At 51.6% G+C, this 142,655-nt stretch overlaps 1 protein-coding gene and 1 non-coding gene across 5 annotated transcripts; one reads left to right on the forward strand and one right to left on the reverse strand.

Annotated features, from left to right (window-relative positions):
* Window positions 1–43,680: 43,680 nt before the first annotated feature.
* Window positions 43,681–111,336, reverse strand: PDE2A (phosphodiesterase 2A). Of its 4 annotated transcripts, XM_008020029.3 has the most exons (31): window positions 111,143–111,335; window positions 99,911–99,972; window positions 77,491–77,580; window positions 73,945–74,033; window positions 64,965–65,074; window positions 64,059–64,114; window positions 58,798–58,857; window positions 57,927–58,080; window positions 57,692–57,744; window positions 57,406–57,480; window positions 57,255–57,296; window positions 56,679–56,744; window positions 56,288–56,418; window positions 53,577–53,688; window positions 53,057–53,096; window positions 52,874–52,937; window positions 52,385–52,457; window positions 52,064–52,241; window positions 51,703–51,815; window positions 50,942–51,019; window positions 49,953–50,075; window positions 49,409–49,479; window positions 48,889–49,011; window positions 48,429–48,516; window positions 48,119–48,166; window positions 47,072–47,146; window positions 46,819–46,918; window positions 46,433–46,545; window positions 46,011–46,049; window positions 45,768–45,874; window positions 43,681–45,130 (listed from the first exon to the last, which is right to left on the reverse strand). In XM_008020029.3, the coding sequence occupies exons 1-31, from the start codon at window positions 111,159–111,161 to the stop codon at window positions 44,920–44,922; spliced, it is 2,763 nt and encodes a 920-aa protein (XP_008018220.1). In that variant the 5' UTR covers window positions 111,162–111,335; the 3' UTR covers window positions 43,681–44,919. The 4 variants fall into 4 exon arrangements, with proteins under 4 accessions (XP_008018220.1, XP_072875275.1, XP_072875281.1 ...); XM_073019174.1 differs by lacking the exon at window positions 99,911–99,972 and having other exon boundaries at window positions 111,143–111,336; XM_073019180.1 differs by lacking the exons at window positions 64,059–64,114; window positions 64,965–65,074; window positions 73,945–74,033 and having other exon boundaries at window positions 44,239–45,130; window positions 111,143–111,283.
* Window positions 90,596–90,657, forward strand: LOC119626697 (U7 small nuclear RNA). The gene has a single exon (XR_005242839.1). It is a non-coding gene; the product is annotated as a U7 small nuclear RNA (small nuclear RNA).
* Window positions 111,337–142,655: the final 31,319 nt, after the last annotated feature.

The raw sequence follows: 142,655 nt of genomic DNA on the forward strand, positions 1-142,655 counted from the left end.
TGCAGGTGGTGTATGGCATGTCATGTGTGTGAGTCAATTCCCATTATAAATCTATCTATCTATCTATCTATCTATCTATCTATCTATCTATCTATTTATCTTCTCCTATTGGTTTTACTTTTCTGGAGAATCCTAACTAATACAAAGTGTCAGCCATTTTAGTGCTTGGCAGGGCTTGATATGGTCCCTTCCAATAAAGTTCCAGTGATGTCTTCATTTGATAAACATTATGTAATTTCAGCCAACTGCTTTTACCCTTATTCTGTCTATGGAGGTCACCTGGTAGGTTGCATCTAGAATAGAATGCTTTGACGCACATCATTGTTGAGATGCTTTGAAATGATGGACATAAAATCAGAGAGCCTACAAATGCTCTTCCAGGGAGTTACCATGGGGGAGTAACTAGAAATAGCATAAGTATCCCACAGATTAGAATTCTTTGCCAACAAGGATTGTATCAACAATTGCACTTGAACATGCTTTAAAAGTGCATAAACTTATTAAAATATATCCATGTGGCCAAAATTTCACTCATATAAAAGCAACTTAAATAATATGCATAAAATCATCCTAGGGGGTTTCCCACATTGCAGTCTTGAAAAGTATTTAGTTTTTACAATACTGTTGAAAAGTTCTGAAAACTCTACACATTCCAAACATGCTAATCTTTCCTGGAAGTCCCTTTGGGTTTGTGGGTGCTGAACTATGGATTACATATACAAAATACATTAATTCCATCCCAACAGGCCTGAAAGACTTAACTCATTTCAACATCAAATTTAAAATCTAAAGTCTCATCTAAATATCTAAATTAGACATGCAAACTGCTTTCCAGCTGTAAGTCTATGGAACACATGTTATGTGCTTCCAAAATACAATAATGGGATAAGCATAGGATAGACATTCCCATTCTAACAGTGAGAAATAGGAAAAAAGAAAGGGGTAGCAGGTCTGAAGTGAATCCAAATTGCAAGGCAAACTCCATGAATGCTTATGGCTAATCCTCTTTTGCTCAATGTTCTCTCCTCCAGGTGCACGGGGTCTAGTGGCCTGCCTTCCAGATCACACGGGCAGTGGTTCTGCCTCTACAGTTTCAGGTGACCTTGCCTCATGGCTGCTTCAGGGCTGTTGGGATGGAATTAATGTATTTTGTATATGTAACCCATAGTCCAGCACCCACAAACACAAAGGGACTTCCAGGAAAGATTAGCATGTTTGGAACGTGTAGAGTTTTCAGAACTTTTCAAAAATCTTGGGAGATTTTGTATTTCCGGGAATTTATCAACTTCCTTTAGATTTTCTAGTTTGTGTGCCTACATGTGTTTATAATAGTCTCTGAAAATAATTTGTACTTCTGTGGGATTGGTTGTAATGTCACCTTTGTCATTTCTGATTGTGCTTATTTGGATCTTCTCTCTTTTTTCCTTGTTATCTAGCTAGCAGTCTACCGATCTTGTTTATCCTTTCAAAGAATCAACTTTTGGTTTGATTGATTCTTTGTATGGATTTGGGTCTCCATTTCATTCAGTTCTACTCTGATTTTAGTTATTTCTCTTCTTCTGCTAGCTTTGGGGTTAGTTTTTCTAGTTCCTCCAGGTGTGATGTTAGATTGTTAATTTGGGATCTTTCTAACTTTTTGAGGTAGACATTTAGCACAATAAACTTTCCTCATAACACCACTTCTGCTGAATCCCAGAGATTTTTGTATGTTGTGTCTCTGTTTTCATTTAGTTCAAAGAACTTTTTGATTTCTACCTTAATTTCATTATTTAGCCAAAAGTCTTCCAGAAGCAAGTTGTTTAATTTCTATGTAATTGTGTGGTTTTGATAGATCTTCTTTGTATTGATGTCTGTTGGTGGTATTTCTTTTTTTCTAGTTGAGACTTGCCTTATAGCCAAGCATGTGGTTGATCTTGGAGTATGTTCCGTGTACAGGTGAGAAGAATATATATTCTGTGGTTGATGGGTAAATGATCATCTATGATCAGAATCATTTACAGATTAAAAAATATACTATTAACATTAAACACTGATAGGCCAGGCATGGTGGCTCATGCCTGTAATCCCAACACTTTGGGATGCCGAGGCAGGTGGATCAAGAGGTCAGGAGATCGAGACCATCCTGGCTAACATGGTGAAACCCCGTCAATACTAAAAATTCAAAAAATTAGCTGGACGTGGTGGCAGGTCCTGTAGTCCCAGTTACTTGGGAGACTGAGGCAGGAGAATGGCGTGAACCCCAGAGGCGGAGCTTGCAGTGAGCCGAGATTGCACCACTGTACTCCAGCCTGGGTGACAGAGTGAGACTCCATCTCAAAAAAAAAAAACAAAAAACCTGATGATAAGAATTCATAAGCAAAATATGATAACAAAGCATTATCCACTTTAACTGGATGAACTATAAATGTACACAATTTTGTAATATTATATGAGTTCCAGTAATATAATAACCAATTTATAAAATACTTGTTCTTTTAAATAATTCAACTAGTTGAATACTCATATTTACATTTACATACTCTTAAATATTAGTGCAAGTAACGATAATCAGGAAATTTGGAAATTTTACTTCATTTGGCTTTTGTAGGGATTAAAAAACTAAATTCAAAGTCTTTCAGGAACTGAAATCCAACATTTGCATTTTTATTTCTCACTGTGGTAAAATCAGGGAGAAGACCTATAGTCATCTTTTAACTAAAATTCACAATACAACTTATTTTGTCAAAGGATTTGCCTTCACAGATAATATTAAGGGCATTAGCATTTCATTTCCTTGTATTTATTTACTTTTCTACTTTGTATATTATTTGAGAGCTTTGCCTGTAAAATCCCTAATTGATAAAGGCACATTGTTGCAAGATACCTGGAGGACAAATAAGGAGCACTCCTGATAAAGGATGGACACAGGCCAGATTAGATGGCTTTTACTTCCTTGCTTTCCCTTTCCTCCCAAACCCCAAATCACAGCAAACTCCAAAACATCAGCTAATTTCAAAGCTAATTTGCTCCCCTCAGCTGTACTCTTGCCATGAAGGCTTCTGTTATGTGTTTTAAAAATGAATTCCTCAACTGCGAAGGATCACACAAGATACACATTCATACTCGGAACACGTTCATCCCCCTGAATACAAGGATTCTCAGGGACCCATGCAGATTTAGGATTCTGGCAAGATTCTTGGTCAAACAAAACCAACATCCAGAAGTAATCTCTGAGAGTGAGGGTGAGCGTTACCTGAGCAGAATCATTAGTCAATGACAGTGGGTCCACACCAGAGAGCTAGGCTGTGAAAGTCCTTCACTCCAGGAAGGCACGCCCTTGACCTGAGCCGCAGGGAAAGCTAAGCTAGTCAAAATATCAGATACTGACTCAGCAGAAACCAACATTTTTTCTCTTAGGATTGAAACAACTAAATTGTGCCTGGTATTTCCCTCGAAAATGATCGAATGAGAATCATTTGGGGGATACACTGACTGAGGTGGTTGTGTGCAGGAGAGGGTAGCAGGGTTCCCATCCACAGAGCAGATTTGGGTACAGGTTAGAAAATGCTCTGGTGTTCTTTTGAATCAGCATAGTGAAGGATGGATCAGCAACTGGAGTTTGCTCCATTAGCGTTTAGTAGTCTGCGTAGGCAAGTGAAGCCACTAGGGGCCAGGGTGCACATTTAACCCTGGCCTTTCTGAAACCCAGAGCACCCCAAGTCTTTCCAGGTGGATCTGAAACTGTTTTCACCAAGACAGTATATTGTTTTCCTTGACTTGTGAAAGCAGTGGGTCATCAAGATAAAATAAAGAAAAAACACCCTTGAAGAAACTGAACTCAAGAAGTTGAAAAACAATGTCAGTAGGCTAAGCACAGTGGCTCACACTTGTAATCTCTGCACTTTGGAAGGCCATGGTGGGAGGATTGCTTGAGGCCAGGAGTTCAAGACGAGCCTGGGCAACATAGTGAGACCCCTGCCTCTACTAAAAACTAGCTGAGTGTGATGGTGTGCACCTATAGTCCTACCTAATCAGGAGGCTGAGGCGGGAGGATTGCTTAAGCCCAGGAGTTTGAGGCTGCAGTGAAGTAATGATTGTGGCATTGAACTCCAGCCTATGTAAGAGAGTAAGGTCCTGTCTCTAAAAAAAAAGAAAGGAAGGAAGAGAGGAAAGGAGGGGGGTGGTAAGGGAGGGGAGGGGAGGGAGGAAGAGAAGGAAGGAGGGAGGAATAATGCAAAAAAGGAAAGAAAGAAGGAGAAAAAGAAAGAGAATGTCTGTTATATGTGCACACACTGTCATTTACCCATCAGTCTCTAGATTACTTTAGAAAAATGAAACGCTAGAGAAAAAAATGAGGGTATACAGGGGTTCCCAACCAGAGAATTCAAATGAAGACTATGCTGGATCTCTGTCTTCAGTCATTTGTAAGTGGATGGTGCTGTCATGTCCCTGGCAGTCGCACAATCCATAGATTGCGAGGAGGCACCCGGCCAACGTTGCACGCGGGCCACTTGACGAGTGGCTCAAGGGCTCCCTTGTATTTATTTTATAGAGTAATAAGACTCTGTAAGTATTGATTAGAAGTCTTAGGACTGAAGGGTTTCTTAAAGTGTTTATGACTACCAATTTTTGGCCTGATGTGAATTTGCATATTAGTGGGCCTGATCTGCATATTTATTTTGTAACTCAGTAGGAAGCTTGAAGCCACTGAACCAAAGTTAGATTTTACTGTTTTCCTATCCAAAAACATTTTGAAGAAAGAGCTTAGATTTAAAAACAAGAATAGTGTTTAAATTTGTATTAACAACCTAGTGTATTTTCCAAGGTAATTTACACATATTTCGTTTTATTCTTATAAGAGTATAAAACTTACCTCTTACATAGAGTTTTTAATACTCAATTGAGTAGTTTACTTTTTTTTCACTTGGAAGTCATTTATTCTAAGTAGAATGTTAAAAGATTCATCCTTTTGAAGACTAATTTCTTTAGTCTATTTAAATGTATTGACATAAATTACAGAGTGCAAGTTACAGCTCAAGTCTCTTTGCAAACATGGTGTTCTGTTGTTTGCAAGGTTTTCTTTTATTTTTCTGTCAGCCTGGAGGGCTTTTCATAAAGGGCTGGCACATTTAAAGTATTGGAGGTGAGGCTTAATTTCTTAATTTTTCCCCCTGGGAGGCATTGAATCCCTTTATCTTAGATTTCTATGAGCTCTCAGTGGTCTATTGAAGTCAGTATGAACAGGAAATCCACTAGAGAGACATTTTAGCTGTATTTTCTAGAAACCTACAGAAGAAGCCTAATTATTTAGTAATTCAAAGTATCTTTGATATCAAACTCATTTCTTTGCCATCTGTGGTGTATCCAGACCAATCCTCCAGAAACAAGCAAGCTGAAAAATCTGTTGGGCTTCAGAATTCCCTTAGACCCCCCACTTTCAATCCCTCAGTTCCTATCAGTGCAAACCCAACACAGCTGGGCTTTTGCACAGCGGAGCAAATCTCTCAAACAACAGAATACATTATTAAATTATTGGACAATCTGAAGATTGAGCAGTAGCATTTTTCCCCTGAAGAAAAGAAAGAAGAAACCATTCAGAAAAACACAAAGCCACCTGAGCTTCCCTGAATGTCATACACATATTTATCTTCTAAGGGACATGAATTCCTTGTTTCTGGTGCAAAACAACCTTCTCTAGTTTAGAGTTTTGCCTCTTGGAACCTCTAGGGTAACTTCACTTACCTGGAACTTAATTCCAACAGAAAGAAAATGCTCTATCTTCCAATCAGATAAAATTCTATTTTTAAATTTTATTTATTTATTTTGAGACAAGGTCCATCACCCAGGCTACAGTGCTGTGGCTCAATCATAGCTCACTGCAACTTCCAACTCTTGGGCTCAAGCAGTCCTCCTGGCTCAGCCTCTAAGTAGCTGGAACTACAGGTGTGCACCACCTCACCTGGCTAAGCTCCTGGCCTCAAAATACCCTCCCACCTTGGGCTCCCAAAGTGCTGGAATTGCAGGTGTAAGCCACCGTGCCTGGCCCAGATAAAATTCCAACCCAGAATTGGAATTTTACAAATCCAACCTAGAAGCATTCATTCCAAGAGTCAGAGGCACAAGAGCTCCTCCAATCTGCATGGCTGGCAGTTTCACAGATTGGACTCTACCTGTATCTTGTGGATTCTCGCCTAAGAATACCTGGGAAAATTCACAAGACAATTGTCTATCCACAATAGAAAACAGAAACTGCAGTTTTTGCTTCCCGATGCTGTGTAGATGTTCTTGGCCCACTGCTCCCTAGTGCTCCTGTTTCATGAGCTGGTTAGAAAGAAATCGAGACAGGCATGTGCTTAGTCAACACCCAAATGCATTGTCATTGCCTGAGTTCCCTTCCAAAAACAGAGCCTGAGACAAAGAGTTGCTTGAAGAGAGTTTATTTGGGAGGTGACTTCAGGGTGCAAGGGTGAGGAACTGGCAGGATGACCAGCTGTCCCTGTTTTCTGTAGACTCCGGGGTTTCCTAATATGTGAGATTTTCTGTGCTAAAATCAGAGAAGTCACAAGCAAACTGTGATGAGTTGGTCACTGAAGGAACTGGGAAGCTAGGCCCAGAGAAGGAGGGAAAGACAGTTCAAGGCGGGGCTAATGAGTTGGTTTGACCCCATCGGACACCCAAAAATTGTCTGCCAGAAGGATGGAAGTGGGGAGCGTTTATCCACTGGTTCCCATCTCCTCTTAGCAAATGTTGTCCCTTGTTAATTCCTCCCACACTCAGGGCTCATATCCATGAGTGCCTGTGAGTTCCTACAGGCATTTCCCACTGAAGCTTCAGAGAAATGCCGGGCAGAAGTGAGAGAAACACACTGCAGTTGAGGCATGACCCTGTTGGGTTATACCTACATAAATCTGGTGGCTGCGGCAATGGCTGGATTCAAAAATGGACTGACAGGGTGTGAGGTGGTGCACAAGAAGTGCCAATACATGAAGGTGAGTTTTGCTTCCCTCTGGTTGCCTCATACTTCAGATCAGCATGAGATCACCAAGCTCTGCTCTTAACTTCTCATTAGTTTATTAATTTAAATGAAACAAAACTCTCAAATTCTTTGTTTAAACCAGAAATCCAGCAGAGTGGTTTTATTTCACCTTGCGTATATAGAAGATGCAGCATGCCAATGGTCCCTTCTTGGCTAAAAAGAGAAAATTCATAGGTATTTGTACTCCCCCCCACCCCACTACAAAAAAAAAAAAAAAGTAGATGTCAATTTAAATGTCTTCAGCAGTGCAAATTGTTATTAACTGAGACAACCAATCAAGATCACGACTTTTTAGAAGTTAGGGCTTACTGTCATCAGACATAGCAACAACCTCTGAAGCCCAGGTGTGTTGCAAAGCTCCTTTTTGGAAATCACATTTGCAAGGATGATTTATATGTATTTTTTATTTCCATAGTTCTTTTAAACTTTTTCTTACGAAAAATTTTAGAAATAAAAGTAGACAGACTAGTATAATGAATACTCCTGTACAATTAACAACTACCAACTTTCAGCCATTCATTTTCCATCTCCCTCAGTAAAGAAGACATGTAGCCCCAAGAAACAGAAAACCTAATTATATGATCTGAAACAAATAAAAGTACTATTAGTCTCAGATAATATCCCATCTAGAAATCTGCAGTTCTGGGCTGGTGTAAAATTGAATAATACCTTCGAAAATTCAGCTCCTTCTATTATTTTGTTCCTCCATCTTTATAATGTGGTTGCAATATAGCTGCTAAGCCTCCAGAAATCACATCCTTCTTCCAGGAAGAAAGAATACAGAAGGATGAAAAGGACCAAATGATGTGCCAACTGCCTGAAGTTTCCTTTGAAACTCTTTCCCTGAAGCTCCACCCAGCAACTTTGACTTACATCTTTTTGGCTAGGACAGGATCACATGTTCTCTCCTTGGTCCAATGGAGTTTGGGAGGTGAGTGATTTTAGCGGGGGACATAGCTGCCCTGAATTAAATCGGGGTCCTGTTTGTCAGGAAGAATAGGCCTCTGCTCTTTTATCCCTGCTTTCCTCTCTGCTTTGAATGCCTTCCCCTCCCTTGCCCACTCAGGTTATTCCTTTATTTAACAAATGTTTCTTAACATTCACTCCCTGCCAGTCCCAAGGCCAGGTCCTGGAACTCTGAAGATAGTAGGAGCTCTAAAGAAGTAGTTTTTGCTCTTGAAGAGATCCTATTGAAACCAACCCAATAATTCCATAGGATTTTTTTTAAAAAAATAAACATAAAAATTGACTCTCCTGGTCTTAAAGTTTGAAACATATTTGCTTCATCTGAGTTCCTTCCTCAGGGAAAGACCTTAAGGACTCTCAAAAAAAAAAAAAAAAAAAAAAAAAGAAAAGGTATCAAAGAACTGAAACTCACCAGATCAAGCATCGGAGGCAATAAGATGCTGGATCCCTCAGATTGCTTCCCTGCCCCTTTCTAGTTCCTGTTTTCTTAAGCATTGTTACTTTTCTTCCCTGATACATAAACCCCTAGTTTTAGCCAGTCAGGGAGATGGATTTGAGAATGAGCTCCCATCTCCTTGGCTACAGCACCCAAGTAAAGCTTTCTTCGTTGGCGATACTCATTGTCTCAGTCACTGGCTTTCTGTGCAGTGAGCACAAGACCTAGACAAACCTCTGGTGTTTTAGTAGCAGGAAGCCAATACCAATATCTAACTGGATACATCCAGAGTCACACAAATGCATTATTTAAAGATATAAAAGTAATCCCTCTAAGATATAAAACCAGGAATGGTTTGAAGAGGTTGGTTGTCTCTGGAGACCAGACTGGGGACAGGGAAGTGGAGAACTGGGGATTGTTGAGACCATTATACATGATAAGCTCTTCTATATTGCTTGATGGTTTTTTTGTTTTTGTTTTTGTTTTTTAAACCACGTGCCCATGTAATTTTGATAAAATATTTAAAAAATTTTAAAAAATAATACAGCAGGAAATATCTTTGTGCATAAAGAATTGTTGCCATTTTTTGTTATGTTCTCATGTTGTATTCTTAGAATTTCTGTGTTAAAGATTGCTGATACAAATTTGTTTCCAGAAAGTGCAGGTTGTTCAATAGAGTGACATGTAAACTATCAAGCACATAGCAGGTACTCAGTACATATTAGCTAGAAACAAATAAATCACTCACTGCTATGTCCAGATTCTAACCCCTTCCCAGTAGTTGCCACAAGGAAGTGCAGCTCTCTGGATGATATCCCTCTGGGCTTTTGCTAATACAAATACTACTGCAGCGAGCAGCCTGTGCCAATATCAATTCCAGTTTTTGGCAGTGTGTACTTGGGATAGATTCCTAGAAATGGGTAAATGCACATGTAATTTGGCTAGATAATGTCATGTTCCCCTCCACAGGGACTGTAGCATTTTCCACTTCCTCAGTAATGTGTGAGCAGGCTTTTTCCCCATATCTTCACCAAGAGAAATTATTTTCCAACTATGAAATGTATACAGTGAGAAATAATCTCTCAGTGTAGTTTGAATTTACATTTCTGTAACTGCCACTGCCCATTCCAAGCTTCCTTTGCCCTTTGCCAGCACTTCAGCTGGTCTAGCTGCTTGTTAAGTGGTGATGCAGACCTTTGTCCCTGAAGGCTCTGAGCCCTTGATCACCTTGCCCTTGTCAAGCCATGGGTCCCTCATTGCCCATTCAGTGTTATTACAGCTGATAGATGCACCAAGATGCATCTTAGGGAATCCCCTGAGCTCCAGACATTCTCCTTTTTATCCATGTTAAGTGTCCGCAACCATACCTTTTTGTGAAAATCAGTGTTGATTATACTCTGCCAGCATAGTAAATCCATTTTTGCTTTCCGAACCACTGATCCCAAAGTGACCAGGTAGCGGTTATATCTTCAGGTCAAGTGGAACCTTCCTGTGTCTCTTGACGGAAGAGCTCACCTCTTCCTGCAAACTAGGACTTGTATCCAGCAGAGCCTAAAGTTGTAGGAGCACAAGGCAAAATGTCGGCAAGTGGGTCACTGGAAATGACGGTAAGAGGAGCCACTCCTCCTCCTGCCCTTTGGTTCCTAACCTCTGTATTCCAACAAATGAAGACAGAGCACCACATAATAGCCATTGGTTCCATGTATATTTCACACCCTCCAGGTGCCCTGACCCTACGGGATGTTATCTCCAGGCTAGTGCCTTTGCTAAGCCTTTCAGACCAGGTAATTCCTGGTCTGAATTCTACAGTAGGACCAATGGATCCTGTGGGAATGTGCCCACTGTCATACTTTCTTCACCACAAAATGAGGGCCCTTAGGCTCAGGCAATGCGAGGCAGGGTTCTGTCTCAGGAAATCAGAAACACTGGCAGCTCTGCATTGGTGCCGGCAGAGCTGCTGTAGGCAGGGAAGGCAAACTCACATCCAGAGATAGTTTAAGTTTATTTTTTTCTTTTACACTGGACATAGAGGTTTTTAATTAAATCATCTCTTACAGAAACCTCAATACAACTCTTAAAAAATGGAGTCAAACCCAAATGGCTGCAGTAAAACTTACTTTTATAGCATTAACATATGAAGACGAGTTAACAAAATACATCCCCCAGGAAAGAACAAACTAAGCCAAATTTGCTCCACGAGTTGTTCATGGAAGCAGTTATTTTTGGCTATTTAACAGACTTCTACATCGTAATGCACACATCAGGTTGTCTAGATAACAGGACAGACTACAACATTTCCACAAACAAAAAAGGGAGGGTAGGACGGGCGCGGTGACTCATGCCTGTAATCCCAGCACTTTGTGAGGCGGAGGCAGGTGGATCACCTAAGGTCAGGAGTTTGAGACCAGCCTGGCCAACATGATGAAACCCCTTCTGTACTAAAAATACAAAAAATTAGGTGGGTGTGGTGGCGCATGCCTATAATCCCAGCTACTTGGGAGGCTGAGGCAGGAGAATCACTTGAACCGAGGAGGCTGAGGTTGCAGTGAGCCGAGATCACACCATTGCACTACAGCCTGGGCAACAGAGTGAGACTCCGTCTCAAACAAACAAACAAAGGGAGGATCATTTAAGCCTATCGCAGCAATCGTGGCTGCAGCTCAAAATGGCACGACCGGCCCGAACCCAGAGATAGTTTAAGTTTCTGTAAGGAAAATATTACTTCCCCTTCCAGGTTAGAAGGGGTCTGATATAATCAACTTATTTGATCTTCTCCAGAGATGGAACCTTCCTGGGGACTCCTTTGTTGGCCTATTAGATAACTGGCAGAGGCAGTGGCTAGAGCAGCCTTGGTGAACAGAAGCCATGCCACTGAGCCAGTGCTTAGCCTCCATCCCCACCACTGTCACTGCTCCATTCATGGCTCCATTGCTCAAGCACAGGAGTGGTTAAGGACAGAGGCTGGCTGACATCCACCAGAGAAGTCAGCCTGTCCAGCAACTTGCTGAGTACTTCTTCTGAGGTAGAGGCTTCCAAGCAAACATTGATGTGAGACACAGACATCCTGATTCTCAGTGTCCACTTCTGCAGGTCCATCCATGTGCCTCTTCCCAGTCTTCAGATGGTGCATCTTTCAGCAGCCAGCCAGTGATTGACCACTGCTCAGGAATAAGTGTATGTTTCTACCTTAGGCCACTTCTCACTCCACAAAATGCTTACAACCAAATGCACTGCTCTTCGCCCCCTAGGAGGATTTTCCTTCGACACGGCCTTTAGTGACACCCTGCCTAGGGCTATTGTGTGGCAGCAGTTCATTTTCAGCTCACACCAGCCTACAGGTGAACCTACCCATACAGAAACCAGGCCTAGATGTTTTCTTCCTCCATCATCTGGTCATAGGGAAGCCCCATGAGGCCCTAAGTGTGAGCTGCAGGAGAGACATGAGTGCAACAGCTTAAGGGACAGTGGCTCTGAGCCACCTGCTGTGTGACTTGTGCCTTCTAGAGCTCCTCAGGCCTGGATGTACCACTTGTATCAGACTAATCTTATCGTGACTTGATGAATCTAACAATACCCAGTTTATGACAGGCAGCTACTGTCTCGAAATCACTTGGTGTCTGTTCCATGGTCAGTGACCACTAGGGCCTAGAAGTACACCAGAAGCTTCCTTTTGAATGCATAGTTCTCTGATGCGGAAGGGATGGCCTAGCTAGAAGTCTGTGTCATCATCTCCTACTGTGACCTGCCAGAGACTCCACCCAGCAACTCTGTTCCATGGATATCTCTAACACTATAGCCAAGTAGTAAACCAGTTTGCACTGCAACCTGGTCCTAATGCAGAGCCCTCTCTTCCTCGGGGCCCCACTTGAAATTGTTAAACCTCTGATTACTTGGTAAATGGATTGGGATAGTATTCTCAAGGTGGCATATGCTGCCTCCAAAATCCAAAGTACCCATCAAACATGTGTGTCTTGCTTAGTAATAAGGAGTATAAGGTGCAATAACTTGTTCTTTATCTCAGAAGGGATGTCTCAGCATGTCTCAGAGCAGGACCCTCTACAACCTTCACCTATGTAGCAGGCTTCTGAATCTTTGTAGGGTTTATCTACCATCCTCTGACACATATGTGTCTCATTAGGACATTCAGAATAATGCCATATTCCTATCTTCCAGGTCCAATTTGCATGATGTCACCAATGTAGTGGAGCAGAGTGATGTTTTGCAGAAAGTCAAGATGAGCAAAGTCTTAGCAGATTACACCGTGACAGAGAGGAGAATTAACATAGGCTTGGGGCATGGCTGTGAGTGAGTATTATTACCCTTTTCATATACATGCGAACTGCTTTTGGTTTCTAATTGATTACTAAGGGGGATTGAGAAAGAACACATTAACAGAGTTAAAGCCAAGATGCCAGAGGCTGTGCTGATCTAGTCCAATAAATATATTGTATTCATCATAAAAGCAGCATTTCTGACAACCACGTGAATCCTGTGGTTACCACATCATCTGTTGGATGATCCACATAGATTTTGCAGATATTAATACAGGTGAATTAAATGGAGAATGTCATGGGGACCATCATCCCAGGATCCTTTATGTTTTCTTTTTAATGTTTTTGTTTTTGTTTTGAGACGGAGTCTCACTCTATTGCCCAGACTAGAGTGCAGTGGCGTGATCTCAGCTCTCTACGAGCTCCACCTCCCAGGTTCACGCCATTCTCCTGCCTCAGCCTCCCGAGCAGCTGGGACTACAGGATCCTACCACCACGCCCAGCTAATTTTTTGTATTTTTTAGTAGAGCCAGGGTTTCACCGTGTTAGCCAGGATGGTCTCGATCTCCTGACCTCGTGATCCACCTTCCTCGGCCTCCCAAAGTGCTAGGATTACAGGCGTAAGCAACCGTACCCGGCCATCCTTTGTGTTTTAAAGGGTGACATTAATTTCTGAGCCCAAACAAATTTCCAACCTGCAGATTCAGGACTAAATAAATGGTTTTAGTTTTAAGCTACTATTTGGCACATGGTGCCATGCAGCAAAAACTGCATTGGATATGCATATTGGGAATACAGAAGCAACATCTGGACAGGGAGTATAGATTTCAGAGTCACAAGATGAAGTCAAGGAAGTGGGCGAGACCACCCTGGAAACTCATGTAAAGTAAAAACAGCTTGAGATTCCAAAACTCCACATTCCCAACTGAATTCAGTGTTCCCGTCTCAGAAAATGTCACCAGCATCTACCCCAGCAGCCAAGGGGGAGACTGAGACTTTTGCAGCACACATCATGTCTTTGATGGTCTGACCCTGCCAGCTTCATCTCCCTCCTTCAGGCACCCTACACTCCAGCAAATGGGACTCTCTGATGCTCCCAAAATTTGCTATGCTCACCTCCCAGAACCATGCTATTGCCCATGCACCTTCTTCTATCTGGAATGCTCTTTCCAGCTCCTTCTTCATATATTTAACTGCCATTTCCATCTCATATGTCACTACCTCTGGGTAGATTTCCATGACCACCTTCCACCAAGAGTTAGCTTCTCCTCCTTCCACACCATTTTTTTTTTTTTTAGACACAGTCTCACTCTGCTGCCCAGGCTGGAGTGCAGTGGCGCAATCTCAGCTCACTGCAACCTCCACCTCCCAAGTTCAAGCAATTCTCCTGCCTCAGCCTCCCAAATAGCTGGGACTACAGGCGCCCGCCACCACGCCTGGCTAATTTTTGTATTTTTAGTAGAGACGGGGTTTCACTATGTTGGTCAGGCTGGTCTTGAACTTCTGACCTTGGGATATGCCCGCCTCAGCCTCCCAAAGTGCATGAGCCTCTTTGGGAGGCCTCCTCCTTCCACATCTTTCTGTGCACAGACCACCATAGCACACAATATTGAGATGATTGCTTTATTTCTGCCAGCCCTTTCCATCCTCCCCACCAGACTGAGGCGGCCTGAAAGACAAGGATTGCGCCTTTTATATCTCCAGGCATCTGTGCTTACATATAATCAAGAACTTAGAGTGTCTCCCTGGAAACAAATAAATCTAAGCTGGGTCCTACTTGAGATGGGGAGATTTCAGAATGGCCAGTCTGAGTTAATATCAAGTCTGGTTTCTTTTTCCTCTCTTCCTTCTACACAGCGTATGGTGATCACTGTTGATGGACTGATGTAACACTCATTCTTTCATTGTCAAGCCACTTTTCCTTTGTCTCCTTAACTACAGAGGCAGAAAACCTACGTAGTTGATTTCCCAGGCTCTCTTGCATTTAGGTGTGGTCATGTAACAACATGTGGCCAACAAGGTGAAGCAGAGGCTCCTGGGAAAGTTTTTGCTTTTCTGATCAAAAGGACATTGGGGCTGACCTTTCCCTTTCTCCCGTCTTCCTGCCAGGAATATAAATACAAAGCCTGGAACTTCACCAGCTGTCTTGCACCTTGAGGCAACAAGCAAACACACTAAGGGTGGTCTGAGTCCCTGAGGGCTTTCAGAAGCTTTGCCCCAGCCTCAGGGGCCTGTCTCCAGGCTGCTCCTGATGTGAGGTATCTAAGTGCCCTGATTATTGAAGCCATTCCTAACTGAGACAGAGCACCCAGAGCCGCAGGAACAAGCTGCCTGAAGAGTATTCAAGTCAAGGTCATGCTGGAACAGCGTTAAAGAGAAACCTATCAATTAACAAATACATAGGGGCTTGTTTCCCTTCAGCTCTTGGTACTGTGGGGGAGACCTGGAAACAAGAGAGGTAGCCTCCATTCTGAAAGTGTTGATAGTGGAGTGGGAAGCGGTCTGATGAAAGAACACATTCAGCAGCACACAGTTAATTGCTGGATACCATAAAGCTCGTGGGCTTTGCAAAGGGAAAGCGCCTTGATAGGGAAGGCTTCCTGGAGGACAAGAGGCTGGACCAGGTCTTCAGAAGTTAAGTAAGGATGTGTTGAGCTGTCATTAGTCCGTCTGTGATCTCTGCCTGGAGAGGCGGGTGAGCTGAAGGAGGCAAGCTGCTTGGCGAACCCCCAGCGCACAACAGAGGCTCGGTGGGTGTTAACGTCCTGGTGATCCTCCGCACACGGTGATTTAGAAAAATGTTTTTCTCCTTCTCAGATTCATTCACTCAACGAATATATTTATTAGGCCTTTTCTACAGATGAGGAACTGCTGTAGATGCTATAAATATACCTGTGGACAGAACACACACAGTTCCTGACCTCAATGAGCTTCTGTTCCACTGAGGGAGACAGGTGATAAATGTTAAAAAACAAAAAACCAAAAAACCTCAAAGCTGGAGGGGGCAGGATTAACCAACTCAGGACTGGGCAGCTTTCTTTCTTTCCTCAAGGTTTCTGTCTTTCCTGATGGGTTGCACATGTGTGTTATGTTGCCCAAGCAACTCATCAGACAGCCCTGCTTCCTGGAGCACAGGGGAAATAGTGGCCTGGCCCTCGCCAGCTGTGGGTGCCTGTGCAGCCTCCACACTGCAGGCCAGTCCTGTGTCTCTTCATTCAGAAGGGCCCTTTCCTTCTTCCTCTACATGGGGAATCCTTCCTCCTTGGCCAGACTGAGCTGTTTGCAGTAGATCATCCCAAACTGTGAGACTCTGCAGGGTGAAAGGGGGCACTATTATAATCACACCAAACAACAGGCAAACCAAGACATGTGGTCTCCTATCCAGAGCCCAGTTCTGACGTCTCATCCTGCAGATATCATTCCCTATGTTAGATCATCATTTCCTAAACTGTGTTCTGTGGAATATCTGGGAGACCTCAATAGAAGTTTCAGAAAAACAAAAACAAACTGAAAATCCCACACTGAAATGATTTTGAGAAAGTTTCAGTTAACCAGAGGCGAACAGATTTCCTTACTGCAGGACTCCCAAAATGAATATATATTGGTAAGAGGATAGCATGTCATGTTTCCCAAACTCATTTGCCCATGAAGTCCTTTGTGCAGAGAGCATCTCATGGAAGTAACACACTTTGAGAAATCCTGTCCTAGACAAATAGAATTGTTCCCAGAGTTTATGCTTACCCCTGTCCTGGTGTTTAGTATGAATGTATGAATATTAGGACGAAAATGGGCTCATGTCCAACTCTGCTTCTTTCCAGCTGGTTACCCTTTTGCATCAGGATGCTTTTGGCTGCAAGTAACAGATATCAGTAGGTATTATGGTTTATCACTCTTGTCAACTAATAAGAAATAAAACCAACACTGTGGAGCGGCAAACACAAGAGAAGGCTTTTTAATCAGGGTCTTAAAGGATTGCAATTTGGGAGTCACAAATTTAGCAAGCAGCTAAATCGTGTTCTGTCCAGGCAAGGTTGGGCAGGAGCTTATGAAAGTTTACTGCAAGTCTACACAGGGGAAGAATTTGGCACAGTCCACGTCGGTGTGGCTGGCTGACAGTTTAGAATGCCTCTTCGGTGACGATTAGCTGAATTTGACGCCACTGTCTCCCCAGGAAATTTACGATCAGTCCTAGTATAAAGAGTTCAAATCAAATGCAGTGCTTCTTAAGAATGTTGGTGACTTGGCCCAGTTGAACAGGTGAAATTCCAGCTGAGTGTGTATGTGATTGGAGCCCAACTCCTCATGCCCTCCAGGCTCCTTTTTAGAGGCCTCTGACATAACCATCTCCATTTTGGATTTCACTTTACACTCTTACAACAAGAACTCCTGAGCATAGCACAGAATTTTCCTCAAGGGCCCAGAGGTCCATTTCTTCACCCTGCCATCTTCAGCCTGTTGCTTATCTCCAATCATGGTCCAGGATGGCTACAGCAGATCCAAAAATAACCCACAGAAGACATCTAAAGGGGGCATTTCCTGCCACTTATGTCTTTACCATTTATTCTTAGCAAGAAAAGCGTTTTCCAGATGCCACCTCACACACACACACACACACACACACACACACACACACACACACACACGCACACAGCCTACCCACACACCCCTATAGAAGCCTTTTCCTCAGGTCTCAGTGACCAACCATCCCAGTTTGCCCAGGGCTGAGGGGTTTCCAGGAGGCAGCACTACTAGTACTAAACCTGGGACATTCCTAGGCAAGCTTGGACAAGTTGGTAACCGGATTGGAATGGACCATGTGACTGTCTAAACCACAGTATCACCATGATTGGTTTAGACTAATCAGGAATACACCCTAAGGCTAGAAAGGAGGCCAGCTTTCCTGAATATGGAATGATAAATGGCCCAACAAAACCTACTTTCTTACAGTGAGGAAGAGGGGTAAAGGCTATTGGGTAAGTAATCAACAGGGCTGCCTTCTCTGTAAAAATTCTCTCCTCATGCTGTTGTTATGAAGGTTAGATGAAATGATATGCAATAGTTCCTCACATAGAGAAACAACAATGGAGCATCTTTTTTTTTTTTTTTTTTGAGACAGGGTTTTGCTCTGTTGCTCATGCTGGAGCACAGTGGTATGATCATAGCTCACAATAGCATATAGCATCCTTTTATTAGGTACTTATCATGTATATGCACTATGCTAAAACTATCACATGCATGTGTTAGGTCACTACATCCATACCATACCCTAAGGAACAGGGATGTGAATCCTTTTACAGATGTTCCTGAGACATAGAGAGGTTAAGTGATTTACCCAAGGTCAAGCAGCTAGTAAGCAGTCAAGCCAGGTCTCAAACCAAAGTCTGTCTGGCGCCACGATGCCCCTCTTTTTAAAACAATTAATCTTACTTTATTACATTCTAATTCTTTTTTTTGTTTGCTTTTTGTTTTTTTGAGACAGAGTCTCGCTCTGTCGCCCAGGCTGGAGTGCAGTGGCGCAATCTCGGCTTACTGCAAGCTCCACCTCCTGAGTTCACGCCATTCTCCTGCCTCAGCCTCCTGAGTAGCTGGGACTACAGGCGCCCGCCACCACGCCCGGAGAATTTTTTGTATTTTCTGTAGAGACGGGGTTTCACTGTGTTAGCCAGGATTGTCTCGATCTCCTGACCTCGTGATCCGCCCACCTTGGCCACCCAAAGTGCTGCAATTACAGGCGTGAGACACTGCGCCCAGCCTACATTCTAATTCTTTTAAATATGGTTTCTCCAAGGTGATGTACAAGCTGATTTCCCATTATTCCGAATATATTTTATTTCTCAACAAGGCAAATTGCCTGAAAGCAAGGAATGCTTGTTTACTTTTTTTTTTTTTTTTGAGACGAAGTCTCGCTCTGTCGCCCAGGCTGGAGTGCAGTGGCGCAATCTCTGCTCACTGCAAGCTCCGCCTCCCAGGTTCACACCATTCTCCTGCCTCAGTCTCCCGAGTAGCTGGGACTGTAGGTGCCAGCCACCATGCCCGGCTAATTTTTTGCATTTTTTTTTTTTTCAGTAGAGACGGGGTTTCACCGTGTTAGCCAGGATGGTCTTGATCTCCTGACCTCATGATCCGCCTGCCTCGGCCTCTCAAAGTGCTCGGATTATAGGCGTGAGCCACCGCGCCAGGTCGCTTGTTTACTTTTATAAAGACTATTACGTAAAAAGAACGTTATGTGAAAAAAGATACAGATACTAATAAATCAGTCAGTGTATGTCTTTGAAACTTGTCAATTGTAAAACTTCCCAAGATACGATGATTCTTTAATCATAGTACCTTGAATGTGAGTATGTGGGCCTTGTGCCCTGAGCCTAAGCAGGTTGCTTAAGGAAAAATTCCCCAGTTGAGTTTTCTTCTTCCAAATTACAATTGTCTTTAGTCACATGACCAAAAGGATCATGAGATGTGTCCTTGTTAATGACCAGCTTTTCGCTCCCATGTAGGGATGATGGGCCCACTTTCCATTCCAGGTCCTTCAATATCTGAACATTCTGTTTCAACAAGTGGGATCAGATATTTCTCAGCTTTGGTTAATCTTTGCTTCAGTTTCTGCTGCGTTGACTCATAGCCAGCCAGGATTCAGGCAAAACTTGTTTTCAGGAGGTCTACTGACCCCTCCATTCAGATGGTCCCCTCTTCAAAATCTTTAGGCTCACTTCTGGCATCTGCAGTAAATACTGCATATTTAATCAATATTTAATCCATATTTAATCAAGATTTGCTTCCATTTCTCCTCCAGCAGAGCTTTGTCGTTTGGGTACTCAGAGCTTCCATGAGGTCATCTTCTGAGAGACAGAACAAGTCTGAGTAGCTGACACTTTAAATATTTGCCATTCTTTGATTACCAGTTCTGCTGCCTTTAATGTTAATGCTGACCTCTCTGGGCACAGTGGCTCGCACCTGTAATCCCAACACTTTGAGAGCCCAAGGTGGACAGATCATGTGAGCCCAGGAGTTCCGGACCAGCCTGGCAACAAGATGAAACCCCATCTCCACAAAAAATACAAAACAACTAGCTGGGCGTGGTGGCATGCATCTGTCATCCCAGCTACTCAGGAGGCTGAGGTGAAGAATTGCTTGAGCCTGGAAGGTGGAGGTTGCAGTGGCCCAAGATCATGCCACTGCACTCCAGCCTGGACAATAGAGTGAGACCCTGTCTCAAAAAAAAAAAAAAAAAAAAAATTGCTGACCTCATCAAAGTAGCTGCCATCACTCAATACCACAAACTGAGTGATTCCATCATCTCTTTAGCTGCCACCAAGACAAGTTTGCCTCCCTTGATTATGTACATCTCTCATCCAATGTCCCCTTTCTTACAAATGTAATCTCCAGGCTGGGTGCAGTGGCTCCATGCCTGTAATCCCAGCACTTTGGGAGGCCAAGGCAGGCGGCTCACTTGAGGCCAGGAGTTCAAGACCAGCCTGGCCATTATGGTAAAACCTTGTCTCTACAAAAAATACAAAAACAAAACAAAACAAAACAAAATGCCAGGTGTGGTGTCGCATGCCTGTAGTCTCCGCTACTCAGAAGACAGAGGCAGGAGAATTGTTTGAACCCAGGAGGCAAAAGTTGCAGTGAGCTGAGATCACATCACGGCACTCCAGCCTGGGTGATGGAGCAAGACTCCTGTCTCATAAATAAATAAATAAATAAATAAATAAATAAATAAATAAAAATAAAAAAATTAAAAAGAGCCGATATTCTGGGTAATTACACTGAAGTTCGTCAAAACAGGCCTTGGCAGCCGAGTGTGGTGGCTCACGCCTGTAATCCCAGCACTTTGGGAGGCCGAGGCGGGCAGATCATGAGGTCAGGAGATTGAGACCATCCTGGCTAACACAGTGACACCCCGTCTCTACTAAAAAATACAAAAAATTAGCCAGGCATGGTGGTGGGCACCTGTAGTCCCAGCTACTCTGGAGGCTGAGGCAGGAGAATGGCATGAACCCGGGAGGCAGAGGTTGCAGTGAGCTGAGATCACGCCACTGCACTCTAGCCTGAGCAACAGAGCGAGACTCTGTCTCAAAAAAAAAAAAAAAAAAAGAAAAAGAAAAGAAAAGAAACAGGCCATCGCAGTAACCATAATCCAGGTCTACATTTAAGAGGTTCAGTGATGCAAAACAACCAGTTGTAATATGTGTTTCCTGAGGGGTCAATAAATGTAACTTCTTTCTTCTCCAATTTATTATAAAGGATACAACTCAGGAATAGCCAAGTGGAAGAAATGTATCATATGTAGGAAGGGGGTGGAGTTTCCATGCCCTCTCCAAGTGTTCCACCCTCCCAGCACCTCGATGTATTCACCAGCCCAGAGCATCAACCATGGTGCCCTCTTAATTTCTCTACACTCTTCCAGTTGTGCATCCAATGTTAACTTCTTTCCCATTAATCTCCAGCACCTGGTACAGATAGCAAGCATGCATTAAATATTTTTTAAATGAGTACATGGTAACAGCTGACATTTCTGCAACCATTATGGTTTATAAAGATCTTTCGTGTGAACTCAGGATTTTCTCCCCCAGATCTGGTCCACTTTCATGGCTTCTTCTCCTAGCAAATAGCACCGACATCTATGCAGTCGCACAAACCAGAAAACAGAGTCACCAGCCCCTCTCTTTCTGTTCCACACATCATATCCAGCCCATGACGAAGAGCATCTCTCAAATCTGTGCATTTCTCTCTCTCCTCCATGACTTCAGGCCAAGGGATGATTATGTTCTCACCTGGGCTGTTGCAGGAGCTTCCTGCCTGGTCTTCCCATCACAGTGAACCTATTTCCAGATTCTTCTCTGTGCTGCAGACACCACATTCTGACAAGGTCACCTGCCTACTTAAAACCCGTAATGTTCACTCTTTTTGGGATAAAGCCCAAACTCCTTAACACAGCCTGGCCTCTGCCTGCCTCCCTTGCCTCATCTTACCAACAATCCTCTCTCCTTCATACTCTACAGCCACCCCAACCATGGAAGCTCCATTCCCCTTCCTACATACCTTGCCCTGTACATTTCTTCCACTCGGCTATTCCTGAGTTGTATCCTTTATAATAAATTAGTAAAGCTTCTTTAAATTCTTCCTTCTTGTTGGGCTTCATCCTGCCTCCAGATCTTTGCATAAACTATTTCTTCCCCTCTTTGCCTCTTATACCTCAGGTGTTAACTCAGACGTCTCTCCCTCTACTGTGACCCCTGACCACCATCATTAGGTCAAATTCCCTCACATAGGCTCTTGTGGCATCACCTACTTTTCCTTAATGGCCCAGTTGCAGTTTTATTTTTGCTTTGGTTTTATTTGATTAGTGTCTGTTTCTTGGCTAGTCTGTGGGCTTGCTGTCTGGTTTTGTTTACCTCTGCAGCCCTTCCAATCCCTGGTCAGGGACAGCGCACAACGTGTTTTCAATAAACGCATGTTGAATTAATTCATTCACATTTCACTCAGGTTATTGTGAGCTCCCTCAGGGCAGGACCCCTGCCTTAATTCTCTCTCCCCTCTCGCCAGGCAGTGAGCGCAGGGCTGGGGCTGGGGAGGTGTATAATTAGCATTCTGTGAGGGATAGATGACCACATGGCTGATGGATGGGAGTGCTTGTAGAAACAACCTGTCAGGGAATGAGGCAAGCAGGCCAGGAAATGTGAAAGAGCTGCAGAAAGATGTGGTCTAAGGTGGCTGCAGCCATGGCCTGATTGGGGAAGGAGGGTCTGGAGCATAAATCATAGATGGCACTGAGCAGTTGCACCCCCTTGAGTCAAGGGGGCCAGGGTCTTGTGTGTATATCCCAGATGGTCTTCGGGTATTGGGCTATCCTGCCAGCTGGACCCAAGATGCCAAGCTGGAAAATTATGGTCATCAGCTAAGTCTCCTCCTCTCTCCCATCCATCTGTGTCCTGTGACCTGAGGGGTCCCTTCCTGATCCACTCACTGTGTTGGTTTCCTAGGACTGCTGGAACTATCACAAACTGGGTGACTTCAAACAACAGAAATGTATGGTCTCACACCATACAGAAGATGGTCTCTGCCTCCATCTTTGCATGGCCTTCTTCCTGTGTGTCTCTGTGTTATTTCCCTCTTCTCACAAGTCTTCTTACACCAGATGCTGGATTACAGCCCACGACAATCCAATATGATCCATCTTAACTTGATCACACCTTCAAAAAAACACCCTATTTCACACTTATAGATACTGGAGGTTAGGACTCGCATAGATCTAGAGACTGGAGGACATAGTTCAACCCACAACAGCTACTAACCTGGAGTGCTACAGTTGCCTGTTTTGAACCCAAGTCTCTTCTGCTCTTCTGTGTCTGAAGCCAAAGCCCTCTTCCTGGGAGTCCCTTCTGGCCCCTGTGACTTTGTCTGAAGACAAAATGAGGAATGAGCTCCTTCATTCCCAGAAATGCACCTTTATGAAGCCCTGCACTTCAGACAGCTGCAGCTTTAACAGTGGTTGCAACTTCTCATGCCTTAAATATCCTCACAGCAGCTTTAACAAGGTTTATTATTTTTTTAAAACGTCACTAGGTTTTTGGAGAACAGGTGGTGTTTGGTTACATGAATAAGTTCTTTTGTGGTAATTTCTGAGATTTTGGTGCACTCATCACCTGAGCAGTGTACACTGTACCCAATGTGTAATCTTTTATCCTTCAACCCCCTCCTACCCTTTCCCCCGAGTCCCCAAAGCCCATTGTATCATTCTTATGCCTTTGCATCCTCATAGCTTAGCTCCCACTTATGAATGAGAATATACAATGTTTGGTTTTCCATTCCTGAGTTACTTCACTTAGAATAATGGTCTTCAATTCCATCCAGGTTGCTGCAAATGCCATTATTTCATTCCTTTTTATGGCTGAGTAGTATTCCATGGGGTGTGTGTGTGTGTGTGTGTGTGTATATATGTGTATATATATGTATATATATATGTATATATATACACACACACACATACTTACCACAATTTCTTTATCCACTCATTGATTGATGAGCATTTGGGCAGGTTCCGTATTTTTAAAATTGCAAATTGTACTGCTATAAACATGCATATGCAAATATCTTTTTTGTATAATGACTTCTTTTCCTCTGGGCAGATACCCCAGGAGTGGGATTGCTGGATCAAATGGTAGTTCTATTTTTAGTTCTTCAGGGAATCTCCACACTGTTTTCCTTAATGGCTTTACTAGTTTACATTCCCACCAACAATGTAAAAGTGTTCCCTTTTCACCACATCCACACCAACATCTATGATTTTTTGATCATGGCCATTTTTGCAGGAATAAGATTGTATCACATTGTAATTTTGATTTACATCTCCCTGATCATTAGTGATGTTGAGCATTTTTCCAGATGTTTGCTGGTCATTTGTTTATCTCTTAAGATTTATTGCCAGGTGCAGTGGCTCACGTGCCTGTAATCCCAGCACTTTGGGAAGCTGAGGCTGGCGAATCATGAGGTCAGGAGTTCGAGACCTGCCTGGCCAACATAGTGAAACCCCATCTTTACTAAAAATACAAAAACATAGCCAGGCATAGCAGTGCGTGCCTATAGTCCCAGTTACTTGGGAGGCTGAGGCAGGAGAATCGCTTGAACCCGGGAGGCGGAGGCTGCAGTGAGCCGAGATCATGCCATTGCACTCCAGTCTGGGCAACAAAGCAAGACTCTGTCTCAAAAAAAAAAAAAAAAAAAGAAAAAAAAAGAAAGTTTATTATTATTATTCCCGTTTTATAGATAAGGAAATTGAGACGTGGGGAAGTTATCAGCCTTACACAAAGCCATGCAGCAAGGAAATGGCAGAGCAAGGACTTGAAGCAGGTCTGTCTGATGCTAGAGATCATGCCCTGAACCACTGCGTTCTACTGTCCAGATGCTTCCCTTGGCGCGCAGCTGCCAGCCGTCAAGAGGGTCCATGGGAAGCACATCCCTTAACTTAGAAAAGTGACACAGAAAACTAAAAGCTGAAGAGAGAACACAAAATTGGGGGCCTGTGTTTTGGTCACTAGGAAGACCCAGGGATGAGGAGTCACACGAAGAGATGCTTAGAGGCAGTTTGGGGTGACATTTCTTTAAGGAGAATTTTTTTTTTCCATTGGTGATATTTTAGAATTTATTTGATGGCAACGTAGTGTAAATCTGGTTCTTTTTCTCTGACCTACTTTTATATGCCCCACTCATAGTGAATGTCGTTTTGCATCCTGGAACCCGCCAGTGTCCTGGAAGCCAGTTTGTTTTGATCCATGTTCAGCCGATCATGCAAGCAGGATTCCGTCGTGAACATGATTTTCGTTGATGGGAGGCCTGGCTGTTTGTCATGCAGGCATGGTTTTGCTGGGCAGACTGTTTTCTTCTGTTGAATGAGGTGACTTGCGTGGCCGTGATCTCCACTGAGATAGTACTGAAGCTCTGCAGGCCAGCCCAGGGCTCCTGAGTAGATGAAATCGCTCAGATTGGATTTTTAATAATAAATGACTCACATGTCATTTAAGCTTTTAGTGAATTTTTGTTGAGTCCATACTCAGTCTCAGGTTCTGTGTCGGGTTCTAAGGACATAAAAATGAACTAGATTTAGCCTCTCCCCTCAAGGATCTCAGGCTGTATTAGAGAAGACAGGCAATTACAACCAATGGGATCAGTGCTTCAAGAAAGCTGCACCAGTCAGCATTCTTAGCTGTGTACGCCATACAGGTTTAAGCAGAAGGAGAAGAGAACTAGGCTTAGTGCTGCACAGCCCAAGACAACAGGGCCGGAGACAATGCAGCTAGGCAAAACACCCAACTATGTCACAGGAATTTTTAGTGGAAACAACACTACCTGTAACTTGGCACCTATGTGAGGTTCTGGATATTAGAAACTCCCCCATGGACAGCCCTGAAATACCCAGACACCTCTGTCACAGCTCCTTTCCAGATGATTCTATCCACCTGCATGCAGTCATCAATGCCTATCCAACTGCATGCAGTCATCAATCCACCTCCACATCTGACTGGAGAACTTTCGTGATGGAACTCAGGTCACACATGAAACCCAAGCTATAGAGGATCCTAGGAAATGCCTTTATAGTTTTCCAGCTTCTACAACAGGAAGTCTGTCTAGAAGTGATTGGGCAAGTAGGTAATTGTATCTGCTATTTGGGAAAAATGTATGCACCAGTGAGTTGGGCCAGATCACGGAGAGTTTGCTTGGATACAAAGATTGGTAAGAATGGTGATTCAGACCAGGGTTCAAGGCTGCTTCCACTTTGGTTCACTGCTGAGAGAGCAAACAAGCTGGTAGAGGTAGAGATACAAGTATGAAGGTAGCTACCTGATGTCGCCCTGCCTCCTCATACAGGTGCACTTGGAGCCAAATGGTCAAAGCAGAGCAACAAATCGACCAGGGCAGGGGAGCCCATGCTGCCCACTGGCAACCCTTTATTCTGCTGGGCTGAGGGGAGGGTCCGCATCAGCACTGTTGGCATGAAGTGGATTCCTTGTTTTGCCAGTGTCAACTTCTGTGCCCCCCTCTCTCTGCATCATCAAAGCCTATTGTAATGTGGCCTTGACCCACCACAGCCACAGAAATATTTGAGTGATCAATATCAATATTCAATTGTGATTGTATCCCAATATTACTGCCTAAAAGTGAAGTTGGAGGAAGGATAATGTCTATGTTAAAGCTTCTGGGATTTTTTCCTTTTATATCCTTTTTTCTTAAATATATATAATATAGAAATAGGAACAGAATTTACCTTTGGTAACAAGTTGATCAATTATTTGGCACAAATATTTTAAGAGACATTTTGATTACTCAGTAGTAAATCCAAAATCTTATTCTGATATGAAGGAGGTCTAAAGGTAAATTCAAAATCTTATTTTGATATGAAGGAGGTCTAAGCAATGAGATGCTAATTTGTTCTGCATTAAAATGTAAGAGTTGACTGAGAGGCATATCCTAAACTATAGAGACGGAGGGAAACTAGTTTTCCACCTCACTAGGCATCAGATAAGAGGGTGGAATGCCCTGACTCCAGGTAGGGACACATTCTTGGTGATAGATCAGGAGCTAGAGAAAGAGGTTCTACCAGGGACCCTTGTCTTCCAAGGAAGTATGTTAAGTTTAAACTCTAAGGACAAGAATATAGTGGCTAACTTAAAATATTTTCCCTATCTCTGCATTATGATTTCTTTCCTGTTATCCCAGGATTTTAGTAGAATTTTGTAGAATTTTCTTACCATGATTTGGGAATTATGGGAAATGCTCTTATCTACACTTGATGAAGTTAGATTGAGGAAAGGCAAAATCATCACAGATTCAAGAAATACTACTTGCAAACCACACACAAAAAAAAGACATACTATGAATCTCAAACAGGACAAATACAAAGAAAACCACATCTAAGTACATTGTGATAAAACTTCTGCAAACCAAAAATAAAGATAAACTGTTGAAAGCAGCCCGAGAAAAACATGTATTACTTTCAAAGGAGCAATAATAAGACTGATGGCTGACTTTTCATCAGAAACAATGGAAGTCCAGGGGCCAGGCGTGGTGGATCACACCTGTAATCCCAGCACTTTGGGAGGCAAGGCGGGCGGATCACAAGGTCAGGAGATCGAGATCATCCTGGCTAACATGGTGAAACCCTGTCTCTACTAAAAATACAAAAAAAATTAGCCGGGCGTGGTGGTGGGCACCTGTAGTCCCAGCTATTCGGGAGGCTGAGGCAGGAGAATGGCGTGAACCCGGGAGGCGGAGCTTGCAGTGAGCTGAGATCTCAACACTGCACTCCAGCCTGGGCAACAGAGCGAGACTCTGTCTCAAAAAACAAACAAACAAACAAAAAACAATAGAAATGAAGAAATAAATTCTAATATATTCACACAATAGTATATTCAAAACATATATACATATACAAGAGTTTCCTAGGAACATTGTTCCTAAGAGCCAGAAGCTTCATATCCAAATGTCTATTCACATTCAAACATGGAGTACTCTACAGCAATACAAATTAATGAAACAGACATGCACTCCCATCCAAAATAGGCTAATAAATACTAAATTTACCCTCTTGTCTAAAATAATAAACAAAAAAGGGGCAAAATCTATGAAATGAAGGTTTTCAAGGCATTGCCTATCAGGCAATGACTGTGACTCCTAAGAAGTAGGAAACGGATGTGGTGAGCCCCACAGTACTCCACTTATTGCCTGGAGAGAGTTTCCACACCACGGGCTAGGAGAGGGAGCTCAGGGGAACCCCAGAAGTCTCCCTGAGTTGAGGCGATGGAGTTAGGATCTGAGGAGGGCTTGTAAGCTGGAATCCACAGGGCAGGGTGCCACAGAGCCAAAGTTGCCTAGAGCGAGAATCGGAGAGAGAATCTGGAGATTTTCACAGGGCCTCCTTCAGTCTTCAGCTGAGTTTGGATGACTGGGTGCATTTGAATCCTGACTCGGCCACTTTCAGTCAATGAATACACCTGTTTGGACCACATACTCTGTCCCATACTCTGAGTAGGGATGTGGGAAACCGGAGCTGAGGCAGATTGGCTCCTGCCCTTAAGGGGCTCCCAGTCTACCTGGGAAGAGAATCTACGTGCCCCTAACAGGCACACACTGCCCAGGTGGTCTAAACTGAGAGCCAGATAAATGGTTTAGAGGCAGGTGGGAAGAAAAAAGATGATCGGCTGCTCCAACCTGCACCAGGCGGGTACAGGGGCACAGTGATTCATGGGAGATAAACCAGGGGCTGGTTTGTAAGGTGATCCCAGCGTGGGGCCTGAGGCTGGACCAGAAACTGCCATTCCTGTGACAGGGCAGAGAACCTGGGCCAGGAAACGAGAGCTGGTAAGCATTCATTTTATAAGAACTTCCAACAGCAAAAGGCTAGACATTAAGTACATAATTTCTTTTTCTTTTTCTTTTTCTTTTTTTTTTTTTGAGATGGAGTCTTGCTCTGTCATCCAGGCTGGGGTGCAGTGGCATGATCTCAGCTCACTGCAAGCCCCGCCTCCCAGGTTCACGCCATTCTCCTGCCTCAGCCTCCCCAGTAGCTGGGACTACAGGTGCCCACCACCACGCCTGGCTAATTTTTTTGTATTTTTAGTAGAAACGGGGTTTCACCATGTTAGCCAGGGTGGTCTCGATCTCCTGACCTCGTGATTCGCCCGCCTTGGCCTCCCAAAGTGCTGGGATTATAGGTGTGAGTCACCGCGCCTGGCTTAAGTACATAATTTTGTTTGAGGAGAAGAGAAGAATGGCAGGGGAGGAGAGGGATGAAAAGGAATCCATCAGTAAGCAATAAGCAGGAGCTTGGATAGACCAACGATGGTGCCACGCTGTGAACTCAGGAGTAGGATTAGCTCAGCCGTCTGCACCAGCTCTCCCTCCGATCTTTGAGTGATCTTAGAAGTTCCTACTCCTTCTAGGTCTCAGTTTCCTCATCTGACCCTGAAGATGCTCTTTAAGCTCTGTTTGTTCTGAAGGAGGTTTCACCAGTTGAGCTTGTGGGCCTCAGTTTCCCTTGCCTACGAAGGGGACAATAATTCCTGCCTGTCTTTGGGAGAGCCTTCCATTTAAGAGATTGTTCTTTTCTTCAGCCACTGCCGAGAGATGAGAAAGCCCCTGGCTGCAGATGCTGCAGGTACCTTCACCTCAACATGCCCTCCCAAACTGAGGGCTGCCCTCTCCACCTGGCCTCAGGAGTTGTTACAGGGTAGCAACTGGGTTTAGGCTTCAGGCCAAAGATGGACTTTGGAGTTTGGGGGTGCACAGGCGGTGGTTCCTAGGAGCTCTACACTTTGGAGTTTCAATCCAGGCTCCACCACTTCCTAGCTGGGTGGCCCTAGGCTCTTCAAGCTTCCTTTTCCACATCTGTATAAGGAGATTGCCAGTAGTACATGAAATAAACACAGGAAAGCACCAAAAATAGGCATAGCTGATATCCAGACTCAGCCCAGGCTGAGGCCCCCTCCCTCCCTCCTGCCCACACTTGAGGCTTCACCATCCTGACCTTGGCTCAGGACACCTGTGATGATGCCTATGTCGGCTGTGGGAGGCCTGGAAGCACTCATGCTGGGAAACTCACCAGACCTATCCCCCTCTCTGCTCTTCCCCTCCCAACCACACAACATTCCATCCCATCCACCCTGCCCCACCCCAGCTTACAAGCCCAGCCCTGGCCAACATCAACTTGTCCAACACCCTGAACTGAGAGCTGAGCCTTGTGGACAGGCAGAGGCTCCTGGGAGCTCTACATGAGGCACTTCCCCTTCAAGGCCCTGCATTTGTACCTGACCTGAGCCCTGCCACTGCTGCAGTGCAGAGAGACTGCTGTGGGGGCCCTGGGAGGTGGTATTCCCAGGTATGGAGAGTCTCCACTTCAAGCTTGGGGGGATAGGGGCCTCTGTCCAACAGGGCCTGTTCACCTCCAGCTGCCTCCAGGGGGTAGTCCTCAGTTTTGGGAATGCTACATTTTTCTCCCTACAGGCCTGCTTCGGAGCTTCTATCCATGCCCTGTCAGGCTTCCCAAGGGGTGCTACTTCCCTCCGTAAGGTTTTGTGGCTGCCAGCCTCAACTGTGCCTGCCTGTCAGGTGAGCTCTCCCCAAGGTCTGCGTAAGCAGCCCGGCTCCCTCATTCATTCTCCATTCACTCACCCATCTATTCACTCATCAGTGCATTGACTCACCCAATCCAGTCACTCTTCAACGTCTCGATTCATTCACTCAGTCATTCTGGCACTTATTCATTCAATGGCCCATCCATTCATTCACCAATTCACTTACTAATTCAATCATTAGCTCATTTCTCCTTTAACTGTTATTCATCTGCCCATTCATCCATTCACATACTCCTTCATTCACTAAGCAAGCATTTAGAAAGGCTTTCTATGGGCCAGGAATCAGACACTCTCTGAAAGGCTCTGCTTCTGGAGACAGATGCATTCTCAAACAAGAACAATTAAGGAACTCAGAGGAGGCTGACTGGGGGCAGGTGTGCTTCTTGTTCCTATGATATTTGTTCCCCAGACCTCAGGTGCAGAGGGCTGAGATAATTCTACTCCTGAGTTCACAGCGTGGAACCATCATTGGTCCATCCAGGGTCCTGCTCAAGGTTTTTTTACAAATTCCTTTTCATCCTCCTTCTCCCCTGCCATCCTTCTCTTCTCCTCAAAAGAAATTATGTACTTAATGTGTAGTATTTTGCCGATGGGAGTTCTTATAAAATGAATGCTGTAATTCTGAATCCCTGTATTTTAGTTTAGGTAAACTGTAGTGTATGATAGATCTCATTCTCTTTCTCCCTTTCTTCACTCAGCTGTATGTTTTTAGGATTCATGCTGCTATAGGTATGTCTCTGCATTATTTCTACCTGCTAGTAATACCCTGTGGTGTGCATATACCCCCTTTTGCCCATCAACATGCTGTACATTCTGTCGGCATCCTCATTCCTGTGCCCTTTGAGCCTGTGGGAGGATTTCCCTGGGCTATATACCCAGGAGCGGCACTGCTGGTCTAGGGAATCTGGACACTTTGAGTACTGCCATGTTGCTGTCCAGAAGCGCAGCATCAGTCTACATTCCCATGGCCCTGTGTGAAAGTGTCCATTTCCTGGATCCCTCCCAACAATCGACATCATCTGGCTATTTGATTTCTGCCACTTTAACAGGTGTAAAAGATCTTCTTGTTTTCATCTCTGCTTCTCTGATAATCAACGAGTTTGAGCATCTCTTCCATAAATAGCTTATTCTGGGCTTTTCCTATTGGGGTTGCTGTCCTCTTCTTGCTGACTTGTGGGGATTTCTCATCTATTCCAGATATTAGCCTCTTGTCAATTTTGAACATTTCAAATAACATCTCTCCTTCTAGCAGCTCTCTATTAACCTTACCCTTGACATATGTCACTGAACAGAAATCCACAATTTCAATGGAATTTAATTCACAAATTGTTTTTCTTATGATTTGTCCTCCATGCACACAAAGATGCTCTGTGTTTTCTTCTGTTGACCTGGCACTCCTACCTTTCATGTTTAGTCTATAATCTGCCTGGCATCCACCTGTGTATGTGATGGTAAGCAGGGATCCAGTCTTCTATTTCGGCATATTACGAGTGAGTTTTCCCAACAATCCATCCTTTCTCCTAGTAGTGGGAGTCCCATTTTTATTGGGTAGTCTTGTGAAATTCCTAGTTGTACATATGCTCCCCTCTGAGCTCCCTACTCTGTCCCATTAACCCTTTCGTCTGTCTGGCACCAAAATCACATTTTTTTCCTACTCTTGTGATGGATTACAATATCACTTTTGGCTGGGTACAGTGGCTTACACCTGTAATCCCAACACTTTGGGAGGCTGAGGTGGGAGGACTACTTGAGCCCAGGTGTTTGAGATCAACCTAGACAACATAGTGAGACCTCGTTTCTATTTTTTTTTAAATTATAATATCACTCAAAAATCACATTCTTCCTTCCTTTCACTTTTCACATTTATCTTGCTATTCACAGATTTTTATTTTTTCATATATATTTAATAGGAGTTTATTGTGTTGCTCAAGAAACCAGCAGGAATTTGTATAGGGATTGTATTAAATATCTAAATTACTTTTAGGAGAATTAACTTGTAATAATATCAAGTCATTTCATCCAGAGCATAGAATCCTTCTCCATTATTCAAATAATCTCCTTTTTTTCTTATCAGATGTCTAGATTTTGTCCCAAAGATAGCATTTTAATTCTTAGATAGATTTCCAAGATGCTTTATCATTTTTATTGCTTTTGTGAGTGGCATACTATTTTTGAGCTATATTTTCCAATTGGTTCTGGTTGTTGTAGAGAAAAGGCATTAATTTTCATCTTATTTCCAGAAATATTGATAAACTCTTCTATTAGTTCTATTTCTATTGATTCTGTTTGCTTCTAGGTAGACAATTGTATCATCCTGTGAAAAATGACACTCTAATCGGTTCCCTTCCAAAATTTACACCTATTTCTTTTCCTTTCATTAAAGCATTGGCCAGGACCTCTAGCACTAGGTGCAACAGGATTGGTGATAATGGGCATCCCTGTCTTATTTCTGTTCACAGAGGAAATACATCAAAATTCCTCCATTACTAAAATCTTAACTGGAGAGTTCTGGAATATTACCTCTTCCAAGTTAATTTCCCACATAATCCCAGTTCGTTGAATTATTTTAAATCACAAATAGGTATCAATTTTATCAAATACTCTTTTCTATATCAATTGAAATAATCTTATGGTTTTCTCCGTAAGTCTATTAATATTGCAAATTATATGAATAGGTTTTCTGAGGTGAAACCGTCCTTGCATCCCTTGGAAAAAAAATTTCTATCTGATTATGATGCATTTTAAAATATTTATTTGTATCTGGTTAGCTAACATTTTACATATAGGATTTTTGCATCTAAACTCCTACATGAAACTGAACTAACCTTATATTATCTTCTTTTGCGTTATCTGGTTTGAAAATCAAGAACATGTTAATGTCATAAAATGAACTGGAGAGCTTTGCTTTGTTTTCTGTAATAACTTATATAAACCAGACACTTACCATACTTTTAAAGTTTAGTGAACTTATCTATAAAGCTATCTGGAAAATGAGTTTTTTTGAGAGGCGGTATTTAACTGCCATTTCATTCCTTTAATATACATTGACCTATTCAAATTCTATATCCTGTGAATTTTATTTTTCTAGAAATGTATTCATTTCATCCAAGTTTTTAAATTATAATTTTTTTTTTTTTTTTTTGAGTGGCTGAGTCTCGGCTCACTGCAACCTCCACCTCCCGGGTTTATGCCATTCTCCTGCCTCAGCCTCCCAAGTAGCTGGGGCTACAGCCTCCCAAGTAGCTGGGGCCACCTCGCCCGACTAGTTTTTTTTTTGTATTTTTTTAGTAAAGATGGGGTTTCACTGTGTTAGCCAGGATGGTCTCGATCTCCTGACCTCGTGATCCGCCCGTCTCGGCCTCCCAAAGTGCTGGGATTACAGGCTTGAGCCACCGCGCCCGGCCTTAAATTATAATTTTTAATGATACTCTTTTATTATGTTTTTAACCCCTCTGACATCTGTAAATATTGTCTGTCTTTTGTTCTACACTTAGTATGTCTACATCTTTCTTTTTTTATGATCAGTCTTATCAGAGGTCAATCTTACTAATCTTTTAAAAGAATCAGCTTTTGGTTTGGGGAATCTCTAATTGTTGCTGTTGATGTTCTCTGGGTTATTTATTTCTGCCCCATTTTAATTTTCCTCTTTTTGCTCTTTTGCTGTCTTTTGTCCAGCCTCTTAAGTTGAATGCTTAGTTCATTTTTAGTGTTCTGTTTCCCAATAAATGAATTTAAAGATATGTATTTCACCAGGTACTGTTTTGGCTATTCCATAAATGTTGATACTATATGTAGCAGAGATTTGTTTTTATGATCTAGTTCTAAGTATTTCATCATTTTCTTTATAGTTTTCTTTTTAACCCAAGAGTACTTTAATAACATACTACATCACTTCCAGACATATGGACATTTTAACCATTCTTTTATTATTAATGTCTATTAATATCTATGTTTATTATATTATGGTAAGAAAACACTATGTCATGTTGATCCTTTGGAGTCTTTAGGCTTCTGTGGGGTCTCATAGATCAGTGGTCCCCAACCATTTTAGCACCAGGAATTGGTTTTGTGGAAGACAATTTTTCCACGGACCAGGAGTGGGGGATGGTTTCAGGATGATTCAAGTGCATTACATTTATTGTGCACTTTATTTCTATTATTATTACATTTAATATATAGTGAAATAATTATACAACTCACCAGAATGTAGAATCAGTGGGAGCCCTGAGCTTGTTTTCCTGCAACTGGACAGTTCCATCTAGGGGTGATGGGAGGCAGCGACAGATCATTAGGCATTAGCTTCTCATAAGGAGTGTGCAACTTAGATCCCTCGCATGCCCAGTTCACAATAGGGTTTGCTTTCCTATGAGAATCTAATGCCACTGCTGATCCGACAGGAGACGGAGCTCAGGAGATAATGTGAGCAATGGAGAGCTGTAAATACAGAGGAAGCTTCACTTGCTCACCTGCCGCTCACCTCCTGCTGTATGGCCTGGTTCCTAACAGTATTCACTGCTGTCCATGACCTGGGGGTTGCAGATCCCTGTAACAGATGGTCAATTTTTCAAATACTCTGTATGTGCAGAAAATTGTATATTCTCTGTTGTACATAGGGGATGTGTATATACAGTCTTTGACTGTCCCATCATTATCCATTCCAACCAGCAGTGAATACTGTTAGAAACTCTGATGATAACCTGGTTCATTCTCCTTTTTAGGTGACCTGCATTTTCTCTCTGGAAGTTTTTTGGAATTTTCTCTTTGCATTGGTAGTGTTAAATTTACGAAATAATGCATCTGGTTGGAAGTTTGTCCTTATCTCCCATGATTGACACTCTCAGATCCCTTTAAATTTTAGGTCTTTCAGTTTTTTAATAGAGTACATTTATGTCCACTCTTTCTACAAATATTTCCTCCAATTTGTTTATCGTTTCTTCTGGGATGTCTATTGCCTGGATGTTGGCATTTCTACTTCTATCCTCCACATCTCTTATATTTTTTCTCTTACACCTTCTATTTCTTGATTCCTTTCCAACCGCCTTTGTCAAGAGTTTGTCCAGCTGATCCTCAAAGCTCACTATTTCTCTCTTCAGTTGAATCCTCCCTGCTCTTCTCATCTGTTCCCTTCTTTATTCCAACCACAATCTTTTCATCCCTGATACTTCTACTTGGTTCTTTTTTGTTTGGCTTTTTGTTTTGGTTATATATATATATTTTTTGAGATAGGATCTTGTTCTGTTGCCCCGGCTGGCATGCAGTGGCACAATCATAGTTCACTGCAGCCTTGACCTCCTGGGTTCAAGCAATCCTCCCACCTCAACCTCCCGAGGAGCTGGGACTACAGGTGTATACTACCACAACCAGCTAATTTGGGTATTTTTTGGAGAGACAGGGTCTTGCTACATTGCCCAGGCTGGTCTTAAATAGTTCTCTTTTAATGATTTCTTGTTCTTCCTTCATGTTGCTAATATCTTCCCTTATCGCTTTAGGGAAATTTAAAACATTTAATTTAAATTCTGGGCCCATCTGTTAAAGTCTGCCTGATTTGTGTGTGTTGTTTGGTTTTCTTTCTTTTTTTTTTTTTTTAGACGGAGTCTCACTCTGTCGCCTAGGCTGGAGTGCAGTGGCACAATCTCGGCTCACTGCAAGCTCTGCCTCCCGGGTTCATGTCATTCTCCCGCCTCAGCCTCCTGAGTAGCTGGGACTACAGGCACCCACCACCACACCCGGCTAATATATATATATATATATATATTTATTTTGTATTTTTAGTAGAGACAGGGTTTCACCATGTTAGCCACAATGGTCTCAATCTCCTGACCTCATGATCCGCCCACCTCTGCCTCCCAAAGTGCTGGGATTACAGGCGTGAGCCACCGCGCCCGGCCTATTTTCTTTCTTTTAGTTATATTCTTTTGACCTGTGGGCCAATGTTTCCCTCAGGGCATCGTGACTCAAACTGATAATATGTGCCAGGGATGACCTGAAGGCAGCATCCTAATCTGTGCTGGGTCCTGACCAAACCAAGGACCAGATGCCAGGCCCAGGCACTCCACAGTCACAGCTGGACACTCCCTTCTGCTGGAGCCTCCTTTGACTAGAACGTCTAGAAGAGAAGCAGCCCTAGGCATCTCCCTGGATTGTGAGCCACCCGTCCTAGGGACTGGGAAGAGAAAGTGCTAGGGCGATGCCCACGGGGACCTGGCTGCCCCTCTTCACTGAATCAACTCACATCAGGAGTTTGTGCACAGGTGAAATGGGAGGCAGTGACTGTCCAAGGCAGGGGGTAAGGCAAGCACTCCTTTCCAACCCAGTTCTCACTTTTATCTCTCCCTGCTCCCAGCACACCCCAGGCTGCTGTGGAAAAATTAAGTGAGAAACTGAGAATGACAGTGAGAGAAATCTGTCACAGCTGACTGCATCTTCCATCTAACCTCACAAGTACATTGTCTGCTCATTCCTGGGCATTGGCCAAACTAACTATGGGAGGAATTTAGTTTATAGTTTAATCTTTTTTTTTCTTTCTTTCTTTTTTTTTTTTTTTTTTTTGAGACGGAGTCTCGCTCTGTCGCCCAGGCTGGAGTGCAGTGGCCGGATCTCAGCTCACTGCAAGCTCCGCCTCCCAGGTTCACGCCATTCTCCTGCCTCAGCCTCCCGGGTAGCTGGGACTATAGGTGCCCGCCACCTCGCCTGGCTAGTTTTTTGTATTTTTTAGTAGAGACGGGGTTTCACCGTGTTAGCCAGGATGATTTCGATCTTCTGACCTCGTGATCCGCCCGTCTCGGCCTCCCAAAGTGCTGGGATTACAGGCTTGAGCCACCGCGCCCGGCCTATAGTTTAATCTTAAAACAAAAATGAGGCCAGGCATGGTGGCTCACGCCTGTAATCTCAGCACTTTGGGAAGCTGAGGAGGACGGATCATGAGGTCAGGAGATCGAAACCATCCTGGCTAACACACGGTGAAACCCCGTCTCTACTAAAATAACAAAAAAATTAGCCGGGTGTGGTGGCAGGCGCCTGTAGTCCCAGCTACTTGGGAGGCTGAGGCAGGAGAATGGCGTGAACCTGGGAGGCGGAGCTTGCAGTGAGCCGAGATCGCGCCACTGCACTCCAGCCTGGGCGACAGAGCAAGACTCTGTCTCAAAAAACAACAACAAATGATAATAGCCTCTTCGTGAAACTAACCCCCTTTTTGTGAGGGAACCAAAACTGCCTTTATAAAACTTTATAAAACTGACAAATTGTCCATAAGTTTAGGATTATGGCTTAGAGGTTATGAAGCCAAAGGTCACAAGATTTGTAACTTCCCCAGTTGCTCCTATAGATAACACCACTGTTATAAAACCTAAGACTGGTATTTGAGATATTTTTCAGACCTTGCATTCTGAGCAACCAGATGTTACCACCCAGACCAGTAGCCTACATCGAGAAACTGACTCAACCAGTCCTGTGCCCCCCACCCAGGAACTGACTCAGTGCAAGAAGACAGCTTTAACCCCCTGTGATTTCTTCAACTCAACCAATCAGCATTCCCCATTTCCTAGTCCCCTGCCTGCTAAACTAACCTTAACAAACCCTAGCCTCCAAATTCTCAGGAAGGCAGATTTGAGGAACATCTCCTGTCCTTCCACTTGGCTGGCCCTGCAATTATTAACTCTTTCTTTGCTGCAGCACCTGCTGTTCTCAGTGCATTGTCCTTTCTGGGCAGCAGGCAAGAACAACTCATTGGGCTATAACACTGTTGTCATTTCCTAGAATCCTATGCATCCCAATCAGGTCTGTAGTTCTCCCAGGGGTGATTTAGGGATTGAGAGTGGCAGCCATGTTGGCAGGATGTTGCCACACCTCCCATTCTCACATCTGACCCACCAGTCTCCAAACTTGATGTTGTGCTTTGTTTCCTGTATGGACTTCCCTCAGAGAACAATCTGGCTGTGCCATCTATCAGACTTCGTTCCCACACAGCTGCCCAGATACAGGGCAGCCTCCCTCTCGGAACACCTTCTGCATCCTGAAGGCCTCCAGTAGGCTCATCCTCCCAGTTAATGGACAGGAAAACTAAGACCACTGAGGAATCCCAATGCTCATCCTGCCAGGATAGAAAGGAAAGCCCAGAAGAATTGCAAAGAGTGCTGAAGAGCAGGGATTCGCTGTGTGGGGACAGTTCTTGCTTTGTGTTTCAGGACAGGGAACCCAGGAGTGCAAACCTCAGTCAGGTAAGAGGCCTGCCCTGACATCCTTCATCCTCCCACACCACCCATGCTGCCTCCTCCCCCGATTTCCCATGCCCCTTCCTTCATTCCCGCCCCAACCCTGATTCTCCCTTCTCTCCCCAGGTGCAGTCCAGAGCCTGTCTTGAGCACAATGGCTGCTCTGCTCTGCCCCGGACCCTCACCACCTCCAGCGGGGTTCATCATCCCAGTTTATGAACAGAAAAACTAAGACTAGATGGGGGAGCTTAGCTCCTGCTCAGAGCAGACCTTCAATTCCTTCACCTCCCTGGAGCTGGCACCCTCCCAAGAGACTGCAACCAAGGTTATGAAAATAGCATCTACTCACCATCTTCCCTCAGCACACCCCCAACCAACCCACTCCCTCAGTCCCACCCCTGTCTCAAGGAGACTGAGCCCCAAGAAGCACAGCTTCCTGCACCTCCTCACCTCCCAGCCTGCTTTCCTGCTCTATCTGCAATGTCCTCAAGTCCTTTCCCGTCCTCCTCATCCAAACTCCAAGACCTGTCTACACCTCACCCTCCTCCAGGAAGCCCCATTCATGACCTGGGTTCACTGCCTGCCGTGACCGCCCTCCCTCACCAGCACAGCACCAAGCCTTGCGATGCTCTCTAGTAGTTATTTCCTGCACAGTGAAGGGGTGAGGGAAGCATCATTTCTGCCTATCCCTGTTCACATGCAAGTCTGGCTCTGCCTTCCCAGGGACCGTGCTACAGAGGGAGACCGCTCCTCAGGCAGGCACCACCTCCAGGGATCTCACTAAGGTAGAACTGATGGGCCTCAGTTCTGTTCAGAGAACAGCTACACGGGCAGGAGGCCTCCAAGAAACAGTTTCCATTTTCCCTGTGGAGTGCGTATGGGTGTGTACTGTATAAGGTATGGGCTGTATGGAGTCTGCAGGTAAACGTGCCTGTGTGTCAAAGAATGAGCATGTGAGTGTGTGTGCATGTGTCAGTGTGAGAATGCCTCTGTGTCTGTGAGTGTGAGAGGGTCATACAGGTGCAGCATTCTGTTGATGGAAAGAGTCAAACTCTGTAAAAAAAAAAATTTTTTTTTTTTTTGAGATGGAGTCTCACTCTGTCACCCAGGCTGGAGTGTAGTGGCACAATCTTGGCTCACTGCAAGCTCCGCCTCCCGGGTTCAAGCAATTCTCCCTGCCTTGGCCTCCCGAGTAGCTGGGATTACAGGTGCCTGCCACCACGCCTGACTCATTTTTCTATTTTTTTTAGTAGAGATGGGTTTTTCGTCATCTTGATCAGGCTGGTCTTGAACTCCTGACCTCATGTGATCCACCCACCTCGGCCTCCCAAAGTGCTGGGATTACAGGCATGAGTGCCCAGCCTGTAAAATATTTTAAGAGATTTATTCTGAGCCAAATATGAGTGACCATGGCCTGTGACACAGCCCTCAGGAGTTCCTGAGAACATATGCCCAAGGTGGTCGGGGTACAGCTTGGTTTTATATATTTTAGGAAGGTATGAGACATCAGTCAAATACATTTAAGAAATACATTGATTTGGTTCAGAAAGGTGGAACAACTCAAAGCAAGGGGGTTCCAGGCTATAGGTAAATTTAAACATTTTCTGGTTGACAATTGTTTGAGTTTGTCTAAAGACCTGGGATCGATAGAAAGGAATGTTCAGCTTAAAGATAAAGGATTATCTTTAAGTTTTATTGTGCAGAGGAAGCTCTCAGATAGCAGACTTCAGACAGAGCAAGTTGTAAATTGTTTCTTGTCAGACTTAAAAGGGTGCCTGGCTCTTACTTAGTTGATTATCTCCTGGATCTGGAAAGAAAGGAAGGAAAACAAAGGGGGAAGGGATCTCTATAGAATGTGGATTTTTCCCACATGAGACTTTGCAGGGCAATTTCAAGGTATGGCAAGGAAATATATTTTGGGGTAAAATATTTTTTTCCTCGTTTCATAATGTTATGCCAGAGTCGGATTGAAAAGTAAATCACGACATATAGGGTCGAGTAAAACCCATCTGATGAGAATGTATGGTTTGTAGGGCATGACTCCCTAGACCTCTTAGGTAGGAATTTGGGTAAGACAAAAAATCAGAGCTCAGTCCTCAATTCCTAATACAAAGTTCTGAGATCCAAAATGCTCCAAAATCTAAAACACTTTTTAGCACTGACATAATGCCACAAGTGGAAAATTCCACACTTGCTTCAATGTGCACAAACTTTGTTTCATGCATAAAATTATTTAAAATATTGTATAAAACTGCTTCAGGCTGTGTGTATATAAAACATAAATGGATTTCCTGTTTAGCCTGGGGTCTCATTCCCAAGATATCTCATTATGTATATGCAAATATTCCAAAATCCAAAAAAATCTTAAATCTGAGACACTTCTGGCCCCAAGCATTTTGGATAAGGGATATTCAACCTGTAGGTGAATGGACAGGAGTGAGATTGCCAACCGCCCCCCGCCCTGCGCCCCCATACCCTTCTCTGACCTCTGGGGAGGTGAGGACAGTGAGGGCCGGACACCACCTGGTGACCATGAGCTGCACTACAAGCCACCACCACCCCTCTCCTTTCTCCCTGCCCCCTACTCCAACTCACACACACACAGACACACACAGGCACACACACAGTTGATCCCAGCTCTCAGCTCTTTCTCTGGGGCCTCAACCCACTTTGTGCTCACCGCCCCAATGCCCTACAATAGTCTTGCAAAGACTGAAGATGGAGACCCCGTCCTTCTGAGTCTCCCTCCTCTATCCCAGAGGAGGAGAAAGGAATCAGACAGCCCTTGGAGGGGAATCAGACAGGTAGGGCTCACATCCTAACCTTGGTGCGTTACTTAACCTCTCCAAATCTTAGGCAACTTGGCTGCAGAATAGACTAATAGTATCTGCTAGAATCATTGTGAGGTTTAAATAAAGTGAAAAATGAAACCATTAAGATGGGAGGGCAGAACAGCTAAAGGAAGCCAATGGGGTCAAGCCTTGTGTTCTGTAACCTGGTGAGGGCTGCCCTCAGGCTCTCTGCAGAGCCTCCTCCCATCTGTCCTCCCTCCCTTCCTCCCACCTCTCCTCCCCGGGCATCCTCAGACAGCAGTTTTGTTCACCTTTGCAGGGAGTTCACCCCTGCCAGAGGCTCCACCCAACACCTGTTGTGGGTAAGGGTGATGCTGAGCAGAGTCCCCATAGCTCTTCATGGAGTGGCATAGATCCCACCTCCCAGGGCCCCTCTACGTCCTCCCTCTGCATCCCCCGACCCATTGGTCACCATGTTCTGCCAACCCAGCATCTCTTGAATTTCTCTCCTCACCCAGCCCGGGACACAGCACATCACCCACAGAATAATCCCTATCCACCGTCTCCCCTTGCAGTCACTTCCCTGCTCTCCAGGGGGATCTTTCTACAATGTACTTCTGAGTCACTCTCTTATTGAAAACCTTTCTCTGATTCTCCACTGCCCACAGAATAAAGCCAAACTCCACAACCTGGCATTTAAGGCCCTTCAGGATATGGTCTTGCCTCCTCCTCCATTCCTCAGCTCCTCCAGCTGCCAGTCCCTTCCCTTCTCAGGGCCTTTGCAAAAGTGTTTTCTTCTACCAGGAGTGCCTGTCCCCTTTTGCCTGTAGGAAAACAACATCTGCTCATCTTTCAAACTCCATTGTTGTTCTCAGGGTTATGATCCTGCCTGGAGCCCCGTGGCCAGGCACCCCACAGCGTTGTCGTGGCTTGCATCTGAGCTTAGATCTCTCCCTCCAATCAAACTGTGAGACTTTCCAGACCAGGACAAAGGCAAAGTTAGCCCTTGGCCCTAGCACAGGGTCCTGCATGATGAGGAAATATCTGTGGTTGTTCCCCCCATTTGGTGAAAAGCAGGGATGTGTCACAGCATGGGCCTCAAAGGAGGGCTGGGCTGGGGACAGACAGCAGATGCAGGGTCAAGGTCCCCTTTGCCCGAAGGGTTGTGGAAGAGGAACATGCGCACACACTCAGGGTCAGGGGTCAGGCACAAGAGCCGCTACATCAGCCCACAGTGACCCTGAGGTCAGCCAGGCGCCATTAGAATAGCCATCTCTTCTCGGTTGTGGGTCACAAACTGACACTCCCACCCCCACCTGGGGACCCACTGGGCCAAGCCTGGGTCCTGTGCTGTGAGAGGACAGAGACAGACTTGGGGAGCCCACAGCAGGAGCTGGGAAGGGGAGGAGCCTGGAGCCCCATAACACTAAGGGAAGCTGGAAACCTGGAGACCATACAGCCAGAGGAGCAGATTCCAAACCCAGACAGGCTAGTGGGGCAGGGGGAGCTGCAGAGGAAGCAGATGGGCTCTGTGGTCCCAAAGGCAAGGCTGGCAATGGCTGATGGTCACAAGATGGCCCTGTTCATCTCCTTCCTTCTCCCACCAAGAAAGGAGACCCCAGTGCCCACCCTCTTAACACATCAACCTTTACTGGCCAGGAAGAGATGAACAGGGAGAGGAGCTCAGAGGGGGGTAGGCAAGTCGGGGACAGGGCCTGGAAACTGTACCAGGCAGAGCCTCTTCGTGGCCCCAACCTGGAGTGTGCCCATTTTGGACTGGGCAGAAGCAAACACTCTCACGCAGAGGAAAGCAGGGGACTAACTCCTCAGACACAACCGGGGCTGGATCTGGTGTGGAGTTTGACTCGGGGGTGCCCCTTCGGCAGGACTCAGAGAAACCGGGATGTGGGACTTCCTGAGACACAGCCAGGCATCATTGCAGCTAGAAACAGAGTTCAGAGGCCCAGGCCATCACCGTATGGGCACTCATGACCAGGGCAGGCCAGCACTGGGAGGGTCTAGGATGAGCTCCAGGCTACCTCCTCCAGGCAACCTGCCTGCTTGCCTCAACCTCTCAGTTTTCCCTCTACTCCACAATCTCTGCCAGCCAACATGTCCTGTCACTGCTGCATGGCCAGACCTTCTCATCTGCCACCTACCCCTTAACCTCCACGATCTGGCACAGGGCTGGCCCAAGGAGTACCCCAACAGGTCTATGACTTCCGCAGAGGAGGGGCTAGGCACCAAGGGTGGGAGACTCTGGAAGCCATGGAGTTCCAAAGGGCGTTTGCCTCTCCCAGTTCTATTACCCCGCTCCACCCACCCCAAGCACAAAGTCAGAAAACAGCCCCATAGGGGAGAACTGGTAGAAAGAAATAGATTTATTCTCATGTACAAAGCGGTCAGCCCACGGGACCATATACGACAGTTGCACAGAGTCCTAGAAAAACGCATCTCTCTAAAGGCAACTCAGAAAGGTAAGGCAGGTGGACCCCCTCCCCCACCCCGCAACGCACACAGAATGAAACAGAGAAAAAGAGAGAAGCCAGTGGCCAGGCTAACCCAAGAGTCCTGGCCCTATGGGGTCTCCCAAGCCCTAGGGCACAGGTGGATATGGCCTTGAAGAGAGAGCCCTGCCAGGGCTGAGGCCAGGTCTCTCCCTAGCTGCAGGAATGGGGAAGGGGCTCAGGCCAAGGGGTACACTCAGGAGGCCTCTGAGGGACTCAGGGTTGGGCTCTCTGGGCCCTAGGGTGGCAGAAACATTCCACAGCCTCTGCTGGGACTCCGCAGAGCAATAGAGCTATTTTAGACATTGATCTAAAATGGATCTTAGAGCATGGATTGTCTTACCCTCCTGTTTGGCCCAGACAGGGGGAGAGACTTGCCCAGCGTCACACAGGCAGGAGGAAGCATGGCTGGCTCGTTCATACCTGGGCCTGTCTCCCAGTGCGGGGATCCCTCCTGCCCATCAAGCCCATCCTGCTTCTTCCCAAGCCCCTTCTCTGCAGAGCACTGAGCTGCCCCTCAGCAGCTTCTTCCTGGGGCCCCTGTATCCCCCAGGTCCCAATCCCACTGTCACTATAGTGGTGGTCCTCAGGGGGCCTTTGCCCTGCAGCTGTTTCTAGTCCTCCCACAGAACTAAGGACTGTTTCCAAGACGCCACACTCCGCTCACTCAGATGTCTCACCTTCCCCTTCCATGAGGATCCTGGAGACCCCAAGGGACGGGAGTCCTCCAAGGGAAAGGAACAAAGATCTGGTGGGGCAGGAATGGGGCAAGGAGAAACCATCAAGCTGCAGGGACAAAGAATGGCTTGGGAAAGACTTGCCAAGGTGTGGTCAGAGGCGCAGAGCAGGGCCCACTGCTCATTGGTCACCCCTGTGCTCTCAGAGGACAAATCACAAAGTCTCCGTGAGGCTGGAAGTCTTGCTTCCATTATACAGACGAGAAAGCTGAGGCCCAGGAAGGTAGTACTTGTCCAGGGTCACACAGGAAGTCCTGGTCTAGAACACAGGACTCCTGGCTCTGTTCCCAGTGCATCTGCTCAGACCAGTGGAGGACTGTGGGAGGTGGCCTGGGCAGGGAAGTGTCCCTGGAGGGGATCACTCAGCATCAAGGCTGCAGCAGCCATTGATGGGGGCCCCAGTGCCATCCAGATCAGGCACCTCATACTCCTCATCCAGGAAGTCCAGCGAGTTGTTACTTGGGAGGCCGCGGATGGTGAACTTGTGGGACACCTTGGTCCAGTGCTCACGGTTAGAGGCCACACGCTCGTACAGCTCTGCTGCTTTGGGGAACAGGTCCTGCAACAGCCTGTGGGTGCATGGGGGCAGAGGGCGAGAGGACAAAATCAGACCATGGACAGCAAGAAAGACTAGGGCTACACAGCAAATAGAACTTCCACAAGGGCCAGGCACGGTGGCTCATGCCTGTAATCCCAGCGCTCAGGGAGCCAAGGTGTGCGGATCACCTGAAGTCAGGAGTTCAAGACCAGCCTGACCAAAATGGTGAAACCCCATCTCTACTAAAAATACAAAGTTAGCCGGGCATGGTGGCACGTGCCTGTAATCCCAGCTACTCGGGAGGCTGAGGCAGGAGAATCACTTGAACCCAGTACGGGGAGGTTGCAGTGAGACAAGATCATGCCATTGCACTCCTCCAGCCTGGGCAACAGAGTGAGACTCCATCTCAAAAAACAAGAACTTCCACAAGAATGTGAGACAGAGGAGGACACCTAGGAAAGCATGATGGTCTCTTTCCACTGCAGACCAAGGATGAAGTGAAGGACCCACTGAGTGGCACAGCAGGAGACAGTTGTGCCCAGAGGCAAGGGGGTGAATCACTTGGAGCTGGGCCAGGCCAATCTCAGCACATGTGTTTGCTGTGATGTCCCCACTCCAGCCTACCCTCACTGTGCAGGGTGCCAGCTTGTCCCCATGAGCTCACTCACTTGTAGATGGGCATTGCAATGTGCTCCATGAAGCTGATTTGTAGCTCAGGGATATAGGCCTTCTCCCGGTCCATCATCTCCATTGGCCTGTTGCCCATGGCCTTTTCCTGCAGGCATCAAGTCATCAGGTCTGTCCCTCTCATTCCTCCATTGGGTACCAGGGTCAGGCTAGTTCAAGCCCTCCCTGCCCCAGGCCAGGAACCCTCCCCCAACCTGGACATCCTGGGGTCACTCCACACATACCAGGTCTCCCTGGGAGAAGAATTCTTTGTAGATCAGCTCCTGAAAGGCCAACACTCTCATCACATCCTGCACATAGGACACATCCACCCAAGCTCCTCTGACAGCCCGTTCCCAGGAGAGAAAACTGAGGTCCAGGGATTCAGTCCCAGCTCAGGAGCTGTCCCCACCAGCCCCAGCCTGGCATGGTGATGGTCCCAGGCAAGGAGTGGCGGGGTTGGGGCCCACCTTCCACCAACCACTGACTTGCTAGGTCTGTTCCCCTTTCTGAGTCTCCATTTGTCCCCCTGAGATGGTCTAGGTTTCTGTCTCCCCAGAACACAGCCAGGCTGAGCTGAGCAGAGAGATGGTGTTCAGGCGGCAGGGGGCATCCAGAGCTGGGCAGGGTGGGCAGCCTATGCCTTTCCAGGGAGGACTGCACCTACCGCGATCTTTCTCGTGGTCTTCCAGCCCTTGGTCTGGTCAGAGAGGTCACAGGAGGTCATGAGGAGGCAGAGGAGGAGTCTGTGATGCTGCTTGTTGTTTCGGTCGTAGCCCACTGTTGAGGGGAGGATGGGGTCAAGGAGCAGGGCCCAGCCTCCTTGCCCTTCTGAGGACAAGGCTCCCAGGACCCAACCCAGAGCGCTGTAGGGAATTGGGCACTCTTGGTGGGAGCCAAGGGGCCAGTGCTGGGTCTGCCTGGTGGGGCTGTGCAGCCAGAGAAGGGTTGATGCTGCAGGGGATAGGTCTGCACCCTGGAAATGCTCCCCTGGCAAATCCTTCCCCTGGTTGTTCCTCCCCACCCCCAAGGCCTGGGGCTAACAGCAGTCACCCTCAGCCATCTTCTGGAGGTCCTTGAAGATGCGGAGATGATGGGCCAGGTCTGTGGCCAAGATGATGTCCCGCATCAGATCCAGCATGCGCTGATAGTCCTGGGGCAAGGGCAGGGGTGTCATGGCCTCCTGCTGGACACCCCCACCCATTTGCCCATCCCAGTGAGCCTCCACTCCTTGGCTCCTTCTCCCACCTCCAGCCAGCTCCCAGCTCTCCCCCTCAATCCCCACCCCCACTCCCAACCCCATCACCTTCCGGGAGAAATGATCAAAGATGTTGCAGCCGTGGGTGTTGAGGATGGCGATGGCCTGAGCAAAGTGGTGCCTCTGGGGGGAGAGGAGTGATGGGGTCCCGGCTGGGGCAGAGGGGATCCCCTCACCACTGACCCCAAGAGAGGAAGCAGGGCCTGGTCCAGCTCCAGCCCCCAGGTCAGCAGAGCAGTCAGAAAGGGGGAGTCAGGGGCCCCAGTTCCCTTTCTGAGCTCTGTTTCAACCCTCTGTGTGACCCAGGGGGAGTCCCTAGACCATTCTGAGCCTCAGACTCCTCAGCTGTCACATGCAGGGAGGGACACAACAATGTAAGCTCTGGGGTCCCTGAAAGCTGGAACATTTTTGAAATGATCCCTTGGAGTCCTAGACACTAAATCATGCAGAATGCATTTGTTTGCTGACAAGGAGAGGCAGTGATAAGGCAAGGGCAATGCCCCTGTTTCCGGATGCTGAACGGCTGTCACTCAGAAGAGGAGCAGCTTATCCCAGGGGGCAAAGGGCAGAACCAGCACTGCCACCAGGCCTCCTGGGAGAGAGACAGAGCACCCCATCTCTGGGGGTGTGCAAGCAGGGGTGGCCTCTGGAGGGGTGTTGTGGGAAGCAGCATAGGGCAAGGTGACTTTGGAAATGTGTCTCCCACTCTGTGGCAAGCCCTGTGCCAAGTGCAGGAAACTCAGAAATGGCTCAGACCTTGTGCATGCGGAGGTAGGCAGACCCAAACCAAACAATCTAAGGTGATGCTAAGTGATGGGAGTGGAGCCCATCCCAAGCTTGGCAGGAGGGGGCTGAATGGGGTGTTCCCAGGCAGCCAAAGGGAAACGCACTGAACACAAATCCTTGCTATCATCTGCACCTGCACCTTTCCAAGCCCACTCCAGGAAAATGAGCCAGACATGTCCTAGGTGTGGCTGCAGCTCTCGCAGCCTGTCTGGAGAGCATGGTTTGGGAATAGGGGGAGCTGGGTCATAACTTTGCAAGTCACTGGCCTTAGAGGGGAAAGAGGATGGGGGTGGGACAGAAGAGTGATACCTCCATGACGGAGCCCTCGGAGCTGTAGAGCGCAGCCAGCACAGATTTCTGGAAAAGCCCAGGAAAACTGTGGTCACTCCTCACATCCGGATCCAAGTGCCACTGCTTTAGGCTAAGCAGTGTCCTGCCCTTCCCAACTTTCTCCCCTCCTTCCTATCTCAAAGTCATGGGCAAACCCTGGGGGAACCTCCTTCTGTGTTTAAACTTGGCTCCTGGTCTCACTCGCTCCCCCCTGCCTTCAGGCTGGGAGAGGATGAGACTCCCAGACACCCCATGCAGGGTCCCCACTGTGAGCAGGGCAGGGTCTCACCGAGGCCACCTGGAAAGAGTTGTTTGTGCCTCTGTGGTCCAGGTCATGACACATGCAGGAAATAAACAAGGCAAAGATCTCGATGTCCCTGGTTGAGAGGCAGAAAGGAGAAAAAAAAGAGATCAGCCCACAGTCCCCTCCCCAAACCCCCAAGAGGATGACATGCCCAGGAGCCACTGGGACAGGAGTTGGAACACCTGGGTTCCCTTCCTGGAAAGAAGCACTGGTTTGGAGCCCAGCAGACCCAGGTTTAAATCAGGCTCAGTCTTCACTGGCTGCTTGACTGTGAGCAAGCCCCTCCTGGAAGATGGGGCTTGCAGCCTTCCCCTCAAGTCCCCTGGGGCTAAGAAGATCCCATGAGGCAGTGTGTGTAAAGTGCCTGACACACAGGGGGTGCTTCCCTGTCCCAGGGAAGGGGACCCCAGCGGCTGCCAGATGTGGGGGAGATGCAACCACTCACTCGAGGTAGTTGGTGAGCTCCAGGTTCTTGTAGAGCAGGTAGCAGAAGTGGGAGACAGAAAAGGCGTGCATCCAGTTGTGATAGGGGGGATCTCGGTAGCCCTTCTTCACCATCAAACAGAACCTGGGGGAGACGAGAGGGCAGCAGAGGGGCCTCAGCCTCTCCTCCTCCATCAGGGCCCCATGATGGCAGACTGCATGTCCCCTCCATCCCTGAGGGACCCTCCACAGCTTTCCTTGATGATTCTGTCTTAGCAGGAAGTTCCTATGCACATCTAACTTAAACCTCTGGTTACACACTCTCGGCCTTGCCTCCAGGCTCTGCCTTGCCCCATTTCTTGCCTTTATTGACAGTTCAGTGTCTAGGAATTGCTTCTCACTCATGGATCCTCCCCACCCCCATACGACTGGGTCTCCCCAGTCATCCTTAGAGAGATCCTCTCCAGAATGCCAGGGGCAATGGATGTGACAGTGGAGGAAAGAGGGAGGCGAAGACTGGGGCTGTCTGCATGTGGACGAACCGGGCCAGGGTCGGGCAGTCAATTTTGTAGTTGTTGATGAAATTCATGTCCTGCAGCATGCTCAGGATGGCCTGGAGAGGGCAGAGGGAGGGATCAGAGGGGCTGCCAGTATCAAGATGGGACCCCCGCCTGGGCCCTTCTTCAAGCTCCACACTCAAAATCTGGAGTCTTAGAAACTTAAATCTAAACTAGAGAACCACAAAATAACTGAAGCAACCGTTCTCAGAGCTATGCATTTTTAGAGATCTAAGAACTAAGAACTCTTGAAACCAAGCCCACACAAAATGTTAGAAAAACGGGGTTGGGAGGGATGCAAACCCTGAGGTCACATGCCCTGGGCATGGTTGTTCCAAGACAGCCCTTGGCATCATCCAGTCCAGCCTCTAGCCCCTGGGCAGGCCCCATGGCCTCATGATGGCAGACTACATGCCCCTCCATCTCTGAGGAACCCTCCACAGCCTTCCTTGATGACTCTGTCTTCCCAGGAAGTTCTTGATGCACATTTAACTTAAGCCTCTGGCTACACAAGTGGAGAGCAACTCACCATGGATGTGTCATCCTCGGGCAAGGAACGAGGGGTATAGGTGAAACTTGCAAAATTGGAGTCAATGGCAGCCACAGGCTGGATTCCATCATGGAGAAGTTTGGTATACTCATCATCGGAGACCTAGAGGAGACCAGCCAGAGCATTAGAAGACAGCCTTCACCCCATCCGGTGTCTTCACCCTCAAATTCCCATAGAAGGTGGGGGATCCATCACCCAGAATGCACCACAGTTGGACCACCACGCTGTGGACTGTAACTGGGCAGGAAATCACAACCGTCCCCTCATAGCCCTGCAGCCCACCCCGCGTGCCTCCCTGCAGGTGACCACCCTTTATCTGTAACAGCCTAATCTTGGCAAAGATTGAGAACACTCCTTCATGACACCCCCAAACCGTGGCAGCATTTCACACACAGTAACTGTAGCAGTCCTCCTTTTGTGGAGACCTTTCTACTCTAACCTTAACTCTTCCTACTACACTTTTGATCCACCTCACAAGGTCTGGGCCTCTCTGGTTTGGACACAGGTGAGAGGAAATGTCCAAATGAACAGCAACTACCATATACATGGAACTAAGCCAGCTTTTCTGATCCAGGGTAGGGAATGGGATAGATTATCAGCAATTAAGACTGCCCAGGACATGGGCATTGTACCTAGGGAAGCCATGAGGACAGGTCCTGGGTGAGCTTCCTAACCCTCAGTAATTCTCAAGATGGGAATTATTCCCTAAACATGGGGAATACCTGGCTGAACCAAATTATTCCCTGGGCTAGTTCCTCTGGCTACTTCCAGCCTTGGGACTCAGCTCAGAAGCAGGTTGGAGGAGAGGTCTCTAAGCAGGGGTGGGAACTGCCCCTAAGAAGGGCAAGAGGCCTGCTATGGCTCTGGGCCTATCCTCTCATCCTCAGTAGAGATAGATCAGGAAGCCCTGCCTGGCCCTGGGTCCCCGGGAATCTGGGAGGAGGACCAGAGGTCTCTGCAAGCCTCACCTTCATGTGGTACATCATCATCTCATTGGCCAGGTGGCTGCGATACTGAGCCTCATTCACTTTTTTGTATAGGAGAGACTAGGGGAAAGAGGGAAAGATGGGGCTCAAGGAAGGTGGCTGTTAAAACTTAGCAATGCCCCAGACTGGGATGAAGGGGTCAGAAAGACACCCCACTTCCTGTCCCATTCTGGCCCCAGTCAAAACCTTCAAGTTCCAGTCCACAGTAAAGACCCCACCCCCACTTTCATCCAGACCCCCGCACCAGCTCCTCCACCTCAAGTCCTGCCAGCATTTGGTCTGGCCCTTTGCACCGCCCCCTATATCTGATCCAGGCTTCAGTGATGGAGCCTAAGGCCCATAGCAGGGAAGGAGAAGCAAGGAGGGGATCATGTCAGGGACCTTGGGGCTGGATTCCCAGGCCAGAGCGCCAGCAGGCCTGGACACCCAGACCCAGCACTTCCAAAAAAGCACCCGGCTTGGGTTGAGGCTGCTTCCAGGGAAGAGAGGAGGTTTTGACAAGGGGAGCTTCTCATGGTCCCAGGAGGCAGAGTTGACAGGGCAGGAAATCGTATCCCCAATTTTTAGATGGGAAACTGAGCCCAGAGGTGGCCAGCGTGTCCTGAAGGCTACACAGCACCCCAGCGGCGGGACTGAGTGCCAGACCCAGGGATCAACCCACAGGGAGAGCTGGAGGAGAAGGGAGGGTCCCTGGTGGGCCCTGCCCCTATCACCCGACACCCCACTCCCACCCCCGCCCTCACATGGGCGATGCTGATGCCACAGTAGATGGAGAAGGCCGTCGCCAGGTCCTCGTCGAACTTGCTGAACCACGGCCCATTGATCTTGTTCACCAGCTCAGCCACACCGATGACCTCTGGGGAAGGGAGAGGGGCAAGGAACCACCGGTGGAGGGAGGGATTGGGTGGAGGGAGGGAACCGGCGGGGACCTGCCCTCGCAGTTTCGGCTGGTGACATCCCAGATGTGAAACCCGACTCCCTTCTGCTCCAGGACACCGAAGGCGGTGGGGAAGTGTTGCCCACCCCGCGCTCGGACCCGCCCCGCCCCGCCCCGCGCAGGTGCCGCCCCAGTCCCGCCCCTCCGCCCCGGGCAGCCACGCGCACCCTGGTTCTCGTTCTTGATGGGGAAGCAGAGAATGTTGCGCGTGCGGAAGCCGGTGCTGTCGTCTACGCCGCGGTAGAAAAGCGGGTGGGCATATGCGTCCGGGATGTTCAGGATCTGGCCGGTGGTCGCCACGTGTCCCGCGATGCCCTGATCGGCCGGGATGCGGATCTCGTAGCTCTGCCGGGGAAGAGATGGAGTCGAGAGGAAGAAGTTAGTGACCCGACCACAGAGGGGACTATTAAACGTCGGGCAGCTCCCCAGCGCCCCCGGAGGACTCCCGGACACCCCTAGGGCCACATACTCCCTCCACAGTCGCTCACCTCATCATCCACCACGCCCCCATCGAACACCTTGGCCACCAGTTCATTCTGATCCAGCAGGAACACAGAGCAGCTGTGGAGGGAGGGGGTTTGGTCCTCTGGGGCCTGACAACCCCCTCTGATCGCCCTCACTTTCCATAAGGAGGCAAAGGCCGTATTTTCGAGGCCTGGGAGGAGTGCTCCAAGGTAAGCCACTCTGCTCAGGGCTGGCTGGCTCCAGAAACCTATCCATTCAAGTGTGTTTTTTAGAAGCACCTACTATGTGCCAGGCACTGTGATAGGAGCTGAGGATCCAAAGCCAGCCCTGTCCCTGCTGTCATCAGAGCTTACAGTCTAGTGAGGGAGACAGGCATGAAATAAAGGATCCCTCAAAAGGTGATGAGGTCACATAGAAGGCAGAGAAGGGGAAGTGGGTTGGGCAGGAAAGGAGATGATGGGGACTGAAGGCCGCAGCCTCTCTCGTCCTGTCCCCTGGATAGAGTCACTCACATCTCTGCGTTGCTGAGGTTTCTGGCCTCTGTGATGATCTCCTGGAGCAGGACAGAGACGTCATCTGGGTGAGGGAGAAGACCAGGCATGGTGAGACCAGGCTGCCAAGCCCTCCCACCTCTCCTCTGCAACTGCCAGCCCCCGTACCCACACACAGCTAGGCATAGAGAACAGTGCACTCACCCAGGTGGGTGAAGAGGTTCTTTGCCACTTGGAGAAGAGCCTGGAATGAAGGAAATGGAGATCATAGGTGGTCAGGGTGCAGGGGTCACCCTATCTAACCCCCTGCCTCCAACAGCATCTGGGTCTTCTCCTTCCTTCCCTAGGGCTCACTGGACAAGCCAGAAACTGTCAGTGTCTAATTATATCATTTGGCTACTAAGTGAAGGAGTAGGGGAATCGCCCCAGTGCAAGTGAGGAGTCTCCTGAGTGAGTGTCTCAGCCGCCTTCACACCAGCTCTAGCTGCCTAGGTGTTGCTGTAGTGCCCAGATTGAACACTAGAGGGCGATCACATACAGTACCTGCGGGCAGTGGCGCGGGTCCTGAGCAACTGCAGGCCTCCAAGTCTTTAGGTTAGGGAACCACCTGGGGAAGGGCTGCCACCAGTCCAGAAAGACATGGGCATTTCCCTTCTGAATGGGTCTCAGGGGCTGAAAACTGGGCGAGTCAGTGCCCGAGAGAGACTCAAGGCAGGTCACTCACCTGGCACTCACACTTGAGTTTCTGTTCCTTCTGGAAGGCCAGGGTGCTGGTGAGCACGGTGCTGGTGTAGTGGAAGCAGTGCTGGATAATATGTTCGTCCTGGTCGGTGAACCTGGAGGAGGGTGTGGGCTCACTCAGGAGGGAAGGGAAGACCGGCTTCTCTCCCCACTCTCCTTACTTCTGTTCCACCAGAAGCCCACAGGGGTACCCACCTGCCAACTATATAACCACTGCACAGGCCCTTGGAACAGCTTCCCACCCCCATGCCCTGCAGACTGGGGGCTCCCTGAGGGGAGGGCTCCAGTCCACCTTAGATACTTGAAACCAGAGCCATACCTGCCCCCTCTGATTTGGGATTTACCCAGCCCAAAGCTGGGTCTCCTCCCTTAGACTAGAGACTGCCTGGGCTCAGGCTGGTGTTTTGCTCTTCCCCAGGCATGCCTCCAGCCTTAGGGAGGGGAAGTGGCACTGCCCTGTCTTGTGCAGCTCCTGTCACTACCCCACTCTCCCTGGACTCTGCTGGCCCTGATTCGGTGCCTCCAGAAATCCTAGGGTGGTGGTGTGGAGAGGACTGCTTGCCCTGCTCATGGAGCTAGCTCTGGTGAGACAAGATCAGCCCCAAATCCTGCTTAGGTCATTCAATCTGGCCACCAAATGATTTGTCACTGGGGAGTTGCATGGGGCTGGGTGGACCAATGGTGTGGGTCATGGGAAGAACCTGCCTCAGCCCACATCACGCTGCCCTGAGGCGTCCCTGCCTAAGCCCTTCCCCACTTTTTGGCTGACCTTGGTGCTCTGCCCTTGTGGGGCATCCCCCACTCATGCTTGCCATCTAGTGATTCGGATCTAGATCCCATCCCCACCACCCTGGGTCTGTCTGCACACCTTCCTTACATTTGCAGTCCCTCAGCTAGCCCCACCCACCTCTCACCCCTCAACCCTGGACATCTCTCAGCTTCAGCCACACAAAGATCCTCATCATTCTGAGAAAACCTCGGGCTCTTTCACACCTTCACACTTTTTTTTCTACACTGTTCCCTCAGCCTAGAATACCCTTCTCACTCTCTTCCCTCTACGCCCTGAAAATGAGCTTCGAGTCTTATGAGATGGGGCCATGACTATATCATCCATGCCCAGTGCAGAGCATGGTATTAGGGAAACATTTCGGAGAGCTTTGCTAATGTTGTCACTGTATCCTATCCCTGGCCTTGCCACCAGCCCCATCCCACTCACAGCTGAAGGGTTTCTGAAGCCCCTGTTCTCTGGCTACTTAGCTGTATTTCAGGAAGCTTCTCTGCAGTCACTGCACTAAGCTGAGCCCCACCCTGGCTCAGGTAGTCATTCAACACTCACTCCCTGAAATGCGTGGGACCCAGAGATGGCCCTTCCCCTGCCCTGGGCCTCAGGGCTGCCACCAAGGCCCCATCTTGTTTTCCTGCTGATACTACCTCTCCTCCAGCTCTGGGGCCATCCCAGAACCCAATCCCCCAGCCAGCAACGAGAGGTCATGGCCCCTGCTGGACCCCCATTCCCTCTACCTTCCCCTCCCCAAAGGCCTTCCCAAGGCCATCTGGTCAGCACTGGGATGGCAACATTAAGTGCTCAATATTTGTTTGCTGAATGGCATAAATTCTCCCACCATTAGGATGCCTACAAGTTCCAGATGCCACCAATCTCACATTCTCCCTGCCTTAGCGGATTCTGCCTTGCCCCTATCTTTGTTTCCCCAGGCCCACCCAACTGTCAACACAGTTCCATGCTGGTAGGTTCTGCAGCTCAGACCTAGGACTCCTGAATCTCCACCGTACCCCAGCAGACCTCAGGCCCAGGCTCTGACACCTACCTAGTCCCAGGCTCTCTAGTGTCCACCCCCTGCTGGAGCTCCAGGCCCTGAAACCCGGCCTGTTTGCTTAGACTCCAGAGGCCAGCATCCTATCAGCATCTCTTTGCATCAGGACTCAGTCTACTTCTCATCTGTCTACTTCTCCTCACCTATGTGATGCAGCACAAACTTTCATCCTGCCAGCCCAAGTGTGAACCTGCACCCAGGACAGAAATGTCTCACTAGACACAGCACTATTTCTCCCTGAACTAAGATCCATTTGCAATAAAATTCAGGCACCTACTGCCTGTTCATGAGTTGGTGTAGACGTGAAATTCATTTTTGACACCATTTCTAGACCCCAGGTTTGTCCTCAGTTCTCGAAATATGATTCCCAACTAAGCCTCCAAGCCTGCTTCTCTGTCCACCGTGCCCTGCCCACCTCTTTTTTTTTTTGTATCATTTTTACTGCTGCCCTGTCAGGGGCTCAAAAGATCCACAGCTTTTCCCAGTCCCCAGGCATATTCCCTTTAGCCACGGTCCACTGTGTTGATGATGTTCTGTGAGTCCCAGAGGGTTCACCCAACCCAGAACGCACCCACCCCTCCATCTAGCAGTTTCTAGCAGTAATGCAAAAACAGGGATGGCAAGGGAGGGAGCCCAATACCCCAAGAGCAGATAACCCAAACTTCAGGAAGTGTGGGAAGAGAAGAGGAACCAGCTTGGACCTCAACATGACTTTCATTCTGTTGCATTAACACACTGTTCAACCCACTGCTGCTGAGACAGTAGCCCCGGTTCAGTACCCTTCCCACATTGTTACCCTAGTGGAGCCCTAGCCAGCCTCTCAGCAACATCTCCTGATCTGCATCATCCCACAAAGACTCACAAGTCTCCTTCTAGCTTGTTGAAGGCGCAGGCCAAGGCCACCACCTGGTCAGTGGCCCGGCTGATGACAGGGACACAGAGCATGGCCTGCAGCTCACAGCCCAACATGCTCTGCAGCTGTTGCACATCCTCCTGCAAAGGGGAGACAAGTCAGGGCAGGGAATGAGCGGGGAGTATGCTTCCCTCCTCCAGCCCTCCATCACATTTTGCAATGGGCAGTTCTAAGGGACTCATGCAAGGCTGGAAGCTCCAGGTCATGGAGATGGGATAGTGGAAAGTCCCCAGGTCTATCTCCCCCATTCCTAGGCTGCTCTGTAACAGAGACCCTGGCTCTGGGGGATGGAGAGTGGGGTCGCCCCTTTCCCCTCTGGGTCATCCAGGCCATCACTTACAGAGGTGAGGTCCTTCAGCAGGATGGACTTCTTGTCTTCCACCACCTGGCCCAGGCATCCTGTCAACTAGGGGGTGAGGAGAGACTGAGTCAGGGCCCAGCACTCCCCAGGTCAGGGGATCTCAACCTGTCCCCACCCTCAAGTCTGGAAGTTTCAAAGAACCCTTCAGTCAGTTCAAATGGTGGACAGGGTCAGCACTGATGAGCAGAGATGGAGGGGACTCTGGTAGAATCCCTATAGAAGATTCTAGGGTCTTCCCTAACTATGAGAGAGATAAGCAGACTCCAAGGATTCTCATCCACAGATTCTAGCAGATCCATATCCAGAAACACTCCAACAGAAGTGAGCAGGTCCCACGTAAGCCTTTCTGTAGATGCTAAGAGATTCTTGCTGATAAAGCCTGATGATCACAGGTTGTGATCCCTGCAGCATTTCTAAGTAGATGCCAAGATCCAGATAATTCCATCGGATTCCAAGAGTCTAGAGGATCCAAATACTCCAGACAGATCCCAGGAGTGTCTACCCGGCCTCAACCGCCCCTGCAGACTCCAACGAGAACACAGACGAGGGACTCACGGGAAAGCTGATCTCTTCCCCGAGCACTTTGTCTCCGATGACCTGAGGAACAGAGTGCAGGGAGCCGGTTAAAGGCAAGGGATTTCCCCCTCGGAGACTCGAGTTCCTCCCCCAGCCCCGACCCAGCTCTACAGTGGACCTGGGCCCTCACCTTGCAAGAAAGCTGGAGACTGTCCTCCGACACCAGCAGGAGGCAGCAGCGGGATGCCCGGGTCTCCTGCTGCAGCTAAGGGAGGGACGAGGGAGGGCGAGGGGGTGACTGCGGATCCGGGCCACCCCACTCCCCACCTGCTCCCCTCTCCGGGGCTCTTCAGGGGGGTGGAGGAGAGGGGAAGGAGGGACATCGTAATCGGAACTGAGATGGAGGGCTCAAGGGGAAGTCGGTCCCCGGAGGGAGACAGGACGGGGAGGTGGCCGGGAGGGGCGCAGGGACTCACGTATTGGAGCACTTTGAGCTGCAGGGAAGAGGCATCCAGGTCGTAGAGTTCCCCTGCAAGGACCAGGGGCGGATCAGAGAGAGGGCCCCTCCGCACCTCCGTGCCCGGGTCCCTCGGGCGCCGCTCAGCTCCGCGCCGGGCCAGCCGCCGGCTCCCGGGACCGCCTAACCCGCCCACCTCCCCTCCAAGTTCTGCCCGGCCCCGCCCTCGTGACCTGCCCAGGCCGGGTCCTCACCGCACAGTTGCAGGATCTTTCGGTCGCGGTCGGTGTACGCTGCCCCGCCCTTCTGGTCTTCCACCGCCCCCTCCGGGGGGTTCTGGACGGCTCGGGGAGCCTCGCTGGGCCGGCGCTGCTGCAGGGCCTGAACCCTCCGCAGGGCCACCAAGGTCTGGGACAGGCCGAGCGGTTAGCGCGCCGCTCGCCCCACCCTCGCTGCCCTTGCTGCCGCGGGATTCCTGCCTTTGCTCCTGCCGTTCCCTCTGCCTGCCGGGCCCATGGACCCCGTCGCCGTCCCAATCACCTCATCCCTGGACTCTACCTTCCTGAGGGCTCCCCCGGGGGCTCCCACAGCCCCTGGAGCGTCCAGCGGTCCAGGAACAGGAGGGTACAGGGTCTACCTCCATCTTTAGCCCCTAGATTCTTCCAAGACAAGATGTCAGATTTCTGTCTCTAGCCCCCTCAGGAAGTCGTAAGTCCTTGTTAAAGTCACAAAATCATAAAGTCTCAGGCATGAAAGAGCCTCAGTATCATTATGTGGAGGGTTCTTTCCAAATACAGATGCTCCTGGACTTAGGATGGGGTTGCTTCCCCATAAATCCATCGAAAAGTCAAGAAATTGTAAGTTGGCAACCATGTGTATTTACAAGGTATTTGACCAGTTTTGTCTCACCACCGCCCTAGGTCAGTCCGTGCTATCATTATTCCCATTTTCAGGTGTGAAACTGAGGCTCAGAGAGGTTTAGTGACTTGCTCAAGGTCACACAGCTCAAAAGCATCAGAGCCAAAGCTAAAACCTAGGTCTGTCCAGCTCCCTGGCCAAAACATCTTCCCACCAGCTGTGAAAAGGGTCTTCAGCCTCATGGTACGTGGCCCCGCTCCCACTCACATGCTTCTCCACTGCCTGCAGGCTCCATTCCTCATTGTCACTCAGCTGGCCACAGTGCACCTGGAGGGATGGGAGAAGGGAACTAGCTGTGACCTCTCCCAGTGTCTGTCTCTGCCAGAGTGCCCTCCCCATGTGCAGCACACATGGGTCCCCACCAACACATACACACTCAAGTCTGTGGGCCTCAGTGATAACCTCATCTTTCTGACACCCAGACAGCTCCAGAAAAATCCCCTCCTGTAGGAAGTCTCCTAGGACTAACCCAAAGACGTGAAACTTTTTTGTCTCTGCCTTTTCAATCACTGACTCATCAAGAGCACAGCTCAGGTGTATGGTTTAGGGCATGGAGGGACCTTAGACCCCTCTTCAGCTCCCAGCCTATGGAGCTCTGCGGGTCCTGATTTTAGAATTGGTGGTATTAGCTTTAGCCTCCCAGCTCTATCCTTTCTGAGTTAGGGTTTGAGCTGCCCCTAAGTCTTGGATAAAGGAATGGGTTCAGTATGATGCACCTGCCATGGTGAGGATGGATGGGCGAATGAATAAATGGATAAATGGGTTGGTGAAGTGCTTTGCCTTACATGCGATTCTCACCACTGTGATGCAAGCCTCCACCTGGCAGGCAAGACATGGCCAGAAAACTGGAGTGACTTGCCCAAAATCACACAGCAGAAAGTGGCAGAGTGAAGACAGCACCACCCACTCCCTCCCGTTCTCTGCCCACACCTTTCCCCCTCTAGATCCACTCTCTCCACCACCCCCATCATCCTGTCCCTCTCCAAGTTCCCTGTGCCAGTCACCAGGGAACTCAGCCCATCTTTCATACTCTGTGAAGTCCCTTCCCTGACCCCTACTTGGGTGCTTGTCGAGGAAAATGAGAGACAGTGGGGAGGGAGGGTGGCAGCCTAGGGACCCACTACAGGCCCTGCCAGCAAGGCTCCCCACCTGCGTCACTAGCTTCCGGAGCCCACTCAAAGCTGCTCACCACCTGCAGAGCTCCCCACAGTGCCTGCACTGGGGGCCCCTCCTTTCTCCTCCCTCCCCAGTCGGCAGCCAATGCCTGCCTCAGCTCTGGGTCTCCTGCCAGGAGCAGATGGGGAGGAGGAGACCAGCAGGTTCTCGGGAAGCTCACAGTCTGACTGGGGCGGGATGAGTAGGGGGACATGACTGGGAGGAGGTGTGGAGCCTCATACCTGAGGAAGGAGAGAGAAAACTAGGTGGGTAGCTCAGAGGGGAGGACATTTGGAAGGCTTCCTGCATTGGCATGGGGAAGACAAGTAGACCTTGAAGAGACCAGGACACTGGCAGTAGGTGGTTCAGGGAGACGAGGATCCAGGTAGGGGTGTGGTCCATAGTACCACAGAAAGAAGGGCCTTGAGTGCCAGGCTAAGAAGTTTGACTTTAGCCTGAGAGTACTGGGGAGCCATGGCAGACTTCAGCATCTGAGGGCCACTGTCTATGGGGTGTAGGGTGAATTTGAGGGAGGAAGATTGGAGGCAGGAAAACCTGGAAGAGACCTGGGCTGTCAAGGATGGTGTTGAAACTTAAGCTCTGGATGAGGTTCAATCTGTGACTCCTACGGGACAGCGGGGGCTGGAGGGAGGAGAAGCTGGGGCTATGGTTCATTTGCATATGGCTTATATAAATATGTTGGCATTTTACTGTTAGCACATGGAGGAGGACATAGTTCTTGTTCCTTCCACCTGGTCCCATCTCTCAGGAATAGAGAAGTCTGGGACCCCTCTAGAGTTGTGGGGGCAACCAGTTCCTGGGCTGCCTCGGTCTGCCTGCACTCAGCATGTGCACAAACACACACATGTACACTCTTATGAAGAACGTCAGGCCCTCACACACATGCATTTACACTCACTTACCCATGGAGGTGGTACACACACACACACACACACACACGGAGTAGTCACAGACACAAAGACATCCACACATCCACCCTTACAGTGTCCACAGCATCCCCACAGGCACATTCATGCCTGTACACAGGAAACTTAGTTCACATACTTAAGAGCCATGCACATGCACCTGGCACCCCCATATACAAACACACACAATCGCCCCAACACACTCATGGCTTTTTGTTCACCAACAGGAACACACACTTGCACCTGCTCTTGCTAATCAAGGCAAGTGTCGGGGGCCCAGTGGGAACACTCAACAGTGTGCATGGTGGCTGTACGAGAGGGTTAAAAACCCAGTACAGCCCCCAGGTCCCTACCCTCACCAGGTTTAAAATGGCTAATGGCATGAACACCCAATCCCCGTGCAGGGAGCTGGTGTGGCTGGTGCAGCTGGGGGAAGAGTGGGCACAAATCAGGCATCAAATGCCAGAGACCAAGGGCCGCCACTCCTCAAAGAGACTTATTATCCCAGGATTAAAGAACAGAGTCAAAGACTCTTTCCACACAAAAAAATCTGCAATCAGGGCACCTTAAGTGGTGAGCTGTAAAGGCCCAGAAGTCAGCCACACAGCCCTGCACCTGGCTGGCATATTCCTCAGAGAGCCCTCGCTAACTGCATCCTTATCGGGTCCCAACATTCCTTTGCAGGACTCCCTCAAGGGGTTTCCTTGCTAGCCCTTGCCATCACATGTGATCCTATCCTTATTTTGCTCACTTGTTTTGCAATATTTTTGTTATTTTTATTCTTTTTAGAGATGGAGTCTCACTCTATTCTGCAGGCCAGATTCGAACTCCTGAGCTCAAGGAATACTCCCACCTAAATCTCCCAAGTAACTGGGGTCATGCTCACTTTAGTGCTTGTCACCAAGGCAGGGCCTGTCTAATCTGTCTTGGTCACTTCTGTGTTCCCAGCACCTAGCACACCATGCCTGGCATACAGTGGGTACTCAAGAAATAGTTGTTCAACTGATGGATGAGTGGGTGGATGGGTAGGTGGATCAGTGGATGAATACTAAGAGCAGAGACTCAGAGAGGGGAATGAGGCTTGTCGAGGAAGAAGCTGGTGACTTGACCTTCCCAAAAGATCAGCCCTGTGGCACTCCATCTACCTTCTGCACCCTCTGCCCTCAGATTCTGGCAGCAGCTGGAAAGTCTGGGGCTGCCTGTGCTGCTTCTGGGAGGCAGTGAGATCCTGTGGGCCAGGGAGCATCTGCCAGACGTGTATGCCTTGGGGAGGGGCATCCTGGGGAAGTGCATTTCCACAGGATTGGGAAGGTGCAGGCTTGGAGGAGAGGCAGATGTGAATAATCTAAACACCTTTCAAGAGCTCTTCCCTGCCCAGGGTATTTGAGGAAATGAAGGGATGGTTGTTGAAAACTCCTGGCAGCCAGAGCCCAGCTGGCTAGCATACTACTCAATAGCATGCACCCCTATTTCAGCTTCCCCAGGACCACACTCTCCCCTCAGCACACCACCCCTTCCCCCGGCCTCCTTCCTGCCTCGCTCACATTCCTCCTCTGCCTAGAATCCCCTTTCCCTTCTTCCCTGCCTGTGGACCTCCTACCCGCGCCCCAAGGCCCCACACAAATGCTCTCTCCATGGTGAGGCACCACTTGCTGCTCCAGGCTCTGCCATCAGAGCACCTACTGGCAACAGTATTTCATCTGGCCCGTGGTGGAGAGGGTGTCCCCACCTCCCCCAAGACTGAGAGCTCCCTGAAGGCAGAGTCAGCTCCAGCACCCAGCCTGCCGCAGGATCACAGCAGAGTTCTACTGGGTGAGTTAAGTGTAAGTGATCTGATCCCACCAGCATCCCTGAGACACACATACACACACACACACACACACACACACACACTGGCCTCTGGCCCAGCCTGAGCCAAGGTGAGCAGCGGCCATGGCAAGCATTCTGCCCACAAGGGGAGTAACCTTCCAAATGTCTTCCCCTTGCTTCCCTCCTGACCCAGTCCTCACAGCCTCAACCTAAGGAAGTCCTTCTCAGGCACCTGGCACCCCAGGCCTTTTGCCCTTAGCAGAGAAGGAGGTGCTCGACTCAGCCACCGCCTCCCAACCCCCACCTCTGCACATAGCCCCTCGTCTCGGTTCCCCTCAAAGCTGACCAGCCCTGGGAGAGACGGAAAGCAAAGAATAGGGGGAGGTGGCCCCCTGAGAACTCTATGCAACAGCAGCTCCATTCCAGAAGCTGGGGGTGGGGGAAACAGCTTGCGGAGAAACCAAGCAGCGGCCTCGGCTCCCTCAGTCAAGCAGATGGGTGTGGAGGAGATCCAGCCAAGTACCCCTGCTCTCCTCTCCCCTCTCAGCCATCCCCCACTCCCACCGCCCTCTCCTGCCAGCAGCTCAGAAAGGTCAGGCGCCTGGGAAGCCTTTAATTCCATTTTAATGAGCTGGAGAAGAGTCCCTGGGGAACCAACACCTGCTCATTTATCTGTCCATGCCCCCAAACCTGCCCTTTACTGGAATGGCAGCCCCCTTGACAGAAGCAGAACCCCAATAATAGCAATTTGGGAAACTCATCCTTTGGTTACTAGGATAGAACAAGAGTTTGAACCCCCACCTCCATACAGGAGAAGAAACTTAAAGAGCCACAGAATCTCACCCCCACAGGCTCTGCACTTCCACAACCCCCTCCACGGAGCAGAAACCCTGGGAACTCTGTGAGGGGCTGCGGAGGGAGCCTTGCCTGGGTTCCGGGGCTCTGGCAGAGCATCCACCACTTCCCACTAACACTCCTTCCTCAGCCACTCCAGGAAGCCCGCCTAGCTACCTGTCTTCTGCCCAGCCTCAGCCCTGGGTCTGGCTGGCCTGCCCATGGCCTTTCTGTCCTCAAGGCCCCCAGCTCCAGCCACTCCAAATCTCTGGCTAGTTTTCTACACTGTCTCTGTTGGTCAGGCCCTTAGGTCCATCTGTCCCTCCGCAGCCTCTCTCTTCACACCTCACTTGGTTCATGCCCTCCTGGACACGGTCCCCACCCCATCTGGAGGATCCCAAAGAGACCAAGGTTAGCGCTGTGTATGCCAATGGCTGGGCCTTCTAACCTCATGGGGGCTGAGAGTCCAGCAGGGGCTTGCACATCCCTCAGAAAGCTGGGCCAATGGCTTCATCCTACCCATTCGAGGTGGGGCAGAAGGCTGGGGTGTGGGAGATGCCCCAACTCCTCCCACCCCCACACCCCCACTTCCCCTCACTCCATCCTCACTTATGGCTCCCATCTCTCTCTCTCTCACACACACATACACACACACACACACACACACACCCCAGACAGGCTCTATCCACCACTCCCTCCCATGGTCTCCTCTCCCCACATCCCACCACCTAGGCAGGCTCTTACCAAGATGACAGCTGCCACGGCCCCGGCCTCCTTGTCCACTAGCGGTATGACCAGCACTGAGGGGGAGAGGGCAATGAGGTGCTCCTGCAGGGCTGGTGAGGCTCAGAGATACCAAGCCAGGACCCAGGGCGGGGACACAAAGATGTAGACAAAGAGAGGCCAGGACAGAGACACAGAGAGATCCCAAAACCCACAGAAACATAGAGGCGGGTCCTGAGGCAGTGACAAAAACAACCTCAGCAACAGCCTCTGCACGGAAGGAAACCCCTTCACTCAACAACCTTCTCGTGATCCTCTCAGGGTTGCAGGGAGGAAGGCAGGTGAGGCTGAGCACCTCTATTTTACAGATTGGGAAACTGAGGTCTAGAAAGGGGAAGTGACTTGCCCAAGATCACACAGCAAGTCAGGTCTCCTGACTCCCAGTCTTGTGCACTTTCCACATCGAGACAGAGGACAGAGACCTAGAGAGACTGAGACACGAGGCAGAGAGAGACATGGCGGACAGGAGGCATGGAGGAAAAGAGAAAGAGAAATAGGGCCAATGACAGTGACAGAGAGAGTGTGAGAACAACTACAGCCCCATCCAGCATCAGGCACAAGCACATCACAACCACAGCCACGGGCCACTGAGCCCTCGCATGTGCCAGGCTCTTAACATGCATGATCTCACTTGCGCCTCCTTGAAACACCCCCTCAAGGTAAATACTATTGTCCCATTTTATAGTCAGGAAGTTGAGGCTCAGAGAGTTTAGTAGCACAATAGAGAGAGAATTAGATGGAGGGATTGCTAGAGACACAGAGCAAGAGAAAGAAGAAGACAGAGATGAAGAGGGGTAGAAGACAGACATGACCTGGAGTGCAGGGGCCACAGTCCCTCCCTGCCCCTGCCCAGCCCCTAGCCCTTACCTTGGGTATGAGGAGCCAGTGGAGCCACCAGCCTGGCCAAGGGCTTCCCTGGCAGGTCTGAGAGGCCCAGCCCATTGCAGCCCAGCCGCTTCTGGGAGATGATAGCCTCCCTGAAAAGAGGACATGATGCCACCTTGAGAGCTCCCGGCTCAGGGAGGAGCAAGGCCTGGCCTGGGGACACAGGAAAGTTTGGACCCTGCACATGTGCAAGGATCTGGGCAAGCTGACCTGCCTCAGGGTGGACACGATGACGGCAAAAGTGAAAAAGTAGGGGACCCTGGCCCCTATGTGGAGAAACAGGCAGCCACAGTCTGGCCTCTGGTGCCCCTTGCTGGTAAAGGCTCAGGTGGGGCCCTGCACAGATCTTCCAGGCAGTGGGAGAGCACAGGAAGTAAATGCAGGGGCTCAGAGCTAGGCTGCCTGCTATGATCTGACCTTAGGCATGTGACCTGACCTCTCTGATCTTCCCAAGGAGAACTAGGGTGGGGAGAGAAGAACCCTCCCTGTCACCATCCTCAGAAAACAATTGTTGATCAACTTTTAGTGCTAAGCACAGGAGGTAATCATCATAACTAAAGTTTATTGGCCATTTCCTACGTCCCGTGCACAGCCCAAGCAACTCACATAGATGAACTCAGAGTTCTCAGCAATTCTATGAGTTAGATATCTTCATTTTCAGATGGAGAAGCTATGGCACCAAGAGGCTAAATACTTGTCCAGGGTCACACAGTGAATAAGTGGTAGAGCCAGGATTTGAACCCAGCCAGGTGGCACCAGGGCTAGGTCTAACCACTATGCTGGAAACTTTCCAAATACCTGTGGAGGTGTGAGCTTTGAACGGAGGGCAGGTGTGAATGTCAGGGTATGACAGTGGCAGAGGGGTGGTGGGAACCAAGGCAGGGGAGGTTGGTATGGGAAGAATGAGTTTCTCTCTGTCCCACCACACAACCCACCTCCTCTACCCCATGGCCTCTGGTTCAACCTGCTTAATTAAGCACCTGAGTTTGCACTAAATGTCACTCCTTGACGATTAATTGTCCTGGGTTCTTCATCCCTCATGCCTCCACTTAATTGTGCTTGTAGGAACTGCCTGGCCTGGACAGAAGAGAAACCTGGGGAACTGTGTGCATACAGTGTCACTAAGGGAAGCCCAGCAAAGGTCACATGAGGAAAAAGAGGGGGTGGCCTGCAAGTCACGAGATCACTAAGTCACAGACTTTAGACAAAACGAGGACCAAAGAAGTTGAGCATCTCGTTCAAGCTCAGGCAGCATTCTGAACCGGGCCCATTCCTTCCTGGCCACTTTAAGTAATCCAGGATCTACAGGAACTGGTGGTTTCTCCCACCTTCCAGCCCTTACACCCAGGACCTTTAAGGTTCCTGGAGTGCTGGGCTCCAGTTCCCGGCTGTCCACATTGCCAGTCACCCCAGAAAGGAGAGGGACGTAGGGCAGCAGGAGGGCAATGGGAGCCACGTTTCCTGATGATTAAACTGATGAGATGAAGGCTGAGGCTTCATGGAGGCAGTGGGTGACCCCCGGCTAAACCCTGCCCAGCTCCTTGGCCTCGGACAATCTGGTTACCCAGAGGCCACAAGGTGGCACTGGTCCTTGCGTTGCTGGTCAGTGCGCACTGCAGCCTCATCCTGCCGACCCCCAACTATTCCCCTCCCACCCCTAGACTGGAGCTGCCTTGGCCTCTCTCCCAGGACCCTGACGAAAGAATCTGTCCTCAGCCTTTCTTCTCTTTTGCACAAAACCCCTCCGTGCTCACGGCCTCATGACTCTCCAGCCCTCACTCATGAGCTCCAGACCCCAGATACTCAAAGGCCACCTGGAGCCTCCCACCCATGTCCCTGAAGTGGCCCAGGGACCCCCATCCCATCTGAATTATTATCTCCACTCTCCCCACCTCACAGCAAAGCAGCACAACCATCCACTGGGTCCTTTGCAGCTTGTCCGAAAACCTGCCTTCTTTCCTTACCTCCCCATCCGATCAGTGAGTCACCTCCTAGGTATCACCCACAACTGTCCTCTGCTCTCTATGCCCAAGTCACTGCCCCGCTCACGTGGAGACACCTTTTCCCTGAACCCTGGAGCAGCCTCTCCCCGAGCCTCCAGCTTCCTAGCTGAGTCTCTTCAATTCATCCTCCATGCCAGAGCAAGAGTAAGCATTCTAGACTAAAAACCTCAGGGGAGGGTTCTACTTCAAGTCTCTCATTCCACTGGGTCCTTCTAGGTCAGGTTCAGTGCTGAGGGCTGAGGTGAGCAGAGGGGTCAGACACATGCCTCACCTGAGGAGGCCAAGGACATGCGGAGATCGACATACAGACCCACGCTTGAGTCGGGAGATGAGGGCTCTGCCAAAGGCAGGAAGAGCAGGCCCCAGCCCACCCAGGTGCAGGGTATGATAGAGTCAGAGAAGGCTTCCTGTAGAGGGAGACACCTGAGTTGAGTCCTAAAGGACATGCAGAGGCTATTGAGGTAGACAGGAAAGGATGTCCAGGGAACTGCATGTGCAAAGACTTGGAGGCGAGAAGACTGTGTGTCTGCTGAAAGGTACGGCCACAAGGAGGTTGGTGTGGCCAGATAGCCGAGAGCAAGGCTAGACAGAGGCCAGGGCCCTATGGAGCTGGGCTTGAGCCTGAGGGCAGGGGGAGCCCTGGGAGGGATTTGAGCAGGGGACGGTAATGGTCAGGTGATTTCAGAACAATCTGATCGTGCTGCCTGGGTAGAACTCTCAACATAAGGAGATTGTGACACTGGAAACCTTGTCTCAGTGAGGGTCCCATCATCTTAGTGGCCCTGGACAAGAGAGAGGCTGGACTGGGATAGACCAACCTTGACTAAGCCGAGATGCCCCCAAGCACTGGGGCTTCCAAGGACCCTCAATTCTCAGGAAGCCTTGGCACCTTCCTCTGCAGCCTGCCCTCCCCCAGCTTTATAGGACCCCACAGCCCACGCTCACCTTAACCTATCCCTGTGGGAGCCCCTTTCCTCTGCCATAGCCCTCCCAGAACTGCTGTCCTCCTGAAGGCTCCAAAGATGCCCACAGACTGCAAGGGGGAATGTGCCGAGGCTGAGACTCCCTCACCCACATGGGAGTGGGAGCTTCGTCCACTGCTCAGACCCCCGATAGCTCCTTGCTCGACTTAGAGCAGCCCCCTGCTCCTCTCCAGTTCCTCCCTTACTACTCCACCACCCCCACCCTGCCTTCCAGGCTCACGCTTGGGCTTGTGGGGAACTCCACACCCCAGGGCCAGCTGCCCAGGCGAAGGCTAATGACAGCACTGGGTGCCTGGGTGGTCATGGCCTGCCCCACTGAAGATAAGGACAGATGGGCACAGAGTGAAGAGAGGAATAGGCGTGGATTTTATGGCAGTTCCGTCCCTTTAACAACTATTTGTTTAATGGAAAAAGAATCAAGGGAAAGGTTCTCTGCTGGTAGGGCCAACAGCCTGGAAAGAGCTGGGTCCCCTGAACTTCTCTGAGCCCCTGTGTGTGTCTTTCTCGGGTCCTCTACTTTGGAGAAGCCCCTTCCTCCAACACCCACTAGGTCCCAGGCATCAGCAAGCAGCCAAGCCTGTTGCTGGGCCCATCCTCCCACAGAACCCCATCCCCTCAGGGAACCCCCACCCTCACTGAGCTCCCCGACTCTCACTAAGTCTCCACCCCCTCACTGAGTCCCCATCCTCTCACTGAGTCCCCACCCCCTCACTGAGCCCCAATCCCCTCACTAAGCCCTCACCCTCTCACTGAGCCCCATCCCCTCACTGAGCCCCCATCCTCTCACTGAGCCCCCATCCTCTCACTGAGCCCCCATCCAATCACTGAGCCCCCATCCCCACACTGAGCCCCCATCCTCTCACTGAGCCCCCATCCAATCACTGAGCCCCCATCCCCACACTGAGCCCCCATCCTCTCACTGATGTCCCATCCTCTCACTGAGCCCCATCCCCTCACTGAGCCCCCATCATCTCACTAAGCCCCCATCCCCTCACTTAGTCCCCATCCCCTCACTGACCCTCATCCTCTCACTGAGCCCGCATCCTCTCACTGGGCCCCCATCTTTTCACTTGGTCCTCATCCCCTCATTGAGCCCCCATCCACTCACTCATCCCTCATCCTCTCACTGAGCCCGCATCCCCTCATTGAGCCCCCATACACTCACTCAGCCCTCATCCCCTCACTCAGCCCTCATCCCCTCACTGAGCCCCCATCCTCTCACTGAGCCCCCATCCTCTCACTGAGTCCCATCCCCTCACTCAGCCCTCACCCCCTGAGCCCCCATCCTCTCACTGAGCCCCATCCCCTCATTTGGCTTCATCCTCTCACTCAGTCCCCATCCCCTTGGCCCTCATCCCCTCATTGAGCCCCCCATCCCCTCACTGAGCCCCCATCCTCTCACTGAGCCCCCATCCCCTCACTGAGCCCCCATCCTCTCACTGAGCCCCTATCCCCTCACTAACCCCCATACCCTCGCCAAACCCTCATCCTCTCACCTAGCCCTCATCCTCTCACTGAGCCCCATCCCCTCAGCCCCCATCCCGTCACTGAGCCCCCATCCTCTTAGCCCTCATCCTCTCACTGAGCCCCCATCCCTCACTGAGCCCCCACCTTCTCACTGAGCCCCCATCCCCTCACTAAGCCCTCATCCTCTCACTGAGCCCTCATCCTCTTACTTAGCCCTCATCCTCTTACTGAGCCCCCATCCCCTCACTGAGCACCCACCTTCTCACTGAGCCCCCACCCCCTCATTCAGCCCCCATCATCTCACTCAGCCCCCATCCCCTCACTCAGCCCCCATCCCCTCACTCAGCCCCCATCTTCTCACTCAACCGCCATCCCCTCACTCAGCCCCCATCCCCTCACTCAGCCTTCATCCTCTCACTGAGCCCCATCCCCTCACTCAGCCTTCATCCTCTCACTGAGCCCCATCCCCTCACTCAGCCCCCATCCTCTTACTGAGCCCTCATTCCCCACTAAGCCCCCACCCTCTCAATGAGCCTCCATCCCCTTACTTAAGTTCCTACCCTCTCACTGAGCCCCTCACTCTCACTGGGTCCCAATCCCCTCACTGGGCCACCCCACTCTCACTGAGCCCTCATATCCTCACTGGGTCCCCATTCCCTCACTGAGGCTGCCCACTGTCACTGAGTCCCCATCCCCTCACTGAGCCCCCCACTCTCACTGAGCCCCCAGGACCTGGACCCTCTTTTTGTCCTCCTTCCCCCAGCATGGGAGGATCCTGAGATGGGAGCAGACCGTTCCCGGTGTCCTCCGAGACAAACCCTAGGGATGGTCAGATTCTGTCATGAAAGACCTGGTCAGTTTAGCGGAAGAAATTTCTAAGGGATGGGCCCTGAGGACCCCCAAGTGGTAGCGGAGGGAGACAGTCAGCCTGGGCCGAGGTGGGTGGTGGGTGCTTCAGTTGCAGCTGAAAGGCCTGAGATTTTTGCTGCACTCAGCAGCAGGTAATCAGAGGCTTTAAGATAGCAGGAGACACAAGAAGAGGAAGGCGGCAGAGCTGGGGCCTGAAACAGTCTGGGAGATGGAGGTGGGGCACCAATAAGAGGGAAGTGAAGCCTCCTTTCAGGAAGACCCTGGCCCAGGCAGCCTCCCAGGATTCTCTCCTCTCCAGCTCTGAGGCCCTTTGCAGCCCTTACAATTCAGAGGCACACCAGTCCTCAACATCAGAATGTTCAGCCTATCATTTTACAGAAGGGCAGATGGAGGTCCAGGGAGAGGGCATCGATTGGGATTGCAGCCCTGTTGTCCTGGATCCCAGGTCTCTGACTCTCAGCCCAGGGTTCTTCCTGTGAACAGACCCATCCCCAAGGGAGGCCAATATGGCCCAAACCCCTTTTCTGAAAGTTGGTTCCTTCTCAGTGTCAGGGAACTGTGGAGCAGGCTTCCCCAAGAGGGTTTCTGGTCAGGCCATGAAAGATAAGTAAAATGGGATTGACTGAAATGAAAGTGGAGCAGGAAAGGTCTTTACAAGGGAGTGAACAGCCCTTACAAGCACCAGAAGACAGGAAAGTCAGACACACTGGGGGGATGCAGCTGAGCATCTGAGACCCTGCAGAGTGGCAGGAACAGGGGCAGGTGGGGCTGGGAGCTGGGGCAGGGGGGGCCTCCTCACTCCTGCCTTGACCCTTTTTCACCCTGCATCTCCCCACACCGCCCTGAGCCCATTCCCTGCCCGTTGCCTCGGGCCTCCTTATCTGTCTTTATGATTCAGCCTCCACGCCACACCTGCTGCTGTTTGCCAGCCGTCCAGGGTTTCCTGGAGGAGCACCCTCCACACACCCCCACCTCCTCGGGCATTGCAAGAGCCTCAGGCTCCATGGCAGCCTGCAGGTCAGTCCCTCTCCCTCCTGGGGGAACCAGAGCCACAGAGGTCACCATCTGAAGGACCCTGTACCCAACCCCACCCATTTCACAGAAAAAGAGGCCAGAAGGGAAGGTGTTTTCTCAAGGTCACTCAAGGCTAATCGCTGGTTGGGACTTGGGGGTGCAAGTAACAATCACTGAGCTCCTGCTGTGTGCTGGCCCCTGTGCCAAGCACTTGGCACCTGTTATCCATTAAGCCAATAGACCAGGCCTCAGGTAGGAAAGCAGAGAGACAGGGAGGGGGCTGAGCTAGAATCCAGACCTATCTGAATCCCATTCCAGTGCTCTTTCCTCTTCCATACACCTGGGTCTCAAGTCCCCATCCTGCTGGGAGCTCCTGAGAGCAGGGCCCAGCCAACCCTGGGGCCTCTCCGCCCTAACTGTGGAGGTGGGCTCACCACCAGACACCAGGCACAAAGGTGGGCAAGCAAAACTCAGATACCAGAGAGAGCACTGGGCCTGGGCCTTCACCCTAATCCTTTTTCAGGTAGCAGCTAAGCCTGGCAAGCCACTCACCTTCACAGGGGCCATGGAAAGAATTCCTGTTTGGGGATGATGATGGGTATGTCCTGATGATGGGTATGTCCCCTGAGAGGTCCTCACTGCCCTGACCCTCTTGTCTTCTCATTCCCTCGCCCTCCTCCTGGAATCTTCAGCCCCTGTCTCCAGGCAGGCACTCACCTCCCCATCTCCACTGAGCTCTGGGATAACTGGATTTGAACATTCACTTTTAATTGATTTTTTTTTTTTTTGTATTTTTTCCAAAGGGCTTTCTGAGTCTGAAGTGGTTGGAGGGAGGATGCTGAAAGGGCAGCTGATGCCAAGGATCTGAGCCCTCTCAAAGATTCCTGGACCACAGATACTCACCCACTCCACATGCCCAGACAGCTGAGAGGAGCATGTGTGGGTCCCAGGGGGTGGAACAAACCTGCAGGCTGCCCCCCACTGCCTCCTGCGCCTGTTTTCCTGCATCCCTCCCAGGAAGGCCGCCCAGGCTGCTTCGAGGAGCCTTCCTGGAGGAGCGGAGCTTATATGAAGCAAAGTTCTTTAGAATTATAGGTGGGGGTTGCTGGAGGAGAGCAGTTCTTTAGAATTAGAGGAGAAAGGGGAACATGACCACATTTTTCCCGTTAAGATTCTAAAGACCTTTCAGACGATCCTCTTACAGATGGGACATGAAGGCTAGAGAGAGATGGCAGTGGCTTTGTTCCCACGCTCCTTGACGGAGACGTTGTTCGGGGAAGGTGAAAGGAGCTCAGTGGGAGAATAGGAGGTGGGAAGGTGACTATCAGAGCAGAACCAACTCCTTCCATGGGAAAGGGCTGGGGAGAGACCAGCATCCTAGAAACCAGGGTTTCCAGCACCAGGAGGGGCCTCAGGACCATGAGCCCAGCATCCTCAAACAGGAATTCTTTCCATGGCCCCTGTGAAAGGTGAGTGGCTTGCCAGGCTCAGCTGCTACCTGAAAAAGCCACATCCCTGGATCACTTGGCCTGCTGGAAAAGCCCTCCTCATAGGGGTAGAGAGCTGCCTTCTGGGGCACCCCCACTGGTGCCCACTCTGCCCTCAGCTCCTGCCCAGTGCCCCCTGGGCCCCACAGTGGCTCTGCATTCAGTGCTTAGCAGGCAATGGCCACATCCTCTATAGCCCTCCTCCTCCCAGCAGCATGCCTGCCCTCAACATTTTCTCATCTGGTAAGTTCCACTTCCTCTCACTGTCCCCTAAATGGCCAGGAGTCAGAAGACCCTAGTCCTAGGCCTGGCTCTGCCTCATACCTGGCATGTGACCTTGGTCAAGTCTCATGATATCCACCCATCTGGAAAATGAGGAGGCTGAATTAAATGGGCATTGAGGTATCAGGGGGCCAAGTGCACTGATCCCAAGATCCTGAAGTCAGTGATTCCAGCATTCTCTCGCAATGGTAATCCCCAACAGACAGTCCTCACCACGGATCAGGCCTGACTTAAATGCTTTACATGTGTGACACACATTTAATCCTCCCCACAATCCTATAAGTACCATTAGTATCACCATTTCACAAACAAAACTGACGCACAGAGAGGTTGTGTCATTCGCCCAAGGTTGCACAGCTAGTAAACAGGGAGCTAAGATTTGAACCCAGGCAGTGGGGCTCCAGAATCCTCAGCAGGACGCTGCCTCTGATCTCCCTGTTCTCAGATGCAGGGAGTTGGCACCATGAGCTCCTGCAGGCCCAGCATGCTGGGATTCCAAGTCCAGCCTCACAGTAGTTCTCACAGCATGCTGGTGTTCTAACTGATAGACCCCACAGCCCCAACGTTCTGAGACTCTGCTCTGAGGAGGCCGCAGCCATTTAGAAGCAATTAGAAGGAGAAAATTCACCATCACGTGGTACTTTCTCTGTGCCTATCCATTTCCCCAACAAAGAAAAGACATTGCTTCTGCCCTTCTATGCTGGGGTCAGCAACCTGGCCAAGGAATCCCACCTGGCAGGGAGGCAGAGATCAAGGTTAGATGGGGAGGGTCAGACCAGTTGACCTTGGACGGTGCCTCAGCCCTGAGAATCCTTGGCCATGCAAGAGGGCAATGGGGGTGCAGAGAATGGCTCACCAGACTTTCCCCTCCTGGGGCAGTTCATGTGGGGGGTCCTCACACACCAGCCGGGACTCCCCATCCAGCAGGTAGGTGTAGACAGTTTCCTAGGACAGAAGGCACTTATGAAACCCTGTGGAGAGGTCCTCTCAGCTGCCCAGTCCCAGCCTGCACGCAGGGGTCTGCGGGGCAAGGTCATGGAACCTGTGGGAGTGGAGCTCTGGCAATGATCTGTTTGGTTTTCTCTCCAGGTGATTCTAAGATACAGCCAGGGCAGCAATACACCTTGTGAACTAAGCGCCTTGTCCTCTCCTCTTGGAAGGAATTCCAAGCAGGCAATTCCAAGTAGGATTCATCAACCTGCGACTTTCTTTACCACCCGAAACCCAACGTGCCAAGCAAAGAATTTGAAGGACTGAAGGTGCAGACAAATCACCTCCCATCCGGGGATATTTCCCTGCCTGACTCCAGCCTCAGACATTCAGCAAACAATAACCGAGCATCTACTCTGAGCTGTACCAGGGACGGGGCTCGGAATGCTCCAGGAAGCATCCCTCCTTCAACTCTACAAGAAGCCACACACCTATAACCCCAGCCAAGGGAGGAGCACAGAGCAGGGCACTGCACCATCCTCCGTGGGGGCTGGAGAAGGCTTCTTGGAGGAAGTGACGTTTCAGCCGTCACTGAGTGGGAATTAGACACATTCAGGGAGTGGGCAGGGTGCAGAATGGGCTCCCAGGCCTTGTTGCAGGTACACAGGTAGGTCCAGAGGTGTATAGAGCATGGAGCATTTAGGAACAGATAGTGAGGGAAGGGGCACCAGGGATGGGCCCGAGGTCAGTAGGGCTGAGTGGGATGGGCCTTACAAACAGAACTGGGGGCAGGACAGGACGTGCGCAGGGAGACGTGAGCAGATTTGTATTTTGGAAAGATTGCTCCTCAGAGGGAGATCAAAGCTCTTGCTCTTTAATCCTCCCTCCCCAAGGGCCCAGAGCAGCTCTGGCCTCAGTTCCAGGCCATGTCTTGGCAGAAGTAGTTGCCCTCACTGACCTACAGGCAAAAATCTACATTCCTTCCAAGCAGAACTGGCAACCCTTAGGGATCCCTGACCAACCCCCATGCAACACAGCCTTGACCACAACTCTGTGTTTTCTCTGCAGGAGGGTGGAAAAGGGTTTGCCTCCCAGCTGAGGGTATCCTGGAGGACTTCGGGAGGAGGTGACAGTGGAGCTACGTCTTGAAGGCCCACACTCAGTAAATGTGGAATCCTTCCCAGAAGAAGCAGTTGCCTTCCATGACTCTGAGAGTCCACAATCCTGCCAGCCACTCTCGTTGTCATCGGCTGTCCCCAGCCAGCCCCCACTCCCTCCCAATCCCCAGGAGATGCCTGGCCACTACTTCCAGAGACACTGAGCCAGGTTCGGTGGTGGGCGTGGCATGGGGTGGGAATGATAAGGCCTGAAGGGAGTGAGAGGGGCAGACACCCTCTTGTTTGGCTGGAATGAAACCTAAGTGGGATGTTCAGGGATAAAGAATTCAGTGGGAAGGAGGCCGCCCACTCCTCGGCTATATCTAGCCTCCTTGTCATCCATCTCTTCCAGCAGCCTGGGAGAGGTCTGAGTTATTTGGCCCAAAGAGGTTAAGAGACCAGGCAGGGTCACACAGAAAGTCCTACCCATGCAGAGGGAGGGGTGGGTAATCCATGGGGGCAGAGGGGGATAGATCCTTGCTTCACTTCCGGATGTCCGTATGTCTCCCACCCCCTCACTCAGTCCTCTGGGTTAAAATTAGCTGAGTCTATTGGAGAGAAGGAGGGAACCATTTCAGACACATCAGCACCATCTGCATTCGGGGCTGCCTGCCACAATGGGTGCTGATGAGGAAGCCAGGTGCCAGCAGCTCTCCTCCCTGGGCGGGGGTCCCCTCCCCATCTCTGCTCCCCTCCCTAGGGGCAGCAGAGCAGACCTCAGCTCCCTTACCTCACTGGGGGCTGAGCCCCTCTGTGCAACCAAGCCAGGACTCCTGAAAGTCAGGGCTTCCCTACCTCCTATAGGTCTCTTGGGGGGGCCAGGGTTGACATTTCCCACTGTCCCAGGAACCTGGACCACAGCTGTCATCCCAGCCCCCAGCTTTGGGGAGACAATTAATCTGTCACAGAGCATCTAGGCTGGCACAGCCACCAGGGCACCCTGCCTGTGAAACAGAGCCAGTCACTTCCTCCTCCCGCCCTAGGGCAGCCTCAGTGGCCGCAGAGGCTCTCGGGGCAGCTCTGCAGAAACCGACCTGCCAGCTTCCACCACCCTCCCTTTCCAGATGTGCCTCCACCCCAGGCCAGATGTTGCCTTAGTCTCATCCTTCTCTGGGAGGATTTATTTTTGGGCTCCAACACGCCACCCACTTCCTACCAATTTCACACTCAATAAAGCTCACTCATTAGCCCTCCTCCTGGGCTCTGAACTTCTAGGAGGTTTGGGGAAGGCAAAGCTGAGGAGAGGGAATGGGGGTGCTTAGATACCAAGTCCCATTTATCCCTGTCATGCTGTGTGACCTTGGGACAAGTGCCCTCCCTCTCTGGGCCTCCGGTGGTTCATCCATCAAGCAGATTCAGGGACAATGGGCTCCGGAGGGATGCGAAGGTCACATTCTGAGTTGGCCATGTTTCCTGGAGCAGAGGCTGCCCTTGGCAGTGTTTAGAGTAGGGAAGAGGACATTTAAGGCTATCGGGACTCAGTCAGGGCATCTCCTCCTCCAGGAAGTCTTCCATGCACTTTAGGCTGGATCAGACTCCCTTCCCCAGACTCCAAAAGTCCCCTGCTTCTCTCTATCTGGCACAACTGACAACCTGCTACTTTGGGCCTTAAGGGCCAGTTTACCCATCCTCCTGCCTAAGGGATGAACAGTGGCCATTGAAGCCAGGTTGGGGAGTGGCCTGGAATAGATGACAAGGGGCACAATCTCCCCAGTAACGCACTTTGGGCTCAGGCAACCATGATCACCATCCTCCATCTGCCCCAAACCTGCAACTCATCCATGGTATTGGGATGGGACAAAGAGAAAGATGCTAAAAGGCTGCTAGAGGCCATTTTCCCAGCCTCCCGTCTCCAGGCAGGGCACTTTAACCCAATGCACATCTATTCATCAAAGCTGAGCCCTATTCTAGTACCTCCCAGACCTGGTTTCCAGGAAGTTCTTCTACATGTCTACCCTCTACTTCTCCTGCTGCATGGATTCCAAAACCCAGCTGGCTCCACCACGTCCTGTTATCCTAGGTGAATCCCTTTCATTATCTGAGACACAGCTTTTCCACTTAACCTCTAAGGCCCCTTCTGGCTCAGCTGTTGCAGGATTCCTATGCAAGTTCATTCCTTGGTGCTTCGCTTCAGGCTTCCTCCTCCAGAAAGCCATCTCAGAACACCCACCCAGACCCTTCACTTCCCCATGAAAGTCCTCTGGGCAGGGACCCTGCCTCTTCCTTCCTCCTTGGCCCTGAATGAGGTACAGCGTAGAGCTGGTCAAAGGCTTAGGGGGCGGGGTGGGAAGTGTGGGGCAAGGGCGGGCACCTACCACTCGGGGGAGCACAGCTGACAGGGCCTCCTTGACAGCACGTTGCAGGCCCGAAATGTCGATGACAGAGCCCAGACTCAGCAAAGCATCCTGGAAGAGAAGAGAGGGCAGTGAGGGGCTTTGCCGGGCAGGCCAGGGCAGACCCATCTGCCCAAAGGATTGTGAGCAAAACCCCCCAGCTTAGTCCAGAGCCCAAGGCTTTCAGGAATCCCAGGATCTTAGGATCTCAAAATCAGTCTTAAGGCCATAGAAGGTTCAAGTACCCTCATCTTACAAGTGGGGAAAATGAGGCTCAGAGAAGGGCCAGGGCCAGGGCCAGGGACTTAGCAAAGGCCTCACAGCGAGTCAACAGGTCAAGCCTGGCCTAGACTCTAGGTCCCTCGTTCTCTAGTCAAGGACAATTCTGGCATAGTAGGGAAACCACAAGGCTCCAAATTAAAACAAAACAAGCAAACAAACAAAAAAAAAACACCCAAATTTGAATCCTAGCTCCACTGTGTATGAGCAGTGAGTGTCTTGGTTGAGTCACTGAGCCTCAGTCTCCTATCTGTAAGTTGGAAGCAGCTGGGGCTGTTGCCCCCTACAGGCTGACATGAAGACAATATGAAATTGAGCCCTTAAAAATGAAAATAAAAATGAATCAGAGCCCTAAAAGTGCCTCACAGAATGCCCAACACAGAGTAGATGCTCAGCTGAATATTCGCTGAAGCTAGGTCCCGCTCACTTTCCACAGAAGGAAGGTGGTCTCACCTAGTCTCATTTTTCCAGCCTAGTGAGGGGCTGGGTTGAGAGTATCAAGAGCCTATGGGGTGCATGACCCATAAGGTGAGAGAACAGTTGGGCCATCCCTGGCAACTATAGGAGGAGAAGGAGACGTCAGCCTTGACTGCCTCACAGCCTTCCCATCCCAGGAACAGAACTCGTCCTTGCAGAGCCGGAACGGAGACAAAAGTCCCTGCTTCTCGCTCTATTAAGTTGGCCAGAGCCATGGGGATCAAAGAGAAAGGTAACAGAACAAAGGAAACGAGGGCCAAGGCAAGATCGTGACTCACACCATCCACCAGCCATGCCCTCCCGCAAGCCCTTGGAAGTCCTTTCAGATGTCTTCCCAGTGGAAGGCTGGGTCTGTGTTCAGAAAGCAAAGTGATTAACTGCAAGATGAAGGAGACATGGCTGGGTCCCCATTCATGTGAACATGATATGAAGTTGAGTGTCTTAAAAGACCACAGCTCAGCATGAGCCCACAGTGTAAGCATGACTGGCAAGAAATAAAAATGCTCAAACTGCAGGACATATTAATAGAGGTATGTTAATCCAATTGGGAAAATGACAGTTCCCCCACTTTTATAGTCTAGTTAGACCATCCCCTGTCCATTGTGTCCCAGGTGCTGACAAGATGAGACTCATCCAGAGGAGGCGACCTATGAAAGGAGGGAATTGGAAACCAAGTTTTGCATGTGACTAAGACTGGATAACCCAGGGGTGCCTCATCTAAAGCAGGGGAGACCCAGGGTTATCAGTCTCCAACTCCAATTTCTCAGACCCTCCTAGATGGGGGACCTGAACTCTGGCCCCATGGACAGCCTGGGGACCCATAGGATTCCACAGGAGGCTGGCCTTGGTCTAGTGGGATGAAGGACCTTCTTCCAAGCAGGGCCACACTACAAAGGCATGCTACAGGTCACCAGGAGAGAGGGAGCAAGTGAGCTGCCCATCCTTAAGGGTGCGCAAGAGTGGGCTGAATGCCCATTTGCCAGAAAGCTCCATGCTGGGCTCTAAATGAAGCCTTGTATACAGGCTTCAGCTCCAAATTTCACTCCTGGGTCTTCTTGGCTGCAGTTTCCTCCCCTACCCCCATGGATCCTGTGTTCCCAGGAGGAGGGCAGCAGTGGGCCTTCTCCCCAGATGCTTACTCAGCATCACCTTCCCCAACACCCAGGCTTCCTTGGTCCCTCCCACTGCTCAAGAATGAAGATACATATCTTGGTCATGGGAAGATGTCTGCCATCAGACATCAGAAGCTACTGATTCCAGACAACACAATACCCAAATTGGATCACTTGTCCTTTGACCCTTAGGCTCCTCATCACAGCACAGACACCTTCAGCACCACACAGTCACAGACCCCACATCCTTGCAGACATCCCAGCATGCCTTCAGACACCATCCACGTGCGCACATACACACACATGTTCTCACTGGTACAGTTCCTTACAGATTCACAGGGCAAGAGCTCGAGTGATGCCTGTGTACAATACACACAGGCTATTATGGCCTTCCAAGGTCAATTCTGAAGACTAAAAAGGGGAGGAAGAGCTGATGCCCCCAGTACTCCCAAGATAGTCTTCCAGACGCATGCTCCCCAGACCAGGGCTCTAAAGACAGTGCAGAAGGTGGTGTTAGTTTATGTCTATTCCTTCCTGGAGGCAGAGGAGTCAACAAGCTGACTCCTGAGAGGCCCTGCCCTTGGTGGAGTCTGACGTACGTGATGTGGACTTGGGGAAGAGAGACCCAGGTGACAAAGTGAGCCTGATACAGGGGGAGAAATTTTTCAAAGCCACAGGCTTCAGAGAGCTAAGTCTCCTCATTTGACCGATGAGGAAGCTGAGGTTCAATGAGAAGCAATGATCAACCTGTGGTGAGCCAGTCAGTCAGGGCAGAGCCAGGTCCAGAACCCAAACCTCTGGATCTCTAGCCCCTGTCTGGTTCCTGCTCAGCACCTGATCCCCGGCTCCCACCCTAGGGGGCTCAGAAAGAACAGTCTGTCCTTTGTTCTGATTGGTGGACTTCTCAACCTGCCCTTTGCTTCAATTGGGGAATGCCCTCAACTGTCCTTTACTGGAATTGGTGGGTGCCTATCTGACCTTTGCTCTGATTGTTCAGTTTTCTGTGACTTTTCAGGCCAAAGGCAGGATAATAGCAAGAAGGAGATCAGGAAAAGAAAGTTAGGGAGAGTTGGGGCAGCAGCAGGGAAGGGTTTCCCATCTGTGCCAGAGTGGACTGGATGGCAATGTGACCGATGAAGCCCAAGGCTCTCTGCGGGCATCCCTCTGTCAATCTACCTCCTGGTCCTACCCGGCCTGCCCCAGGAGTGGAGGGTGTTGGGTGCAGGAACTGAAGCTGGGAAGAGCCACTTCAGATCTGGCACTCAAAGGGGCCTTCAAGGCTTGCTCAAATGCCATCTCCTCCATGAATCTTCCTCAGATCTCAAAGCAACCTCACCCCATTGCATCAACTCAGGGGAGGAAACAGCTCAAATTGCAAAACCTATGAGGTGTGGGCTCAGAAGGAAGAGTCACTGCTTCAGTGAAGGAAGGAGAGAATCAGTGGGGAGCAGCTGAGAATGGGAAGCAGGGAGATTCCTGAATTGAAGGCACAGATGGGGAGTGAGGCTCAAGTCAGGGGCCTTCAATCTTAAAAGGAAGAGGAAAGGAAAAATACAGACACAGCTTTACCTGCTCACATGCCCATCTACACATGCCACACAAATACATATTGCCATGCACACACCTCTATTCATATGTATATGCACAGTCTCTCACAAAAACATGCACACAGATCAAAAGGCAATCATATATTCAATGCATACACAAGGCTGCACTTATGCATGTACACCACACACACACACACACACACACATACACAAACTCAGGCTCGGGATGGGGTGAAGGAAGTCACATTTCCTGCCTTCACAGCTTTTTGGAACAAATATCAGTATAGATATCAGCATAAAAGCCAGGCAATTTCCCAGACCACAGGGGAGAACTTGTGGTGTGTAGGAAAGAGCCACAGTTTCCAGTCCTGTCCCAGATTGACTACATAAGTTCTGTGTGGCCTTAAGCAACAACTTTCCTCTTCTGAGCCTCAGTTTTCTCGTTACTAAAAAATGGATCTTTCTAGCTCTGCAGCATATAGGTCTATGGTTTTGTGGTTTAATTCAATGAAGCTGGACAGATGAGTGGGTGGGTGGATAGATGAATGGGTGCAGGATGGGTTGGGGGTAGATGGATGGTGGATGGATGGGTGGGTGGATAGGTAGATAGGTGGCTGGGTGGGTGGGTAGATGGATAGATGGAGTCTTTCTGCTCTCCCCAGCTCCACCTGCAGCTCTGTAGTCTGAGGTAGGGCCAGTCAGCACCACAGACAGCACCATTACCAAGGACTTATCTTTCATTCACCCCAGATACCAAGAAAGGGGAGCCTGTTCTGAGTCAGGCCTCCTCTGAAGCCAGGGTTGCGGCTCAGCCTTGGGCTGGATCTGCATTTCTGCACTTATCTGGGGAGAGGAGAGGGTCTGGACTAAATTACTTGTAACTCCTTCTTAAAGCCTAAGATTCTATGAAACCAGAGACCTTGGTCTTACCCCCTCTGGAACCACAAGCACAAGACCAGCGCCCTTCCTGAGGGTTGAGGTCACTGCCATAAGATGCTCTCCTTATGGAGAGCTCTCCACGAGTCTCTATGCCTTTCCCCATCTCCACAGGTCCTCCTATGGCTCTCCCCGCTGCCTGGCACTGGCTCCATGCCTCCTTCTCTACAAGGAAGCCTCACAGTGCCCCTCACCCTGGCCTACAGGAAGGCAATAACATCAAACTCAAGAGTCAAGTACCTCCCAAGGTCCAGCTGTGCACTTGGGACTGTCCGTTCACACTAATTCATGCAACTCTGCTTGCGTTAGGTCCTCTGCGAGGCCCTCCTCTCTCTGTGGGCCTTGGTGTCCCCTTCTCTAAAGGGAGGGGTCCTTCTAGATCCCCCCAGGACCTCGGAGTCCACAAACTCTCTGTCCATCACCCCTTCCCTTCCTTTCAGGTGGACCTGCCTCCCTCCCTGCCTCCCTCGGCCGACGTCCACCTCTGTCCCAGCCTGCACTCCTGTTCCTCTCCAGGAGTCTTGACGTCTTTTCCCACCTCCGCGTCCTCTCTTCCTCTCATAGCTTCTCCTCCCACTCTCCATCTCTCTCTCCTGCATACTTCCTGCCCCCACCTACTCTTGTGTCTCCAGCCCACTCCTCCCACAAACCTCCAAATAGTCACCTTGAGAACATGGGGAGAAAGCACCTAACTCAAGAGAAGCACCCACAGAATGGAGAACCCAGGAAGGCAGCTAGAGGGGAAATAGGGGGTTCCAGGCAAGTGTCATCTATGCCTCTTTTGCTTCCTCCCTCCTGTTCTGGTGGGCAATGTACATAGTCTCTTATCTTCCCAGAGGACGGGGCCCTTCAAGGGCACAGGAGAACTTATCGACCTCTGTGCCCAGCACGGGTCTGGCACTAGCAAGCACAGCCGCCCAGTCAGGGTGACTGGCAGAACTGCCCCAAAGGAGGCCTCCTGTAGGCTCAGACCAGGGAAGTCCCCTTTTGCTGAGCCTCGGCCCCGAGCCTCAGCCCAGCACCCAAGCTGCCTCTATGCCTCCTCATAGCCTCACAGCACACCCAGCCTGCAGAGTCAGAGACAAGAAAGCAGAACACGGTGGTTCCTCCTCCTTCCTCCCCACCTACCCATGTGTGCCACCTGGCCAAGGAGCCGCCTCTCAAAGACACTGGTACCTTGGATGCTCAAAGAGGAACTGCCTGTGAGTGTGAAGATCTTGTAGCCCCAGACCTCTCTCAACGAGGCTGAGCTGGACCAGGGTCAGGACAATAGAGGAAAGAGGCTTGGCAACCCTTGGGAGGCTTAGTCTGAAGGAGGAGGCAGGACAGAGAGCCAGAACGCAGCTGGACTAGCCCAACTGTCAGTGCCATGCTTGAGTGAGGCATCAGGCTTTGGGAAGGGGAAGGTACCTTTCCCAAGCACCTCCTGTGGCTAGAGGTTTCCACCAGGCGTTCCCCAATGTTCGTGTGCACCAGAACCACCCAGAGTGCTCGTTAAAGTGCAGATTGCTGGCCCCGCCCCCAGGGTTTCTGATACAGTAGGTCTGGGATGAGGTCCAAGAACTTGCATTTCCAAACATTCCTAGATGACAGTGATGCTGCTGGTCGGGGGGCCACACCTTGAGACCCACTGACACGATCTTGGATCCTCCTACAAGCCTGAGAGGTGCCTGTTTGGGTCATCCCCTTGTACAGGTGAAGAGGCTAAGGACTGAAGGGGAGGGGCATTGCTCAGGTGAGAACAGCCAATAAGGGGACACCCCAGGGAAGGTCCCATTGGAGGGGAAAGGCTGGGGATGGAAGGAGAGAGCGAGGCTAGTGGTGGGGAGACACTGATAACAAGGTAGTATGGATGGGGCCACTCGCAGCGCAGGAGCCCAGTCATAAAGGAGGGACCTCTCAGAGACCTTTCCTCCTCCCCGCTCTTTCTCTTCCTCCCCTCCCTCCTCTACTTACCCCCTCCCCTTCCATGCCCCCATCCCTCTATCCTCCTGCCCACCCTTCGCAGACTCCGGCTTCAGTTGTTACTCCAACAGGGCCGCGTCTCCAGCCTCGGAGCCACACTGGAGACACGTGCACTGTAGAATACACCTGAGCCAGTCCCGGCGCCTCTCAAGGGTGTCCCCGTCCACAGGAGCCTGACCCCACACGGTTGGCTCCTCCCTTCCAGCATCCACAACCAGCTCCACCTGGGCCTCTCGCCCTTTCCAAGCCAGTCCCAGCTTCTACTCCAGCTCCTGCCTCCTCCAAAATGCCCTCCTGGTTGTCCCACGCACCCTTGGATCCATCAGGAACTAGGTTTGGGGATGGATGAAGGAAAGGGAAGAGGGAAAGAACAGGAGAAGGAAGGTAAGAGTTGTCTGCATGATCAGTTCCCTGAGGGCCAAACTCACTGGGATCCCCTCAGTCCCTCGCCCAGAGTCTGGAGTCAGGAAAGGAGGGAACAGTCAGAGTGGGTAGAGGGAGGGAGGCAGGAGCTGAGTGTGGGGAGGGGGAGGATATCTGCCCTGCAAGGCAGATATCACATCAAGCAGGGCAGAGCCGGCTCAGATCTCCTCCCACTCCCTCCCACCTTCAGCTGCCTCATCTACAGGGCAGAACTGAGAGTGGCTCCCATTCCTGCCGCCCACATTCTTCTGGACGCCACAAACTTCCTCCCAAACACATCACAGCAACCCCCTCTCCATGCCATCACGGTCGTCCTGGTCACCTGGCATTCTAGCTCTCCTTGTCCTCTGGCCTGGGGCCCATGAGGCAGTTCAGGGCAGTCACAAGGAGGCAGATGCGGGCACACTCCTGAGCAGGATGGAGGAGGGGGCTCCCAGTCCCCAAAGGTGTGCAAGCAAGGACCAACGCCCTGTCACCAGGGAGCCTGTGCCCTGAGAAGGGCCCCTGGTGAGGTGGCTACCCTCCAGCTCTGAGTTCAGTGACCCTGAATGTCTGTACACCCTCCTCAGCCTCACCCCCTCAGAGTGGGTTGGGAGCTGGACAAAGCAAGTCCAGGAGCCTCCAAGAGGCAGGCATCGTGGCTCAAGCAGGAGAGGAGGAGGACACTGTGTGTCCCGCTGGGCCAGTGTCAGAAGAGAGTTTACATCCCTCAGGAAATGATGGCCAAAGGAATAATTGGATGGGTGGATGGATGAATGATCAATGAATGAATGAATGAATGAATGAATGAATGAATGAATCAAGTGATTTCCCTTCTCTGGATCCCCTCCAGGGAGAGTATGTTGTTGTTCCCTCTCCAGGCAAGTCTGACACTCCCATCTGGGGGTCCCACAGCCCCCCATCCACCACCATGGCATGCACCGTGTGCATCAATGCAGTGCCACTCTTTCCCTTCTGGCTCCCACAACAGACTGGGAGCTTTTGGAGGGCAGAGATTGTGTCCTGCCCCTCTCCGGGTTTCCAGAAGTACCCAGCCCCTCATAGGTGTTGGTAGGTATTTGCTGAGCTGTAAATGACTGGGTGAACTCCTGTGTGCCCAGGACTACTAAACTGTGAGGGCTACATGCCATCAGGGAGAAGAGGGGTGTGGAGCAAGGATCCAGGCAGGGGAGATAGCTGAGACCTCTCAAAGCCTCCTCAGTCTGGCACAGTGACAGTCTTAGAGGAGCCTGAGGAATGGGGTGCCTCCTACTGAGAGCCTTTGGCAACCTCTCCCAGGTACCTCCGCAGGCCAGCAGGCCCTTTGTGCTTCAGGATCATCTCCACATGTGACCGGGTCAGGGCAGCAGGTCAGGAGGGAGAGGTCTTCCCCAAGAGGAGCACTGTCACCATCACCTTCTTTTATGAGTGAGGTCACCTCCTCCAGGAAGCCTTCCTGTGTGGTCACTTGTCCTCCTCCCAGGCCTTCTGAGAATTCCCACAGGACCAGGGTCTACAGGGCCCTAGACCTCATGGAGTTCAATCCCAGCTTGATGGGGTAGACTAAGGCCAGAGGAGGCAGGGAAGGACTCACCCAGGCTCTCACCTGGAGCCAGAAGACCCATGCTTCAGCCCAGCCCTTTGGGCCACACTAGGACACCTTGTCCCAGAGTCCTGCTTGTCTTTGGGGCCCCTCTAATACCTGCCTTGGCCAGAGGATGGGCTGAGCCCTCTCGGATGTCAGGTGGGGCTGAGCGTCTGCTTCCAGGCCAGAGACTGGGTCTCTTGTTTCCTCGCTGTGCCCATTGTGTGTGGGAGGTAAATGCTGAAGGAGGCGGCCTGGCATAGGGTTAGTGTGGGCCTGCAGAGGGCGGGGAGGAAGGGCCGGCCTGGGGTGGGCTGGTGGGGGTGGACGGGGGGCAAGCCCAGCCATGCTGGTCTCTGTAGGGACAAGACAGAGAGCAGGGCACAGCGGCTGGCTGCTCAGTGATGCCTGCCCTGGGACTCTCCCTGACTGTCCCAGCGCGTTTTCTCCCTGCCTCTCAGCCTCCCTGGGTGCTTGGCCGCCTCTCTCTGTGCCCGGTCACCTCTCTGTATCTGTGCTCTGCGGCATGTGTGTGTCCCACAGCCTCCCGCTGCTTTGTCCTATGACTGTATTTGGCTCTCTCATCAGAGCTTGGCCCATCCCAGCTGTTCCCCAAACCCCGAGGGGAGGGGGAAAGTGGAAGTATGAGAAAGAGAGACGGACGGGTCAGAACAAGGACTAATTCAGAAGCAGAGGGACAGACATAAGAGCTGGAAGGGAACCCCAGGGACAGGTGGGGGCTGGAGAGGCAGGGCTGGCTAGGGAAGCCCCTGAGAAGAAGCCCCTGAAGACCAAGGCAGAGTTGGGGGAAGAGAGGGGTCCACCCTCTTCCTCTGCACTGACTCCTGCCCCCCTTCCCTCTCCCTGCCCCTGCAGGAATGTATGAGCACTTTTATTGTTCCTAAAAATAGCCCTTCTATAAGGGCTAAGGGAGAAGCAATCTTCTGAGTGGGGTCCGTCTGGGGCATGCCTGGCCTCTGGGGTCCCAGTCACCATGCTCCCCAGGTGGTCCCTCAGCTCCTCTCTCCCAGTGCAGTGCTTTGTTAAACGTAAATGTGACCCTGTCCCTCCCTTGCACAAGACTGTCATAGCTCCTGGGAACACCCCCTCCCCTCCTCCAGAGTGACAGGCTCCAAGCAAAATGCTCAGCACACAGCCTGGAGCAGGGCTCGCAGTCATCTTACCTCATCAGGGGGCTAAGGGTGAGGGGCTGCTCACTCCCTCCATCCAGGCTCTTCCTGTTCTGGCCTCAGGCCTCTTTGCAGTGCCCCAGCCTGATTCCCTGCACCCCTCCAGCCTCCCCACTCCAAGCCTTTGCTCCTCCATTTCCTGCACCGTGGTGTCTTCTCTTCTCTCCTGTTCTTCCAGTTCTGGCCCTCCAGAAGCCCCCAGCCCTCTCCCCTGGTCTTGTCCTCCACCTATCACTGGGACTCTCATCCCTCTCCCCTCCTCCTCACAGAGCAAGCAACAGGTTGAGCCACAGGGCCCTGGGCAGATGGGGCACCAAGGCACAGAGCCCTCCTCCAGTGAAGGAAAGAGTTGGAGACACGGCAGGCTCTGGGGCCCCACGCACTCCCCTGAACCCGGACCTTCTTTGCCCCCTTCATGTGCCCTCCCCAGCTTTGGCTGTCTTTTCTGGACTCCGGGCCTGAGTCTCTGTCTCTCTAATCAGTCTCCAGGGGAAAGCCCATCCAGTCTCACCTCCTCCCCGCCTCCATTTTTCAGATGAGAGCGCCAAGCCCCAGAGAGGGGAGGCGATGGGCCTATGAGCCCATGGAACACTGGCCATGGGCCTTGGTCACTCTGCCTCATTACACAGGGTCCCAGTCAGCGGGGCCACAGGGGCTGAGGCAGGCTCTCACACAGCCCACCTCCCAATATAGCCCATCTCTCAACACAGCCCACTTTTCCACCCAGCCAGCCAGGCAGGCAGGCTGGCATCCAGAGTTGTTTTCCTTTGGAGGGCCCAGGAAGCCAGAGAACAAACATCCGGAGTCTCTGGAACCTCTCCTACTTTCCTTCCTCACATCCCGAAGATCTGGGAGCCAGCATGAGATGCACGCAGTGCACACACACACAGATGCATACACTGGGCTGGGTAAATATGTCCGCCTGGGATATTTTGTGGGACTGTTGTGAATCCATGGGTCCCTTAGACCCCCAAAGCCTTGAAAAGAGGATGATGCCCTCCCACCAGACCCTCGGACCCGCTATACAATTCAAACTAAATTTTATCTTGGAAATGAAAATTAAAATAGTTTTTGTGTGGTTTTTCTGACTGCAAAATTCTGGATACACTTATCAAAACTGATCTCTCCTCTTAGGTCACCAGCAAAGCAGAACTCCCACTTTGCTGGCGACCTAAGTGTGCAGCCTGCCTATTAATGGTCCATAGTGGCGAGTCCCTGCAGGCCATCACATGATCATGGCAGACTATGTTCCCTGGGTCACTGGGAGAATGTCTGTGTGAAAGTATGTAGGTCTGTGTTTCTGTGGGAATCTGTAACCCACATGGGTTGTAAGAGTGTAAACATGTGTAAGTACCCGTGTCTATGTGTGTGCACTGGCCATCTGCACGTGGGAGTGACCATGTGGGCCTGCAACTATGCATATGTGATTCGGGTCATTGGTGTCCATGTGACAGTGGTGTAGTGAGTGTGTGGCTGTCTGGGGAGCTGTGAATGCACTAGCGGGTGGTTAGTCTTGTCTCCAAATAGTGAGTGAATGTGTGGCTGAGAGTGGTGGAATCTGAGAGGGTCTAATTCTCCTCTGTGCACCCCTGTCACTTCTCCCATCGCCTCCCTCAGATGCGGGCTCATCTGCCTGCCCTGCCACACACCATATGTACTGGACAAGTCTTTGGACCTTCCTGGGATCAGTTCCTCATCCGTAAAAATGGTCCCTTCCCCCAGAGCTGCTGAGAAGATTAAACTGAGCTGTCAAACCTTGCCTAAGCTGACTCCCAACAGGGGGCTGGGGCCACCTGTGTGCACATTAGAAAGGAGGGACCCCAATTCCCTGGGCAGATGCGGGCCTGAGGGGAAAGGCTTGGTGAGGGAGAGGGGGCTCAGCTTGAGTGCCACCCCACCTCTGCTGGAGCTCCTGTGCAAGGTATAGCCTGCATGGTTAAGAGGCTTTGGCCTTGCAGGTGACCAAGAAAGGGCAGCTTCCTTTCTTCCTGCCCCACCTTCAGGTGTGCAGCCTGGAACTAGAGGGTCTCTGATTATAGGACTGGGGTAGACATATTCCAGATGAGACTCTGAGGACACTTACCCCTCCTCACTTCCCTGGGGCCCACTCCTCTCCACCTACCCCTCAGCGCTCCCTCCCCAAGGCCCACGAGAAGGCCCTTCAGAAGCCACAAGGGGGACTGACCAGAGCTGAGATGCAGAGCTAGGCAAACTGGGGCCTCTGAGACCCCCCCAGTTCCACCCCCATTTTTGGAAAGGGAGACTGAGGCCCAGAGAGCAGCAGGGACCCTCCCAGCGATACAAGCAAACCCAGGAAGTCCAGGCTTCTGTTTCAAGGCCTCTGTAGCTGGGTTTGAGAAGACCCAAGCTTTGGACTCTGTTGGCTCCTGAAAGTAGCCCAAGAAAGCAGGTAAAGGTCCCAAAAGTCAGGCACTCGACACCTAGCCTCAGCTGTGGGTATGAACTCCTATCCACCCCCACCCTCCCGACTGGGACCAGATCCCCCACTGGTGTGATTAACCAAATTATGGGACTTTTTCTTGAGCAAATTGCATCGGCCTAATTGAATGAAGCTGCAGGAGCCTGGGCTGGAGGCTGACAGTACAGTGGTAAGGATGGCAGAGGAGAGGAGGGGGCAGGAGTGAGTGGGCGGGAGAAGGTATCGCTGACAACACCAAGCAGGGGACAGAAGTTGGGGAGAGGGAGAGAGGAGGGCTGTGGGTGTAAGAAAAGAGGACGCCTCACTCAGCGCACCCTCACTGTGCTCCTACTGGTGCTCCTGTTATTTGGGGGCCTGGGATGCAGGTGTTGAGGTTGCTGCTCCCCAAGAGGCCATAGAGCATTTACCAAGTGCCAGAGACTGTATGCATTGGAGCACTGCTTCATGCAATCCTCCCAAGAGCCCCCATTTTATACTTGAGGAAATTGAAGCTCAAGAGATAAAATGACTTGCTGAATGTCAGAGCCTAGACAGGGCTGTCTGACACCACAGGTCCTGCTCTTAATCAGCACCTACAACATCCTGCTGAAATGCCCACATCCTGCCTCCAGGAAGCCTTCCTGGTATTCAGAGAAGAGAGGAGCTCGCATCCGGGCACAGACACCATTTCTGTCCCCATTCAATGTTTCTCCTCATCTACCCTACAATGTTCATGCTCCCTCCCATGCTCAACAACCGAGGCTGGGGCTGAGCCCACCTGAATCACATGCAGCCCTGTCACCTATAGCACAGCTTCAGTCCCTCTCACTGTCATGCAGAGTCCTGCACTATGTCACACTCATCAACCAGGACGACGCAAGGAGACATGATCCCTGTGGCCTTCACAGAGCAGGTCCCACCTGCTTGGTGACACAGTCATTTCAGTGTCCACAGCGTCCCACTGTCCCACATCACTGGTTGTCACAGGGCCACACATACAGTGATCTCTCACTGTCACCCTCACTCGGAGTCTCCTATATTTTCAGTGCTGCACCCATGTTCCCAAAGCCACTATGTCACCCTCACACAGCACCAGACACAGTTCCATACTGGCTCTGTGTCACTGTTACATCTCAGCATCATCCAGGACCTCCTAGCCTTAAAAAACAAAAATCCAACGTTTCATCTATTTTAGAATTTGTCTAGCAGGTTTTTCAGTCTTCACCGGAAAGCTCCCCCAACCAAAAAAAAAAAAAGTCTACCTTTGGTGAGATGACATCACGTCTGGGATTTGCTTTAAAATATTTCAGCAAAGCAACCCATGAAATGGGAGAAAAATATTTGCAAAGCTTTTATCTGATAAAGAGGTAATATCTGCAATATATAAAGAACTACAATTCAACAATGACAAAAAAGCAAACAACCCAATGTTTTAAATGGGCAAAGGACTTGAATCAACATTTTTCCAAAGAAGATATACAAGTGGCCAACCAACACATGAAAAGATGCTCAACTTCACTAATCATTAGGGAAATGCAAATCAAAACCACAATGAAATGTCACCTCATACCCATTAGGATGGCTACCATTTAAAAAAAAAAAAAAACAGAAAATAACACATTTTGGCAAGGATGTGGAGAAACTGTCCGTGAGAATGTAAAAAGGTACAGAAAACAGTACAGCAGTTTCTCAAAAACCAAAAAATAGAATGGCTATATGATCCAGCAAGCCTACTTCTAGGTATACATCTGAAAGAACTGGAAGAGATATCCATACACTTACATTCATAGCAGCATTATTCACAATAGCCAAAATGTGAAAGTAACCCAAGTGTCTGGTGCTGGACGGATGTGATCTGTCCATACACTGGAATATTATGTGGCCATAAAAAGGAAGAAAATCCTGTCGCATGCTGCAACATGGGTAAAACTTGAGGACGTTATGCTAAGTAAACTTAAAAGCCAGTCACAGAAAGACAAATGCCACATGATTCCAATTACTTGGGGTATCTAGAGTAGTCCAAGTCATAGAGAGAGAAAGTAGAATGGTGGGTACCAGAAGCTGGAGACAGAAGAGGATGGGGGGCTGTTGTATAATAGGTGCAGAGTTTCAGTTTGAGAGGAAGAAAGAATTCTGAAGATTGGTGGCAAAACAGTGTGAATGTACCTACCACAACTGAACTGTACACTTAGAAATGGTTATGATGGTAAAGTTTAGGTTATGTACATTTTACCACAATTTAAAAAAAAAATTAAGCTTAAGCAAAGAAAAATGAAAGAATAGGTAGTGGGGAAAAGAGGAAGAAACGAGGCCAAATCCCAGCAACTGTTGAACTGGAGTGATGAGTATATGGCAGTTTTTTATATTATTCTCTCTGGTATTGTGTCTGCTTAAAATCATCCATAATAAAAAAATGTAATGTCCCTTTTCAGTGACCATGTCCTTCTCTGCAGCCCTCACAGCCCAACATCTCCAAAGGGCTCTGCAGGCTCACGTCTTCACCTCCCTGACGATCCCACACAGGCCAGTCTGACTTCTGGCTCCAGCACATCACTGAAATGGCTCCCATTAGCCTGACTCACCCACAAGGCCCAGCACAGCACAACCTTCCAGTTCCCATCTTGCCTGTGGGCCAGCACCAACCACACACCGTCCCTCCCTCCCACTTGAGCCTCTTTGCCGGCTTGGCTTCTGACTTCACACCCCTGGTGTCCTCTGCCTCCCTAGCCCTCCTGCTCTGTCTCATTGCTGCTCCTTCTCACCTCCCTGGCCTCTAGACAATGGAATACGCAGGGTTTAAGGCTTGGTCCTCAGTCCCCACCTCTTCTGTTGCCAAGCTCCCTTTCTCCATTATCTGAGCCAGGTCCACGACCTTAACAAACTCCCATGCCTGTCGACTCCCAGGTGTATCCCCAGCCTGGCCCTGCTGCCCACTGCACACCTTCATCTGGATGCTTCCCTTAACATGTCCAAAACAGTTCACTCAATTTCTGCCTCCTTGTCTTCCCACCCCACTAGTGCTGACCCTCCCCCTTGCCTTTGCCCATCTCAGAAACATCTCCACCATCCATCACTTGGTTCTTCAAGCCAGAACCCTGGAAATTGTTCTCTGGTTTTCCCTCTTGCTCATTTTCTCATTTATCAGCAAGTTCTGTCATTTCTACTTTCAAATATCTCCAAAGTTGCTCCATATCTCTAACTCTTCTGCCATTCCATTAGCACAGGCACCACCATCTCCTGCCTGGGCAGCTGCAAGAGCCTCCAATTGCTCTGCCCACCTCCTATCTGCCTCCCCCTAACTTATATCCCCTCCCCTGCCACGCACCGTGCACACTCGCACACATACATACTCTGCAGCCCGAGTATTCTTTTTCTTTTCTTTCTTTTCTTTTCTTTTCTTTTTTTTTTTTTTGAGGTGGAGTTTCGCTCATCACCCAGGCTGAGTGCAATGGCACAATCTTGGCTCACTGCCACCTCTGCCTCCCGGGTTCAAGTGATTCTCCTGTCTCAACCTCCCGAGTAGCTGGGATTATAGGCACCTGCCACTACGCCTGGCTAATTTTTGTATTTTTAGTAGAGATGGGGTTTCACCAGGCTGGTCTTGAACTCCTGACCTCAGGTGATCCAACCGGCTCAGCCTCCCAAAGTGCTGGCATTATAGGTGTGAGCCACTGCACCCGGCCAGAGCAATCTTTTAAAACCATCCTTTGGAAGGTGTTACTTTCCTGCCTGAACCCATCGGTGCCTTCCCATGACAGTGTCCAACACAGTGTTGTGTGTGCACACTGCATATTGTCACAACCATTACAGAGTATCACACATGTAATGTCAGGCCCAGGGTCACACAGCATCACACGCCCACTTCCACACACTTACTATCATTCCATGTCACTCCTTTGCACACTCAGCCTCACTAGATCATATGTTTGGGGCACACTCAGTGTCACAATTCAGTGTCAGACACTCGAGCCACAGACTCAGGACCATACCTCCTACTGCAGCATCATTTGCTCATGTTTCTGTATTTTATTCTCATGGAGTCACACCCTCCATGTGCTCACTGTCACTTTCATGTCACATATGTGGTAGCAGGCAATGTGCAATGTCATACACTTGGTATCAGCATCACACAATCAATATCACACAGTGTCACAGTGTCACACACTTGGTGGCACAGCCACTGTGTACACATCTGCTATCATAGAGTGCCTCACACCCAGTGTCACATACTCAGTGACTCACCCACACACCACACAGTACCCTGTGATCATGGTCACATACTTGATATTACATGTCAGAAGCTCCGTGTCATACGTGCAGAATGCACTCTGTCCCACAGTGTCTCACTGTCCCTCTTGGCATCACCCTGGGTCCCACAAGCTCGGCCCCTCGTCCCCACCCCACTGGGCAGTCGCCAGGGCTGTTGCCCCGTGTCACGGCTGTTTCCTGTTGTTGTGCTCAGAGTCCTCAGCCTCTGCTTGTTCCTTCAAGGATTTCCTGTTGTCAGGGCCCCCGGCAGGCCTGGCCTGTCTGGGATACACACCCCTAAGCCCAGAGGCTGGCCAGCAGGAACCCTGGGCCCTCTGCCTCCCCACTCTAATGTTCTGGCTGGATCCATGGGACTTTCCATCCTCCCCCAGTCCACCAACCTGGATACCCCATGTGTCTACACTGGTGCTGGCTCTGCTGGGATGGACAGAGGAGATCAGCTCTGGGCCTTGACCCAGTCCCAGGGTGTCCAGGCCTGTGCTTCCCAGAACAGGGCTCCAGGGCAGCCTGCACAAAGCTGTTACAGTGGCTGAACAACTGGCGGACAGGACCAGCCCAATGCTGATCTACGGGGCTCCGCATGAAGCTGCTGGAAGCCTGAGAAGTGGGAGATGGAGGGCAGAGGACAAGGGTTCGAGGGTTTAAAGTTGAGGAAGACTTCCCAGACGAAGCGGCTGAGAGCCAGGAAACAGGGAGGAGGAGGGGGAAAAGGCAGCCTGAGGAGGGGACACCAGGCTGGAGGCGGAACCTGGAGGAGACAGGATGGACCAGGAAGAAGAAAGGAATGTGAGAGAGGCGGAGAACATCTGTGGGGTTTGGAGAAAACAAGCTTCTCTCCCATCTGCTCCCACCTCTCCCTCAGCCAGCGCTCGAACTCAGGCTCTAGGCAGGGGCCTCTGGCACACCCTTCCCTCCTAGCCCCATGGACTGCCCCTAAAAAAGGCGCTGCCAAGTCCCCTCTCCTTCTGCCCCAGCCAGTCTGCAGGAAGGACATATGGAGGCCAGAGCACACGCTTCTCACACAGCCTGAGATAAATATTTCCCGGGAAACGGAACTTGTTCTCTCAGTGTTTACAGCCAAAGGCCAGGCGGGACTGTGGGGGGCAGGGCCAGCTGGAGGAACCTCAGCCCTGGGCCGCAGCATCTGGCCTGGGCACTGCCATCGACCTGCCTGCGCCTCTGAGCCAGCTCCTGCCTTTCCCTAAGTCTCAACTCCAGGTCATTGACGGGGCTGGCCCTCCCTGGGCCTAGGCCTGCCTGCAAGCCTGGCCTGGTCTCAGTGTGTGTCTTCTCTGGGTATAAGTCCCTCGTGCGTGATGCCTCCTCCTTTGGACTAGGCTTCTCTGATGGCAGGACCTGAGATGCCCATCTCTGTCTTTGCTCAGTCAGCCAGGGGTGTGGACAGTGGATGGGCAGGCAGAGAGACAGGCTGGAGTGGTAGCTGAGACCGCCTCCCCAGCCCCAGGTCCCTGCACGCCCGGGGCCCGTGGGCACAGACAAGTGGCAGGGCCTCAGGACCCTCACGGATGCCAGATGCTATGGCCAACTTGTTGGCATCCACTCCCTGGGGCCATGGGGCATTGTAGAGGCCACTGGCTCCTGATGTGCAGAATCAGGAGAAGGCAGCACATCTGGCAGTTAGGAGCACTCACTCGAGAATGTTAGATAAGCTGAAAAGTGCTGCCTCCAGTGTGGCCCCTCCAGCCTCACCCCAGGGCTCCTTGCTGGTAAGCTGTTCTCCTATACTCAGAGCCTTCTCCCCTCCCATTCCTGCCCACACTCTCACACAGGCTGCTCCTTCCCCAGTGACGCCCTGCTGCACCCGCAGCAGCAATGGCAATACCCCCTCCAGCCTGGCTCCCGCCCCTGCCTGGTGCTACCCCCGCAGCTGGGCCCACATATTCACTGGCGGCCTCAGCCTCACCCTGACTCTGGCAGCAAGCCTTCCTCAGCCCAAGACTCACAGGCAGAGCGTTTTGGAGCTGGGTTCTGAGCATGAGCCAGTCTCCTGCAGACCCCTCTGGGGCTGAGTCCTTGCTCCAGGCTCCTTTATCTGCTTGTTCCCAGTCCTGTTCTCGTCCTGGTTGTCCTTAGCTGCTGGTGTCAGAAGCTGACCTCACGGACCTCTCTGACTGCCTAGCTGCTCTCTGGCTTCTTCAGTCAGTGCCCTTGACCCTCTCCATCCTTCAGAGTTCCAAGGCTGCCTCCTCCAAGTCTCCAAGACCACCCAACCCAACTGCGCCCCTTCTTGGAACTACTCCAGTCCTACTCACGGCCACTCTTGTTCATTCAAGAAGTATTTATTGAGCATCTACTGTATACCAGGCCTTTACCAGGCACCACATGGGCCCAAGAGAGACAAAGAAGACTCAGCCTCAGTCTCTGTCTCCTGGGTATTTACAATCCCATGGGGAAGGACACATTACCCATAGCACCATGTGGGGTAACAGGTTTCCCAACTGTGGGCTCAGGGAAATGGGAACTATGAGTGCCCAGGGAAGGGAGGAGACTGGCTCGGCCTGAGGTGGAGGGACTAGTCTGAAAGAACGTCACAAAGGAGGTGACATTTCATCTGGGCCTTGAAAAGAGAGTAGGTGGAGAAAGAAAGGAAAGGTGTTCCAGACAGGTGGTCACTGTGAGCAAAGGCAGGAGGAGTTGCTGTGTGCTGGGAGTGAACACAACAATGTGGCTGGAGTGCTGGATGTCTCAGAGCATGAGGGGACATGAGGGGACATGAGGGGACCCAGCAGACAAGGCAAGCAGTGCCCTGCCAAGCGGTGTGGTCTTTGTCCCAAGGGCAGCAATAGAGGAGCTGGTGTTGGGCGGTGCATTTCTGTACTTATTGTGGACGACAGTGCCCTCATTCACGTCTGCCTCTCCCCATGCCCCCACCCCAGCTAGGGCTCCCAAGCCCCCACCTGGGCCCTGAGAGCCATCACAAAGAGGACAATGACTCACCGTGCTCAGTTCACCAACTTGAATGGCCCCAGCCCCAACTTTCAGAGAGGCAGTAATGACACGGAGGCCTGGCCCTGAAGGAGGATGCCAGGCTGAGCTGGAAGAGCCCCTCCTCCAAGCCAGCTGCTGGCATAGGGGCTAGGGAACCATCCCAGGAGGGTGTGCTGAACACATGCTTGCTTGGTGGGGTTGGGTCTGGCAGCTCTACTCTCTTGGCTGCTACCCAGCCAGTGCCAGGAGAGCATGCCATGCCCATAGAACTTCTATAAGCCTCCGCCCAGCTCTGCGGAGCACCCTGGCTCACAGGGGTACAGCCTAGTCCTGGCTCTAAGGATGGCATCCTTGAGGGAACAGGGAGGAGGCTAACTCTCCCCAAGGACCTGCCATGTGCCAGGCCTGCACCGGGCACCCCACACATACAAGTTTTGTAACTTCTCCCAACAGCTCTGTTTTGGTAATGTCGAATAACAGTGATTACGTCCAATAATGACAGAGGTTCTTCTTTTTCTTTTCTTTTTTTTTTTTTTTTTTTTGAGACAGAGTCTCGCTCTGTTGCCCAGGCTGGAGTGCAGTGGAGTGATCTCGGCTCACTGCAAGCTCCACCTCCCGGGTTCATGCCATTCTCCTGCCTCAGCCTCCCGAGTAGCTGGGACTACAGGCACCCGCCACCATACCCAGCTAATTTTTTGTATTTTTAGTAGAGACAGGGTCTCACCATGTTAGCCAGGATGGTCTTGATCTCCTGACCTTGTGATCCGCCCACCTCAGCCTCCCAAAGTGCTGGGATTACAAGCATGAGCCACTGTGCCCGGCCATGATAGAGGTTCTTATCCCTGCCTGGCAGGTGAGGAGACTGACACTCAGGCTGATTAAGTGGCAGGCACAAGGCCACACACCTAGCAAGCAAGGGAGTTGGGACTTGAACCTGTGCTCATCTGACCCTGTGACTTTCCACTATATGAGGCCATCTTGGCTTCCCAGCTCCACCCTGACAATAGGGCCCCTCAGGCTCCCCAGTCCCTTTTCCCTCCAGCTGTCCCTATGGTCTGAGCAATGCCCTCAGGTCCCCACTCTCTCCAGTCTTGCCCTCTCAATGTTGGGAGCATCCCCTCAGGCAGCCCATCTCTTCCCAGCAGGGTTGAGTATAGGCCTGGGCACTCGGGTGGGGTGCTGGCAGAACCCAGAAATCCAGCAGGCCCTGCCAAGAGCCCATGCAGACACTAACTGTTTTTGGGATAGGTGTGGGGATGGGGTCAGGACAGAGCTGAGGGCTGAGGAGCTCATGGCTTCGGATCCTCGGTCAGAGGGAGGAGGCAGCAGGACCCAGCTCGAGGAAAGGCAGAGAGAATACAGGGGTAGGAGTAGGTGGGGCAGACCCAGGGAAGCTTCATGGGAAGGATGAGGCCAGTGGAGCTGAACAAGGAGCAGAACTTGAACCTGCAGAGGGCAGACCTATGGCCTAGGCAGCAGGGGCTGCTCCAGAGGCAAAGCAGGGAGCCTGGAGCCACACTCCTTCCCTCGGGGCACAGCCTTGGTTGCCCAGGAGGGTCTCAGCTTTGCCAAAGGCCCCTCCTCTCATGGCTCCCTGGGTGGATGACAAATCCAGTCTTTCCTGGCGTGTGGCCGAGGCTGCTGAGACACTGCAGGCTCCCAGGAACACCATCTGTCCCAGCTCTGGGGGGAGCCCCGCCCCATGGGGAATGCCATGGCAGTAAATAAATTAATAATGGCTTTCCAGGCCCTCCCCTCCCATCTCCCTTTGCCAGCTCCCAGTAGCAGGGCCCAGTCCCACTTGGAGGCACATTCTCAGGTCTTGGCCCTGTGTCCCAGCTGGGAACCTGTGCTGAGCCCTTCCTGTGCACCAGGCCCTGTGTGGGCAACATCTTACTCAGGGGCCGGGAAAGAGTGAGCCTTGAGCCTGAGACACCTCTAGGCTCCATTCCTAGTTCTATTCCAATTCACTCACTGCATGACCCCTCTGGGCCTCAGCTTCCCCAAATGTGAAACAGGAATAATGGCAGCCCCTACCTCATAGGGATGTTGTAAGAATTAAACAACGGGGGTGTTGAAGGCTCCTGGCACACACTGATACAAGCAGCATCTTCCTCTCCCTCTCAGCTGGGCCTGGGCAGACTCTTGCTGTTCTGGCTGTGGGTCCAGTTCACACACACACATACACACACACCCCCCCCACACACACACACTCCTCTGTGCCAATCTTCAACATCAGCAGCCCACCTTGTTTGCTCATCAAGGCCCCTTTGAGCACTGAAGATTCCCATGAGGCACCCCTCACAGGGAAGGAAGGCATGGTTGAGGGGTGGGGATGGCACCCCTCACAGGGCAGGAAATGCGTGGGCTGAGCGCTGCACCAGTACCCATCCAAGGGTGGTAGAAGGTTCAGGAATGAAGAAAGCATAGTCCCCAGGCTCAAGGAGCTCACAGTGCAGAGAAGGCAAGGCAGACACACATACAGAGTCACGTGATGGAGAAAACAGGGTGCTAGTGGCACAGCACAGTGGGCGACAGACAGCAGAGCACCCCAGCATCTGACTGCCAGGGCAGGAGAGCTCAGAGGAGGGAGCATGAGCGAGCTTGGTCCCGTGGTCAAGGGATAGAGAGGACTTCCCAGAGGAGAGGAGGCTAGAGCTGATCCCCGAAGGATTTAGGAAGCTGAGAGGGGAAGAGGCCAGCGGGAGTAGTTTGGGGGAGGCAGCAATGGATGAAGGGGGACAATGGCCAGGCTGGGGTTGCAGAGGGGGACATGGGGATGGGGAGTATGGAGGATTCTGGGGCAAGAGAGTGACAAGTTCAGGTCTGTGCATTAGAAAGATCCTCCTGGTGGCCATGTGGAGGATGGGGGAAACTGAAAGCAAGCAGCCAGTGAGTGGCCCAGGGGAGAGTTGAGGGGGCCTGGACCCAAGCAGGGGGCAGAATGGAGAGGAGAGGAACTCGGGAAATACTCAGGGCAGAGAATCAACAGGGAATTGTTGGGTGAGGGTGTGGAGGACAAGGGAGTAGTCTGGAGTGACTCCCAGGTGAGTTGGGAGGAGGAATCCTCATGGGAGGACTTCCAGGCTGGGGATATATGGGGTGAGGGGAATTGGCCTTGATATGGGGGTGGTCCTAGTCTGGAGGGCTGGGGCTGGGATATGACTCCAGCCTCCCCATCCTCCCAAGGGTGAGGGCACCACTCAGACTGATCTTCAGTCTGCGCCCCACCCCCTCAAGCCCACCCACTTCTCCCTCCACTGAGCTCTCACCTCTAGTCGGTCGTCTCTATTCCCTGGGGGTCCTGGCTCCTTTGCAAGGGGGTCCAGGCTGGCTGCAGAGACAAGAAGGTCAGGGGCTGAGGCCGGCCAGGCCTTCTCCCCTTCTCCCTAGCCTGCCCTCCCATTAGCCCCCAGCAGGCCCATGGATGGCCCCCTCCTCCAGGAAGCCTTGCCCGCTTGCACCTTGCTCTCTCCCCAGACTCCCTCCTTATTCTCTGCTTCCCATAGGCACCTCTGGCTCTGCCATATTCTCTGTTCCTTGACTCTAAGGACAGAGCCATATTCCTTCTTTCCACCTAGGGCTCCTAAGGAGTGGAAATGACCACCTCTTTACTCTTTCTGAGGCCTCCTCCACTTCTGCTTCTCTCCGGGGAGCTCCACTAGCTCTCTCTAAGCCTCAGTTTCCCTATCTGTAAAACGGGATCCATAATGTCCACCTTACATAGTCACTGGGCCTCCACAGTGAGTTGGGCCTTTACTCACAGACAACCAAGGGGCTTCCAGCCCAGGTGTTGTGAGTCTCAAATGAATGTGAGCGCATGTGGGAGCCCCCGCCCCAGCCTGGCACCCAGTCATCTGGACTGGGATCAGATCCCCCAGCCTGTATCCCACCGGCATCACTTCCACAACTCCTGGAATGCTGGCGGTGGAGACATTGCCACAGCAGCCTGGAGACACAACAGTGACCTGCTCACTCGTTCTCCAGAAGCCCACCATCCCACGGCATTCCAAACCCCCAGCCTCTCTGAGGGGCACTGCCTAGGGCCTGGCTGCCAGGCTGCTACCCCTCGCCACCCCCACCCAACAAGCCTACCCAGGCATCGGACAGGCGGCGGGATATTCTGAGCCTGGCTTCGTTCCCGTCAGCTGCTGGCCGCCATGCCAGCCTGGCGCGGGTGCAGGGGCTGATTTGATTTGGCAGCTTCAGCATCGTGTGGTGGGGACTGGGAGGGGGAGGGGGATGAGACACCCATCCCTGCTAGTCCCTGCTAGGAAATAAACAGCCTGAGGCGCTCCTTCTGTGAGCTGGGGGGAGGGCACAGTCTGGCATGGAGGAGGTTCTGGGTTCCCTGCTGGTGTCCCCCTCTTCTCGCCTGGGCACTGGATACCTGCCCACGACTGCTGAAATCTCTGGCTCTCCTTGGGTTGACCGTAGGGGTGACAGGAGCTGCACCTGGTGTGCGGAGGCTTGTGGTGTGGCTGAGGCAGGGTGTCTGGTTGTCCCACGTGTCCCTTTTTCCTGCAGGGTCTTCCCTCTTAGCTGCGCCTGCAGCTGGGCCTGAGTGTCACCTCGGGAGACTTGGTCTGCGTGTGGTGTGATGGTCTAGGTGTGGCCATCTCCCGCAGTGACTGTGGTGTGTGGCTGGGCCTCTATGAGGTGCTGACTGCAGCCCAGGGTGTGGTGAGGTCACGCATGTGCCTGACTCTCCTGTAGGCCCTGGTATGTATTGGCCCTGGCCTGTTCCTTCCCTCTGTGCAATGACCCCACTCACCCAGCTGTGTCCGGCAGAGGAAAAGAGGAAATGACGAGGGTTGAGATAAGTGCCTGACCCCAGGGCCGTCCCTTTTATCCAAAAAGCCTGAGTCTTCTTTTCCACCCACAGCCAGATGGGCCACCTGCTGAGCAGCCAGGGACAGCCCCTCCCCTCCCCTGACAGGAGGGAGTGCCAGTTTCACGGCAGAATCCAGCTCCCCCCTCAGGCCTCCCATCACTCCCAGGACAGGTTCCTGCCCCCCAGCAGAGGCACTGCCCCGAGGTGGAGGCAGGCTGCTGGCTCCTGTCCCTCCCAAACCCCACCCAACTTCTGGTTCCCCGTCCAGCCAATTTCAAGTGTGGAGAAAGTGGCTAGGATAAGGGGAGTCTCAGCTAGGTATTCCCAGCTCCCCATAATCCCACCCAGCCTGTGTTTACCACTCTCTTATCTCTTGTACACAGACCCCCCAGGCCAGAGAAGTTCAGCTCACCCCTCCTGCACACTGGAATCTGCACTAACCCGCCAATAACCTACCAGTGCCCTGGAGGCCTGGACTCCCTAGCTGCCAGTTAGAGAACTGCTGCTGGAGAACCAGGACTTCTGATTCCCAGACCTCCGCACTGTGGGGTCAGACCAGGACCCTAGTCCTAAGGGGCCAACAGGCCAGGGCTGTGTCCAAGCCACCAGCCAGGGAGGCCAGGGGAGGGTAGAGTCTGTTTTAGGGAAGAGTTAGCCTCTCATCTGTCACCTCCTCCCCATTGTCCCACGTCCTGTGGGGACCTCAGGGCTCTCCCCACCCAGCAACAGGAAGCTGAACCCCTCCTGGAGACACTGAAGGAGTGGCCCCAGGACTGAAGGGGGTACTCAGCCTTGCCCTTTGAGTCACAGGAGGAACACAGGCTCACAGAGTGCAGTTGTCACAAAGGGGCTAGTTGGATGAAGACAGTCTTCAGGGGTCCTAAGGGGCTTCCTAGAGGAGATGTGTGAGGCCTGACAGGAAGAGGAGGACACTGGGTTCCAGGGTGGCCTCCTGATGGTCTGACCAGTTTTCAGCTGGGATTTATAGACCCCGTGATACGCTTGCACATGTCTGTGGGTCTGTGTCTGGGCACATGGGTGTGCATCCCAGTCATGGAGGCCTGAGCTCTAGTCTGTGTCCCAAGGACAGTGTCTGCCAGAGGCAGGAGTCAGCAGACAGCAGGGATAGTGAAGGAGAGAGGAGCTGGGCAAAGAAGGGGAAGGGAGGGCAGCTCAGGGCTGTGAAGAAGGGCTGAGGAGAGAAGCCCCCCACCACGTTTCTGTAGGTGCCTGTGTGCTTAGCGCTGATCATCACAGTCAGTCCTCAAACTGTGGACGCCTGATGCCAAGGGCAGGGTGCACCCATGGCCCAGCGCAGAAGGGAGCACGGCACTGGGCTGTGCCCCAGCCTACTGTGCAGCTTTGGACAGGACCTTCCCTTCTCTGAGCTGGCCTCCTCATCGGAAGAATAAAAGGGTTGGACTTGGTGATCCCCCAGGGCCCTTCCAAATCTAACTTTCACTGGAGAGAGGCTTAAACCCAGAGAGAGCCACAGACGGAGACCTCACAGGGATGGGGAGGGCCCAAGGGCAAGTGCAGATGAGACCAGGGAAGGAGCAGCAGGAGGAAGCGGGTGGTCACAACAGGAGGGTCCAGGGAGGCACATTTCGGGCCCGCAGCTGAGGAGGGGCTCCCTGCCGGGGACAATGGAGCCTTGTGGAGGACTGGGGGCAGCTGTCACCACCACACCTGCTTCTGGCCTGTGGGAGGAGGAAGATGGAGGGGTGATGGACAGAGGCTCTGCTCCCTAACCTGAGTCCCGCCTCCACTCCTGCCCCTCAGGTGTCCCAGGGGAAGTGGGGGAGGTTGTGGGCAACAACGAACACCCAGGACTGGGAATCAGGAAGCCTGATTTCAGGCCCCGTTGTGCTGTGTGACCAGGGCCAGCTTTGGTCTGTGAACATACCAGGCAGGGGAAGCCCTTGGACCTGTGCAGTGGTACTGGGCTTCTAAGGATCTATCGAGGTGGGCACTCTGGAAGGAAACCCTCCCCTGCAGCCTGGACCCCTCCCCAACTCTGGCCTGGGTGCTGAGGCATAGAAAGGACCCAGGAGGCAGTGAGACACTGGACAACTGGGCTGGCCTTCTGTGAGGCTGGACTGTGGCCTCACACACAGGGGAGGACCTGTCAGCACTTCCGGTGCCTGACCTGGGACTCCCTTCCTTGACCCCTTCTCACTGCCACCCTTGGGGCAAGAACAGGGTCTTCCCTCCTCAGCCTATACTGAGAGGGTGCTGACAGGACCCCACTGGCTGTCCTGGCCTCTGCCCTTGTTTGAGCCCTATGGACGCGGAGCCCTCGCAGGCAGGGTTTCATGCATTTCCATCTCTGTGTCCAGGAAGTATTCATGTCCTGTTTTCCCCCCACAGGCTGTCAGGGAAGGGGCAGGGGTAAGCAGGCCTCTCCTTCCTCCACTGCTGCCATTTCTGCCCAGAAACTTTGGAAAGGGTAGCAACCCCTCTCTCTGCCCAGTCTGAAATGGTTAAGGAATAGAGGCCAGTGTTGAAGGAAGTGAGCCCCTTAGTCTGCAAGCTTTGAGAGTGGCAGGTCTCTCGAATGTACACACACCAGTTCTATTGTGACAAGAGAAACAGCCTGTGTGATTCAGGTTGTAAAGGTCTCTATTCTCCTCTAAGGCCAGCCCAGCTTCTCCTGTCCTCCCTCACTGGGAGTGGAGGGAGCGCCCACCATTCTGAGCTATCTGTCTCCATTGCTTCTTGTTATGTTTTTAATAACTGAACATTGACATTAACAAGGCAGGTGGTTGCAGCTCTTCCCAGCAGCCGCATTTAGAACCATTGAATCATCAAACCATCAAATCCTAGAATCCTAGATTCACAGAATGTCCGTATCTCTAGCTCCTAGAGCCTCAGCATCTTAAAGTCTCAGAATGTCGGAATCACACAACCACGCATCCACACAGCCCTGGCTGGGAGCTGAGAGTCAAGGAACGCTAGAATTGTCCCAGTTAGAACCCCACAGACTGACAATTCCAGATTCTCAAAATCCTACACTTCTAGAGCTAGAGCTCATATATCGCTGGGAGATATTGACCCCCAACTTCCTCCTTTTACAAGTGAGAAAATGCAGCCCAGAAAAATGGTCTCATGCAAGAATACTGGAGAGTGGGGGCAAAGGAATGCCCAGCTCAGAGACTGCAAGATTGGACTTCAACATTATGACATTTCAGGAAATGGCACAGCTTTTCTATTCTGAAATACCAGTATTGATGTTGGGGCGATACCGCTCTTCAGCTCTGCCTGTCTCCCTTTGCTCTTACTCCCGGCCCTCTCCATTCTTCTGGCCACCCTACCTTCCCGCTCCCCCTCCATACCACGAGCTCTCGGTCCCTCTTACCCTGAGCTCCTGCAACTCCCATGCCCTTCCTGTCTCCCAGTGGCAGCCCCCAGTAGAGGCAACCATGGATGGGAGGCATGCAAGGCCAACTCCCTTAGGGTGGGGGACAGGAAAGGCAGAATGCCTGCCCCCTGAAGCCACCAGCCAGAGTACAGGCTCTGCAGAGGAGGGGCCCTGCCAGCTCCTCTCAAGGGAGCTGAACAGGAAGGTCCTGAAGCCACAGGGGGTAGCCACATCAGAGGCAGCAGCTTCAAGGGAGCCTCATCCAAAGTTTTGGGAAGCAGCTGAGGCTTACAATTTACATTAGAACAATCACGTATGTTTAGCATTTTCATAAATTTACATTTTTACTCATTTTGGAATGTACTCAGACATTTTTGGATTTGAATTTTATTAAGTATTATATTTCACAGATTGTTTTGATTATTGAATTCTGAACACTCTTTGCCCAGGGCAGATCCCGAGTTCCCCATGTTACAGGTGACGCTATAGCAGCCCTGAGTGGGCTTCAGGTCTCCTTTTAACCTCAAAGCTCATGACCTCCTCCGAGGCTTTTCCAAGACCTTTTGGTCTTTAAAGAGCCCTGACACAGGCCCAGGCATCTGCCACTAACCCCTGTCTTCCCTCCTATACCTCTCAGAGACTGCACAAAACCCACCCAGATACCTGGGTGAGGCAGCATTCTCCTCCCTTGACCTTCATGTCTACAGCTGGCTGGCTCCCTCCACCAGCCCTGGCCACTCCATTCCCTCTCCTGCATTCTTTAGCCATTTCCCTGTCCAGGCCTCATCACCCCCTTTACCTGGGCCACACCAACCTCCCCCTCAGTCTCCACACCATGGTCCAGGAAGCTCCCGAACATGCAGATCTGATCTGTCATATCTCTTCCCTCAACTCTTCCCAAGGGTCAATTTCCCTCTAGAACAAGTCCGCAGTCCTTAACATGGCTTACAAGTCCTGCACCATCTTGCTGGGCCAGCTTCACCGCTCCCATACCCTGGACCCAGACGCCTGGCACCTAGGGGCCTGCTCCATGGAGTGGTGCTGCCACAGGCTCTCCTCCCTGTCTGCCACCAACAAACCTTCACAATAACCATTCTCTGCCCTCTGTCCAGAACTTTCTCCTGGCTTGACCTTTAGCTCTCAGTCTAGATTTGTTTCCTCCTGGAAGTTCCCCAACGCGCCCCTCCCTCCCACTCTAGGCTGAAATAGGGGTCCCTGCTTTATATTACCATGGCCCCTGAGTTTATCTCCTTCGTTGCCCTCTCCACACACTCTACCAACATCACTCCCTGCTTCCCCACCTCCCCACCCCCAGCCCTATACCCAGGTCTGTGCCACCTGCCATGGGGCTGATGCAACATTGCTCAGGCTTGGGGGAATGTGTGGGGATTTTAAGGCCTGCATCCTGCTCATCTCTTCCCACCCTCTCTGCTGGGCACATAGCAGGTGTTCACCAATGTCCACCTAGGAAGTCCTGGAAGTACACATGTGTAACTCAGACAGGAAGGGCAGGGTGCTCAAAGGAGGTAAGAATCCCTGGGCTGGGTGAAACTGGAGACTTCCTGGAGGTGGCATCTGGGAGGACCCTCCATATGTCATTCCTAAGGCAGCAGTTAGGGACAGGCTTCAGGAATTTCCCAGGCCAGCCCTAAGACCATCAGAGCAAATCATCAGTGGAGGACTAGAGTCTGCAATGATGGGGACTCAGTGCCTCGGGCCCAAGATAGCGGCCACTGGAGGAGCTGGCTGTGCATTCAGAGAAGCCTTCCTGGAGGAAGAGCTACTTCTGGCTGGCGTGGGAAAAGGAAGAAGGTAGAGATGAGTCAGGTTGGAGAAAGTGGTGAGGGACAGGGATATGGAAAAGAAAGCTCTGTATCTTCTCATCATTTACCCTTAGGGTGTCATCATTTACCCTTAGGATGTCAAGATCAGGAAGGTGAGGGGATGGGCAGAAGGAGCAAAGAAGACTCAGGCAGAACGAAGATAACATCAGCACTGACGCCATGGTCAGGGCGGGTATGGATAGCTGGGGCTGGCAGGGAGCAGGTCCCCAGCTGTGGCTGGGAAACATTTCCTGTCTCCTTGCCAGGGGGGTCATTAATAATCGTTTACCCGCCGCAGGCAGCACGGAGGCCAGCCAGAGAGCAGCATGGTGCTGGGGCCAGAGCCCAACCTGGCAGCAAGAAGTGCTGTCTTCTGACACCAGCCCTGCCACCCTGCTGTGAGACCTGCACCAGTCACCTGACCCCTCTTGGTCTCTGGAGCTACTGGTAAAAGAAGTCCCTGATGAGATGCTGCCTTGAGTCCCCTCTTCCGCTGGACCCTAGTTTCCCTAGAAGGAGCTGGGCTGCCAACCCTAGAGGGCAGTTCCAGTCATCTGATGATAAGTGTGAGCATCTGGACTCTGCCAGACCCAGCTCAGGACACACATGGTGGGTAGAGGAGAGACTCAGGCCCAGCCTCTGCAGAGCTCACATTCTGGTAGGAGCCAGACCCCAGCACCAGAGGGTGTACATGCGGAGCCCCACAGAATCGGGCGCCCCAGACTGGGAAACACAGAAGGGTGGGCGACTGACAGCATGTCTGGACACAGAAGGTAAGAGCTCCACGAGGCCAGTTTGGTCACCACCATGACCCCGGCACTTAAAACTGTGCCTGTCTGGTACACAGCAGGTGTTCCATAAAGACTTTTAGACAATTGCATGAGTTAATCTGCTAAATGAGACATTTGTGAAAGGACCTTGGTATTTGGAAAGAACTGCATAAAAGATGATGAAGATGACAGTGTCAATGACGATGAAGATAATTCCAGCCAGAGGCAATGGGATAAAAAAGGTACCATGAAAGCTTGAGAAGGCTGGAGGCCCAGGGATGGCTACCCAAAGCCAGACAGTGTTGCCTGGGGAATGGTCAGCAAGATCCCTTTTGCCAGTCAGGCTACAACCTTCCCTAGCCCCAGGCTGCATTTCTCTGCCCACCCCAACACCCCCTTCAAGGTCCAGCTCAAGCCTATTCATTTCAGAGAACCTTCTGGAGTGTGACACTGTGGCATCGACCCCAGGCCCTTCCCTGACTGACTCAGACTTCTCTGAGCCTTCTAATCTCAACGAATCTTGGATGTTTCTTCTCTCAAGCACCTGCTGGGAGGTGGCCCAGTAGGGTTTTGCCACAGCTCTCTCTGGAAGGTATGACCTCGATCCCCCTACAGACTGCATCCCCTACAGACTGTGTCAGACTAGAGGGTCCCCAAAGGTGTGACCAGCTCTGTCCTTTCAGATAAGTGTCTCTGTGAGGACGGGGACTATTTCTCCTCCATCTGACCTGGAGTGAACACAAATAGAGCTAAATCGAGGTGTTCCTGGTTGTCTCCAGGGGCTGCAGCCACACAGAGAAGGGGCGAGGGGAGGTGAACCTGGAGAAGCGGGTGCTTGGCTGCTCGGCTGCTCAGCCCACTGACATAAGCCAGGAAGGGCGCTGGGCCACCATGGACTAAGACTGCAGAGCTGGCAAACTCCAAGCCCAGCCCAAGCTGTTCTTATACCAAGAGGCGCCACCAAAGACACCACCCAGGCCTCACCGCCTGCACCGTATGCCTCCCTTCTGCGGAGGACGAAGAGGTGTAGTAAACACAGTGACCTTGCTGCCTTGTGCATCCTCTCCACACCCTCCTCCAAACCGGGGCCCCAAACACCAGTTAAACTAAGAGGAAAAGAACAAAGGTTCCCAGACCGCGACATCGCCTGCCGCCCGCCTGTCCAGCGCCTGCTCCACCGGAAACCCAAAACAAAGGACTTGGTCAAGGCAAGGAGGATGAAGGGCAAAGGGTAGGGGCAGTTGGGGTTGGGGAGGCATGGAGAACATTCCAGGGCATCTCTAGGGACCTGATCAGGAGGGGAGCAAGGACAGGATGGCAGCCAAGCCCTGCTGCACACATGCGTCACTACACAGACATTTATGGGGACACCCGCTATATTCCACATGCCTCAAATGTTACAGACCTCATTCTTCACACACACCTCATGTACACACTCCCACCGCAGCACATTCTACAGTCCTCAACACCCCCAACACACACACCGCCAGCTCACTGTCCATCCCCCACTCACTCCTCACCACACACACACAACTCACGGGGAGAAAAGATCACATAATCCACACGTCACACCAAAAAGTCACACAGCTCACACACCCTCACTTCACACCACACTCACACCGTCTCCCACCACGCACCTCACACACCTCTCACCTCCCCAACCACAGGCATATGCATCCAATTAAATTCAACACGCACGCCACCTAGACACAGAGACACATGCAGACACAGCCTGCATAGATAATGTGCACACCTAATGTCACACGTTTGTGGGCACACACAGCCCCTTAGCATAGACAGCCCTGCTGGCCCACTGCCTCCTCCCACCCCACCCCACTCCCATATGCACACGTACATGCATGCACACACACACACTCACACACTTGTCAACTGGCTCCTCACCTCAGACCCCTCAGCCCTGCCTGCAACCCTTTCCTGTCCAGAATCGCAGGAGCAGCCACCACACAGACACATGACACTCAAACACCAGCACTCAGGTCCTAATAGATATATTCCCCAAGCAATCCCAAGATGTGCCATAGTGACTCTAAGCCAGCCACCTAGGCTGCAAACATATTGGCACACACAGCACCCCCCTGGCCCAACTCCTCTCCGACAAGAGACCCAATGGAAACCATCAGGCCCCTGCAGTGGCCCTTCCTGGCCACACACAACAGCCAGTAACATACACAACTACATATAGAGCCCTGTATGCAAGCTGCCCCTACAACAACTCCACTGTACAATGACAGACATACAGCCACATACACACAAGTTCTCTACACACACAACAGCCACACACCCAGTTACCACTCCACAGCCACAACACTGCCTCCCCAGCCACACATAGCACACAATGCCATAGACCCACAATTCCCACACTTTCCATAATCTCCCCACAAATAATCCCACTCTCGATGACACATTCATACATGATACAACACACAAGATTACACACAAGACACACACAACACATGCAACCCAGCCCGTGCTGCACACACAGAGGAACACTCACACAAACACATACACTCTAGACCCACCCAGCCTGGACACATCCCACCGCAGGTGACTGACACCAGATTGCAGTCTACTCTTCCCTATCTCAAGCCCTAGCCGCCCACATCAAGACCAAGGCAGCTGGGATGAGGGGCTTTATAAGTTACAAAAGCCAGTGCCCACTGCATCATCCCCCCACCACCTCAGACCCCTGGGCACCGCCTGAGGGCAGCACACTCCACGTTCAGGCCCTTCCACGTGAGCCCACACCATGCCATGCCTGAGAACATGGGATGCAAGGGGGTCCCAGGGACACTAGCTCTGCTCTCTGAGCCTGCCCCTCCTCACTGCAAAGCAGAGGTAGATACAAGAGGAAGGGATGGCTGCAGAAAGAAACCCCAAAACAAAGATAGAGACCTAGAGAAACAGGAGAGAGACCAAGATAGACCAAGAGAGGTGGGCACATGGGGCAACAGACCAAATTAGAGAGCCCAGAAACACTTGAAGAGAAACCAGAGAAGCCCAGAGAATAAAGTCGGACCACTGTACCTGGAGAGGAACAAAAGGAGGGGCCCACCACGAGGAAAGGCTTGGAGATCTCCAACACAGAGGGAGGGAGGGAAGGGATAGAGGAGTGGGTCCCACAGAGGAGGCCAGTGAAGCCCTGAGGGAAGAACAGATTTGCACTCTGGGGTAGGGTCCAGGCTGAGCACTGAAGTCCAGATGTTTGGGTGGGAATCTAAGCGGTGTCTAGTTGAGGCTGTAGAATGGAGGTTTGGGGCTTGGGGTGAGGCCGGCTCTGAGGTGGGGTCCTGGAGGATAGCTGGGGGTTCAGGTGGTCCAGGTGTGCCGGGAGTCCCACATATATGATGAAGGTTCCAAGGCGTGGGCAGGGGTCCCCACTAATCTAAGGAAAGGAAATTCGAGGCTTGGGCAGAGCTCTCAGTGTGCACTGCAGTCCCACCGTGGACTGGAAGCTCAGTGCTTGGGGTGGAACCCCGGATCCGAAAGGAGTTCAGAGTCTGGGGTGACGTTTGGACTGAGAGCCGGGGCTTCAAGGGCTCTTGGTCTGCGCTGCTGTCCCAGCACAGGAGTAGAATTCAGAACTAGAGGAGGGGTCTCCTCCCTGAGAAGGGTTCGGGGGCTTAGGGGCGGGCGGACCCGGCCCGGCGCTCGCCGGACACCCAGTTCTCCTGGTGCCCAGCGCGGGGCCCCCCTACCTGCAGGCTGTCGGCGCATGGCTGCGGCGGCGGCGGCGGCGGCTCGTCCGGCTTGAGGAAGACCTGCTGGCCCCGCCTGAGGAATTGGACAACAGCGATGAGGATGTGGTGCAGCACCAGGACCATGCTCACAGCCGCCCGCCCGCCCGCCGGCCCGGCCGCTGCGCTCGGTCAGCGCGTCCGCGACAGCTTCGCCGGGTCCGCCCGAGTGTCCGCCCCGGCCCCGCCCCGGCCCGCCCCCCGCCCGCCCCCGGCCCTCCCCGGCCCCGCCTATGTCCCCGCCACCGCGGACCGCACCTCTCTGCCCGTCGGATCCTCTGACCCTACCGGACCCCCGGCCTCTGTCACCGCGCTTCTCTCTCGCCCTGGGTTCCCTCAGCCCTTCCAGCTGGCCTACTGTCAGCCTGCGCTCGCTGCCCCTCGCCCGGTCGCCACTTCTCTCGCATCTCGCAGGGGCCGCTCTCAGAGCCTCCACCCTGTCTGATCGCACCCTGTTTCCCCGCCACTACTTTGGGGCCCAGGGCCCGGCCAGAGCCCCAGGCAGAGACGGGCGCAGTGGGGTGGGTTAGGGAGGGAAGGAGAAGGAAAAGGGGGCCAGGGGCCGCGGACACCGCAGGAGCCTCGGGCTTACTCCTCTCCCTCAATCTAGGAGGCAGGGGGATGTCGGGAGAATGTTGGAGGCCGCTCCGAGACGGACAGGCCCTGGAGCAGTCGCCCATCTGCGAGGGAGACACGTGCACACTGACACCGAGCGCACACACGGCGGCCGCTACTGACTGGGCCCTCAGGCCTGAGCCGGCAGGTCTGTTTTGCCGTCACCGGAGCCGGAGAGGGTGCAGGCCCCAGGGCCACACGGTCCGCAGTTCCGCGGTGGGACCTGCGCGCCGGGAGCGCGTTTCTCCGCAGAGCGGCTCCTGGGTTCAGGCGCCTGCGGCAGCCGCGACGCTCCTGCGCCCCCTGCCGTCCCATCGCGGCGGCGCAGCCCGGCCTCAGTTGCCGGCTGCCCGGAGGGGCCGCGTCCCGGGGTTCAGTGGGTCACCGGGGTCATCTCCCTGACCGGACCGACCCGGTTCTTAGGCCTCTGCTTGGCATGAAAGCGGCTGGGGCGGCGGGAAGGGTCTGGACTGTAGGGTGCGCTTGGGTCTCGCTAGGCCTTTGCCAGCGACTTGCCGCATGACCTTGGTCGGATCCCCTCCCCCCACTTCCTGGGCCTCAGTTTTCTCATCTGCCTCACAGGACTGCCAGGAGGATCAAACCCGGGAATGCTGGGAAGGCAGAGTCCCCCGACAGCCCTCACTGTGGTCTGACCTGAATCTCCGCCCCCAACTGCACTGCCGGCCTCTCTCTCTGCAGCTCCCCTCCTCACCAACTCTTGGAGGGTGACTCAGTGAGCCCCCAGCCTCCTGGCCTCCCAGCCTCCCCACCTCAGTTGGGTGATTCATCGGGGCCCTTTCTCCCTGGGGAGTGATTTTCTCAATGTTGAGTCACTGTGTCCATTCTTGGACACAGTTCAGGCAGCTTGCACATAGCCTTGGCAGAGCCCAGCCACCCCACCAACTCAGGGGGCGGCCCTCCATGCCAGCACTTCTCCCACCTTTCTGAGGCATGCTCTGACATGCTCTCCCCTATTCACCCTCAGTGTCTCCCTACCCCCAGCACAATAAAGCCTGGGCCCTCAGCCTGGCGGGCCAGACCCTCTACAGCTGAACCCTAACTTGTTCATCCAGCTCTGACTCCCCTCCCCACCATTCCTTACATTGCTACTTCTTGCTCTTCTCACATCAATGACTGACTCTCACCTCTAGGCCTTTGCCCATGCCACCCCACCCCCAATACCCTTCCAGATCCTTCCCTCCTGCCTGTCATTTAGGGGCCATTTGAAGGCCCACCTTCTCTGGGAGGGCTTCTGTGGATACTGCCTTATCCCTCTGGGTAGCCCTTTTTTGTGTCTTTCCTGGGAGTCACATCTGGGGACTTAGGAGAGGTGCAGAGTAAGCGATCTGGGCCAAGTCAATGTATTTTATTGAATCTTTGAAACAGGGGCAATTTATCCTGCTTATTAACAGTGTAGAAAAGATTACCTGGGCTAAGGTGTGTAAAGGTTCTGGCCCCGACAAGGCCTCCCTTCTTGTTTTTGGCCTCAGTTTTCTCTTACGTAAAAGGGGATGGCCCATGTAAGGGCTGCTGGAAGGACTAGGTCTGAGTCTGAGCTCGGTGCACAGTTCTCTTGGTAAATTCTGAGCATGTGTCACTGGCTCGGTCCTGGGCTCTGGACAAGCCTGGGTGAGACACAGGTGCCCAGGAGGTATCTGTTACAGCCACTGGCCAGAGATACTTGTTCTTCAGGGGAGGCCGCCTCAGACCACGGTCAACAGCCGACCCTGGCCTGGCACTGCCACCATCTCTTGGGCTCCCAACTCCAGGCACCACCTCCGTGGCACTCACCTCTTGAGAAGTTATTTTATTTTATTTTATTTTTATTTTTTTGAGACGGAGTCTCTCTCTGTCACCAGGCTGGGGTGCAGTGGCTTGATCTCAGCTCGCTGCAACCTCCACCTCCTGGGTTCAAGCGATTCTCCCGCCTCAGCCTCCTGAGTAGATGGGACTACAGGTGTGCGCCATCATGCCCAGCTAATTTTTATTTATTTATTTATTTATTTTTATTATTTATTTATTTTTTAGACGGAGTCTTGCTCTGTCGCCCAGGCTGGAGTGCAGCAGCGCGATCTTGGCTCACTGCAAGCTCCGCCTCCCGGGTTCACGTCATTCTCCTGCCTCAGCCTCCTGAGTAGCTGGGACTACAGGCACATGCTGCCACACCCAGCTAATTTTTTGTATTTTTTAGTAGAGACGGGGTTTCACCGTGTTAACTAGGATGGTCTCAATCTACTGACCTCGTGATCGGCCTGCCTCGGCCTCCCAAAGTGCTGGGATTACATGTGTGAGCCACTGCGCCCGGCGCCCAGCTAATTTTTATATTTTTGGTAGAGACGGGATTTCGCCATGTTGGCCAGGATGGTCACGATCTCTTGACCTCATGATCCGCCCGCCTCAGCCTCCCAAAGTGCTGGGATTACAGGCGTGAGCCACTGCGCCTACCCAAGAAGTTATTTCTTAAGTCTTACTTGAATCTCTCAAACTACAGCTCAATGACTGGGGTCCCTGGTGTGTGTTCTATCTGTCCCTCAGCTCAAAGAGTCTTTCTGTGTCAACCTTTCAGATCCAAGCATTCCTCAGAGGGTTTGAGTCCTAACTGTGCCATAGACTTGCTGTGGGATTCTGAGCAGGCCACAGCAACTCTCTAGGCCTCTGTTTCCCCATCTGTGAAATGTTATTACACTAGATTCAATAAACAAGTGCACTGCTTTCTTTCAGTGCTTGGTAGAGTGCAGAGCCCTTTCAGAAAAACCCTCTCACAAAATCCCTGAAATTCCCCAACCAGCACCCTCCCTGAGGGGCAACCAAGGCTCCTTGAAGTTGGCACATTTAAAGGCCTTGCCGAACTCTTATAGCTAGGAGTGACCCCGTTCAAAGGACTCCTCTACTCACACAGAGATCCCCACCTCACTCCAACTCCACAATCTGTGATCCTGTGCTGGGTTCTCACCCTCACTCATGTTAGAATTGCCTGGGAACATTTTAAATGCTGACATCTGGAACCCCCATCCCAGATGTCTGCAAATGTCCCCAGGTGATTCTAATTTGCTGCCAGGTCAGAGAACCCTGGAGTAGATAATTCTCCTCCCAGGGTGACCTCTGTCCCATGGAGCTGAGGGCCAGAGCTGACCCCTACAGGCCGGTGTGTACATCTGGGGCTGGGAGGCTTTCACATGCATTGAGCACATACTGTGTGCCTCATATGTCATCTTCTCAACAATGATATAAGGTGGGATCTATTATTAGTCACATTTCATAGGTAAGGAAAACTGAGGCACAAAGTAACTTGCCCACAGTCACATAGCTAGTAAGTAGTCAAACTTCAAATCCAGGCCATCTCACTCCAGTCTGTACCTTAAATACATTCCTTGCTTCTTGAGCAAAAGCAGGTAAGGAAATCGGATTTCCCAGCTCCTCTTTTGTCCCCAAGAATGCAGTGGCTGAGGGTCCTACTATCCCGGTGTCTGTACCCTCTGCCCATCTCAGACACCAGGAAGCTCAGCCCCAGCCCCAGCTTTCCTCCCAGCTTCAGCTCAGGAATGCCTAGCCCAGCCCCTCTAGCCAACTCTTTTGTCTCCCCACCTTAGAGGCCACTTGGCCTGGAAAAGGTGACTCAGCTGTCAGCCTGGGTCCTGGGCCCACTCAACCTCAGGCCCTGTCCAGGAACCAGCCCTGCCTTGTTCCTAATAAAAATTACAACTCTCATTGGTAGGGACTTATGCTGGCAAAGCATTTCCTCACCCAGGCCCCATCCAACAGCCTCAGGAGGCACAGCATTAGCCCCATTTTACAAACAAGGAAACTGAGGCTCAGATAAATGTAGATGTTGACTTGAGATGGCACAGCTGGTTACTATAGGAATGTGAACCCAGGCCTATAGATTCCAAACCCAGTGCTCTTTGCACCAAAGATGAGCAGCTACTATGTAGCCTAGCACACCCCCCCTTCTCAAACCAGGGCAGGTTCACTCTGGCCATGTTCACCCTCTGCTCATAATCTTCACTGGGCTCCAAGGCAACATCCAAACCCAGTATAACATGCAAGGCTCATCCTCATGTGACTTTTTTCCTGCTGCTTCTCCTACCACTTCCTGTCCAGCCATGCCTGACTCAACTGTGCCCTGAACCACCCTGAACCTCTAACTTTTCTTCCACCTCCTTGCCTTTGCCCAACCTGTTGCCCTCCCATTTTGAATACCTTTCCAAAGGCATATCTGCCTGCCAATATCATACTTTCATTCATTCATTCATTCATGCCATAAATATTTACTGAGAATGTACTCCATGCCAAGTTTTGAGGGGAAAGAAATTTGAAAGTTAGATTCAAGATGCAGGAAGAAAACTGCCATCCAACGAGAAGTAGCCCCCACCGTCTCCCCAGTCTATAATGCCCTCTTCGTCCTTCACCTATCCCCCAGCCCTCCCTCAAGAGCAGTGCATGTCTGATTCTTCCCTAAGTCCCCATGTTCTAGCCAAGCTGGGAGCCCCGTGATGCCCAGTGAGCTCTGATGAAGAAGCACCGTCTCTCCATCTCCCACACGTGGTCCCGGCAGACACTCCATATACGGTGAGTCTTTTCCTATCCCCCACAATGACATGCCTGCTTCCAAGGGCCTGTCTGCTGCCTGACATGCATCTATCCTGTTGCCATGGACCATGGTTACATGCCCCCACTGGAAGCCCAGGTTCAAACCCGAGCCCTTCCCTGACATGCTGGGTGACCTCAGGCAAGGCTTTGGCCCTCTCTGACCTCAGACTTGTCACAGCAGCCGCGAAGCTTGGCCTGCTTCTCTTTTAGTGCTCAGGAAGCTGAGGTGGAGGAGGCAGTATCCAGGCAGGCCTCCCTGGGCAGAAGGTACCTCTCCTGAGCAGACAGGCCTACCCAGGCACCAGGCCCAAATATATGGGCAAGGACTAGATCCTGGTATTGGAGGACCCTCAGGAGAGGCTGCGTGTGACTTGCTCTCTCTGTGACCTGGGCTATAGCCCATGGACTAAAAGAGGTCCCCACTTCCAAGGGCTCTGTGAAGGGACAATCCAAGATGCTTCCTGGAACAAACTAACATCTCTGCGGGTTCTGCCTCCATCCAGACAAACCCTTTCCTCAACACTCCAGCCCTGGAGAGGGCACGGGTATTCACCTGGGCAGGGGTGAGCCACCCTTAGGCCGCTCTGTGCATGTGTGCATGTGTGTAAGACTGTACACAGGCTTGTAAACATGATGTGTGTGAGGGTGGAAGAGGGTGTGGGCACAGGTCTGTGTCTTTGTGAGGGTGTGTGATACTGCAGTGGTATAGCTGAACTTGTATGTGTGTACACAGATATGTCTGTATATCTACAGGGGTTGGCATGTGTGTATGTATGCAGATAGGCATGTGTCTGTGTGCAGAAGTGAGTGTATATGCACACATGCAGGTATATGTGTGCAGTGGTGTGTGTACACAAGTGTCCAGGAATAGCATGTGTATGCTTTCACGTGGGAATGTGTGTGCAAGTATGCGACACATATGTATGCTCAAATTCACACCTGCCAGAGGTGCTGCCCATGGCCACCAGTCCAGGTCCAGCTCTGTGTCCGCTGGCTATAGCTCCAGATGTGGGAGTAGCCCTCACAGAGAGAGGATGTGGCTACGGGCAGGTGCTGGGGACAATGTGGATTTCAGCTCCTGGTGGGCAAGGCCTGTTCCCAGAGCCCTGGCAGCAGCTCTGGGTCAGGAAGGGCACAGGCTGAGTGAACTCAGGCCCACGAGATGGGGACTGTGGGGTGGGTCAGCCACAGGCCTCATCCATTTTCATGTGATTTGCATGCATGTTTGTCTTGTCTTCAGCAGATGGCTGGCCCCATGACCCTCTGGGGGAAGGGAACCCATAGGATTCTAGTCCAGGACTAGTCTAAGACCTGCCAGCTCACAGGGGCTAAAGTCCAGGGGGCTCGAGCTCCAGCATACCTTAGGCCTTAGTCTCTGCTCCTTATCACCCACAGACCCCAAGATCCTTCCTTTTCACAGGCTTCCCTGGGCCACAGAATCATACACACATACACCCCTATGCACAATTGGAGTATTTCCATAGATACACGTCCGTGTTCCTATCACGCCTACACCCCAGTCTTCTACACAGACACACATCCTCAAGCACATGCTCACACAGCTCCTACACAGAGGCACAGGTGGCCACGCCTGCTTCTGTGCCTCCTCTTCGATGCCCACACTGGCTACAGTCATCTTTTCCACACCCAAGTCTGACTCTGCCTCACCCCCACCCATATGTCTTCCTATTGCCAGCAGGACAATTGGAGCCCTGGTCCTGGCCTTCAAGGCCTTCCAGGTCCTTAAATCTGGGCAAAGCCTCCTCTCATGCTGTGCCCACACTCTGCCTTCTTGCCACGCTCCCCATCACTCACCAGCACTTCTCATCACGGTCTGGAAGAGCTCAACCTTCCCACCATGCTGTTAGCTCTGTTTTGCTCACTGCTGTTTTACCCCAGCAAATAGAACAAGTCTCGACCCAGAAGAATTGCTCAAAAAGACATCTACAGACTACAGAAATCAGCGGTGGAACTGCCTCCCAACCAGGTGTGCCCCCTTTTGTAGAATTTACCCAGCTATATTTGTGTCCCTGTGTGCCTCCCCCATCAGACTGGGGCTCCTCTAGGCAGAGACTGAGTCTGATTCGGCTCCATATGTCCGTGTCCAGTATAGGCCAGGAACAGAGCACAGGAGTTGGGGGTGGGTCAGAGGCAGTGCCTAGCGTGCAGCGACCCCCTCTATGAGGCCCAGGGATGTCTGGAAGGTGGGGCTGGCGGGGCCACCTGAGCCAATTACACAAAACACGATTGTCTCAGGCAAGTGGCCTCCAGACTACTTCCTCTGCCCCATCTGAACCACTTTCTGGAGCCACTCTAGCCATTCAGCCCCTACCCTGCTTGCATACTCCCAGGGACAAGGAACTCACTTTCTTACCAGTCGGTTCCTTCCCATGTGGGATGGCTCTGCCTGACATCAACTCCTCCCACAGCGCCATCCTGTCAACCCCTGATCATCCTGAGCCACAGATTCCCATGGAAACCAGAAAGAAAGATGAGCAAAAGGAGAGGCAGATGCCAGCTTTCTCAGCAGCTCTAACAACCTTTCCAGCTTTGGGCAGAGTTGGGAAAAGGAGCTCTTGCTTCTCAGCCTACCCCAGGGACAGAGAGCTCCCCCAGCCCCAACCGCCATCCTCAGGAACCTGGAGCAGCACAGAGACAGCCCCAGGAAACCTTTTTTTTTTTTTTAAGATGGAGTCTCGCTCTGTCGCCCAGGCTGGAGTGCAGTGGTGCAATCTCGACTCACTGCAACCTCCACCTCTCAGGTTCAAGCAATTCTCCTGCCTCAGCCTCCTGAGTAGCTGAGATTACAGGCACCTGCCATTACGCCTGGCTAATATTTGTATTTTTTGGTAGAGACAGGGTTTCACCATGTTGACCAGGCTGATCTCGAACTCCTGACCTAAAGTGATCTGCCCTTCTTGGCCTCCCAAAGTGCTAAGATTACAGGCATGAGCGACCGCACGTAGCCAACCCCAAGAAACTCTTCAGCAACCTCCACTGAGCCACATCCCCTCGCTGAGCCCCCATCGTCTCCACCCTCTCAAAAGGTTTCCCATCCACAGAGCCCTTGCTTCCATCCTAAGCCCCAGCCCATCACTAAATCCCCAGCCCCTTCACTGATCCCACACCCCTTACTGACCTCCACTCCATCTCTCATCCCCCGTGCCCCACCTCACCGCAGATAAAGGTCCCAGTACTTCCCCAATCTCCTCCCCTTAGTGGCACCTCCTGCCATCCAGTCTGAAGAACCTGAAGGGGCTGCTCTGACTCTAGCCCTAGGAGTGCCGTGGATATGCCTCCTCCTGATTCTGGTAGCAGGCTGGGTAGTGGACGGACGAAGGAGGCAGGCTGGTCCTCTGCCAAAGGCAGCTACCCAGACCCCTTCCTGCACCACCAGACAGCTGCAGCCCTGAGGCTGCTCGGCTTTCCTCCACCTGCTATTCTGGGCTGGCCCCACTCCAGGGGTGCCTCAGGCTAGAGTCAGTCCCTGACCCCAGTCCCCACTACACACACACACACACACACACACACACATACACATACACACACACACACACACACAAAGGCTGCTAAGAGATGAGCCCAGCAGAAATACCAAGGCAAGAAAGTCTAAGCAACAGGGACCAAGGCCCCATGCTCTGAACACTCCCTGCTAACTCAGAAACCATCACACAGGGAGGCCCCAGTCTATGGCTTCAAGGCTCCAAGAACTCCCAGAGCTTCATGTTGTTAGAAAATCAAAGCCTCTATTATAACACCCCATCATTCAGAGAGTCTGTGCTTCTTACATTCTATGAATGCGAGAACCTGGGGTCTAGAGAAGGCAGAAGCCCAAGATTCTAACATTCTGTTGTCCTGACTGCCTGAGATGCCTGAATGCAAGACTCCAAGACTCCAGCACCTGGTTTCTATGCCCCTGAGAACCTAATGGTCAGTGGGCTTGAGTCTCTGTGATGCCAGCTTAAGGGGAGGGCAGCAGCAAGCACCTGTGTCTGCCTGCAGTTGGGGATATCAAGGACTGGGATTAGGAGAGCCCAAGGAAATGAACACCCACTCCTAGTGGGTGTCAAGGGAGTGATGGGTGTCCTGGAGGGTGGACGCAGGGAGGGGCCGGGGTCTGGGTGGGTGACTCAGTCTAACCCCCTGCCAAACTCTCGAGCTGTGTAACCTTAGACAAGTGCCTCCTGGAGCCCCCGTTTTCTCACTTCTAAACTGGGGATCAACTGGCCTTCCTTGGAAGGTGGCTGTGAATACATGAGAAGAGGCTCAAAAGTACTTAACAGAGAGCTTGGCGCTCCCGACAGCTCAGAAAAGGATGTTGCTTGTTGTCCTCATGCCCTAGCAGGCCTCAGCATCCTCTGGCAGTGCCAGTGCCCATGGCTTGTGATAAGGGATGTTTAACCCTTTCCTGGTTGCCCAAGTGACATGAGACTCTGTCCTCAGGCCCCCACCCAAGTCTACCTCATCTTGTCTCCTCCCTCCCCACCTTCCCTGGTGGCCTGAAGTCCTTAGTGCAGAAGATAGGCCTGAAAAGAGGGAAGAGCTGGGCCCTAGCACCAGCAAGCTCTCCTGCTTCTGAGCCTCAGTTTCCTCATCTCTACAATGACAGAGTGGGGCTTTCCATGGATATGTGCTGGCCCCAGGGTTCAGGCTGTGTGGCCATGGTGGCCTTGGTGGGCAGGACTGGCAAGGAAGAGGAACCAGTGGGAGCCCCTCTCCTGGGACCAAGTGACAGGGTGGAAGTAGGGAGCAGCACAAGAATAAGCAAGGGGACCCCACTGTGGCTCCCTACCCAGCAGCCCCAAATGTTAGAAAAGAAATTTATTAAGTCCATCCCTTTGTACCTGGCAAGAATATACCTCCCAGGAGACAGAGTCTCTTATCCACGGGCCCCTCAGCCTGCCTGTTTTGTTTTGTTTTGTTTTGTTTTGTTTTGTTTGAGACGGGGTCTCACTATGTTACCCAGGCTGATCTGGAACTCCAGGGCTCAAGTGATCCTCCTGCCTCAGCCTCCCTAGTAGCTGGAATTACAGGTGCAGGCCATGGCACCCAGCTTGACCTGGCTGCTTCTGGCAGAACCATATCCAGATATGGCCCCTGGTCCTCCCTAAATACTCCAGCATATGTGAGGTGCATGCAAGCCTCCAACCCCTTGCTTACACCATTCCACAGGCCTGAAGAACCCTCCTCCTCCTCTCCATCAATTAAATTTTAAACAATTTTAAAGGGGGAGGGAGGGGAATGGCCATTGATGACCACCTTCTAAGTGCCAGATCTATTCTTTCATTTAATCTTCATGATATTATTAGCCCAATTTTACAGTTGATGAAACTGAGGCCTTGGGACCTGAGGTCATTTGTCTAAAGTCGTGCAGCTAGAAATGGTGGAACAGCAATTTCAACACAGCCCCTTCCAGCTCCCAAGCTTGCACTTCTTGCAGCAGGCTGACTCAGGGAAAAGAGCCCAGGGCCTCCCCCAGCTCCTTCCTTGGCTTCAGGGCCACACTTGAGCAACTCCTCCCAGCCCAACAGTCCCCCCAGCTCCAGAAGGTAGAGACCATGGTCCCCTCCTCTCTTGCCTCCTCAAGATGGAGGCAGCCTAGAGCCTGGCCACGCTTCCTGATTGATCGAAAGGCACTGTCTCTATCGGCAAAGACTCCCGTGGTGGGACTGGGAGATGTGGCATTCTGTTTCTAAGCACCCGTCGCTATGGAAGCCAGGTGCTGCCAGCCCAAGGCCTAGCAACAAGGCACAGTGTAGGGTGGAAGCCATTGTTGGGGGCTTCTGAGGCAGCCAGCAAGAGAGACGGAGGGTGGACTCCATCTGTTCTCCGGGCTGGAGGGCTGGACCTGCTGCCTGGCTGGGCTCTCGAGGGGATGGAAGCAGAGAGGTCAAGACCAGTCAGGCCCTGAGAGACAGAGGCCCAGAGATAAGAGCAGAGAGAAGTATATAGAGAAAAACAAAGAGAGTTCAGAGACATGAAAGTCAGGGACATCATCAGACAGTGAGAGAGATTCGGGAAGGTGGAAGAAGATAGGAGCTGGCCAGAGTCGCAGAGACTGCTTAGACAGAGACCAGAGGCAGGGAGGTCCTGATTCCCAGTGGGGCTCCACTCCTGACTCCCAGGGAGGGAGAGAGTGTGCCAGGGAGTGGGGGAGAGTCGCAGGGGAGTGACAGAGATGGATAGAGGCATGACAGGAGGAGATAAGCCCGAGGCAGGAGGCAATATAGAGACAGTAATAAGAGAGAGGAGAGAACTGGAGAGGGCCAGGCGGGTGACTCGGACGCGGAGACAGAGCAGACGGCAGTGGGGCAAAACGGCAGCAACACCAGGTCAAGGGCACTGAGGCTACCAGAGTCCTGAGCTGGCCCCAGTCATGGGCCCCTCCTCCTTAGTCTGTCCATCAGTGGCATGGGTGTTACCCCCCAGCCTCGCCTGTCCCCTAGAACACAGAATCATCTGGGCACTGAAGAGAGACCCTGGAGGTCAGAGGTCACATGTTTCTCTTACCCCCAAGGGGACAGGTCTTGCCCAAGATGGAACAGTGAGGCAGTGTCTGAAATAACAGGAAGTCAGGGCTTGGGAATCCCAGTCCAGAGGTCCTTGCCCACCCCCACCCCAAGTGACACCACTCCTAGTTGCCTATGGGAGCTCAGTTAGTGCAGACAGGCACATTTGTTCCTGTACCAGGGTGAATGAGGAGATGACAGAGCCTAAGATGGGACACCTCCATAGGGGGTAGAGCTCCAGCCCTGGGATGTTTACTTCCCTCTTTCTCAATAGCAGGACCTGTGTCGGGGCCCTGGGGACCCACCAGTGACCGGTAGAACACAGCTGCCCACCCAGCGCTGGGACCAGGGGAGGCAGGTGCTGGAGAACCCAGAACAGCCTAGCCGCTCGGCGTCAGGGAAGTGGCAGGCACTTGACAGGCAACATCTCATTTAACCCTCACCAGAGCCTGTCACAGATGAGAGGGCTAAGGAAAGTGATTTGCCCTGACCTCCACCCTCCAGCAGGTGCCTGAACTGAGGCTCAATCCCAGCTCTCTTGAGGCCAGTGCAGGTGGGAGAGCCTGGGGGAGGCTCCTCCACTGGGAAAGAAGCAGCCAAGAAGCAAGGTGACCAGGCCTGCTCAGGAGCCCCTCCCAGAGGGAGAGTGTGGGGTGGCCTGGGGAGGGTCCCCAGCCCTCCTCCAGCCACCACTGCTCCTAGCACCAGACATCTCCTCTCCCCTCATCAGGATGAGTGACAGCATGCTCTCCTCTGCCCCAAGCTACCTGTCCCTAGGATTGCTAACACTGTTAGCTGCACCTGCCAGCCAGCCCTGGGAGCTCCTGTGCCCTCAGAGGCACCTGGCTGCTCTTGGTTTCTCCAGACTTACTGGAGGAACGAGACAAGATGAATTCAGCACCCACTATGTGCCCCTTTACATTTCTTATCTCATCATATTGTCTGTCAAGGTCTCCAAAGGCTCTGAGGTGGGCTTGCCTCACCTCCCCGCAGCTCCAGCCCCTGGTCCCCCTACCCACCCACCCCCGACCACCATAATGTGACTCTTCCAGCACCCATTGAGATCTGCCTCTAGGGCAGGGCGGGATGGTAGCAGTAGGCACACAGGTGCCTTGGAACTGGGAGTTTGATTCTCAGCCTCTGTAGTGCCCAGGTTGGGGACAGTGGGGGAATCAGGGGAAGGTGTGGGGCTGGCAGGTGAATGGCAGGAGGAAGGCAGGAGCAGGGGAAGGGAGCCAGGGGAAGGCGGGCAGCGGCACACCAGCCTCGCCCCACACATACCCTGTACGCACTCAGAGACTGTGCTGCTGCCCAGAACATCGACCCACGGCGCCACACTCCCCTGGGCCCCAGTTCCTGGAAGGAGGCACTGCAGGGATGATCGATCGACTGTCTCCTAGCCTCCCCTTTCCACTGCCTGGAGGCTGCCGCCTCCATGCAGCTCCCCAGCCGGCCAGTGCCACAGCCAGGGTGAGATGTCCTGGGGACAATGAGCTTGGGGCAGCTTGGGGACAATGAGCCCTCTGCAACCCAGCATTCTCCTCACTCCTTAAGAACCTGGCCCAGGTAGATGGATGGTACAAGAGCCAAAATGGTGGCTCCTGTTCATGCATGCGCATGAGTACTTGTGCATGTGTGTGTGGGGGTGTGCACAGGTGAGTCAGTAGAGCAGGAGTTGTGAATGCAAGATGTGAGCCATAAGGACCTGGGTTCAAATCCCAGCTCTTCCATTTCCTGGATATGGAGCCTATGCAAGTCACTTAACCTCTCTGAGCCTGAGTTTCTGTATCGGTACAGTGGAGTGATGAATGGGATGACACATAGGGCTCTGCAACAATACTTGCCATACAATATTCTTTTGATACACAAGAGCTTTTATTAGTGTTACTGTGAGTGTGTGTGCCTGTGTGTGCATGTGCAGGTGCCCTAGGGAGATCCAGGAGGGATTTCTGGTACTCCAGCAAGGGAGTGCAGGCTATTCCCCAACCCTCGGGCCTCCCAGAGTGGGGGCTGCAGCCAAACTCTCAGCTCAGCCTCAGAGGAAGACCTGCTGTGCCCCCCTTCTCCCCATTTCTCCCCAGACAAAACCACCTGTGCTGGGCAAGGCTGCGTGGGGAGATGGATGGCTTGGCGGCCACCAGGCAGGACTGGTGATTAGGAGGCTAACGGCCTAGCATCCGGAGAGGAATGGGAGGGAGGTTGAGCTGCGGAGCCATCCATCAAGGCTGGCAGGCCCAACCATGCTGCACAGCGGGGTGGGAGAGGCAAGGGGAGAGCCGCGAGGTGGGGCCATGTAGACAAGCCGAGGGCCAGACAGCCAGGCCCAGCCCAGCCACTGACCTGTTGTAACCCTGAATAAGTCACTGTTACCTCAGGACCTCAGTTTCCTCATCAGGACAATGGGGCTAAAGGTTTCTTCTGCCTGGATAAGTTCCAGCACAGCAGGCCCAGTATCAGGCCCCAGGGCCAGAAGGAGCCCTGAGGAGAATGTGAGGGGCTCAGGGGGGCCCATGCCTTCTATAGGTGCCTAACTCAGCCAAAGGCTCCTGAGAGAGGGAGGAAGAGGATGGAGCACAGAGTCTGGGCTGGGTCTCCAAAATCCCAAGTTTGAATCCACCTCTGACCTTAATGCCTTGCTGGCCCTGGCCAAGCCCCTGACTTCCCAGATCCTTCCCTGGATGCTCACCTCCACCCCACCCCCATCCCCACCCCCAAACAGGCCAGTCTGCCAGACACAGCCCTCACTGATGCAAATTTCATTCAAACTGAGGGCAAAGTCACCCATGGGCTCTCCTTACCTTTCTCAGAGGTAGTGACTACCTGGGAAAATCCTGGCCAGCAAGTCTGGGGCAAGAGGTCCCAGCTAGAGTCCAGCAGGACCCAGGCAGAGCCTGTAGTCTCAGTCTGTCTCTAGTGACTTAAGCTTGAGCAAGTCACTTTCCCACCCTGGGCCTGTTTCCCCATCTCTAAAATGAACCTTCCCATTTAAAAATCAAAGAAGCAACAACAAAAATCTTCAGGGCTCCTCTTCCCCCAGGGACAAACTGCAAACTCCTCACTGCATCCACTCCCTCCCAGTCCTTCTCGTGCCTCGATTCCTCCCATGTTCTCTACTCCCCATCTCACACTTAGGCCACTCTGAATATCTGTTGCTCCCCCATCCCATGCTGCTTCATCTCTGACCTTGCCTCTCCACTGAAAACCTCCTCCCCACTCATCAGGGTCAGCAGCCACTTGCACAGTCCCTGGCCCAGCTGGGTCAGGCCCTCTCGCCAAGCCATCAGTGGTCCCCACACAGCTTCCCTGAGGCCTAGACCAAAAGGTGGCTGTCCCCCACCTCACTCAGATCCCTGGGGTGAGGGCTGAGCCTGGCTTTATTCCCAGAGGAGGGGAAAAGGGTTGGCAGCCTAGGGCCTCAAACAGGAACAGGGCTCAGAGGAAGTGGGAGGAGGGCAACGAGGAGGGATGGAGGAATGAAAAGAAGGGGAGAAGGAAGGAAACAACTGTCCCCAAGGTCCCTCTGGATGGAACAACCTGAATGAACTCCAGTCCATGCCAGATGCAGCCCCCTGCCCTGGCCCCTGCCCCTCCCACTCCCCCATCTCCCTCAGGCCCCAGCCCCGCTCACACACGCCAGTACAAAGGCCCAGAGCCAAAGGGGTCTCTGGCCTCTGCCGCTGAGCCCTGACTGGAGGCTAAGAGTGCCACGTGGTCGTCATAGCGATGTTGGATGCTGTCATTACTAATTCATCACCTGAACCCTGGGAGGCCTATGAGGTGTGAGGAGAGCTGGTCAGAGCCGATCAGAGCAGCCACTGGGCACGGGCGTCTTGGGGTCTCGGATCTGGGGGAGGAGCAGGGATCTGCTCCATCACCCCAATCCAGCTGTACCCTTCCCTCAGCCTCCCAACACCCTGGTAAAAGAAGCACAGACCTGCCTCCGTCTGTTGTATGCACCTACTGTGTGTCCAGCTCAGTCCAACTGCAGAGGCGGCCTCAGTGAAGGCCATGATGGGAGCCTCCCACCCAGCCTCTGTGAGCAGCACAGGGCGTGTCCCTCCTGATGTCCCAGGAGCTGAGGAGGGGTGGAGGGAAGAAGGAGGGAGTTCATATGTTGTGCCTCCTCCTGGCAGGCATGTACCAGGCATCTTTAAAATGTAATTCATTTAATTCTCCCAGAAAACCTGCAGGGTCAGAATCATTACTCCATTTTATGGATGCCAGCTGTCCTCTCCGCCTCAATCCTCCCAGCCAATCCTCTGGGAAGCCTTTCAGGATGCCCCACCCTGACTTATCACTACCTTCTCTGAACTGCCAGCAATGGTGGATGAGGGTTCTGGTCTCCCCATCAGATTGGGCTGGGGGCTCCTCCTCCTCCTGCCCCAGGTTATGGATGAACCAAGGGCAGATCTTCCCACATAGCTACCTTCCTGGCAACCAGAAGACCACCCTCATCCAAGCAGGCTGGAGTTGTGGTTCTGATCCCTCCCAGGACATTCCCTGGAAGTCACCTCCTCCTCAGCCTGGAGGATAAATGCCAGACTCTTACCTGTGAGGCACCCCTGCAACCTTCCCACCCGCCCCCACACAGACCCTATTTTTTTTCCGTTTTAAATTTTTTTTTTTTTTTTTTTTGAGACGGAGTCTCGCTCTGTCAGGCTGGAGTGCAGTGGCGGGATCTCAGCTCACTGCAAGCTCCACCTCCCGGGTTTACGCCATTCTCCTGCCTCAGCCTCCCGAGTAGCTGGGATTACAGGTGCCCGCCACCGTGCCCGGCTAGTTTTTTTTTTTGTATTTTTTAGTAGAAACAGGGTTTCACCATGTTAGCCAGGATGGTCTCGATCTCCTGACCTCGTGATCCGCCCGTCTCGGCCTCCCAAAGTGCTGGGATTACAGGCTTGAGCCACCACGCCCGGCCCCGTTTTAAATTTTTTTAAGTAGAGATAGGGTATTGCTAAGTTACCCAGGCTGGTCTTGAACTCCTGGCCTCAAGTGATCCTCCCCCATCAGCTTCCCAAAGTGCTGGGGATTACAGGCATGAGACACCACACCCAGCCCCAGCCCATACTGCCTATTTTCTTCACTCACAACCTCAGGAAAATGAACTTTTTTTTGGAGCAGAAGAATGAGAACAAAATTAACACGCAGTCACACAACAAAGCATTTACTGAACACCTACTTTGTGCAGTCCTATGAATGAAGCTTGGGATATAACAGTGAACAACACAAACCAAACTTAATCCCTGCTTTGTGAGGTTTTTGGTCTAGTAGAGTCAGCACTGAGTCTTCTAATTTTTTCCCTTTTTTTTTTTTTTTTTTTTAGAGAGAGAGAGACTGAGAGACAGGGTCTCCCTACGTTGCCCAGGCTGCCCTCAAAACTACTGGGCTGAAGCGCTCTGTCTCAGCTTCCCAAAGTATTGGGATTACAGGTGTGAGCCACTGTGCCCAGCTGAGCACTAACTCTTGCTTTGCACATTTTAGCCCACTCAACTCTTACAATATGCATGCAGGTGGATGCTATTGTGCCCACTTTGTAGTGGAGGAGACGGCAAAGCTTAGGGTGATAAAGGAACCTGCCCAAGCCCACATGCTGGCAACTTGCAGAGGCAGGAGTCACACCCAGTTGTGTCTGACTCCCAAGTCTCATTCTTGGTCTGCTGCTGGGTGAGGAGGCAGTCACAAATCCCTGCCCTCACAGAGTTTACAGTCTAGTGTTGCCGTCCCAGTTCTCCGATAAGCATCACTGGGAAGTGTTCTTGAGTCTGATCTAAATCCCTCCTGCTGCAGCTCTGACTCGGCCTTTCTTCCTTAGGACCTCTGTGGGGCGGAGGATCAGCTTTCATCTCCTTGCAGACACCTGGGGTGCTCCCATGAGTTCCCAGTCTTTTTTCCACCCCCACCTTGCACAGAGGCCTCCCCCATAGGAGAGAGTGAGGTGTGTGCTCTAAAAATACCTTAATCCCTCCCTGCTCGCGCTCTAATTAAGCTGAGTGAGTCACTACTTTAAGTAATTTATTGCTCGTTACATAATTGCTTTAATATTCAGGTCTAGAACTGGGGAACAAAAGTGACCCCCTTCTTTACAGGGAATTGTTAATCCATAGAGTGGGTTTACGGCCCCTGGTCGAGGGGAGGATGGGGAGAGGAGTGGACCATCTTGGCCAGCCCTTGCTACAGTCTGGACAATATATGGCCATTTCCACCAGGACCACAGTACACACCTGGTCAAAGGAGGGGCAGGTTTGTGGAAACACCAACTCCCTAGCCCGTCACCCACTCTATGGGTTTCTGAAGCCACCACTTCCAGCCGATCCAGCCCTCACATCCAAGACTTGCCCTCAGGAAACCAAGGCCTGAGCATCCCCTCCCCTGCCTGGCTGCACTGCCTCTGCCAGCAACCAAGGCCCAGAGAGGGTCAGCAGTTCCCTGGCAACTTCCAGCATGTCGGAGGCACCCCCCACTCCATGTGCCCAGGTTTTCAGTCCAAGGAAAACCCAGTACCTCTCACACTCCTATAAGAAGTCCTCCCTCAAAGGGCACAAGGGAAGTTTGCTGGGATAAAAATATTATTTTCTGAATTGTCATGGTGGTTATGACTGTATATATTTATCAAAACTCATTATATACTTTACATTGGTGATTTTATCGTATGTAAATTATGCCCCCATAAAACAGATGTAAAAAATTAAAAATAAATTTTGAAAAAGTAGTCACACCCCTACCTTCTGAGCCCCCACAGCAGTAACAGCTGTGCAGAACTGGCAGCCGTGCAGAAACTAAGGAGGGGTGGGGCACAGAGCCCACTATGGAGGCACATAGTAGGTGCTCACACAACAGGTGTTTGTTTCACTAAGTGCCAATTAGCAAGGACCCACTAGGCACCTCCTGAGTGCATTTCCACATCCTTGATCTCATTAGCTCTCTCCCTGCTCTCACACAACCTGGAGAGGGAGCCAGGTACATTACACACTGTGTCTCATTTAGTACTCATGGCAGCCCTAATGAGGTGGGCTCTATTATCCCCTCCTTTCTACAGATGAGGGAACAAAGGTGGCAGAACTTGCACAATCCTGCAGCTAAGAAGTAAAGGAGCAGAGATCTGAACCAAGAGACAGTCCTCAAGGCTTGTGCTCCTAAGCACATCCCTCCACTACCTCCCTTCACAATACTCAGTGGCACGGGTTAGGACCCCAGGCATGGATGACGTGCCCACTGACCGCAGGCCTTGAATAACGAGGATTTCACTGGACTTATAATGAGGATTTCACTTAGAAGTAGAGGTAGGGCACAGCCAAGCAGAGAAGGAGAGTGAGTATGTGTGAGCTCCGAGAGGTGGCAAGGGGCAAGGCCAGCTCTGGGAAGGAGGGAACTGGGTCAGGCAGCAAGCCTGGAAGAAACATAAGAGAAATCAGGCAGGGTCTGAGAAAATGAGGCAGAGGGCATTTGGCTGTGTCCTCTCTGTGGGTTTAAATGTCTTCTGAGGTTGGGCGCAGTGGCTCATGCCTGTAATCCCAGCACTTTGGAAGGCCAAGGCAGGAGGATCACCTGAGCTCAGGAGTTCAAGACCAGCCTGGCCAACATGGTGAAACCCCGTCTCTGCTAAAAATACAAAAATTAGCCAGGCGTGGTGGTGAGCACCTGTAATCCCAGCTACTCAGGAGGCTCAGGCAGGAGAACTACCTGAACCTGGGAGGTGGAAGTTGCAATGGGCCAATATAGTGCCACTGTCCTCCAGCCTGGGTGACAGAGCGAGACTCTGTCTCAAAAAATAATAAATACAGAAATAAATATCTTCTGAGGCCCTGAGTAGCTGGGGCTCCTCACAGCTATTCCTAACTCACTTCCCCCCACATTTGCCTCTGTCCAGTTTTTTGTTTTTGTTTTTGTTTTTGACCCTAATCACCCACTCACACCCACAATCACCACCTCACCGAGCAGAGGCAAAATCCTTCATCCCAAAACTTGACAGAAACTCATTGGAAAACAGTCAGTGATGCCATGTGGCAGGAAGCACTCGAAGGCTGGGGAGTATGGAAAGGCCGCTATCAAGGAGACAGAAGTCTTCCTGGAAGACCTGAAGAATGACAGGAATTAACCAGGTAAAAAGAGCAGGGCACTGGGGAAGGGCATTCCAGGCAAAGGGAACAGCATGTGCGGGTCTCTCAACCCAGAGGTGAGAGATGCTGCACAGATGGGGAAGCACAGGTGGCTCGCTCTGGCTATTTTGGCATCTGTGTATATGCCAAGTGTGAGTGCTTCCCTGGGATATGCCACACATGTGCTGAATCGTACCTGTGTAGCATCTCCAGATGTGTATACCTGTGTCATGTGCATCGGTGTTCCCATTTGTTCTGTTTCATTTCTGGGTCACTTTTTGGAATGATCGTGTGTCTGCTTTTCAGCATCTGTTGGTGTCTGTGTTGTGTGTGTACTGTGGGTCTCTCTCTGTGCTATGGTCTGCTTCTTGGTGTGGGGAGTTCTGTGTTATTGGGTTTTTCCTATCTGTGTATTTATATTGGTGTTTAAGTCCCTATGCCTAGATTGTGTCTGGGTTTTGGTGTGTTGTTTGTTTGTGTCCCTTATCTCAGGCAGCTGGGGTCTGGAGGAGAAGCTGGGGCAGGCAGGTGCTGGAGCTGGGATCTAGTGGCACACAATAGCACCTAATGATTGTCAAGCACTTAGAGTGGGGCAGAAAGCTGCAGGGGAGATGCTAATTGGCACTGAAAATGAGTCAGCTGCCCAGGCCCAGAGAGGCTGACACAACATGGATGAGTTGGCTGGGCCAAGGTCCCTCAACTCCCAGCACCATAAGGGGCTGCCCTCACTGACTCGCCTCCCAGGGAGGCTCAAGGCCCAGGCTCTGGACAGCAAGAAGGACTGAGATCCAACTCTAGGAGAAAGGTCTTCAAAGGGAGGTCTTTTATCAGATTTGGCAGTGGAGGGGTCATAGTGTTATCAAGAGATAGGCAGCGGTGACACAGGTTTGCTTTAGGGGCCATTGTCTGAGGGGGTGGCTTATGGGTGCCATGGATGAATGCTCCAGAGAGTGAAAGCCACAGGCAGCATGAGGCAGGGAGGGATGTCCCTAGAGGAGGGTCTGGAGCTGCCACACACCTGCACTGGTGGGCAGACACTGAGGAACTAGGGCCTTAGCTCAGGCAGGTGAGCCAGGAGGTAGCGGTGTCACTCCTCCTCTGGCCCATTAATGCAACTCACATGTCCCCGGCCAACCCCAATACTGCCTCTCACCTGGGTCTAGCCCCCCTACTTCACCCATCATTTGGAGCTTCCTAACCCCAAAGCAAACCATGGCCTGACCCTGCTTAAACTTTCCTCTGCTTCCCTTTGTGAGCTGGGCCTTCACTCCCTTCCTCTCCACCGCCAGGCCCTTCCTCCAGCCCAGGAGCCCTGAACCTGCCATCCTTGACTTCTTGCTGCTCACACCTTTGCTCTTGCAGGGCTCTTTGCCTGGAATACCCTTCCTCTTCTTCTCCACCTGGAAAACTCTCATTTGTTCTTTAAGGCTAAGACCCAGCATCGCCTCCTCAGGAAGGGTCCTCATCAGCGGTCCCATCACTCACCCCACAAAATTGATTGTCTGCATCTGGGTGTGCCTGTCTCTAACGAAGCTGACAGCAAGGGCTGTCAGGTCTATCTCCATGGCCAAGGTGACAAGCACAGGCAGAGCACACCAGGGAACCCTCAAGGTCAGTTGGGATGAATGAGCAGGTGGCTTGGTGGGGGCTCCAGGGCACACTGTGTTCTGAGAATGACATTCTTCAGCAGCCCCTGCGCTGCCCCAATATGGAGCATGGCGGTCAAGGTAGGAAGCAGCTCTCAGCCCGAGAGTGGATAACGCGCATATGAGTCCACTCAGGAGACCTCAGTGAATGTGACAAAGTGAGTGTTCAGGCCAGGCGCGGTGGCTCACACCTGTAATCCCAGCACTTTGGGAGGCCGAGACAGACAGATCACCTGAGAGCAGGAGTTCGAGACCAGCCTGGCCAATATGGTGAAACCCCATCTCTACCAAAAGTACAAAAATTAGCCGGGCATGCTGGCAGGTGCCTGTAATCCCAGCTACTTGGGAGGCTGAGGCAGGAGAATCACTTGAACCCAGGAGGTGGAGGTTGCAGTGAGCCGAGATCACACCACTGCACTCCAGCCTGGGCAACAGAGCAAGACTGTCTCAAAAAAGAAACAAACAAACAAACAAACAAACAAGCAAAAAAGTGAGTGTTCAGATCAGAGGCAGGGCCTGGCTTCTGACTCCAATTCTGATACCAACAGGCTGTGTGACCTTGGGGGCAAGTCCACACCCTCTCTGTTCTTCAATTTCCCATCATCTATTTGTCCCTCCACCTCCAATCTCTAACCTCTGCTGCCGGGTTGTGTGCCCTGGAGGCCAACTTCTATGTGGCAGCTTCATCCAGGGCTCCCTTGCCCCCTGGCATCCAGATGAATTCTGCCAATGAGGGTCAGGGTGCTGGCAGGAGAGCAAAGGGTGAGAAGCATGCAGGCTCACTGTGGGTATTCACCCCCTCACCCACCTGCCTCCTTTGACAAGCAGTGGCTGCAGCCACAGCTCCTGCAGGGCAGCCCTATCTCCAGGGCTCTGGCTCATGGAGCTGGGCACTCTCCTTGCCCCCCCTCCACCAACACCCCTGGCCCCTTGAATGCCAGTTCTGAGTACCTTGACATGTCCTGCTGGTTCCCTTAAGCCTTCCCCATCTCCATAATAGTTGCTTCACTAACTGTCTTCAGTTAAACCATTTAAGTGTGTCATCTGTTTCCCCTCTACAAAATAGGGTTAGCCCCTTGAAGGATTATTTAAGGAGGTGATTAAACAAGGTCATTTTTAAAACATAAAGGTCACTCTGTAAACCTTAGTTCTCTCCATCTGGATCCCAGATCCCACCCCACTGAGAAGTTTTGTTTGCTTGTTTGTTTGAGACAGAGTTTTGCTTTTGCTGCCTAGGCTGGAGTGCAAAGGCATGATCTAGGCTCACTGCAACCTCTGCCTCCTGGGTTCAAGCGATTCTCCTGCCTCAGCCCCCCGAGTAGCTGGGATTACAGGCATCAACCACCATGCCCAGCTAATTCTGCATTTTTAGTAAAGACAGAGTTTCTCCATGTTGGCCAGGCTGGTCTCGAACTCCCTACCTCAGGTGATCCACCCCCCTTGGCCTCCCAAAGTACTGGGATTACAGGCGTGAGCCACTACGCCTGGCCCACTGAGAGTTTTAAGATAACTCTGAATTACCTGACCTGGGAAGGAGGTGGTACCCAACTGCTGCTTCTCTCCTCTCCTACCCCAATTCCTGCCCAGACCCCAACCCCAGGAAGCCTCTCCTCTGCCCCAACCAGAGCCCATGTTTGAGCCCCACAACCATGGACCTCCCACCCTAGAGCCCCGCATGATCCGGGATCTGCCTCCCTGCTCCTTCCTGCGAGTGCTCAACAGCAGAGCCGCCTTGGACTTGCTCAGTCCTCCCCATCCCACCCCTACTCCACCCCGGAGGGTCCTCCCATCCAGCCCCTGCCTCCAGCCCCAAACCTCCAGGAAGACAAATTTCCCTCCAGTTCTCCAGGGAATGTGATCTCCCTGCTTCCAGGTGCGCAGTCTAACCTTGCGCCTTCCCAGTCCTTGCCACTGCCCAGGACACCGGGAGCATTCTGTGAACTAAATCCTCCCGAGGCCCAAGAGAGCTGGGGCACGTTCTTCTCTGGCCCCGCCGTGGCAGCTACAGTTTGAAGGGACTCAAGATCATCTGCAACCAACTTCCTCGTTAGAGTAGGCACCTCGTTTACAGCTTGCTAACCAGGCTCTCCCGCCCCTGCTCATGCCTCACCACTATGGGCAGGAAACTCATCCCTCTCTCCCAAGCAGCCCTTTCCCTAAGGGACTGCCCTGCCACCCTCACATTGAACCCAGATGGGCCTCCAGGACTGCCCCAAATGCCAGCACTGTCTCAGTAATAAGAGCTCAAAGAGAGATAATAGGGAAAGCCTTGAATGTTACAATGGTGGAAACCTAAAAAACAAACAGCAATGAAACAAAAGCAACTACTGCAAAGAAGAAATTGAGGCTTCCAGAGGAGCCCCCTCCACTGGCCTCACTTCACCACTGGGCTCCTCTCCATGGAGTCTCCATGCTCCATGGAACAGTCAACTTCACACGTCCCTAGGAGGAATCTCACAGCATGCAGAAGCTCTGGTAAAAACTTCAAAGGCAGCCTCTGAGGCCCAGGAGGCATGGAAATGGCCAGGTGCAGGAGGTGGCTTCACACCACAGACTTGGCTCTCCTCTGAGCTCCTCACCTGCTCTAGGGGCTGGAGGGAGGGCAGCCTTCCAGGTCAGACACTCCCCTCTCTGCTCCAAGCCCTATCATCTCATCCTGGGTCCTGCTGGGTGACCTTGGGTTAATCACTACACCTCTCTGGACTTCAGTAGTTGCATCAGTACAAGAGGACCGTGCTGGGAGTCCCTGAAACTCTCTAAGTGTGACCATTAAGAGTTCCTGGGGAGAATGGAACCTAGACACTTCCCAGCCATGTCCAGCTGCTCAATCCGATAGACTAGAACCCTGGCTGGCCCAACCTGAGACTGAACACAAAGCCTGACTCTGGCCCAGAGTCCTCTGAAGAAAGCCCAGCCCTTCAAGGATCTCTACCTACAGGAAGGCGGGACCAGGAGAAAAAGTGTTGAGTAGCCAGACATTAGGCATGGCCTTAATGTTTAGCACAGAAAGTGTCTGGGCCTTCACACACACACATTCTCTCATCCCTGCGCTCACATTCAGACACGGGCATCTGTATACACAGGGAACACACATACAGTTTCACTGGAACATATGTATATGGCACTCTACACACATGTATACACACAAGCCACACTCACATGCATATAACTATTTACCAAAATCAGACATAAAAATGCAGTCATGGCTGGATGCAGTGGCTCATGCCTGTAATCCCAGTACTTTGGGAGGCCGAGGTGGGTGGATCATTTGAGGCCAGGAGTTCGAGACCAGCCTGGCCAACATGGTGAAGCTCCACCTCTACTAAAAATACAAAAATTATGCAGGTGTAGTGGTGCATGCCTGTAGTCCCAGCTACTCGGGAGGCTGAGGCAGGAGAATCGCTTGAACCTGGGAGGCAGAGGTTGCGGTGAGCCAAGATTGTGCCACTGCACTCCAGTCTGGGTGAGAGTGTGAGACCCTGTCTCAAAACTAAACTAAAGAAGGACACTCACATGCTCACACATATGAGTATGTTCACACTTTTATACGAACACTGACCCACACATTCTCACCCTCTCAGACCAGCATACACACATGCACAACTGGAAGCTCACATTCAGGTACACATACACACACTGAAACACAGACATGAATAAACCAAACAATATCCCCAACGCCTCAGTATCAAGCAAGTCATGACCCAAAAGAAACCCAGACCCCAAATGCACTGTCATTCTAGATGCATTTCCAAATCTTAGCCTGTCACAGAACCATGAGGAGAAAATTTCCTCTGGCTTAACTCAGTAGGTCTGTCCCTTCTGATTGGGGTCCAACCTCTCCTCAGCCTTCATTCCTCCCAATGCCATCCATTTCAGCAGGGCCCTCTCATCCTGGGCTCAGTGGAGGTGAAGAACAATGGGCTATCCTTCTCTCCATCCTTCATCTCTGCCACTTGCCCAACACTTCTACTGGCCCTTCAAACATAAGGAAGATTCAGGCTGGAATGGACTGTATGTGACAGCACCCCCTTCTGAGACATGTGATATTACAGCACAGCTTTATGGTATAAGTTATCACTCCTCAGCCTGAGGCAGAGAAGAGTAGGAGAGAAAGAGGAAGATGGGCTGGGTGCAGTGGCTCACACCTATAATCCCAGCACTTTGGGAGGCCCAGGCGGGAGGATAACTTCAGCCCAGGAATTCGAGGCTGCAGCGAGCTATTATGGCACCACTGTACTCCAGCCAGCAAGACACTGTCTCTACAAAAAAAAAAAAAAAAAAAAAAAAGAAAGAAAGAAAGAAAGAAAGAAAGAAAGAAAGAAAGAAAGAAAGAAAAAAAGGCTGGGGGAAGAAGATGAAGGAGAGGAGGAGGAAGAAACTGAGAAGAAGCACGGAGGAGGGAGAGGAGCCAAAGTGCTGGGTGCACCAAGGATGGAATTTAGAAGCCTCAGTCTGACTTTGGTTTCTCCAGTTCAATCCATTCAGCCCAGGCTGCAAGATCAATTCTCTCAAAGCTCAGCTCTAATCAGAGAACCCCTGGGTGGATCCTGGTGGGCCACAACACAAAGTCCAAACTCTCAGCCTGGAATCAGCAGCTCTCTGCTCAGCTGTTCCTCTGCTGAGATGTCTCACATCCAACTTTAATTGTCCACATCTTGCCTGTCTGCCATCTGGAACAGTAATGTATGGAAAGAGCAGGAGCTCTGGAAGCAGACAGACTTGTGCCGCAGGTCTGGTTCCACTGTCACTGGCTGAATACCTGCGGGCAAGCGATTTCCCCTCCTGGATCATCCGTTTCTTCATCCAGAAAACAGCAGTCTCTTGGGTTTGTGGTGAGGATTAAATGAGATCATAGATGTGGAAACAGTGCTCAGGAAGCTGTAAACTTCTGTGTGAACATGTGAGGAGTTGTAATTATGACCTGCACCCCCCAAACACATAGCAAGCCAGGGGTTCCCTGAGGGAAGAGGTCGATGCTGCTTCACCTTTGGGCCCCACACAGACCAGTACCCACCAGAGCCAGCCCTCAGCCAGCCCTGGCAGCGGGGTGTGGATTTGGATCAAAAGAGGCAATACAAACTATGCTTACTGCAATTTAACAACAGACTACAGCTCCCAGAATGGCTCACAGACTGCATGGGCGTGGCCACAGACTTAACCCCTTCTTTACCAAGCCCTTTCTTCCATTGTATTATCTGGGGATTGGTCTCAGACAACCTAATGAGGTAGCCACACTTCTCTGAGATACCTTGGTCCCTCCCACAGAGCTTTGTGCTTCTCACCATAGCCACAATCACAGCTCTGTTTCAGGCCTCCTGGTCCCTCCCACACAATGATAGCCCTGGGCTCCTAGCTCTGGTCTCTCCCACTTCAGGCCCCACTAAATCTCTCTGAAAGTGCAGCTGGGCTGATCGTGGGTGGTTCATAATGACAGTAGCTAACCTTTGTGAGCACCTGCTGCATGCCAGGGACTAAGCTCTGCACTTCCGGATTCTTCACAATCATCCTGCCCAGAAAGGATAATTATCTCCAACCCACTATTCACACAAGGTTCAGAGTAGTTAAGTAATTTGCCCAGGACCACACAGCTACAGAGTAACAGTACATCTTTCAGTATGCTGAAATTTGAGCATAAGCCTGTCTGCCACCTTCTCTGCTCTATCTTCAAAGCCTTCTCTGCGCCCAAGGCAACCATCCAAAGAATGAAAGCCCAGAAATCCGGGGTCCACACATCTCAGCAACTACACTGTTGGGAAGTCCTCCTAGATATTTGACTCAAATCTCTTCTGCTGCACCAAGCCCCAGTTGCCTCCTGTTTTTCGGCGAGGGTGGGGGGGCAGTGAGAAGGGTGACTTCAGGGACTTCAAGAAGTGGGTCACGTCACTGGGGACCTGGCCTTTCCCAGGGAGCAAGCAGCTGAACAATAGGAGATAAATGTGTGAAAACATTCCTGTTACTAAATATATCGACTTCTCGGGAGGATGAGGGTGCTGACAGGGAGCCCATGGCCCCCACCCTGGAGGCCACAATCTTGTGGCTCAGAAAAGCTGGGGCGTTCCAAGGAGCAGACAAGGCTGTTCCGGCTGTCCTGGAGGCTGGGGCCGAGGGGGTGCGAGGCCAGCATAAGAAGGGGTGATGGCTCATTTCTTCCAACCAAGGCTGCCAAGCCCTAGCCAGCTGATTTGCATATTACTTTACATTTGTTTGCATGCCACTTTCCGGAAGGGGCCCACATTCTTCAGCCACTGCTTCTCTCTCATTTCCAGGGTCTCTTTTGTTCGCTGAACACCCCTTTCTCAAGCAAGGCTAGGCCCTTCAGCAGGCCCTGGTCAGGAGAGACCAAGAAGTTGAAAACTTACAATAATACCTACACATCAAGCCTGTTGGAGACACCCTCATGGAAAAAAGTGCTTCCTACAGTCTAGCCTCAATTCCCCACTCCTCTTCTGCTCCACCACTGCCCAGGGCTTCCCCCCAGCCTGGCACTTCTTGCCTAGGCCACTCTGAACTCCTATAGTGCTGAGTAAACAAAATCGTGCTCGCCTCACCTTGAGGCCTTTGCACATGGTGTTCCTCCCTGGTGCTGTCCTTCAATTCAGCCTGAAGTGCCTCTTCCTTGTAAGGCCAGGCCCAGTGGCCCCTCCTCCTAAATATCTTCCTGTGACACTGGCACAGGTAGGAAAGACTCAGAGCTTCCATCCACGTGTTCACTGGCTCTGTCCATCTGCACCCAGGGGTGTCATGTTTGGTAGGGCCAGTGAACGGCTGCTGAATGAATGAATGATGAGCCCCGATCCCCCTCCCCTGTCTCTCTCAGCTCCCCATCCCCAGTTCCCTCTCCCTGGATGACTTTACTCACTCACCTATGGGAGAGTCAGAGGCTGACAGTGCCTCTGCCTCCAATTCCCCCTCTTATCCTCTGAGACCTTCCCTTTCACACGCACAGCCCACTCTCATGAAGCCAAGAGACTCACAGCCCTTCTGCATTGGTAGGAAGTTCTTCCTGCTGTCTGTCCTCACTCCCTTATTTGGCCATGCCTGTTTCTTTATCATTATTTTTGGAGAGGAGTCAGGGCCTGCACCCATCTCAGTTTTTTGTTAATAAAGGCTGCCCCTTTCTCCCACTCTCTGCCTAGATGTGTTCTTGCCACTCCTGGATCATTGTGCCCCAGCCTGGCCCTACTTCAGGGGACAGTAACACAGGATGGAGAAAGGACATAAGGCCAGGCTGGGTAGCCTGGAGTTGCTGGGCCCTGCAGAGAAGACCCAGGGCAGACATAACCACCACAAGGGAAGGGCTGCCCAGGAAGGAAGAGATGAACATCCCATGTCTAGGGGTATGAAAAACAGCAGGCTGGATAGATTTGCAGGGCAAGCCGTAGGAAGTAGTAAAACTGCTAGAAAATGACCCAAATGCCCTTACTGTCTCCTCCCACCTGGAGGGTGCACTGAGTCAGGTGCCTAGCCCTGTGCCCTTCCTACCCACCTTCACAAACTGTTCCCTCTGCTCTTCCCTGCCTGTGCAATTCCTACCCATCCATCAAGGTCTGGCTCAAATGTCTCTTCCTCTGAAGCCCGGGCTTGCTGTGGGCCCCCCACCTCCTACACAGCACTGCTCACCCTGTGGAGTTGCGGATTTCCACTTCTTTCTCCTTCATCAGACTGGGCACTCCCTGAGAACAGGGACTCAGTCAGTGTTTGCTCTGTGTCCCCAGTGACAAGTGGGCACCAAGCAGCTACTGAGGAGTTCCTGTTGAGTGGTTGAATGAATGAATGCAGGAATGGAATCATGCTGAGTTGGGAGATTTCACAGGCCCAAGCAGCAGAAGCCTGGGGAGCGCAGGCCTGGCCTGACAGCAGCATGACCGAGGGTGAGACTCCCAGTCCATTAAGACCTAGGGGTAGAGGACTGCTGGGAGCTTTTCCCACCCCCCCACCATTTGGCTAGATCCCAGCCAAGCCATCAGCAGTCCCTGGGGACAGGAGGCTGGAGTGGGAAGCAGGAAGAGTGGCAGGAGCTGCTTGGTGGGCAAGGGGAATGACTGCGGGGGGGGTAGTGGTGCAGGGAGCATAAAGACAATTAACCCTCACTGAGCTGACCAAGCTCAGCAACCAAGAGGTTCTGGGCAGGGCCTGAAGGAGAATGATACTGAGGGTCAGGTCTGATGAAGAGGCTGAGCCCCAGCCTTGCAGCCAGAGGACGGTAATGAAGCCATAGTTTCAGTTTCCCTGTCTGGCAAGAGATGGCTCCATGATCTCCGACCCTCTGCATCCTAGCTAGAAACCCTATAAAGATCTCTCCCACTACCTCAGTCCACCCACGCCCAGCTTTCCTGAGCCTTCCAAGAGCCTTTTCCCTCATGAGATCCTGACTTACTGAGGTGTCTGCACTACACCCCCCACCCCAGTCCAAGCCTGAGCCACCTAGACACTCACTTCCCTATCCTCATCTATTCAGCCTTTCCCAAGTTCTCATAAAGCCCCAGAACTCACTGATCTCTGTATTGGTTGGCCTCCACTCTAGCCTCCTGGCCCCACCTCTTTCTCAACCAGACAATGCCACCGAGGCAGGTTTCTTTCTTTTCTTTTTTTTTTTTTTTCCTTTCTTTTTTTGAGACAGAGTCTCACTCTGTCACCCCCAGGATGAAGTGCAGTAAGGCAATCTCAGCTCACTGCAACCTCCACCTCCCAAGTTCAAGCGATTCTCATGCCTCAGCCTTCTAAGTAGCTGGGACTACAGGTGCACACCACCACACCCAGCTAATTTTATTGTATTTCTAGTAGAGACGGGGTTTCACCATGTTGGCCAGGCTCGTCTTGAACTCCTGGCCTCAAGTGATCCACCTGCCTCTGCCTCCCAAAGTGATGGGATTACAGGCATGAGCCATCATGCCTGACCCATGGCAGGTTTCTAGAACCCAAATCTGATCATGTCTCTCCCCTATATAAAACCTTCCTGGGCTCCCCAGGGCTCTCTGGATAAAGTCTAAGAGTCCTGGATCTCAAAGTTCTCCAGAATGTGGCTCCTGCCTGACCCTACTCTGTACAGCATCTTCACTGCTCCAGGACATGCCTAGCCCAGCCCAGGGCCTTTGCTTATGCAGTTCCCACCCCACCCCCACCTGTTAGCATGACGTTGATCTCTACTGCTTAATTATTCTCAAGCTATTTTATGTCTATGAAGCTTAGGAAGCCCCAGAGGGCAGAGTCATTATTGCCTATTTCTTTTCTGCATCTCTCCCACAGGGTGTAGAATGAATTGTCCTGAGTTCAGAGGTGGTCATACATTCAGCCCCTCAATGCCCTGCTTCAGTGGGCCATGGTGTCCCAGCTGTATCAATTGCCAGGGGGAAGGAAACAGACACCCACACATACTCAGATGAACACACACATATAGACACACACACACACCAGCCACAGAAGCACCAATATACACACTAGCACCATGATCACACACCCACACCAGAATACTTAGACGCACACAGCCATATCCACCTCCACACACAGCAATGCTATTATTCACAGACTAACAAATACACACACATAAATGCACATGGAACAGATACAAATGCACACTGATTCACTCTATTTTGCAGACACAACACACATAACATACAAATGCAACCTAATAGACATACCTACATACATATGCAGACCAACCTGCACTCACACTCAGACACGTGCAAATAAACTCTCAGTGACACAGGGATGATCACAAACTCTGACAGGCTGCTTTGCATCCAACCATCAAGGTACCCTAGAGCTCTACAGGCCCTTCTACACCCAACATGTCCCTTACACTCCACATGTGTATACACACACACACACACACACACACACACACACACACATACACCCTGCCTGCCACCTCAGCAGTCTTTAGTAGAGGGGTGTCTCCATGGAGCCCCCTACTCACTTGCACATGCACCCCCCTGCACATGGACACACACGAGGCTGGCACCTCATTCTATCTGGCTCCGTAGAACCCTATCCTGGGACAGATGCTTTGGGGTAAAGT

This window comes from Chlorocebus sabaeus, chromosome 1 (genome assembly GCF_047675955.1).
Source record: "Chlorocebus sabaeus isolate Y175 chromosome 1, mChlSab1.0.hap1, whole genome shotgun sequence".
NCBI lineage: Eukaryota > Metazoa > Chordata > Mammalia > Primates > Cercopithecidae > Chlorocebus > Chlorocebus sabaeus.

Bases quoted from the DNA above. Each gene is read 5' to 3' on its own strand.
- PDE2A (XM_073019174.1), bottom strand. From the start codon at position 111,268: ATGGTCCTGGTGCTGCACCACATCCTCATCGCTGTTGTCCAATTCCTC. The intron at 47,147-48,118 runs GTATCACTCTTC...CTCTCCCCCCAG, and splicing joins CCGAGGGCTCCGTCATGGAG to AGGCACCACTTTGCTCAGGC. The intron at 46,919-47,071 runs GTGATGGGGTTG...CCCTTGCCCCAG, and splicing joins TTGATCATTTCTCCCGGAAG to GACTATCAGCGCATGCTGGA.